Source organism: Chaetodon trifascialis, chromosome 2, assembly GCF_039877785.1.
Source record: "Chaetodon trifascialis isolate fChaTrf1 chromosome 2, fChaTrf1.hap1, whole genome shotgun sequence".
Classification (NCBI taxonomy): Eukaryota; Metazoa; Chordata; class Actinopteri; order Chaetodontiformes; family Chaetodontidae; genus Chaetodon; species Chaetodon trifascialis.
In genome coordinates, this window is record NC_092057.1 from 32,483,338 (window position 1) to 32,627,516 (window position 144,179).

The 144,179-nt window shown below is 42.2% G+C and overlaps 1 protein-coding gene across 1 annotated transcript; it reads right to left on the minus strand.

Moving 5' to 3' along the window:
* Nucleotides 1-22,059: 22,059 nt before the first annotated feature.
* On the minus strand, nucleotides 22,060-115,717 carry LOC139339223 (zinc finger protein Xfin-like). The gene is made up of 13 exons (XM_070974736.1): nucleotides 115,221-115,717; nucleotides 93,366-93,442; nucleotides 92,654-92,768; nucleotides 53,297-54,313; nucleotides 47,232-47,570; nucleotides 45,388-45,491; nucleotides 44,867-44,984; nucleotides 39,242-40,050; nucleotides 36,102-36,183; nucleotides 30,900-31,680; nucleotides 26,271-26,343; nucleotides 25,102-25,534; nucleotides 22,060-22,792 (listed from the first exon to the last, which is right to left on the minus strand). The coding sequence occupies exons 1-13, from the start codon at nucleotides 115,495-115,497 to the stop codon at nucleotides 22,080-22,082; spliced, it is 4,938 nt and encodes a 1,645-aa protein (XP_070830837.1). The 5' UTR covers nucleotides 115,498-115,717; the 3' UTR covers nucleotides 22,060-22,079.
* Between the last annotated feature and the right edge of the window lie 28,462 nt (nucleotides 115,718-144,179).

Below are 144,179 nucleotides of genomic sequence, written 5' to 3' on the forward strand. Positions count from 1 at the left end.
AGAGGTTGTACAGTCTACTAACAGGCAAGGGGGAAGCAGGATCAGGAAGCAGATCAATAGCGCAATCGTAAGGATAGTGTGGAGCTAGGGAAAGAGTGTGGTCTTTACTGGAGCCCGAAGCTAAATCATGATATTCAGGGGAAATGACAATTCAAGAGACTCTGCACTGGGAGTGGGTGGAAGACCACTAGGACGGTGCATGGTAGACTGCAGATAGTTAGTGTGACAGGGTGGAGACCATTAAATTATGCCCCCTGGACCAATTGATATGGGGAATGTGGAGTTTTAACCAGAGGTGACCTAAGAGAATGGGTGCAAGGAGGGCTGGCATTATTTGAAATAGAATAAATTAGTGATGATTAGCTATGATTAAAGAGAAAGGGATGGTGCTGTGAGTGATGCGGGATAATAAATGGCCATCTAAAAGGTTAACTGACAGAGGTGAGTCCAGGGGCTCGAGAGATACTAGACCTCTGCACCAGAATCAAGAAGTGCAGTGACAGAGATAACTGACCTTGACAGAGTGTGGCAGGAATTTGGGTTCTGGACTGTGATGGGGCTGCAGACTGTAACATGCCATGTTCAGGCAGTCTGTATATAGTTCCAGGTGGAAGACATTGATCGGTCTGCAGTTCACTTTATTTACAACTCTTCTTCCACACAAACGTATACTTCCTGTCTGCCCGTCCCCTTATATGTTCCCTATTCATATAGGTACACATCTGCTCTCGCTACATCTCCCCCTGTTAACTGTCAGACTCTCAAAACTACTACTTTTCCTTTCCTCTCTGTTTTTTTTACTCTGTTTACCTGTGAACATATATTCTGGTTAACATCTTATATAACAACACATAACCATTTTCTTTTTTTTAACTGACCCTTTGGCTAGTGTTTTCTCCCCAAGGGTCCCCAAGCTGTGCAGGGTTTATTCTGCCCTGTGAAACAAACCACAGCTTTCTCTATCTAGCCTACAAATCCATTTTGTATGGTGGTCTTATAATCTGGCTCGATCTAGTCTCTCTGGGAGTCTCTGGAATGACCCTGATGTGAGATCGGTTCCTCCTGAGACTTCCTGAGGGCAGATCTATGTTGTATGACCTGGGTGTCTGAGCTGGACCACTTACAGTCCTTGTTTTCTTTGTGCCTTTCACCCAGACCCTTTGTCCTGGTCTGAGCTCAGTTGTGTCATTTGTTGAACCAGTTGAACTGGGGGCCGATGTCTGTGATAACAGTCTCTGGGACCCCATGATGGGCAAAAATAGACTTCAACTTTCTTGTCACATGGGCTGTGGTGGTGGAGGTAAGGTTAGCCACTTCAGTGTAGCACAAATAACAATCAACAACCATGAGGTACATAGCATTGTCCCACTGGAAAAGATCCACTGCCACACGCTGCCATGGCCTTTTAGACAACGAGTAGTCAGTAGCGGCTCTGGTGCATTTTGAGCTTCATGTGCACAGGTGCACAGTTTTCCACTCTCTGTTTCATTTGTTTGGTCAGACCTGGCCACCACATGGACTGCTGCGGTCTGGCAACACACTTTGTTATGCCTTGGTGACCTTCATGTATTTTGTTGAGCATTTTTTCTCACATTGTGACAGGGATGACAAGACGTCTACAACCAGCAGGTCCTGGTGATACTGCCAGTACAGCTGCAGTTGTGGTGGAAGAGCTTTTGCCGCTCAGAGGCCAACCTGTTTGCACCATGTTTTTCAGTCTTTTGCAGTTGTCATCTGTGTCCTGTGCTGTCCTGATCTGCACCAGCCTCTGCTCTGATGCTGCCATCAGAAATTTTCTGCATTCTGCATCCCATCTGGCACACACCAGGGAGTGTGGTGGTCCTTTTCCACATCATCCACAGTTTTTCTGGTTGTCTTCCCTGTCTGGTAGTCTCTGTGAGACTTTTTCTTGAATTTCAGTAAGCCCACATTTGCCTCTCTTTGTTCTGTAGTTTTTGTTTCTCTCACTATAGGTTGCTGTTTTTTAATTTCTTCATATTGTCTTATTGTGGTAACTGCTTCTTCCAGTGTTAATCAGATCTCTGAGACCTCTCGCAAGACCTTCACAACCTCACTGTTGCAAAACATAGTGATGGCATGAATTACAGACAAATTTCTAAACTTCTGAATGTTCCAGTGAGCACTTCTGTGGCCATTATTGGAAAGAACATCATTTCACCATGACCAGGTGCTCCTGGCAAGATTTTTCACTGCATGAAAAACCTCATTTTCGACCCGTAAATCCTTGTGAAGTTCGTTGATTTTCAGCGATTTATGGCAAGTTTACGGGGAACTTCACCGGCTCCAAATATCGTTGGAAACGAACCATCTGTCGACGGGGGGCGTGGTTAATCGCACCTTCGAAAAGGTGCATATAGCTCTAATTAGCACATGAATGCTACCGACGTTGATCTACTCAGGCTGGCCTGCTGACTTCACAAACAACCATTGGATGATTCCACAGGCATTTTAAAAGGAAACCATCATGTGATTGGATAGCAACTCCAATCACATGAGTGAGTGATCATGTGATTGGATGACAACTCTGCTGCTATTGGTCATCTGCACACCACAAATAATTATTAATAATAATAATAGTAATAATAAATACATATTAAATTAAATACTATATAATAAATTCATATATTAAAAATAGCTATTATATTGTTATATTTATGTATATATAAATGATATATATATTTTATTTGATTGATGATTCATTGATTTATTTGGCGATCCACCTTCTACACTACCACACAGTAGAACACAAAGAACACAGTTGACAGAAATATTTTGAAAAAAAGTCTTTAATGAAATCGTGACACACACATTAACAAGGATCAACCAAGGAAATTCAGTGACTACTGGGGAAAAAAAGCAAGGAAATGTGCAGAGAGGTTCACTGATAAGAGTCTCTGGGCTGGTGCATGAAAAAGAGTCTAAGGCCTCTGGAAATGCTTCTTTGCTGCCTCTGGGTCATACTGAGTTGGCGCCTGTCGCTTTGAAGGGGACTCCATGCAAAGCCTCTTGCGGTGTGTCGCCACATACTTTGGGTCACTCTCCAGCCGATCTTGCAGTGTCTGGCAGAGTTTGGAGAGCTAGGACACTCCTTCTTGCTTCCAGCAGCTGTAAATACAGGTATTATTATAATATTAGTACTGCTAAGAAACAATAACACATAATAACATATGCGACCATGTTTGTCAAAAACAATGCAGCTAATAAATAAAATTCAGCCCATTTTTACATTGTTGTGAAAATAAAGCGCCATTCATGGGACTCTTACCCACTTCCTTCTCTGCTGTGAGCTGAAATCTTCACAGTTGCTGCCTGAACTGAAAGAGCTGCCAGGGCATACCTGAAGCTCCTCCACACCATCTCGTAATATGTCTTACAGGCCACTGGAAGAAAATATATATTGGTTTGAAATAATTAAGACAGGCTTCAGTAAAAACAACAACAAGAAACAACAGAAAGGGTTTAAAAGACTGCTGTCCACACCATCCATGTCTGGACTCCCAGTTAAAGTCGCCATCAAATATGATGTCACCGTTTCGTTGCGGGGCGAGTTTAGTCTGTAAACCACAAAAAGTACAGGTCATGCAACGTTTACGTTTACTTATATTCTGCAGAATATTTCCTGTGTATTTAATTAACTTACCCCAGCTCAGGTTCATATCGCCTGTCGTTTCCATCACTATTGTGCAGACGTCGCACCTTTTCCTTTAAAATACAAAATACATTGTAATGTTAAATGTAACGTGAACGATTACCAAACGTTCAGAACGTAGTGCAATAAGAATAATAAAGGTTTGGCGCCCTTCTGGCGCATTTGTTGTACTAAATGCTAACGTTACTTACGTAACTTACGCACCCGTCTCTTCGTCTCCACAGCTGCAGTTCGGTCGGGGCTGCTCCTCCAGAGCGAGCAGTCTGACGGTCATTCTCCTCGCCAACTGCGCGATCAGCTGCGTTAGCAGCCGAGACAATCCACTGAAGGCGCTCAGCAGTTTCGTCTCTAAATTGTTTGGACTTTCTGGATATGGTCGCTCCGCAGCCAGGCCGTCCACTCGTCGCAGAGGAGTGCCTTCGGAGCTGAACTGAAGACGACGTCTGGCCATTGTATGAACAGAGTTAAAGTTTAGCAGGACCTGAAACGTAAGAGGAGGAGGCGTCCAATCATATGCGAGGTGCAAACAGATCACAGATAAATTGAGCCAGGATAACCAACATATCCCGGCTTAATCCCTTATCCTAGTTTTGTGCAATGGGCCCCTGGAATCAGTATACTTGTTTCAAAGAACAAAATAAGTAATGCACTCAACTGCCATGGCCTCAATGCCCGCTCACCACGCAAGACTCCACTACTGAAGAAAAAAATTGTTGAAGCTTGTTTGACGTTTGCTGCACAACATTTGGACAAGCTGATGAAATAACTTACGGAGAACCTGACATGACACAGAGGGGTAGGGGAAAGTGAAAGTGAAAGGAAGGAGGTAGGAGGCTTCTTGACATCCAATCTTTATTGAGTCCATCCAGTCTTTGCTCGGCCAATCCATCAGACTTAATTAATTCCATCCAGTTTTTATTTAGCTCATCCAATCTTTATTTGCTCCATCCATCCATTCTTTGTTGAGTCCATCCAGTCTTTATTCAATCAATGCATTTAGTCTTTATTTAGTTCATCCATCCAGTCTTACTTCAGTCCATCCAGTCATTTTTCAGCCCATTCAATCTCTAGTCACTCCACTCACTCATTATTCAGTCCATCCATCCAGCCTTACTTTAGTCCATCAAATTTTCATTTTGTTTTTTGTTTCTGTCAAACCCATTCATTTGTTATTCAGTCAATACATCCAGTCTTTAATCGGTCATCCACCCAATCTTTATTCAGTCGATCCTATCTTTATTCAATCCATCCAATCTTTGTCAAGTCCATTCAGTCTTTGTTCAGCATACTCAGTCTTTTTTCAGCCCATCCAATCACTAGTCACTCCATCCAATCTTTATTCGGTCCATCCAGCCAATCTTTATTCAGTCCATCTAGTCGTTTTTAGCCGATCTATCTAATCTTTATGCAGTCCATGCAGTCTTTAGTCCAAGTCTATTCAAGACTTTTGTTTTGGCCAATGTGTTATCAATGGTTACACACTCAATGGGCTTGAAAATAAGTTGACCAATATTCAATTGCTTCTGCTTATCAAATTAGAACTTAGAGGGGTATGTTGTCAGAGAAATTATATTCAGCAACTCTCAGGGCTTTGTGTAGAACTGATAAAACTTAAGGGACAGCTGGTCCTGATTAGAATGGAGGAAAGTTTGATGCAGTGGAGCTGTTTAATATATTAAGTTTAAAAACAAAGTTAAGGAACAAGACCAGGCCCCAAACACACCCAATTACCACACCAATGTATTTAACGACTCCTGATTCATTAATTTCCCCTTCTGCTCATTTTCTGCATGGTCTCCAAATTACTCCTATTCCTATTCCTATTACTTGGCGGCTGCAAGCCTAACAGAATAATCTGGCCAGTATGGACCCAGCAGATCCAGTGCGCAAAGCAGTGACCATACAAGGCACTTTGCTGGGCCAGCATGAGAAACTGCTGCAGGCGTTGTGTGAATCCTCGCAGCATATGGCGGCGCAGGTTGCCGATCTGTCTCACCATATGTCTAACCTTTCCAGTTTCTTTTCTGGTCCGTCACAGCCCACTGTTAACCCCTCCGAACCTGCGCTCGCAGATTCCCTGGCCACGAACCCCGAACCGTTTGACGGCACTCGGGGTAAGTGTCGAGGGTTTTTGTTGCAGTGCAACATCGTTTTTCGTCAGCGTCCCCAAGCGTTTCCATCTGACCGCTCGCGAGTTCATTACGCTTTCGGGTTACTGCGAGGCAAGGCGTTGACGTGGACAGAGGCACTGAACTCGTCCGTGGACATTAGCTCGTTGACTTCTTCTGACTTCGAGAGGAGGCTGAGATTAGTCTTCGACCATCCAGACCACGCGGGTAATGCCTCCAGCCGTTTACTTTGGCTTACTCAGGGCTCTCAAGCCACCGCTGATTATGCTGTAGATTTCCTCACCATGCTGCTGACTCCGGGTGGAACGACACCGCTCTCCAGGGTGTGTTTTTTCATGAACTCTCCGAGTTTTTGCAGGAGGAACTCACCACTCGCCGGATTATTCCTCATTCCATGGTCGATGTCTGGTTGTTGGTCCGTAAGTACGAGTCTCTTTGTCTTCCCCTCCTTGTTAGGAAAAGTCATTTTTTGTCCTTCGTTTTTCCAGCCTTTGATTGTGCTGTTTTTCTTTTGTTTCAGTGTCTGCCTGCCGCTTCCACGCGTGCCTCGTGTCAAACCCGCTCCGTCGGTGCTCCTTCTGTTCATCCACTCCGTTTGAGTATGTCTTTTGTTTGCTTCGTCTTCCACTCCGTTTGAGTGCGCCTTTTGTTTGTTTGTTCCTCCGCTCGTTGAGCGCGTTTTTTGTTCTTCGTTTTGTTAATAAATTATTCTTGGTTTTACACAATCCCTGCCTCTGGTTTCTGCATCTCTGGGTCCTATTACTTGGCGGCTGCAAGCCTGACAATATCCCTCCGAAGGCTGACGGGGAACCAGCACATTTCCAGTCATTACTGGTGACTTTAATCGCAATACTTTGAACAAAACTCTGCCAACATTCCATAACTGTCCCACCAGAGGCAACACCACACTAGACCTCTGTATGATAATGCAAAGGATGCATGCAGTTCCACAGCTGCTGCATAGACCAGCAGGGGCCACAGGACTCGGGGCAGGATGGAATGTTGGTAGATCGAGGCTTTAAATCTACCAGGCAGACTGGACTTGTCAACCTTGGAGAGCCAAGCTCCAAGTTCTTTGTTGGACTTCTGGATAGTGGCAGAGTCTTTCAGGCTGGAGTCAAAGAGCTTCCCCATACTCTTGACAGGTTGCTCTATGATGGTTGGGACGACAGTTCCTGAGATGGAAAACTGGAACTTGTCAATCACTTTCCCCTTCTTCAGCACCATGGACCTTGACTTGGAGGGCTTAAAACTCATCCTAACATCCTTACATGTATATATATACACAGTCCTTAGCAAATTTATTAGACCACTTTTCATAAATAACGAGAAAACATAAATATTTTAGAAATCTTTCAAAAACTTGTTTGAAACTAAAAATGTTATTGTTATTTATTTGGCAAATAGCAAACTGAAACGACTAAATAGTCCTTTTTCACACATAATCTTGCTGGCATTGTTTTTATGTACTTTTTGACAGTCTCTTTTGTTATTGAGTTCCAAATAGTCTCTAGCTGTTCCCACAGACTTGCTTCAGATAAAAATATTGTGTGATCACAGCTGCACAGCTTTGAAGTATATATATGAACTCACGCCCAATCAGATTCAGTCCGGAAGGGTCTTATTCATGATACCGTCAATTATCACTTGCTCACGCCATTTCCACAAATGGAGCCCCATACCATAATGGAATCTCCACCGTGTTTCACTGTGGGTGCAATGCATCTGGCATCAAAACGTTCTCCAGCTTTTCTGTGGACGTAAACTCGACGATGCTGATCGAAGAGTTCAAACTTGGACTCGTCCGTCGAGTGTAGCGTCTTCCAGTCATCAACAGTCCAGTGTTTGTGCTTCCTGGCAAATCTCAGGTGTTTCTGGATATTTGCAGGCCTCAATAATGGCTTTTTAGCAGCTATTCTTCCCTTTAAGCCTTGTTCCGTCAGTCGTCTGCTTATGGTCATTCTGGAGACTTTCTCAGACTCTGATCTAGAAGCATTCATCTTTGCCTGAAGATCAGCAGTGGTCTTCCTTCTGTCTCTAGTACTTAAAATTTTGTCTGACATCTGCTTCATTTAACTTTCGTTTGCTGCCTCCTCCATGGTGCATTTTGTGAGTACCAGTCCGGGCAATTGACTCCAAAGCAGACTTTGCAACACTGTGAGAACACTTTATGTCTTTCCCTGTTTGTCTCAGAGACCATCCAGCATCATGAAGTGCTTTAATGCGGACTCTTTCATTTTCAGTAAGCTCTCAATGTTTTACCATTTTGAGCAGGAATGAGGAATTTCAAACTGAATTCACCTTTTTATACCCAAATTTGAGCCAGCTCACTGGGCTTCTCTGAGAAGTCAGAAATTAATCAAGCATAACATTCAACCATTAAAACAATTTTTTTCTGTTCAGGAATGCAAGTAAATAACTAGAATTTGACATATTAATCAAGAAATAAAAATGTGCTTTACTATTTTTTCAGTTTTTTTGTAAGTCAGTAAATTTGAAAATTCATACATCATACACATTCATACATATTGCTGTATTAACCATTACAGAAACATAAAAAATGATTTTGGTAATTACCAATGCTGTAAATTTAAGGCAGCTGTGGATTAAACCTTACTTAGGGTGGTGGTCTAATAAATTTGTTTATATATATATAGGATAAACTGCTAACTGCTAAACTGCATTTTGTTGTACTCTGACAATGACAGTAAAGTTAACATGCTTAACGTGGCCAAAACCAAGGAGATGGTTATTGATTTCAGAAGGAACAGGATGACCACACAACCACTGTGTATTCTGGGGGAGAAAAAAAAATAAAAAATCATTCCTGCCACGAGCCATTACACTTTACAATAGTAACTTAAACAGTTAGTCTCTACCAACCAACATTATTTGCACTACTGCAATACTGCACATACAGATTATCGTTTCCATTTATTTATCGTCTGCAACTTGCACATTTTTTTTCTGGTATGGTAGTTTATAGCGCTGGTTCACTCTCTCTCTCCTAGGAACTTTTATGTTATTATAATATTATATAATATGTATTATATATTATGATACATATTATATACCTATATTTTCATTTAAACTTAGTTATATTTTAAGAATTGCTGGTATTCCATGTTTATATGTTTTTCTCCCAAACTTCACAATCAACCCGGCCACATACATCCCAAACGGGCCTTCAGGTTTCACCATCATTTCTGCTGAATGTTATTCAGACCCAGAATTCAACCGAAACTAGCACTGTCCCGATTAATTGACCTAATCGATTATGTCAATTACGTAAATACGTAGATGCGTACAACATACATTGATTACGCAATTTACCCAAACACGCTTTACGTTCAAAAACCAAATGGCGGAGTCTCGACGTTCTAATGTCTCAAATGGAGAGGAAGGCAGAAGTGATACCATAAACAGCAAAAAACAAAAATGGTCAAAGAAGTCAAAAGTATGGAAGTATTTTAAAGAGAGGACAAATGACCTGGTCATCTGCAGCATTTGCAAAGCTGAAATGGCGTACCACAGCAGCAACACAGCTACGAATGAGCACCTGAAGCGGCGACATCCAGGTGTGCTGCTGGAGGACGACAGAAAGCAGAAGGGTGGAGAATCGTAAGTCCAACTAACTGACTAACTAACTAACTAACACGAATTTACGGTAACACAGTAGCATGAATGAGTTGGTTTTGCAACATTGATGGTAACGTGGTTAACATCATGTTACCAGGCCATTGCTTCAATTTGACCTATTAACAGTATTTCAGCTTTGTACATTATGTAGCAGAGCTGATGCGTTTCGCTCTAATCAAATTGTGTAGGTACTTTTAGTGGTTCTGCTGCTTTATGTATCCATAGATATAAACATGTGTTATCTATTTTTGTATGTACTCGGTTGCCGCTCCAGTGAGCGCTCTGTAGCAGCAGAGACCCCGGATCAACACAGTATGCCAGATCCTATGTAACTAGGGGTGAGGGTGATGTCCTGCCCCTGCTGCTTAAAAAAATCCAAGAGGAAACACTGGTCTGCTTAGTATAGTCCATGACTGTACTAATATATAAAATGTACCTTTTCAAAATCATTGTCCTAATATTTCAATGTGCACTCTGCTTTATCTGTCTATTTTTCAGATTAAGGCAAACTGATGTGGCACAGTTTTTCCCCTCCAAAAAAAAAAAAAAAAAAGATTTTGAAGAGGGATGCACACCAGAAAGAACATCTTTGGTCACACAAAGTATCCACAAAGTATCCAAAGACCACATAGACATTCCTGCACTTCAATGCCTAGCAAGCTGTCTCACTCACCTTCTCACACACGATGCTTGCCTAAAAGGGGGTCTGTTGCAAAAGAAATTTATGTTTGTAATTTGTATTCACTTGCATGTTAGTTAATGTCTTCCACAATCGTCTCTCATCTTGAGGTTCCTTTGGGGCTTCACTTGAACCCAAGGACATCATAAGAGACAGCCCCTCCCTGAGTCTCTACCTTGCTCAGTTTCCTCTCATCACTAAACCAGCAGCCAACTCCGATCAAAGGTCACACCCCATTCATCCAATACCCAGAGTTTACCATCCATTTGCTTATCCCCTCTTTCCTTCCCCTTTCATCCCTCGACCCTCATCCCTTCACTCCCCGACCCTAACCCCTTCATCCCTCAACCCTTCATCCGTTCACCCCTCGACCCTCATTCTTTCATCCCTCCTTTCATCCCCACATACTAGTTCATCATTCTTCATCATCCCTGCTCTCCTTCATCCCAAAACATATTAAACTAAATCTGTATCTTTGTGGTGTGGTCTTGTTAGTGAACCAAAAGGGAAGAAAATCAGTCATGGATGAGCAGTGTGTAGAACATTGGGCTGTGTTGGATAAGAGTGTAAATTATAATAATGTCCAAATTAGACTCCAGGCATCCACTGTGTGGTTTATTCATTATTTTCTTTAAGTGAAAAATAAACTTGATAGGAAAAATGTAATGACAGCTGGGTTTTAACTGGATATACTGTGCTTCCTGCAATTCACAGATTCAAGACCTTTTGCATGCAACAGAAGGAAGCAGCCCAATATGCCAAAATTAAAGGCATGAGCAGCAACAAGTGGCTTTCAGACTTCATGAGGGTCACTTCAGCTAGTTTATTTTTCTTTAAGATAAATTAGTTCAGGACTGGTTCAGGGTGTACCCCGCCTCTCGCCTGTTGACAGCTGGGATAGGCTCCAGCCCCCCCGCAACCCCAAAAAGGGATAGTCAGATATAGACAATGGATGGATAAATCAGTTCAGTAATTGTACCCTCAATTGTACCCCACACTTTTGTGCTACAATCTTAAGTTTATCTGTATCTCTCTAGAGCTCTCTAGAGCTCTCTAGAGCTGGAAGCTTATTGATCTACAAAACCACACTCGTGTGCCAGATAATGCTCAAGAAAAACACATATGCTGTGCTTTTTATGGATATATACAAGATGAGATGAGGTCCTTTAGTTTATCGCTGTGTCCAATACTGATATTCAATATTCAATATTCCTTTACTCATCCTGTGAGAGGAAATTCTAATTCACAGCAGCACCAATGCTGTGAATGCTGTGAATAAGTATATACAAAAGGGTGGGATAGAAAGAAAACGTCATCCTAAAAAAATTGTAAATACTATTTACAGATATGTACACATATCTTTAGTATTGCACAGATTATTGCACAAATTATTGCACAGATTATTGCACATATTATTGTACTGATTACTTTTGTTGTATAGTCTGACAGCTGCAGGAATGAATGACCTGCAATACCGCTCCTTCACACACTTTGGATGTAGCATTCTCTCACTGATGGAGCTCCTCAGTGCAGTGAGTGTGTGTTGGAGGGGATGGGAGTCACTGACTGTCATGGAGGACAGCTTGGCTGTCATCCTCCTCTCCCCCACCTCCTCCACCAGATCTAAAGGGCATCCCAGGACAGAGCTGGCCTTCCTAATGAGTTTGCCCAGCCTCTTCCTGTCAGCTGTTGTGCTGCTGCTCCCCCAGCAGACTACACCATAGAACAAGGCAGAGTCATAGAAGGTCTGCAGGAGTGCGCCATGCCCCCTGAAAGACCTCAGCCTCCTGAGCAGATAGAGTCTGCTCTGTCCTTTTTTATAAAGTGCAGTGGTGTTATGAGTCCAGTCTAGTTTGTTGTTCAGATGAACACCCAGGTACTTATAAGATGTCACCATCTCAATGTCCCTTCCCTGGATGTTCACTGGTGATGGGGGAGAGTACGGGCGCAGACGGAAGTCCACAACCAGCTCCTTGGTTTTTCCAGCATTAATCAGGAGATGTTTCTGCTGGCACCAGTCCACAAAGTCCTGGATGAGTCCTCTGTATGACTTGTCATCCCCATCTGTGAAGAGGCCAACAATGGCAGAGTCATCAGAGAACTTCTGCAGGTGGCAGGTGGGTGACAGGTGGGAAAAGTCAGCCCTATAGAGGGTGAAGAGGAACGGTGCCGTTCCCTGGGGGGCCCCTACACTGCAGAGGACAGTCCCTGACACACAGTCCCGTGTCCTCACATACTGTGGGCGGCTGGAGAGGTAACCCACTATCCAGCATGTGAGGTGTTGGTCCACCTCCGAAAGCTCCAGCTTATTTCTCAGGATGGCTGGCCTGATGGTGTTGAAAGCACTGCTGAGGTCCAGGAAAATGATCCGAACAGAGCTCCCAGGCAACTCCAGGTGAGACAGGGCTCGATGGAGGAGGAAGATGTGGGAAATGTCCACTCTGATGCCAGGCTGGTACGCAAACTGCAGCGGGTCCATGGACGAGCTCACCAGAGGGCGCAGGTGGGCAAGGACCAGCCGCTCCAGGGCCTTCATGAGGTGGGATGTTGGTGCCACTGACCTGTAGCAGCTAGGGTCCTTGGGATGTGGGGTCTTTGGCGAAGGTGCCACGCAGGACGTCTTCCAGAGGCGTGGCACCCTTCCCAGTTTCAGGCTCAGGTTGAAGAGATGTCCAATGATCCCACTCAGCTGATCAGAGCATGATCTGAGGAGCCTGGGACTGAGGCCATTCAGTCCTACAGCCTTCCCGGTCTTTAACCTCCTGAGCTGATTCCTCACCTGGAGAGGTGTGAGAGACAAATTGGAGCAGGGGGGCTGAGTGCCTTGTGAAGTGGATGGGGGGCTGGGAGGAACAGTGGGGGGTGGTGTTGGTGACGGTGAACTGAATACTGTGGGGAGGGGGGTCAGTGGGGTACTTGGGCAGACTGCTGGCAGATCAAAAGAGGGCTGCTGCAGTGCTGATACAGCTGGGGGAGGGGCAGATGCTTCCTCAAACCTGCAGAAGTAGGTGTTCAGCTCATCTGCCCACTTTGAATCCCCAGCTGCCTGAGAGTTTGACTCCCGGTGTTGTTCTCCTGCAGCTGTTCCTCCATTCTCCTCCTGTATCTGTCCTTCCCCTCCCTCATTTTCCTTCCTAGCTCCCTCTGAACAGTTTTCAGCTCCTCTTTGTTTCCTGACTTGAAGGCCCTCTTCTTCTCCTTTAAAAGAGCCTTAATGTCAGTATTAATCCAGGGATTGTTGTTTGAGTGACACTGTACAGCTCTGGTGGGTACAGTGTTCTCTACACAGAGGTTTATGTAGTCTGTGATGTCTGTCAAACTGTCGATGTCCTCTTCATGAGAGTCACTGAATATATCCCACACGGTTGTATTGAAGCAGTCCTTCAGAGCCTCTTCAGCCTCATCAGACCACCTCTTCACTGTGTGGGACACAGCTGGTTGCCTGTTAACGAGGGGCTTGTATATAGGCAGGAGATGAACCAGGTTGTGATCAGCTCTTCCCAGAGGAGGGAGGGGTGATGATTCGTATGCCGCCTCTGGGTTGGCATAGAATAAGTCCAGTGTTTTATTGTCTCTGGTGGCACTTGTGACATACTGGATGAAATTGGGCAGAGTGGAGGACAGAGAGGCATGATTAAAATCCCCAGAGATCAGTAAGAGGGCCTGTGGTTTCTGAGTCTGCAGCCTGCTGATCACGGAGTTGATGACGTCACAGGCTGCATCAGCGTTAGCAGAGGAAGGAATATACACAGCTACCACTATGTCGTGTAAGAACTCCCACAGCAGATAATATGGCCTCAAACTAACAGCCAACAGCTCAATATCCGGGCAGCAGTGCTGCTATTTGATAGTGGTGTGCCTGGAGTTACAGATCTATCGTTCACAAACACTGCCAGCCCTTCTCCTTTCCTCTTATCGCTCTTCTCTGTCCGGTCTACCCGTATGAGTGAGAATCCATCCAGCGCTACAGTCACGTCTGTGTGCCGCGTTCCCAGCCATGTCTCTGAGAACAGTAGCATACTGCAGCGGCGGTATTCCTGATAATGCCAGGTCAACGCAGCCAGCTCATCCATCTTAGTGGGGAGAGATCTTACGTTCCCCATGATGGTGGATGGGAGAGTCGGTCTGTAAGCTCTCCTCCTGTCGCAGCGTTTGATCCCAACACGGCACCCCCGCATCCTCCTCAACTCACGGGGGATATCAGGTCGCTCCTCTGGCTGCACAGCTGTGTTACGCAGGGCCAGCAGCTGATCCCTACTGTAACCAATGGGAGCCATTGTCTCTCACGGACCCACAGACATGGAGAAAGTTGCACGAGTTGTAAAAGTGATGAAAAAGTAGCACTAGAGTTACTGTGTTTGTTGTCTCTGATGCACCAGAGATTCACAAACAAGCAGAACTAAAATGGATAAAAAAGACACATAAGAAAACAGAGTTTAGACAGCTGCTGTAACAGGCTGCCGCTAGTACGTCGCCACGATGAAAAAAAAAAAAAGTAAGAAAGTAGAACTCAACTAACAAGGATGAGGATTGAAATCCTTTCATTATGTCTCATAAAATGTTTATTGGACACAAAATATACTTGATGTGTTTACAGTCAACGAGTGGTTCCCAAACTTGAGAAATGTGGTGTGGTAGGACACATAAAGAAAGCAAAAGATGAAATAGCACCTTGAAGATGTCAGTTCATCACTGTTGGATTAATTGTGACCACATAGTATAACTACTGTTAACAACGGCATAATAACTTTCATGCCTGTGGAATTATTAGTGCTGTTGTCTCTCAAATGTATGACCACATTTTCCATCAAACCTACTTTCTACTACTTTCTGGAATCTTTCGTTTTTGATTTGTGGGTGGCTGTGGCTCAGGAGGTAGAGCGGTCATCCACTGATCAGGAGGTCGATGGTTCAATCCCTGGCCTTGGCAGTCCACATGCTGAAGTGTCCTTGGGCAAGATACTGAACCCCACAACTGCCCTTGATGCTGTGCCATCGTGTTGTGCCATGTGTGAATCCATATATACGTCGCTTTGGACAAAAGCATCTGCCAAATGACTAATTGTAATTGTAATTTGGAAGGGCATGATTGAGTTATGCTGAATCTATGCAGAGAATTGTAACAGCTAAATTGATGCCATTTGTTCACAGTAACTGTACTGAAGTCTCAAATTATTAATTACAATAATGAAAATAGATCACAAATCAGAACACTATTTCAGTGGCATGTTAATGTGCTTTCTATTTAATCATTTGCAAAAACTTCCTGGACAGTCGTATCACCAGTGTTATTTAAACGTGCAGTTAGATTACATTTTATCAAAAAAATGTTGTTTGTTTCCAGCTGACAGGTTACACGAACAAGTTAGAGGAAGACCAGGCAACATTTTACCACATTAAAGTCAAGTATAAGTGATATTACTATCAACAATTTCCCAAAACATAACATAGTCTGCTGGAATTTTTAATGCACTTTCTCCGACATCGATCAGATCAACTTGCAGGCCCTTGAAAAAAAAAATAAAAGAAAGAAAATCACAGTGAGCAGTGTTGAATGGTATTGTAGTGCTGACTTTCAAATCAGTCTGCATTCAAGCTGCATTTCATGACAGCAGTGACTGCCTGGAACAACAGATTCAAAACTTTAAAACAGCATAACCCTCTTTGGCAAACAGTTAATAGTAATGTAAATTACACATGATTTGTAGCCAATAACCTAAAGCATGAAAGGGTCCTCTAAGTCAAAATTAATACTTGTACAGCATTCCATCAAACGCACAACACCTTGAAAGTACAAAAGACAAAATATGTAAATATGGTTTCACACTTTGAATTGTTGCTGTACCGCTATTTAAGGATGAAGAAATGGCTCTAAGAGGCGGCACGGTGGGGCAGCAGGTAGTGCACGTGCCGCACAGCAAGAAGGTCAGAGGTTCGATCCCCAGGTCGGGCAGGGCCTTTCTGTGCGAAGTTTGCATGTTCTTCCCGTGCTTGCATAGGTTCTCTCCGGGCACTTTGGCTTCCTCCCACAGACCAACAACATGCTCATTAGGTTAATTGGCGACTCTAAGATTGCCCTTAGGTGTGAGTGTGAGCATGAATGTTTGTATGTCTACACATGTTGCCCGTATAGAAAATGGATGGATGGATGGATGGATGGATGGATGGATGGATGGATGGATGGATGGATGGAAATGGCTCTGTGTGTGTGTGTGTGTGTGTGTGTGTGTGTGTGTGTGTGGGGGGGGGGGGGGGGGGGGGGGGTAAGATACCGCTTGCTGCAACAGTCAAATCAAATCAAATCAAATCAAACTTTATTTATATGGCACTTTTCATACTTAAAAGCAACACAAAGTGCCTCACAGAGGCTACAAACAACAAAGAAGAAAACCCAGCCCTCCCGCCCCATAAATACACACAGAGACATATAGAGACACACACTCACAGACACACACGCACGTACACACACCCGCGCACACACCCATACAGGCAAGGCAAGGAATAAGCCACCTTTGGGGGCCATCCACACTGAGAGGGCCCCTGGTCCATGACTAGGGAGCACCGCCCGAGACCACCCAGACCCAGGCAGACAGGAGGTGCAGAGGCTTCCAGCCATGCAGGCCAGAGCCATCCCCTCGGCAGTGCCCCCATCAGTAGACCAAAAGCAGCTCCCAGTGTGGGGGGCCCCCATGAGGAAACACTGGAGCTAAAAACCAAGGGACTAAGACATAAACATAAAATAGACTAAAATAAAATAAAATGAATAAATGAAATAGTCATAGTAATTAAACATGTCATTAAAACATGCAACTAGAATAAGATACAAATAAAGATTAAATATGATAAGAAGCCTGATTAAAGGAATAAGATAAATCAAACAAATCAATTGAAAGCCTGATTAATAGGTGGGTCTTGAGCCTCTTTTTAAAAACATCAACAGTCTCTGCGGCACTGAGGTTCTCTGGCAGGCTGTCCCACAATCAGGGGCCATGATAACTAAAAGCCGCCTCCCCGTGTGTTTTAGTTCTTACTTTTGGTATGGTTAAGAGGCCAGTGCCAGAGGACCTCAGGGTCCGCAAGGGTTGATAGGGTAAAAGTAGGTCAGATAAAAAAGAAGGCCTGAGACCGTTAAGACATTTAAAAACCAATAAAAGAACCTTAAAAATCTATCCTGAAAGGCACGGGGAGCCAATGCAATGATTTTAAAACTGGTGTAATGTGCTCCCGCCCTCCGGTCCTCGTCAGCACTCGTGTGGCTGAATTCTGTAATAATTGAAGATTGAAAATACTCTTTTTGGGAAGACCAGAGAGCAGGGCATTATAGTAATCTAAGCGAAAAGAGATAAAAGCATGCATCTGCACCTCTGTGCTTGCCTGAGAGAGAAATGGGCGGACTCTGGCTACATTCTTAAGAGGGTGAAAACCTATCTTTGTTATGTTTTTGATGTATGGAATAAAAGTAAGCTCAGAGTCAAAAATCACGCCCAGATTTTTTACAGAATGTGTTGGTTTAAGATCTTGTAGTTTTGGTAAAAGTTTCTCTCTCTGGCCTTCGGGACCAATAACTAAGACCTCTGTTTTGTTCTGGTTGAGCTGAAGGAAATTTTCTGCCATCCAAGACCTGATGTCTAAAATGCAGTTAAAAAGGGCATCAATTGGCCCTGTGTCATCAGGAGACACGGCAATGTACAGTTGCCTATCATCAGCATAACTATGGAAGCTGATGCTGTGCCTCCTGATGACGTCCGCGAGGAGTAGCATGTAAAAATTCAAAAGAGTTGGACCTAAAATTGACCCCTGGGGAACCCCACACTTGATCTCATGGGTTCCTGAGGAACATGCATCCCAACTTACAAAAAAGTGTCGGTGAGTGAGGTATGAGACAAACCAGTTAAAAGCAGTACCTGAGAAGCCGACCAGGTGCCTCAGTCTGTTTAGTAAAATATGATGGTCTACTGTATCGAAGGCGGCGGTTAGATCCAAGACTGTGAGCTTGTGTTGCACCTGATATCATTTAAAATCTTTAATAGGGCTGTCTCGGTACTGTGGTTCATCCTAAAACCAAACTGATACCCTTCTAAAATGTTCTTTTTGTTTAAAAAATCATGGTTTAAACCCAGTTTTTCTAAAATTTTACTTAAAAAAGGTAAGTTGGACACAGGTCGGTAATTATTAAGAATGTTGGGATCTAAATTGCTCTTCTTCGCCGTTTTAAAGGAGGCGGGGAAGACACCCATCTGAAGAGAGCAATTCACCATCTATAACAGCTGTTCCTCAAAGAATCCATAGAGTGTTTTAAAAAACAGTGTGGGAATTGGATCCTTAAGGCAGGTTTTAGGGTTTACCTGGGAGAAAACTCAACCAAGTGTCCTTGCATCAACCAGGGCAAAACTCTCCAGTGTTTCCTCAGGTAAAACCTGTGATCCAGACATGTTGGTAGTTAAAACCTGTTGAGATAAAAGACTGGATCTGATGTTAGCAATTTTGTGCCTTAAGTGGTCTGCAAAGTCTTCACACAGGGTATTTGTTATTGTCTTATGAGATCTGTTAAAATTACTATTTGTTGAAAGATCAATTGTGGAGAAGAGAAATTTGGGATTATTTTTGTGGTCAGAGATTAGTTCTTTGAAGTGAGAAATTCTTGCCTGTTTAATAGTGTTATTGTAAGTTTTGAGTTGCTGACTTAAAACTTCATAGTGGACTGTTAGTAGGGGTGGGCGATATGGCCTTAAAATAAAATCTCAGATTTTTTCACAAAAAACTCGATTTCCGATTTTTTCTGATTTTTTTCCTACTTTTTATAGAAGACAATAAGTACAAATGACAGAGATAATTCAAAACAAGTTTGCTTTTGCTTCTATTTTACCAAAAACTTAAGGTAACCCCTATTTCCCTCCGGAAATTAAAGTTGCTGTTCTTTTGTTATCAAAAAGGCTTGTTGGTTGCATTTCTCCCACTCTAGTCTAGCTAGTGTTGTTTTTGGCGACCTATTTTAATTTTAGTCTTAGTCTAGTCTTTGTGTCAAGCTGTCATTTTAATTTTTATTAGTTTTAGTCACGTTCATACTCTTTTTAGTCTAGTCGAGTTTCAGTCGACTAAAAGTCTGAGCATTTTAGTCTTATTTTGGTCAGAATTATCCATGACTATTTTCGTCTAGTTTTAGTCAACAAAAACTGATGACATTTTAGTCTAATTTTTGTCGACCAAAAGTGATGACATTTTAGTCTAGTTTTAGTCAATGAAAATTGTATTTCAGTTTCTTTCTAGTAATTTAGTCTTATTTAACCCAGTCAATATAGTATAAATACCTAGTAGTATAGATGACACCAAAATTTTCTTTTAGCCAAACCCATTTCACAATTCAAACAAAGTTGTCTTATTATTATATTATTGTTACCTTATAGACTCAAAAAAACATTCATTCCAGACGTGGAAGATGCTCTGATTTGAATTTACAACATATTTATTTTATTTCAGCTGCCTGATGTTAACGCTAACCGACCGCAGCTGCATCTTCTAAATAATGCCGCGAGTGGGAACTAATGCCATGACGTCGCCTGCGATTGCGCAGTGCAATCTGTGCAGTGCAATAACAATTCTGCTTATCGATTCCACCTGTCTTACACATGCGCGATAACTTGACGCATGCTGCATTGTTTTGGTTTAGAATGTAGCCAATATGATGTAGAGGCAGAAACGCTCCAAAGTATGGCTATATTTCACACGAAAAGATGACACCAAGGCCACTTGCAACACGTGCAAAGTTTCCATTTCTTCCAAGGGGGGAAATACCTCCAACATGCGAAAACATTTGTCCACACAGCAATGTCACGTGTTTGATACGCTACTTCAGCGACGCTTGTGAATCTAGCGGCAGAGTAAACACCAGGGTGTCATCTGTTACTAGTGCCGAAGGTAATGCTGAAGTCTTACAAGCCGTGTCTGTTAAGGTTACCGCCATTTCACTGTGTAAACTGCTTTCGCCATATGAATCATCTCCATGTCCTTCCATAAAATTTAGATGACCCTGACTGTCAGAGTCAGGCTGGCTCAGAGGCCAGCTCTCACACTGGCTCAGAGGCTGCAGTGGGTACCGGCAGGTCTCACGCACCTCTATCCACTCCTTTCACCGAGGCAGGGAAGAGTAAAATGATCGAGACGAGGATAAAGGAATGTCACAGAGCAGTCACTAGACATGTGGCGAAAGGTTTGCACCGTTTTACCACTGTAGATGCCCCTGAATTTCGGTAGGTTAATTTGTTGCATTTTATCTGGCATATCTGCTCAAATGAAAATCAGAATTTTGAGTTCTGTCAGCAGTGCATGTTGTTATTTTAACCAGTGTAGTTCTGCTTCATTCATTCCCTACTCTGAGAAGTAGCTCACTTACATTTTAGGTTTGTTCTGAGGTTAAGTCACACATCACTTGTGCATACTGTATATGTTATATTTTCTGTGCAGAGATGAAAATATAAAAGACAGTTAACGCAAACAAACCCATTTGTGCTGTTTTATTTCCTGATAAGAGATAAGAGAATCAATAAGGAATCGGATCGATAAGCAAAATCGATAACGAAATCGGAAAATAATAATAACAACGTGACTAAACAAGACGAAATCATCAGTTAGAAGATTTGGTCTCATCTCGTTTTAGTCAACGACATGAAGAGACATTTTAGCAGAGTTTCTATTTTTGTAAACCACATTTAGTCTCGTTTTTATTCGTCAACATATTATAGTTATCGTCACATAGTTATCGTCACATGACCAGCATTTACATTGCGTCTCATCTCGTTTTCATCACGTGATAAAGGTTCGTTGACGACGATATTTAGTCATAATTTTCGTTAACGAAAGCAACACTGTGCTGCTGCCTTCTGTTGCTATGGGCTTCACACAAACTTTGCAGCGTGCAGTCACCTGTTCCATGTCTGTTGCTGCAAACCCAAACCAGCTCCATACCACTGACGATACTATTCCTTTCTTGGGAACAAACTTCTCGCTCTTATTAGCAGTAGCCATGCTGCCGTGTGTGTGTGCATTTCTGCAAAAGAAACAAAAGGGGAGGGGGGAGGGAGCTCCTGGCTATGGAAACTCCTGGGGGACAAAAGGCGCATCAAGAGGAGAAAAAAACTCAAATTTTTATTTTTTAAATCGTCCACAGCAAAAAATTCAAATTAATCGAAAAAAATCAATATATCATCCAGGTCTAACTGTCAGTTTTGATTTTCTCCATTTCCTCTCAGCACTCCTTCAGTTTCTTTTCAGTTACTTCATTTCCTCATTTCTCCACAGAGGTATAGGTTTTTTCTTAATTGTTTTTGTTAAAAGAGGAGCCACTGAGTCCAGCGTTGACTTCAGATTGCTGTTAAAACTGTCAACGATAAAATCACAGGGTGCTGGTAAAATCTCTGCAGGAGTGCTCTGTAAAATCTGGATAAAATTTGCAGCCACTTAAGGAGTTAGGTAGCATTTCCTCACTGTTCTCACTGGAGCCTCCCGCTGATTAAAACTGTTGATGTTAAAAAACACACAGTTGTGGTCGGACACAGCTAGATCCACAACAGAGGACACACCCATGGACAGGCCATAAGTTATGACCACGTCCAGGGTGTGCCCCCTGCTGTGGGTTGGCTGCGTTACGTGCTGTTTAAAATCCAGACAGTTTAAGAGGTTTAAAAATTCTCTGGATACTTGGTCCGAGATGTTGTAGATGTCTAGATTAAAATCACCAGTTATTAAAATCCTGTTGTAGGTGGTGTGAATTCGCTGATAAAAGAGGATGAATACTGGGGTGATCTGTAGACTGTTATGCAAAGAATAGGAGGGCTGCTAAGAACAAAGGCATGGTGCTCAAATGATGTAAAACTGTTAAAAGGAACTGCATTTGCAGACATTGTAATTCTTGTGATAGATGCAGTTCCGCCTCCTTTTTTTGTCATCTACAGTCTACTCTGTGAGCTCAGCCTAGACCTAACCCTCCCCTGGCCTGTGGTGCACAGCCTGTGGCTGACTGCTGGTGTGTCCTCAGGTTGCAGATCCAAGCAAAACTCTTGCCACACTGGTCACAGCGGAACGGTTTCTCCCCAGTGTGAACTCTCTGGTGCTTCTTCAGGTTTCCGGCCTCTGAGAAGCACTTACCGCAGGTGTCGCAGCAGAAGGGTTTCTCCCCTGTGTGGACTCTCTCGTGAGCTTCCAGATTAGATAAACCAGAAAAAGCCTTGCCACAGGCTCGGCATACATAGCTCTTCCTGCGGCGCTCGCTGGGCACAATGCTGGCAGCCTGGCTTTTATTGTGGCGAGCCAGAAGGCAGGCTTGATGCTGTGCAGCAATAGCCAAATCAATGCTGGACAATGCTGCTGTAGTTCCCCTGACAGATAAAGCTGACTGTAGAGCTATTGTGGAGCTCATAGTCTTGCTGGTTGAGCTGATGCCAGAGATACTTGTTTTATCAGCACTGTCTGTGTTACTGACAGCAGCTGTTGTGGAGGACAGTTTGCTCTGTGCAGAGGGAATGCTGAGTTGTTGCTGAGAGATCCTGTTGCTGCTGCGATGCTGCTGCAGCAGCTGAGTCTGTGCACTTCTTATCATGGCTGTCGTTCTGCTCCATGGAGGCTGGGAAGATGGATCCAGCATCCTCAAAGGTATGGATACAGAATTACCTGCTGACAGGGCTGAGAGCAGAAAAAACAAGGTGTAAGCACAAATTCATGACACCATTCTTTCTGAATGACTGAGACATAACACTGGGCTTTTCTGTCCACATTCTACAACCCCAATTCCAAAAAAGTTTGGATGTTTTGTAAAATTTAAATTAAACGAAATGTGATAATTTGCTAATTCTTTTTGGCATATGCTCAATTGAAAACAGTACAAAGACAACATATTGAAAGATTTACCTCATTAACTTCATTGATTGTAGTAAATATATGATTATTCTGAATTTGATGGCAGCAACATGTTTCAAACAAGTTGGGACAAGAGCAACAAAAGACTGGGAAACATGTGGAATGCTCAAAAAACACCTGTTTGTAATATTCCACAGGTAAACAACAGCATAATTGGTGATGGGTGTCATTATTGGGTATGAAAGGTGCATCATTGAAAGGCTGTCAAGAATGGGGTGAGGTTCACCATTTTGTGAAACACACTAATGTATAAAGCAAGGGGTGGGAACCTCCAGTTTCCTTGCCAACTATTTGATCCAGCCCGGTAAGCGATTCATAAGCACAAAAAGCAATTAGTTTTTTCAGCAATGAAGAAAATAGACAATATAACAGAGGCAGTGTAATGCAGGCAAGTTCTGTAGTGAGCAAGCTAATAGCTAATAAGCTGAAACCTCATTAAGAAGGAGAATTTGTGAAGGAGTGCCTAACTGTTACAGTGGAGCTGCTAGCACCAGGCAAAGTAAAATTGTTCCAAAGTATCAGTTTGTCTGGAAAACTGAGTGTGAAAACCCCTTCAGGCATTTGGTGAGAGGCTTCAGGACATGAAAAGTTAATAACAGAAACTGAATATATTTGATACATCATTTAATATGGAACCAGCTAATCAGCCTGACAATCACAGCATGAAAACCATTGAGCTGCAAAGCAACAATCTTCTACTGGGCAGATATTTTCAAAACTGTCTCTTGCTAATACTTGGCTAGCAGCAAGTCAAATCCATCTTCGTCACTACCATTTTTCTGGAACGTTTAGTAAAGCATTATCTCCATAATCAGCTGCTCAAATCACACAAATCTCCAGCTGTTTATATGTTTCATGATTGATCATGGTGATCCCCTGGTAAACTATGAGCTCGAGGGCACTTCTGTGGGCATAGAAGTTTTGGCTGGCTGCAGAGGTCCATAAAAATAACATATGCTTTCTTCCTATTTACTTCTCACGCAGTTCACATGAAAACTATTCTCTCCACTCAACAAATCAGTGGTTTTGATGGTACTTTGAGCTATTAGTCTGCCTGAGACTGAGATTAGCTGTGCTGCTACTTTTGAGGCTGATTAGATATGGATTGAGCAAAAGGACACTTAAGTACTTACACACTACTGATGCCTTGCGTCAATAAACAAAATTAATAAAAATCCATAAAAAGACACAGAAATAAACACATGCAGATCTACACTTGATAAGACATGATGCAAAGTAGTCTGGCAAAAAGGTGATCCTGGCTCAACTTGTGTCGCAGCAGTCCATCATCTGTCAACACATTCAAATACATCCAAGAGCACATACCAGGTAGAATACCTGGTAATGTGTTCAATATGTTAAATCTACTGTTTACCATAAAAAAGTCAAGATGGAGGATTATTATGGCTGCCATAACTTCCCAGAGCTGTAAAATGCTGCCTCAAAGGAGTAAAAACTACTGTGCATCTTTGTGAGTAATAAGCCTTCAAACTGAACTTTTTGTTTTGTAATCTATCTTCTAACTGCTACCTGTTCCACCACACCTACATTTCTATTTTTTCTGGTCTGTGAAAACTTCAAAGTCCACTTTATACTCATATGTATGAGTAATGGAAAACATCTAAATTCTATACACACTGTGTTTCAAAAACACACATCACTAGTGACATTTTAATGCAGTATCTGTAGTTTGCCAACTGCAGATGCCACCAGAGTGGCCTCATTGAAAACCTTGGTCCTTACTGTTCGTGATACGGTGCCTGATCAGCATTTATTACATTCTAGAGAACATTTGGATCAAGAAGATCCATTTTGGAAAAACACCATTGGTGCACTCAGCCAAAACAGACAAACTGATGGATTTTCAAATCCAAGCATTCATCTAATCAAGTCATTAAAAAAGTCTCTGTTTCTATCCCTACCTTGACTATCCTGAATGTCATTATCTTTATTTATGTTTTTGTTGCAGCAGTTGTCAGTGCCTGACATGATCATTTCTACGAAACAACAAAAAACAGAAACATAAAAACAGTGACACAGGAGGTCTCTACAAAGGAAAACAGATAATCTCTTACCTTGTGACACTGATGGCTGGTTGTGAACTCTGGAGCGGTTGGATGCAGAGGAAAAACTCTGCCCTCCACTCATCCTCATTGCTGAGGAAACTGAGCCTTGTTGTGTCTGAAGAACATGTTGAGGTTGTGATTCAGTCTCTACAATAATAACTCCATCCTGGTCACACCCTGCTGAGTCATCAGTGGTGAAAGAACATGAAGGGCCACTGGAGGCTGATACAGAGTCATTATCAGGAGCCCAGCGGGTGAAGAATGTCTCCAGTTCAAACAGAGAGTATTCAGAGGTGAGAGGGTTGTTCTTACTGGATCTCTGCTGTCGTGCATTGGGGCTGGCTGGTGTGTTGGTGTCTGGTACCGTCAGCTGGACTGCCACTATACTGCTGGGGTCTTGTGATGTTACAGAGGTTGACTGGTGTGTTGACTGGTGTGCTGACTGGGGGGGGGGGGGGGGGGGGGGGGCATTGAGCAGACAAGAGATGTATTAAAATAACATTAATATTAACACCTATCTAGACTAACGACTCGCATGATAGCTGGGCAGAGCTATGAGCATGCAAGAGGATAAATGCCCAGGACTTCCCATCTGTCAGAACTGAAGAAGCCTTTTGGACGAGAAGTGAAACGTCTTTTAGATCCACAAGCAAGTCTTGTTGCCTTGGGAAGCACTTAGAAATCATCTACCAGTGCACACAAATATGTGCATGTGGAAATACCATGTAGCATTTATGTAGCTGCAAAAAATACACCCACTTGTAGATTTTACTAATGAACATGTATCTTGTTTGTTTATCTTGCGCAGTATCATGAGTTACATGCTCAAACTATTTTTGGATGGATGCAGTCACTTCATTGAGGATTGTTATCACCATGGAGTCCCCCTGCAACCACAACTAGTCATTTTTACTGATTAATCACACAAGAGTTAACATGTTAATTAGTAAGCTTCAGAAGTGTTGGAAGGTGTATATTTTCACTTCGGACAAAGTCAAGCTCGTTTCCTTATGGTTTAAGACTTTACGCTAAGATAAGCTAAACTAACATGTCTGTGAATATTCTCAGTCATCCAGGTGATGGTCATCCAAGGAGGGTTGAATCAAGGGTGACTGGAGTTGGTTGTAGAAACTTGAAAACATCTCCCCTCCCATCCAAGGGGTCTTTTCAGTTCTGACTGGTGGGAAGTCCCAGGTATTTAACCTCTGTGGTGTTGTATCAAGGTCATTGAGACCACTTGGGTGTGGCTGGCTGTGTGAATGACAGTTGTTAAGGTTGTCCCATAAAGCCAACTGCAAAAAGTTGTTAAATCTCCAGGAAAGGGATGGGATTTAACAGAAACAGAGACAGAACAGATTAGGTTGAAGGTATGGGCAGCCCTCTCCAATGCAAAGTCACGCCCTTTTATTCAGGAGAGGAAGACTAGGATGCCACTGAGCAAGGACCAAAACAACCATCCTACCGGTTGATGAAGGAAGGTTCACGGTGGTCCTACACACAGTGAACTACCATACCAGGGTCTCCACACTTCTCAGCGACACTAATAGATATGAAACTCCGAAACAAGATCCCACCAGTGGATACATGAAAAAAGCCAGGTCTTCAACAGCTACAGGAGAAAACAATCATGAACAATATCACTGTCTGTATCCTGGAGAAGCCATCCCATGCATGTACAGTTGTGTTCAAAATAATAGCGGTCCCACATCACTAGAAAGATAAATCACTGTTTTTGTTAGAATTTCAACTTCTACACTGAAAGTAAGTTTCTAGAAGGTTTAGTAAAGGTATAGAAAACCAACAGACCCAACAGGCATGACGTGCATGCTGCTGATTCTGTGAAACTGAATCATTAACTGAAAGGGGCATGTTCAAAAAAATAGCAGTACTGAGTTCACTTAGTGAGGTCATTGATTCTGTGAAAAAAATTGGTGTTTAACAGGTGGCTCTTATTTAAGGATCAAGGCAACTGACGCTGCATATGCTGGCTGTGCATTTGTCCTTGAAAAACAGAGTAAAATGGGTCGTTCAAGACACTGTTCAGAAGAAGAGCGTTCTTTGATTAAGAAATTAATAAAAGAGGGGAAAACCTATAAAGAAGTGCAGAAAATGATAGGCTGTTCAGCTAAAATGATATCAAACGCTTTAAAATGGCAACCAAAACCAGAAAGGCGAGGAAGAAAAAGAAAAACGACTATTCGAATGGATTGGAGAATAACCAAACTGGCAAAGGCTCAGCCAATGATCAGCTCCAGGAGGATCAAAGAAGATCTAAGGTTGCCTGTGAGTACTGTAACAATCAAACGACGTCTATGTGAAGCCAAGCTACCAGCAAGAAGCCCCCGCAAAGTCCCATTGTTAATAAAAAGACATGTGCTGAAGCGGTTACAATTTGCCAAAGAACACACTGACTGGCCTAAAAAAGAAATGGCGTAATATTTTGTGGACTGATGAGAGTAAGATTGTTCTTTTTGACTCTAAGGGCCACAGACAGTTTGTCAGATGTCCTGCAAACGCTGAATTCAAGCCACAGTACACAGTGAAGACAGTGAAGCATGGTGGTGCAAGCATCATGATATGGGGATGTTTTTCATACTGTGGTGTTGGTCCTATTTATCGCATACCAGGGATCATGGATCAGTTTGAGTACATCAGAATACTGGAAGAAGTCATGTTGCCGTATGCTGAAGAGGAAATGCCTTTGAAATGGGTGTTTCAACAAGACAATGACCCCAAACACACCAGCAAGCGAGCAAAATCATGGTTCCAGACAAACAGCATTCAAGTAATGGAGTGGCCAGCACAATCCCCGGACCTTAATCCCATAGAAAACTTGTGGGCTGACATAAAAAATGCTGTTCATGAGGCAAAACCAAGAAATGCAGAGGAATTGTGGAATGTAGTACAATTGTCCTGGGCTGCAATACCTGTTGACCGGTGCCAGAAGTTGGTCGACTCCATGCACCACAGATGTGAAGCATTTTTTTGAACATTATATTTCTTGACTTTCTGTAAAATATTATCAAATTCAATTACTTTTTCCAGTTTTCTTGCTTTGAAATAGAATGTGCAGGGTCCCCAATGCATTTGTGTTCATTAAAATACAATTTATTTGAAGAATTTTGACGTGTACTCACCTTTTTAAACACACTGCTATTATTTTGAATACAACTGTATATACTAGGGCAGTGTTTCTCAATTCCAGTCCTCGGGGGCCCCTGCCCTGCATGTTTTAGATGTTTCCTGCTCCAACACACCTAATTAAAATGAGTGGCTCATTATCGAGCCACAGCAGAGCTTGATGACGAGTTGAGAAACACTGTACTAGGGCATGGTCAGCAGCATTAACTCAGCATCAACTCAGTTGCTTACAACATTTCCAAACATATATCTACCACCATTGGTCAGAAACATGCCTCACCATATTCAAAAGTCCATGGATTTGAGAACAAGATTTGAGGACTGAAAGTGGACCCAGATAAAAACCATGGTAAGGAAAAGACTGCTTCAAGACAACAACAGAACCAACCTCAGCCCAGACCAGATTTGCCAAATGCTGCACCTCTGTCTGAACACCAACTACTTTCAGTACAATGGGATGTTTTAAAGACAAAAGCATGGCTGTCCCGTGGGATCACCAGTATCTCCCACTGTGGCCATTCTCTACATGAAAGAAGTAGAAGGCAGAGCTCTGAGCTTCTTCAGAAGAACAGCGCAGAGGCACAGGTTTAGATAGCAACATACTAAGACAGGAACTGTTCCACCCAAGACACTGCACAACCAAACCCAGGGAGGAGCAATGTACAGACTTGTATATCAGGGAAACTAAACAGAGGAAGGAGAAAGGAGTGGAGGAGGATTTGGGTAAAAGCCATTCCTCAGGTCTACAAACCACTTATCCCCCTCCTACAATATTGTCCTTTCATCCCTTCCAAGAGGATTTAACAACTTTTCACCATTGGCCTCATGTGACAACCTCTGCGACTGTTGTTCACACAGCCAGCCACACTCAAGTGATTTCAACGCCTATTAGAACGACCCCAGGGAGATGAGGAAGACCCTTGGATAAGATGCAAAGTGTTTTCACGTTTCTACAACCGAGTCCAGTTGCCGTTTTATTCAACCCTCCTTGGACAAGCGAAGCTAACCATCTCATCCCATAGGTATGAGATTTCAATCTACACATTTCACTCAGAAAGTACATATTTTTTAAAATGTTGAACTATTCCTTTAATGTGTTCTAATTCTTCTGACTGTGAGATTTAAGGGGTTAAGTGGTTAAGTAATAAAGTGGTTACTCCATTGATTGTTGTTTTTGTTTTTTGTTTTTTTGTTTTTTTTTTTGCAAAGACCAGATGGTGGCTTACATTACACCCCACAATACTGTCTGAAGGTTCACCCTGAGTGTGGCGGTACATAAATGTTCAATGTCCAAAGCAGAAAGGGGCCATTCTGTGAAATTTGTTGAAATCTAATTCTACTTGGAAGCATACAGACTTTCAAAGGAATCTGCACATATGATCATTATAAACTAGAGCAATGAACTGCAAAAGTTACAGATTTGACAATAATATTGTGTCACAATTTTGTTGTAATGTATGGTTTGAAATAAAAACACAAAATCACATGTTGAGTTTTTATACAGTGATTTTTAATGATTTACATTGCAAACTGTAAACATTGAGTTGGAGTTTACAAAATTGTGACACAATAGATAAGATAGCATTACATTTACAAGATATGTTTAAGCTACAATGGCTTTTACACAATTTACACTTTAAAAGAAGAGAATTATTCTTGTAGATAAAACAAAGACAAAATATGTGTTGGACTTCCTGTATTATTGAGAGCAAACTAAAAACATTTCCTCTGGAAGAACACTGATTAAAATGTACTAAAATGCACACATTATGACTGAACAACTCACCATTCTGCTCTGCACTGTCTGCAGTTTCTCCCTGTGGCTGTGATATTTTGTTTCTAGGCTTGTTTGTTCAGCATCTAAAGCTTCAAATAATTCAAATACAGCCCTGGCCCTGTAACCTTTGAATTACTGCCTGGGTCTTTTATTATAAGTATATTAGTAGATTTGTTATTGTCTTGTCATATACAAAATACCTGTACATCAGCAGTATCCTGTCATACTCACCAATCTGCTGCTCTGAGAAATATTGTTTTCTTCACATTTTATTTCCAATCACTTCCACTTTGATTACCATTTTTTAAATACACTGTTCAGTGAGTCATTCTACACAAGGTATATTCTAGGATGAGTTGTCTAAGTCTTGTCTATTATCTCTCTTGTTTTTATTTATATCACATTTATACTGTGTCTATATTATGGAGCCCAGCAGGAACGCATTTCACTGCCATTACCTTGATAATGTGTATGTGACAATAAAGCCTGAACTTGAAGCTACCAGAATTAATTCTTCAAATAAAAATTGTATTTCTGCAGGAAAGAGAGAGCACTTCCAGCAGAATGGTGAATATTGCATGACTGTACTGATGGATTTAATGGTGTGACAATTGTGTAGACATTGTGAGTCAATTGTGTGAGTCATTACAGTGTGTAATACCACTCCTAATTAGTAATGTTTAATAAGGACCAGCCTTTATTGTTTGCACTGGCTATTATTTGCCATTTTTATATTTCAAAATTTTGAGTCATTCTGAAAAATACAGAGATATTTGGTTTGATTGGCACTGTAGTCATCATCTCCAGTGGTGATTAGATAAGGCTGGTTATTTATGACTCTTTAGGGGTTTTTGAAATAATGACAGAGCATGTTAAGATCTTCATCTACAATTGTGGGTGGTGTCTCTTTTGGTGTTTTTTCAGGTTGCTGGGGTCAGAGAACCTCTCGGGGCAGAGCAAGCACTGGTACGGTCTCTCTCCTGTGTGGATGTTCTTGTGGATCTTCAGGTTCCAGAACTGGGAGAATTTTTTGCCACAAGTGCTACAGCCATATGGCCTCTCTCCTGTGTGAGTCCTGAGGTGGGATTCTAAATTTGCTAGGGAGCTGAACGCTTTACTGCAGAACCTACACAGGCAAACCCTCTTCCTGGGGATTTTCTGCTGCATATCAGCAGTGCTATAACTTCCCTGATTCTGACTTTGACTATGGTTCATTAACTGTTGAGAACCCTGTATTTGACCTAAAACCTGAATAGGACTGGACTCTTCTGACAGATTGATAACAAGAGGCTGCTGCTGAAAGGATTTGGAGGTGTGGAAGCCTCTAGAGCTTTCAACAGCCAATCCTCTTCCTGCTGAATTTTCAACATCCAATCCCCTTCCTGCTGAATTCTCAACAGCTAATCCTCTCACAGAGCCTCCAGGCTCAGCTCCAATGAGTGTGGTGGGCAGGTATGAGAGGGGGACACAGTGTGAGGATGGCCCTGGGAGGCTGTCATCATGACAATAACTACCTCCCTGCTTATTCCACAGCGAAGAATGGCCATAGCTGACCTCTGAGAAGCCACGCCCAGACTCCTGCAGGTCAGACAGCTGATTGGAGGAGATTTGTGTGGTTTCATCAAATGGCAGAACTGCTCTGTGGTCATCGGTGCTCGACTCCACCAACCCTGGGTACAAAAAGAGAGATACTGAGTGATTTTCTCTGTATCTGTTGGACAGGATTAAATGTAGCATTTTCAAGCTTTCCACAGGAACTTCTGGACTATTCTATTCAACAACAATTGAAGACAATGGCTGAGAGAGAGAGAGAGAGACAGCTATAAACTATATACCGGAAAAAATATGTGCAAGTGAATGGGTGGGTATCTTAAAGAAACTTACGATGCCACACTCTTGTTAAATTTTGCTGAGGAAACATTACGAACTGGCATGGGATGTGCACGGCCCATGACAGTGAGCGGGTGATTAAAAAGACGCAGGACACCATTGGTATGCATCTACCAAGTATCAGTGATATTAGTGACAGGAGGGGACTGTGCAGAGCCCAGAGAATACTTAAAAACAATATCCACTCCAGGCACAGTCTGTTCACTGTTCTGCTGTCTTGCTGGCAATACAGAAGTATCCCCTACTATACCAACAGACTACAGAGCAGCTTCTTCTTCCAGACGGTGAGACTCCTCAATTCATCCTCCACACTCCATCATAGTATTTCTTGTGGACATAACAGGACTACAGCTTGCCATTATGCAAGTCTGTGTTATTGAATGACAAACAAATGACTGGGGTGCAAACTGGTGATGGCCCAAACATAAAATACATGTACACTTGCAAATAATCCTATAAAAACAATAATATAAATATATATAGAGAGAGAGAAGTTAAAACAATAAGTAGAATAAATTTCAAAACAGATAAATAAGTAAAATCAATCATAACACTACACGCAAGCTACCTTTTCCTCCTGGAGTTGAGTAGGGAGATGGCAGAAGGAACAAAGGAATGTTTATATCTGTTTGTTTTGGCTAGTGGAAGTGTGAGCAGTGAACCAGATGGAAGAAACTGGAACCGATGATGTGAACAATCAGACAAGATAGATTCTGCTTTCTTATGCAGCTGTTTGTTGTACAGATCGTGCAGAGTTTCTTGAGCAATGCCAGTAATCTTACTACAGACTTTGACCACCTTATTAAGAACATTTTTCTGCTTTACCCTAAGTGATGAAAACCAACAAGTGAAAGAAAAGGTAATCACAGACTCAATAAAAGAGCGGTAAAACATCATCATCAGGGATGAATCAACCTGGAAGTTTCCTGAGACAAAATAGACGCTGCTGACTTTTCTTGTAGATCGTGTTAGTGTTACTCTCAATTGTCAGTTTATTGTTTGGTCCCTAAGTACTTGTAGGACTCTACAACTTCTACATCCTGTCCATCAATGACTGTGCTGTCGGGAGAGGGATGTGAGCGTCTAAAATCAATGCACATGTCCTTTGTCTTCGATACAATCAGAGATAAAAACGAATCCTGGCACCACTTTAAAAAATTATCAACCACAGGACCATGAGAGGTTGCAATACTGTTCAGCAGGCTCAAAATGACCGCATCATCCGCAAATTTCAGTATATGATGGTTTCCAAATGTACTACAGCAGTTGTTAGTGTACAGTATGTACAACAGAGGAGAGAGGACACAACCTTGAGGTGAGCCAGTAGATGTTACAGATAGATCGGAAAATTGTTCATTTACTCTCACTCTCTGTGTTCTGCATGTCAAGAAATCCAGAATCCAGCCGACAATACTACCATTCAGACTAAAATTGTCAATTAGTCTCTGGATTAGCAGATGAGGCTGTATTGTATTAAAGGCGGAGGAAAAGTCAACAAACAGCAATCTAGCATGATTGTTAGGGCTCTCCAGGTGCTTGTAAATATAATCTAGCAGAGTTAAGGTGGCATCCTGAACCCCCCTCCCGGTCCTATAGGCAAACTGCAGTGGATCAAGCAAGTGTTCAGTCAAAAGTTCAGCTTTAACCAATTTTTCAAATGATTTCATAACTAGGGAGGTCAGGGCTATGGGCCTGAAATCATTTAAGGATGTAGGATGTTTAATTTTGGCAGCAGGAACTATAGTGGCCTGTTTCCACAAAATAGGAACCTTCTGCTGAGAGAATGACAGATTAAAAATATAGTTAAAAATCGGTCCTAGTTGTTCAGCACAGATTGAGAGCATTCGACCACTAATTTTATCAGGGCCAGCCTTTGTTCTGGTTTTACAGTGTTTGAAGGTTTTAACAACCCTATGCACACCAAAAGGAAAAGCAGCCAGTTGATTGGGTTCCAAAATAGTGTTTTTGAATGTAGTTATTTCATTGCTAAAATCATCCACATCAAATCTTGATTAAAATTTGCTACTGTGCCAGAACCAGATCAGAGGTGAACCCATCTAAAGAGACCTTTTTCTTCACATTATCATTCAGCCCAACCATGGTCTTAATACTGTCCCACAAGTTGTTATTGCTCAGCTTGTCTTCAACGTTTTGTTTGTAACACAATTTAGCTCTCCTAATTTCCTGTTTAATTTCTTTTTGAACAGAAATAAGCTCAGAAAGGTTCCCCTGTTTAAAAGCCTGTTTCTTTTTATTTAACAACACTTTAAGATGTCTGCTCACCCATGGTTTGCTATTTGGGTAGGATTTAACAGTCTTTACAGGAATAACAGTGTCCTCGCAGTAGGTTATCCAGTAACTGACCACATCGGTGAGTTCGTTAATGTCACTGGAGGATTCAATGAACTCCTCCCAAGCTGTACTGTCCAGACAGCCCTGAAGAGTCATTTTGGCCTCTTCTGACCACACTTTGATGTTTTTGGTTGTTACTTTCCCTCTCTGAAGACATGTGATAAGATGGAATAAGGTGCACACAGTTGTGGTCGGCTGAACCCAGCGGAGGGAGTGGTATTGATTTATAGGCCTTTTTAATGGACCCATAACACTTGTCTAGGATCCCGTCTTTCCTGGTGGGACAAAGAACGTACTGATAAAAGTTTCTGAGAGTCTTATCCAATGAACAATGGTTAAAATCACCCAAAATAAAATTAGGAGCATCTGGGGAAATGGACTGTAGTTTTTGCACTGTTTGAAAAATGAGATCAGTGGCATTTGTCTCATTAGCCTTTGGATGTATGTAAGCAACAGTCACAAAAATCTGTGGAAATTCACGTGGGAGATAAACAGGGCGCATGGACAAAGAAAGCAGCTAAACATCCATTGTACATAGTCTTTCTCTCACAACCACAGTTTACACCAGCGCTCGTTTATATACAGGCAAACCCCTCCTCCGCATGACTTCCCTGTTATCACAGGCGCTCTGTCGGTGCGAAACAGGACCCCGAACCCGTCAATAGCCAAGCCACCGTCAGCGTCCTTCTCCCCGAACCAAGTCTCTGTAAAGGCCAGGATACAAGCTTCTTTGAACTCATGGTGGTGGCGAGCAAGAACTTGAAGTTCCTCTGTCTTATTGCGGAGGGACCGGGCGTTAGACAGGATAATTGAAGGCAGGGGGATGCGAGACAGATGTTGCCGTCTCATGCGCTCCCGCACCCCGCCTCTCATGCCGCGCTTCCTCGGTTTACACAGCGGAGCTCTGTAGTAGTCACCTTTCCCGTGGCTGATGACAATTTCCTCCAGGTCAGGGAAAACCAGGTCAGCCGGTGGACCGCTGTTCGCGTGGTTGTTGAAGTTGAGCAGGCAGTTTCTGGAGAATTGGGTTATCTTGTTAGGTGCAGGTGCCGTGAGCAGCGGGCGCCACGCAGACGCCAACACTGCTAGGAAATAAATCACGGCAAAATCCATTGTCACTGGACCAAAACACGTTTCACAAGCAGGCGTAGAGTTGAGATTGATACAAAACTAAACTAAACTGAACAAAACTAGCTAATTAACAAACTTAAGACTTACAAACTCCAACAAACTCAAACAAACAAAACAGACACGCTTCCCACTGCTGCTGGTCGCTGCATGCACAAGCGCCCCCAACCAGGAACTCTGTTCAAGTGACACTTAGAATTCTGTCTAAAAACAAATCTAAAATGTCAATAAAACGAATAATATTCCTGACATAAAAATACTGAGAGAAGTTTAGAAAGACTTAAGAATGCAGCCAATCAGTCAATAGTCAATCAGTCCTGTCTACTGCTAAAAGAGAAAGGGGGTGCAGGGGGGTATCTTAGGTAGTAACTAAGTTTACAAGAATTTGCCAATTTTTAAGATGTGTCATGAAACTAAACAGTTAGACTACATATGGACAGCTTTTCACTTTAGCTTGTTGTTAAACAAAACTGCTAACAAGCGCACTGTGCTTGTGTACAATGTATTGCACTTCATATCTGTATGATAAAATATTCTTACTGGCATTTTACTCACAATGGTTTTATTGCACTAATGAGCTGACCTGACCTGTTTTGAGGTTAAAAAAAAAAAATGTGAATTTGAAGGTGATAAGGTTGCACCTGTGAATGGCAGAGAACTCTGTGAATCAATACCTAAGTTCGATCACAGCTTCAAATTACAGATAGATGTGTCCACTCACCCTCCTGTATGCTGAGGCCTGTCTGGCTCTGCGTCTCCATCTCCTCCACCTTCACCAGTACCACATCTGGCTCCTCCTCCTTCTGCATATACGACAAAGACAGGGAATGTCAGATATTACAGCACCACAGACACACAGCACGGAAGCAATTTCATTACAAGAACATAATCAGGAGAGACATCATAAGATTTAATGACCAGAGTGGAGATTAATCCAAAGTAGAGGTGATATTAGCTTATAACAGACATACACATAGGACTGCACAGAGAGGTAATAATTCTCTTTATTACGAATTTTATTACACATTCCATTCATTGTTAATACAAAAGTACTGATTAGTACAGCTTTAATAACCAAATCAGATTTTTAAAATTGATAAGGATTCCTTAGTGTTTATGTAAAAAATAAAAATATTGATTGCTATACCATTATCAGCATTTTTTAACCTCTCAAATATCAGCATTGGCCTCAATAATTCAGTACTGCTCTAATCAATGCAGAGCTCCAAAAGCCACAAAGAGCTGCATGCACCAGAAATAACAGCAAACATTCTGTCATTCCAACCCTAGATACATTTATTTGAAACCCATTATGGCCCATATGATTAAAATTTTGGGGCACCTGTTCTAATGTTCCTTTGGAGAATTTAAGTCAAAGTTTAGTCTTCAGTTATTCATAGAGTACCATTTCTACTGGTTCAGAGGAACTGATTAAGAAATATTAAATTACTGATTCGAACCTTCCGTACACTGAGAGCACTTGTTTGTCATATTTGTCACTGTCATTCATCTTCTAGTGTTGTCTGTCAATAGGTTGCAAGTTTACTGTTGCATACTGGAGCAACGAGTGGAGAACAAAACGTGACCGGGAATGTTTAAACAAAGTGTCTTAAAGCTATAAATTAGGCCTGTTTTAAACACATTTTAGTTGATATTTTGGACATGATAAGGATTGTGTCTGACGGTGACAGTATGCCTTATATATACACAGTATGACTCAGTTTGGTTTATGGCCAAAAACAGGCCAGTGTGTACATTTCATTCTATAGAAAGACTCACATAAGAGATGGGGTGTCATGTTTGGATTAACACAATTATCACGTTCAAGGCTTCAGGATGTATTTTAGGATGTAGTAGATTAATTTCATGAAGTCCATTCTGCTATCCTGAATGTCAATCTTTCTTCATAACAGCAATGCAACTCTCTATTACATTCATCTGAGAGTCCAAGTCATGACAACTTTTTGAATAAGGGGATCATGAAATAAGACATTTCAGTGGTTTAAGCATATTTTATTCCATAAATTAAATGTTGCATACAAAATGTGAACAATTTCAACTGTAAAACACGACATGTGTTACATTTAGAATGGCAGTCCACTCTTTAACAATGCTCTTAAATGTTTACTATGAGTACATGGACACTTTTTTCATACCAAGTGACTAAATGCTGGCCAGTACTTACTATTTTGGACTTATTATTTATTCCAACCACAAAAATAACTGTGTATAACACACACAGTTTTTAGACTAAATCCTACTAACACCATTCTGCTTGCCCCAAATACTCGTGGATAAATCCACCACCGAAATTGGTCCTTACCAAGTTTATTGAAGTGACATTTGATAAAAACTACAGTGAGCAGCTGTTTTGGGACATGAGAGAGACTTCTTTTAAATGAAACTAAATATATATTTGTGAGGTATTTCTGAAGACCAAGGAGCTTGGAGCCAAAAGTCACAACAGGGAGTCTAAAAGTATCGAGTTTTGAGTATGCATGGCATTTCCCTTGAAGATGCTTTTGAGAAATGGGGATAGCAATGTCCTACGAATAGTGGCAGCAGAACCAGTTGTTCCACTATATGCTCCACCATGTTTAGACCAGTCAGTGCTCCCTCACCTATTACTGAGTGATGTATGTTGTATTTTAGTCTTTAAATTTGCAACTGTGCTGGCAATCTTTATGTGACAACAAATACTGTGCCAAAGCCTGTTTTCTGTTACGACTTGGTTGAGCATGCACTGCAGTACAGCAGCCTTACTTCCATGTAAACATTTTAATGTAACAGCAAGATAGGGGTGTCCTTGAAAGCTAAGTGGCTGAGAGACATACCATACAGAACACTGCAATTGTGGAATGGGCATTCCATAAACTGACTACACTGTTTGCACAACAAACAGTAATGACCTACAATATTGTACTGGTGAAATGTCAAATTCCACCATTACCATGAACACATAAACAGTAGTTCATGTGGACTCAATCCCTCATACACAATTTTTCTGCCCCAAATATGGGTTAATCCACCACTGAAAATAGTCCCCAGCACTATTTCTTCCTCTCTGAGTGACATGTTTTAGATAATTACTGAATCTTTTCTTTTTTTAATTAAACTATTTGTAAGGTGTTTTTAAAGAACAGTCAATGGGCATGGAGCTCAGAACCACAGACGGGGTAGGGAGGTCAGAGAGTGTTGAGAGATTTACTAACACACTGTTGATTTGAAGCCTGCACATGATATTTGTTGAAATGGGGCTAACACAGAGATTACTGAACAAATCACATTTTGCAACCTCCTACATAGTATAATGCCCAGGACAAGGCAGAGTGCCCAGAAGAAAAGCTCCTTTTAGCTCACCTGACAGAAGTCTAACTTGTTTTCACAATGCAAAGCTGCAGTTGTGTGCAGTATCATTCTCGCTGGGTCAACCCAAGCATATACATAGGAAACAGACATACAAAACAACACATTTCAGGTCTATACACTAAATGTGTCCCCACTTTTCAATCTGAAACCTTCACTTGACCAGAACACTGTGTAAACACATTTTAATAAGACTTAGAAATTCATCATGAGCATCCAAAAGCTGCTTCACCTCAGCATTTTGGTTGAGAGACTAGAGGCAGAAATACTGTAATTTTAATTCATGTTATTCCTATTTGAAAATGACACGTTTAAAACATTTTTATGTGGTAACTTCTTTGTGAAACATAAAGAAATCTGTTACAAAGTTCTTCAGAAGGTCCTGTGCACAAGTTACTTTCATTCTGTGGAGCAAGGAGTTGTTTCTACGGCCAACATTGGGTCTTTACAGGATTATTACACTCTACAATAGACATCAGGTAGGAAGACAGTTCAGGTCTCTTCCCAGGTCTCAACTTCAGTATAAATTTCAGGGTGGCTCTTTTGTTGGTGTGTTTTCAGGTTTCTAATCCAGGCAAATCCCCTGCCGCACATCCCACAGCTGTATGGTTTCTCTCCAGTGTGAACTCTCTGGTGTTTTCTCAGGTTCCCAGCCTCAGAGAACATCTTCCCACAGGTGGAGCAGCTAAAAGGCTTCTCCCCTGTGTGGACACGCTGGTGGATCTCTACCTTCTTGGGCCGGTTAAAAGCTTTGCCACAGTAACTGCAAACAAACAACCTTTCCTTGGTGCCAGATCGATGGTGCACTTTGCTGCTGTCACTGAAGGGTTGGGAGAGGGAAAAACCGGGGCCGGAACGAGTCCAGCCGTTAATACTGGAAGAGGCTGATGGGAAATCAGCCGCTGCCATCAAGTACGAACAAGATGGCCTTCCTTCCACTTCAACTTCAGATCGCTCATCAAAAAACTCCTCAACCAATGAATTAGCGCTTTTATCATTGTGACGCAACACATGAAACTGTGAGTCATTACTGCCATCTTCGATATACAGGTGTGGATTTATTGTTTCCTGCAGTGAGTCTCTGCCCTCCTCAGAGGGACTGAGATCACACTTAAGGAGAGGAGAGGAGCCACTGACCTCCGCTCCTCTGCTACTGCTGCTGCTGCTGCTACTGCCACCAGTGCGCCTTGTCCTGCTGCTCTGGATCTGGGATGGGGTCTGCGACTGGCAGGAAGTGGTCTGGGTGTCCTGCTGTTCAATGCTGGGTCTCTGTCCTGCTCCACAAGGGACACTCTCCACCACTCCTTTACAGAGGCAATGTGGGGCAAAGAATGAAGAAAAAAATGAATCATTATTATTTCAGTCTCACAGACTAAATTTCTTACAAACTAAATATTTATGTCTCATATGAAACTAAGTCTGCAACTAACAAGAATTTGCTAGCAATTAATCTGGCAAATTTATTGATTGATTGATTAATTAATCTGGTGATTCTCAACTGGTGGGTCACGACCCACTTTTGGGTTGTGGACCCGTCACGGGCCTTTGCCTGGCAAAAAAAAAAATCTGAAAAAAATCCAGTGCTTTTAATTGAAGGGGATTCTTAATGCAGCGGAGTGCCTTCTTTTTCACCCATTTGGGTCACTGCTTGTCATTAAGGGGTGATGGTGGTTCCTGAAGCCAGACCAATTGAGAACCTTTGAATTAATCAATATCAATACATCATTAGCAATATTAAATACATCATGATTTTTACATTTTAAAACACTACATCAACAGTGTGCCCTGTTGATCTCACTTTCCTTTACCAAAAAAAAAAAATGTAAAAAAAAATTCTGAGAAGATGGGGACAGCTGCTATGTCTCAAGCTCCTCAGCTGTAAGTTGGTGCTTTTTTATTTTGTTATTTATTTTTGTCCTTTAAACAACATGCAAACCCTTTTATACAATATGATCAAGAACAACTTTTGGATATCAGATCACTTTCTCACCATGATCATCAAACATTATGGAATATCCATTGCTTGGATTACCTGACACTGCACCTGCAAAACGGGGGCTACAAAGGAAATAAAAGTCACAGAATGGGGTCCTGGACAGGCTGTGGAACCGTGCAAACAGGCCTCCTCTACCGAGTTTTTTTTTTTTTTTTTTTTTAGAAAAATGTTCAGTCACTAGGTAATAAGATGAATGAAATTGGGAACAGGGTGGCTTTAACTGAATTTATACAGTTTTCACAGAGACTTGGTTCAACCCTTTGATCCCAGACTCCCAGCCCAGCCATTGCTCCAAAGGGGCACTCCATTCATTCTGCTGGAACAGATGGGGAAAGAACAGCAGGGGAAGTTCTAAGTGCTTCCAAAGGCAACTGGACTGGTTCTAGAAGATGTTTCGCCTCTCATCCAAAAGGCTTCTTCAGTTCTAACTGACTGGTTAGGAGTCTCGGGTATTTATCCTCTTGTAGGATCATACCTCCACCCAGCATCATGCGAGTCCTTAGAGTCACATGAGTCATAGTGTGGCTAGCACAATATGGTCATGTGAGTCCTGATTTGAACGGCTGGTGTGCTGCCATGCGCTTGTGAAGTGGTTGCTTTGACAACCGCTTCACAAGAGCACCTCAGGTCAAGACTCAGCAGTCCAACTACATCTCAGGAACAAGGGACATTCCTTTGAGGACAATAATGTACATATTTTGGCCAGGGAACACTGATGGCTTGAAAGAGGTGTGCAGGAGGCCATCCATGTCAAACTGGAAAGACCATCACTGAACAGAGGAGGTGGGCTAAGACACCACTTATCAGCCACCTGCAATGTAGCCGTGAGATTTCTCCCCAGGCAGCACAACAACCTTTCACACCAGGACTCATATGATGGAAGGGGGCCATGTCATCTTTCAGGCCTTTCCTGGCTAGCCATGAAGTGGAGTACTTGTACCCCTGCTTGAAGAAAGTATCTTCTAAAAACTGGCAATAGGTTACTAAAACTGGCTGCCTAATAATTATGCGCACCATAATACCAGGTGTTGATCACTTTGGGCCACACCCTCCCTCATTACACAAATACACATCACCAGATAATGCTTAAATCCAATTAGCATTCAAGTTTATAAGAAAATGATGATAAGGATATAAGATAAGATACTTACTTGCCTAATTGTGCACACAGTGTATTGTATACCCTCACACAGGAGCAATCTTGGTGTATTTAGGAGCGAGAGATAGTCAAGAAAAACTGTGTGGGCATTAAGCCTCATTTGATACCAATTAAAAAACCAGAGTAGCATGTTGGATGTGCGTAACTGTTCATGTGGTTTTTGTGTGATCTCACATAACCAGACCTAACGTTATCTTCACATTTCATACTGCAACACAAGTTCAGCTGGCTTCATTGTTACAGGGAAACCCCCTTTACTGTGTGCCATGTTGGTATGTGTGTCTGTTGTATGTAAATGCATTTAATAGACATGCACCATGATATACAGACTGTTGAATTTATATAATATTGTTTGAGTTTTTCTGCCAAATAAACAATGTCTAATACTGCTTGCCTAATTCTGTAAATGAATCACATTACATTTACTAATTAACCTAAATTATGAGGCAGGTGATTCCTTCCAAAACACATGTAGAATTTTCATTCCTACTTGGGGCCAAAAACACATCCATTTTTTAAGAATTTATTTGTAATCTTAATATGTTGCTTTACATTGCAAATAGAGCGGGGCATGGCCTCTATTATTTTAATACCATGATATAATATGGTCACCATAAAGAATAAAAAGATTACCATGATATAAATGTCAGGTCATATTGCCCACCCTACTTCACTTGACTGACATCCGGCAATTGATCTGTCAACATCTCACTGCTCCAGTCCGTAGTTCCCACAAAGACCACCATTGTCCCTTTCCCCAAAAAGACTAAAACCCTGCTTAAATGACTACCACCAAGCAGCACCTACCATCACAAAGCATTTTGAGTGGTTAGTCTCATCTTCATCCCCCTCTCTCCCTGAATTACTGGACCCACTACAAAACTTCCATCCACAAAGGACCTCTACAGTCAGTGGTGTAGGGAGATGGTCAAAAGGATAATTAGAGACCCCAGTAATAACAGCCATAAACTGTTATGCCTGCTCCTCTGGCAGAGAATACTGCAGCATCTGGTCCCACACCACAAGGCTCAGGGACAGTTTCATCCCGCAGGCCACAAAAATGTTGAACTTTTGAGCTTGCTACTATGTCACGTTACTCACACAATATGACACATGGTTGTCACTTTACAGGTTATGCTACTGCCATATTTATGCTATAGTTAAGGGTACTGTATTGGCTCAACTGCTTACTTACTGTTTACAACATGTCTATATTATAGTTTCTACATTTTACTAGTACTTGTCTGGCTACCACTGTTGCATCTGACAGTATTATATTTTATATTTTACTCAAATACTTAAGCTGATGCTTTATTTTATGTCTGAGATGTCTAATATCAGACTTCTTATTTGACTTGTATGATTTTTCTCCATACATATTTCTAAATTTCTACGCGTTGCCTTGCATGTTTGCGTTTGGGGCATGCACATGTGCAGTTGGAGGAATCGCCGATCGATTACTTTCCCCTGCGACTTGACTGTGACCTCAGTGATGTCATTTCAGCACTTTTCGAGTCGTACCCGTAAACTTGAATTCATATTCACAGCGAAGACTTCGTAGTCGCAGAAAAATGAGTTGTATTCACAAGACTTTGCATTCACAGCTTTTAGACTCATACTCGTATAAAAACAATCGTAACCTGAACCCAATTTCACAGACTCACGTATGTGACAGCAGAATTTGTGTAAAACAACTTTTATGACACACAAATTGTTAACTTTACAAATACGAAACTTTAATTATGGACACATCTTTTTGACAGCTATCTTACATCATAATGTAGAGGCTTCAGTGTTGATTGGCTGTCACTGACTCACTTGTGCCATGTAGCCAGTCAGTGAGGGCTGTGGGCAGGACATTGTTACACAGCCAAGAGTGGTGACTTCAGGCAGAGAGACGGCTGCATCAGAGCCAAAGGAGTGCGTTTTAGAATATGTTAATTCATTTTATCGGTGGAAAAAACGACCAACGCCGATTATCAAAAGTATGCCGACTATCGGCCGATATTATCGGCCAGGCCGATAATTGGTCAATCTCTAATGAGTACAGTCTCTAACGCAGTCTACAGCCGTCTAGACCAACATGAGATAACCTGATAATATCACCATGACATCATCACAGTGAGTTTCTCACACTTAATAAAACTCCTTCAAGAAGAAGACATTATTTAACTGTTCACAGACTGTCCACAGTCTGAGTAGTACATGTAACAGTGAAGTGCTCCTTGAGCACTGAAAAAGGAAACATTGTCATTGAAAAATTTGTATTGGAAAACATTGTATTAGCACTGAAACGGGTATTGGCGCTGTAGTGTATATAAATAAAACACAGACAAACACGGCCTACTCCGAAGCCGCAGACATGACCACACAACTAATAACTAGCATTAGTTTCACTGTGCCTTTGTTTTTCCACATGGCAGAGTTCTGGCAGAGGTCTGCTGGAACAAGCGCTAACTTTAGCTAATGTCAGCTATCACTGCAAAGCTAAGCAAAGTGAGCTGCCTCATGGATTTTGATGCAGGTAGGAAGAATCACCTAAAAGGATAAAGACCTGTAGAAATAATTTCTCGTTTCTTAATACCAAATAAAAACAATGTCGGACTCCCACAGCTACAGCTTCATGAGTTCACCTGGAAGTCCAAAACCACAAATAAGTCTGATTCTGTCTGCCACTATTTTTCACATAGAACCTCTCAATAAAACTAAACAATTTAAAGTCACTGTTCTAGTCCCACACTAGTTCACCTGGTTGGTGACGATGTCACTCATTGCCACATAGATTTTGATCGTTTCAATAGATCATTGCATTAACAAGGAGCCTAATAAATGCGTGGCTCACCTGCTGTTGTGAAAGCGTAATCTCAGGTGAACGAATCCAAAGCGTAACTTGTCTTTGTTGAGCGACTTCATAAATGAATAGATGAAGAAATTCAAAAGAGCAGACACAACCACAATTACTCACCATCATCTCCTATAAGCGACACATTTTCCTCTGTTTCTTCAACTTGTGACATGTTTGCTTCCACCTTCTCCTCCTTCACCAGCACTGCGTCTGGCTCCACCAGTTCCACATCTGGAGACTGCACAAAAAGGAAGGTTTGTCACTCGGTCAGCAAAGACCAGTTTCATATTCATGCAGCTACATGTACTCAGCTGCCCAGTATCCTCTGCTGTTTACAGACAAGTTTTTTTTTTGTTTTTTTTTCTTAAGTTTATTTAAAGAGGACAGCGTACATCAATCATACATTACTGTAAATGTGCCAGTGTTAGCCAAAGGCTAGTTTCCAACTGTAGTCCTCCGGCATGGTGTTTAGAGCCATTGAGGCATATAAGTTCAGGGTTAGGTTTCCATGTGGCGTCCCTCAGCAGCCCACTTGTTCTGTCTGGGATGTTCTCCCAGAGCTCTGACTTTCAACATCCATTTGATTCTACTCAAAGCATCATGTCTCCATTCCCTCACAGTCACCCTTTTGGTGTGCTTACCTGACTCTGGATGGTGTCACAGTGGATCAGCTTGTTAGTTGTGTCCCCTGCAGCATCTCTGCCAGACCACAGAGCCACATCTATCTGTTGCTCAAACGCACCATCTACACAAAAAAAAAGAAAAATGTTTATTTAGAATCACTGATTGTGTATATTTCAGTGACCAGTACTGACAGTGTCAGTACAGGGAAAGCAGATATGGAAAGACACAAAACAGAATGTGTCTTGCCCACCATCAAACAATTGTGTTCAAATAAATCCAAGCATGCAGTATTGTTGCTAAGGAATATTAATCAGTATTTTACAATCAATCAAATCACTTCTTTCTACCAAGGCACCATTGACAGTAACAGTGAGGTATGGGAGCTACACTGCCTCCACCCACAAGATTCTGCAGCACAGTCAATGCAGTTGGAAAGATCACTGGTGCCTCACTCCCTTCCGCAGTGGATATCTACAACACCTGCCTTACCTGCAAAGCAATCAGCATTTTGGGTGACTCAACCCATTCCTCACACAACCTCTTCAACCTCCTACCATCTGGGAGAAAATACTGGAGGTTCTGTGCGAGCTCAACCAGAATGAATAACAGCTTCATCCACCAGGCTGTCAGGATGCTGAACTCTCTCCCACCTTTCCCCTCTGTATCCAACAAGACTGGACTGAATTCCCTCCACTGCCCACCAACTCTCCTTATTACACACACACACACACACCCATATCCAGCACCAACCACTTTATATAATGAGACTGTAAAATACAATCTGCTGCTATCTGTTCTCGCACTATGGACTCACTGTATTTGCACTATATTATACCACTGTTGGATAAAACCGTCTTACTATTGCCCCCAGCTCCACCACTTCCTGCTCTTTTGAGCTGCGGAGTTGGTCCTATTGATTATTATCATTATTATTTTATGTTATTGTTATTATCAATATGTACATATCATGATCACTGTAGTGAAAAATCATTGAAGTGTGAATGGAGAAACCAGCATTTTCAATAGCTCAGTACTTTGGACTTATCCTGACCTACTCTATATGGAAAGTGTCCTGAGGCAACTTCTGTTATGATAAGGAACATATAAATAAAATTGACTATTAAAACCCAACCTGATACTGAATTCACTGTTATGGTGGCACTGTAGCTACATAATTTCAAACCTAGTATAGCATTTCTGTATTGTATTGTCATTTATCAGCTGACATAATACTGATTTATCAGCAATAGGATAATATATTTGGACTTGTCCAGCTCTGGTACACATACATTTTGTGAGGCAGCTTGAACTTAAAAATTTTGAATTTATGTGGTCTTATACAAATTCATAAAATCCTATATAACTAAGCTAAGTGCTTCCAAAGCCGTTATAGATGTAAGGGTAGTATCACGTAATACATGATGAAAACATTCTGGACAAAGATCAATGTCGATCCTGATGTAGTGACAAACCACTGGAGCTGAGCGTGCTTTTATGAGGGTGGGGCACTGAACAGATAGCTACTATACAATTACAACGTATTATTTATTATCAAGCATTTAATAAAGTGTAAATTCAAACTTTTTTGCTGCATTTTAATCCCGTGTAACAGCTGGTTTAACTGATTAGAAGCAACAAGCGTCTTCCACCAAAACACATTGGGTATATAGATAGCTGTCAATATGAATTTATTTTACATCGTGAAGGAAGGTTGTTAGTTTCTATCTCCCATATGAACACTGAGTTTTGCCTCTCTAAAACGTAGTGTGTCGGCTCAGCAATTATGTGCTTGTTTGTTTGTTTGTTTGACATGGTTTAAGACTTAACTAAGTGATCCACTCTATTATTACTGTCATCTTACCGGTGGAAGGCGAGGACTCTCGGAGCCTGTCTGTGGTGTTTATCTGTACCCTCGGTCGGCTGTTGCTCATAGCGCTCTCTCGGAGCCTCCTTTCGGCGTTTCCCCTGGCCATCTTCAGCTCCAGCAGATGCAGCTTCCTCTTCAGGGCTTTGTTCTCTCTCTGGCACTGAGACATCTGTAAACTTACCACCGCATAGTCGTCGTCCACCAGCTTGCAGATCTCCGCCACAGCTGCATTAGCAAGGACCTCCATGATGGAGGCCAGCTGGGTCTGGAAGGCCAGACGGCTGGACATCGTTCCTACAGTCGGTGATTTGCTGGCTGCTGCGTCGCCTTGAAAATATCGTTAAACTCCTCCTGCGGGATTTAGTCAAGTCATTACAACAATAGTGGAAACTCTAAGCGTTTGTGTTTAGCAATTAAAAGATGGCTATGCTAACGTGGCTTCTCCTCCACCCACAAGACGCGACCGCGAACAGATGGCGTCATTTCCGGTTATAGAAGCATCACCCGAAGTACAAACGTGACAGTGTTTCTTCATATGAATTTAATTATGGGTCAATAACATTCCGCTCCATAGGTGCTGATACTTTTTGGTGCTTCACAAGGTATGCCTAAGATGGAATTTCTAATAGTCTTTACATGTTAAATTGTACAGTTCAATGTGCCTTTAATATATGAATGAGGAGGGACGACTCTTCAGGACCAGTAGTCGTTAGGGTTGCTCTCAGAAACCCACTGTACTACTTGCTCAGCAGCTAAGAGCAGGCAGACACAATTAAAAGACTACCTGCTGAACATAGTGGGGCACTGAGCTAGACATTTATCTCAGGAGTTGGTCGAGACAAAACCACAGACAAAAGAATGCTCAGGACTTACATTCATCAGGTAGACACAACTCCAAATAAATGATCATGTTTCTCTGTGTCTGCTGGATGTGTAAATAAGCTACTGTTTGTTAATTATGTTAATTGTTATACAAGTTAAGTATAATAACTTAATAAGGTGATAATATGCCAGTGATGAGTAAACAGCTTTTTATCTGTTCCCAAACAGCCAAGAAACAAACATTGCATATTGAGGTTTTACTGTTTGGACTTACTTCTTTGGATTTGAACTTTTGTTATAGCTTTTGTTGTTGTTGTTGTTGTTGTTGTTGTTGTTGTTGTTGTTAATACATTTTTTGAATTGCACCTGCTCTGACTTCTGAACCTGCATTTGGTCTCAACACCTTGCTTCCTTTTTCTTCCCCAAAAAGGACATTCATGGACATAGCGAGCTTCCCCGGCGTTGCTGGTGTAATTTATGGGGAAATAATGCTTATTGTAGGGTTATGTCAATTACTACAGTTACGTGTATAAGCTGGCTAACAATCATGGAAAATGATGAAAGCTGAGCCATTGTTCCTCCATTAACACAACCATCAAATAAATCACCTACTAAAATTAATGGTAACAAATGTCAGCGAATACAGAGGATATTGTAGCAGAACTGACCTGTAACTGACCTGCTTTCCCCCTTTTTACATTCTTTCAGGAGAAATGGAGTTGTAACACATCCCAACTTTCAAGAGTTATTGACTATTTGGACTATTCACAGGGAGGTGTGATTCCGGAGAGAGACAGGATGTCTGGCTTAGAAAAACCTCTTCCACATTCTTTAAGGGGAACAAGAGTCACAGACACTCCTACTTCAAAGGTTACCTTTCACCTGGAATATTTCTCATGGAGATGCTAATTCTTTCTTGATAGCCCCATGAGAAATAGGGACAGTAAAACCATCTGAATGAAAAGTGCCAGGTCCCAGAGGAACCTACAAAATCAGATAATGCTGATGGGTTGTAAATTAGACATTCCTGAAGCAAACTGTTTTGTATGTCTGTGTGCCTTCTTTCCCATCACACCAGGATAACGAAATCTATGTGTTTGATTTAACCCGGGACCCAGTTCATGTTTGTCTGTTTTTTAATTCTCCTAAAACGGAATGGAATGGAACCATACTGCCATCTAGAGGTTTGTAGCAGTTAGGTTGAATATGCTTGACGTGAGACAGTTATTAGTAGTGATAATCCATCCATCCATCCATTGTCTATACCCAACTATCCCGGGGGGGCTGGAACCTATCCCAGCTGTTATTGGGATGAGCATTAGGAAATGTTATGATGTTTATTGTTGAATGTTGTCATTTGTTCATAAAAATTGTGTTGTGAATGATGTTGAAATGCCATTGAAAATTGATCATTTAAAATATATCTGATTGATCATAGTGAGAAGCAGATGAGCCCCTCATACAAATCATTAATTAATTCTCGCTCTATAAGGTGAAATTACATCGCTCTCCTGCAAACCATCTCACATGTGCGATAGCCTATTGGTCAATAGACACGCCCTGCAGCAAATATACCGTCTGCAGCATGCAGTGGACAGACATTCTTATTCTAGTCTACTCTTGTACTCAGTTTCCTTTGAGTTCTTCTAGTCTTCTCTTAGTTTCTTTCATCTTCTTCTTCATTTCTTCGTCTCGTTTCATTCATCTCAGTCTTTTGTTGCGGTTCATAGCCACCCTGAGTAGATTGATTTCACCACTCAGAAAATGTACTTTTCTAGTTTTTTTTCTCTTCATGAAACTTAAATTTTTGTTCGCCACATTAAGCAGCATGATTTTTTATTTTTATTTTTTTTTTGTTAAAATTCTAGTCACACAATAATAATTTGGAGACATTTTCAACCGGCCGTTGAAGAGGCTCTCAATTTTATTATTAACCTAAAGTTTTGCCATACAGTCGGCAACGATCAATACCGAAGACCTGCAGTCAGCTCTGACCCGCTGGTTTTGGTTAAATAACCATCAGAAGCCATTCCTCATCTGTCACCGACACTGGAGGCTTTTCAGCTCCTGAAACATCCCTGTCCAACATCGGCTCTCAACCGTGGTTTGCTTGGGTCGTCCATTGGACTGCAGCACAGATTGGAGCTGCAAACGACAGCCTGGAGCCCCTTCGTGTCAGTTCAGAGCAGACATCCACAGGAGCGTCGCTGACAAAGTAGGCATGCTTAAGCAGGTTTGAATAAGAGTTGGTCCGTGAGGTTATTATACTGTCAGTTTTTTTAAATTCTCTCAACCATTCATTCAAGAAATTAACTTCACATTCGCGTCCCCTTTTCTCCCTTAAAACTACTTCTCACTATTGCCAAACTTATTCTGCCATTGTTTTGCCATTAGTTTCTCCATGCAGTTGTTTGTGTTACGTCATATCACCCATACCCTCTGACATAATATTCATTATTCATTATTCATTATTGTGTTTAATCAATAAGTTTTTTCATTCAAGTTTTGAGCTGGTTTGACTGATCTAGTGTGGGTTCATTCGTTATCATTACATCAGCATTACAAGAAATAATAAAGAAAATCCTTCTGCGCTGAGGAAGGTTGGTGCCCCTGCATTTTATTAACGAATGCAACATTAAATTAGAGGTTTAATAAACTGATTGCCCTACAATATCAAAATTTGACAAAAAGGTACTTAACAATTTTCTTGGACTTAGTCATTACCACACAGGAAGGCAGACGATTTGACGAATACTGGCTGAAAAGCTGGTGATTATAGACCATGGAGGCAGGTGAATCTTGATTGCTTGATTGAGCACAGCTGTGTTCAGGAGACATGGCTGGGCCCAACCTGTCTACCACACCCTGCAGTGACAAATACAGACCATTAATATGCTGATAAATTTCTTGATAAATCGATTTGTTGTTTAGTCTATAAAATGTCTGAAAATGCTGAAAAATGTCGACCAGTGTTTCCCAAAGCCCAAGATGATGGTCTTAAACTCTTGTTTGTCAACAAACCAAAGATATTCAATTTACTATCACAGAGGAGTAAATAAAGCAGAAAATATCCACATTTAAGACAATGAAATCAATTTTTTTTTAATCTTTTAAATTAATTGTTTAAAGGTTGCAGCTCTAGTTGAGTTCAATTTTGCAACTCACTGAAATATGTTTTGAGGGAATATGGTTGGTGGAGTGTGAAGTTACTTAGTAGTCGTAGACACCTGACTATATCAGAATATGAACAGAGGCCAGGAGCAAAAAGAGGTAAAGAGAAAAAGAGAAACAATGCCTTACAAGAACAACAAGATTGTCATATTTATTTTCAAACTAAAAATGAAATATTTCCTGCTTTAAGAATGACAGTGACTTACACTGAAGTTGTCCATCATTTTTAGCATCTTTATTTTTCGGTTCGCGACAATTTGCAAAAAAAAAAAAGAAAAAAGTGACCCAACTTAACACGTCACATAACTTTTTCACCATTTTTTTTTGGAAACTGTTCTGGGTTTCAAAACAAGTGCTGCTTGCCATTTATATATCGTACAAGTGAAAACATTTCTCTTGACAATTGAGCATAACTGTTTTCCTTCCCGCAAATGATGCCCACAACACAGCCAAGTTCATGGCAAACGGTTTACATATTTAATGATACCCATACATTTTTAAATACTGGAATATGTCATGAAAGAATACTAAAAGGCAAAATATTTGTTTCATCAGTGTAACCTATAGCTGGTGCCAATTACATCCAAACACCTACACATACAAACAAGACTCGAGATATATATGATTTACTTTACATCTTTTTACATTCCTTTGTTCTTTGATATTTAATTGAGAACAAAGAATGCTTGACATTAAAAAGACTGTTACATCTCAAGTTTCAACCTGTGAAAAGTTGAGAATGGGCGATTAAAACATTGTAGTCCTACATCAATTGGGCTTTGTACCTAAAAAATCAAATATTCTGATTTCCCTTCCCAATTCTGGAAACTAACCTATCTTTTGGACAACAGCACATTACATTTTCCTCTCTATTCTTGAGAAATGACAAGTAAATAAATTTACTGGTAATCTTGGACAAACATAATCATGAACAAAATCATACATAAGAAGTTGCAGGCCTGCACAACGAGATTTACTCAACTGGCAACATTTACCATTCAACACAGCCTAGACTATATTTGATAAATAAATCATGGAAAACTAAATGTGTATCAGTACTGTCTCATTTTGGACTTTTGCTCATTGCTTTAAGAATTAGCTATGGGAGCATTTAAAGTGCTTTAAAGGAAGAGTCTGAAATTTTGCAGAATATGCTTACTTACTGCGTTACCGACAGTCAGAAAAGAAGATGTACAATAAATAATTTCTGAGTGTCCAGTACAGAGGTAGGTCCAGGACATGGTTAGTCGCACCAAACACAAAAATACCTCAATCGGGACTCTGACATACTTCCATATCAACACTTTACAGTGTGAGAAATTAAATCTTTTAGTGCCAGCAGTCCTAAAACAAACAACAAATGCTGGAAGTGTCCAGAAATGTGAATCTGGCTAGAAATCACAGTAGAATAAGGCAAGAATAGTTTTTCATTCATAGCAGGTGCTTAGCATCTGATGAATTTTAAAATGAAATTTTATCATAACTCAGCTTATTACTTATACACCATACTTGGCAAGTGTTACAAATATGGTTCGATTCATCCCGTTTCACCAGGTGGTTAGTGGGCAGTTGATTTACACTGTGATGATGGCTATGTTCAATCATCAGCCAAAATGATATAAATAGTGGGAGGCTGGATAAACTGCGACCCTCTCCCTCCTGGACCAGCCCATATGGGTTTCTTATGCAAACCACATAGTCTGTCACAAACAAGATCATTTAATGACAAATGGACAGATTAAGTGTTATTGACACTGTCTGAGGCACTCTTTAATGATCCACCCTGTGATCCTCTCAGTTTGAAACAGGGAGTAAGAAAAGGTTGAGACAGTGGGAAAAAAAATATTAAAACAGAATATGCATATGACTGCTGTCATCTAAGACAAATATAAACTCTACGTGCTATGATATCACAGGATACAGCATTGCTTCTCATTTTATCGTGCTGAGACAAGATGCTAGAATTTCCATACAAAGGGATTCCAATCATTTGCCCTTCAGAGTCCGGACTGTATGAGACTCACTTCCAGATTCTATCCACTTCCTCCAGCAGTCAGTCTACAGACCACACTGGGACTGTTGCCGGTGTCTGCGAACGCTACACATTTGGCTGAAGGACTGTCCACAGCGTGAACAGCTGTAGGGCTTCTCCTGTGTGTGGACTGTGCGGTGCCTTTTCAGGTGGCTGGACGAGATGAAACTCTTCCCACACAGTGTACATCGATAACGCCTCTCCCCAGTATGGATGAGGAGGTGGACCCGTAGGTTGTTGGGCTGGGCAAAGCCCTTTCCACAGTGGGGACAGGTGAAGGGTCTCTCCCCTGTGTGCACTCGTTGGTGCAGCTCCAGGGCAGCTGCACTTGGAAAGACACGCCCACACACAGCACACACCACGGGCTCTTTAGCTGCAGCACTGCTGCTCCTGTAAGATCGCCTCTGGCTTGTGGTGGTGACAGAAGGAGCTGTAGGGGGAGGGGGTGGAGGAGGTGGTGCAGCTACAACAGCAGCAGCAGCAGCAGCGGCAGCAGCAATGTCAAAGGAGGCAGCAAAAGCAGCCATTTCATGAGAGCCACTTGTGAAGAGCATGGTTGGAGGGCCATCTAGACTGTCTCCTCCTCCCTGTGAGGGGAAGGAGGCAGATGGGTGACCAGCTTCTGTGTTTCCCAAACCCAGCTGAGCTACTGCATATGCTGCACCAAGATGGCTGACCCTCTCCTGCATCCAGGCAAGGTCCAGGCCCAGGCTGCTGAGGCGGTCAGGGCTGGGCTCATCTGAGGCTACAGGGGCTGACAGCTGGACAGGATGAAGTTCATTTTGTGAAGTATCATCTGTGTGGATCTCTGGCTTAAGAGCACCATCTGTTTGGCTCCCTCCAAGGTCTCTGTGAGTGGTTTCAGGGGCCGGGACCCCCCCACAGTTGACAGTCTGAAGCTTAATGGCTTTGCGTTTTGCTCGAGGCTTGCAGGTCAGGTCCATTGTGGTGTCAGTGGGGGAGGATGAGAGCTGGGTGGTGGAGGAGGTAACACTGGTGACACTGGTGTCAAGAACATCATTACAGCGGGTTTCTTCACTAGGATCCAGGGCTGAAAAAGGACAGACAGGTATAGGGTAACAGGATGAGTAGAGTTAAAGAAGAAAAGGGAAATTTCGAAGAGAATCAAATATTGCTTTGTTGTTCTCAAATCAGTTGGATTTTAAAAAGCCAGACTGAGAGGACTATTAAGAATTGACAGGAAAATGTGAATGTAGGGAAATCAAAACTAAAGCTAAGCTAAAACTTTGTAAATCCTACGCAAACCTTGTCCTAAAAATAATCAGCCATGGGCTCCTCTAAGCAGCTGCCTTGCACTCCTTGAAAATTAAAATATTTGATGCCCACAAAGCATGAGAAGGCTATAAGAAGGCAGCAGAGCATTTTAGGTAGCTGGTTCCTCAGTTCATAATCAAGAAAAGGCACTTAATAAGAACAGTGGATGTGAAGCTGAGGTCTGCAAGACAGTGCAAGAATCTTATAGAAATAAAACTTTTTACAGGAAGAATGGATGTGTGCGTGTGTCTGTTCTGTGCCTACAGAATACAGACAAAGATTTTTTTTTGTCATGAGGATTTAAAAGTGGAGCACAGTGGCACAGTGGAGCAGCAGGTAGTGCGCATGCCTCACAGCAAGAAGGTCGCCAGTTCGATCCCCAGGTCAGACGGGGCCTTTCTGTGTGAAGTTTTCTTCCTGTGCATGTGTGGGTTCTCTCCGGGCACTCCGGCTTCCTCCCACAGACCAAAAACTTGCTCATTACTGTAGGTTAATTGGTGACTCTAAAATTGCCCTTAGGTATGAGTGTGAGCGTGAATGGTTGTTTGCAATTGACTGGCAACTGGTTCAGGGTGTAACCCGCCTTTCGCCCAATGACAGCTAGGATAGGCTCCAGCCTCACACCCCGCCCCCGACACACCCACAGTTTACCATGAATGGTCAATGCAAAGTACCTCATGAATGTCTTTGCATATAAATACGCCTGCTGATCAATGGCATTTTACGTTCGATCATGGCAGAGAAAAGAAAAAGAAATTTTACGGAGACTGAAATCGAGGTGCTTGTGGGTGACGTGGAGGTAGTGGTGGCAGAAATTAAAAAGAAGTGGTCGGATGTGAAGGTGGAGGCCAAGAAGAAAAGGGCACACCCGAGCCCACACCGCTGGACACCAAGATAGCCTCAATCCTGGGTACGGCCAGCGTGTATGGTATAGTTTCAGAGAAGGAAGGAGACACTGATTTGGCAGAGACCACAGAGGAGACCGGTAAAGTACAGTTTTATCTGTTTATTAAAGTAAATATTTTAACAGACTTGTGAAAAGGTAGTTGACTTCTTTGTGTCCCCAGTCACTGTGTAGTTGGAAGCGGTGGGTGACGAGGAGGTTCCAGGCACGGCATGTCCTAGCACCATGGCTGAAGGCCTGGCTGTCCCCAGCACCAGTGTGTCCCGACCGCATGGCGCACCTAGAAGTGGCCGGGTCCTGACAGACGCTGTCCTTCAAACACAAAGGGACACCATCAGTGCCATTAATGAAGTCCGTGACGAACTCCAGCAAATACGCACAGTGATGGGCAACATGTGTGAGGTCATGTCTGACATTGCCAGCTCCATTAAAGATGTTGTTAAAAAATGAAACATACTTATTTAAAACGCTGCATGACACCTTCACGGAGCCTTGCTCCCTGCTGAAATTCCTCATGTCAGGGAGGTGGTTGTGGATTGGGGTCCTCTTGGTGTGGGGGAGGGAGACAATGCGGGAGGGGAACAGCATTCCCCAGTGCCACATTGTGCAAAACTCCACAAGTCATTATTGTTTTACACACCTCTGTGGGGTGATAAAGCAGTCTGTTCCCCGAGGCATCCAAACACCTCCACCGACCTTTGAGGAGGCCGATGGACGACGACGGAGCGCGCACGAGAGTGTGCCACATTGAAACGCACCTCCTCTGCACTCTGCGGGTTGGTGAAGGGGGTGAGGAGCCAGCGTTTTAGGGGGTAGCCACTGTCACCTGCAAGGTATAACAGAAAAATAATTATAAATCAGGCTTTAATGAGTAGAATCTATACAATGGTGTTTATGTACTTACCCAGGAGCCAGCCATCACGTGCAGCGCCTGCCTGCAGTCTGCTCCCTACACTACTGTGCGTCGGGATGAATGAGTCATGTGTTGACCCAGGCCACCGTGCCACTACATTCGTCAAGATCATGTCTGAGGTACAAATAATTTGTACATTGAGTGAATGCACATTTTTTTGGTTCACATAAGCAAATTCATTTTCACTCAGAGCCCTTATAGCAATGTGAGTGCAGTCAATTGCGCCGATTACATTTGGGAAACCGGACATTGCTGCAAATTGCCTTTTTTTCGGCATGGTCGCTCAGTGGTAACACTGTTGCCTCACAGCTAGAAGGTCCCCGGTTCGAATCTCGCTATGGGCGCTGGGCATGTCCTTCACCATGCCTTTGGTGCCTGCTGCTTGAGAAAAAATAAGGGGCCTCTCTGTGTGGAGTTTGCATGTTCTAAATACCCCCACGAAAAACATGCAAGAAGATCACCACCTGACCAATGGTGACGAAAAGGAACTGGTCCCCGGGCGCTGGTCGACTGGCAGCCCACCGCTCCTGGTCTGCCGTGGAGGAAGGACTGACCAAGGATGGGTCAAATAGCGGGATGGAATTTCACATATGCATGGCGTGTACAGTTTCCTCCTCAACTGCATGTTGTGTGTAAAAAATGTGACGAATAAAGGAAATTCTTCTTCTTCTTCTTCTTCTTCTTCTTCTTAATGTTGGCCTGTTCACCCACAGTGTAAGGAAACTTGATGTATCGACTGGTCATTTTTATAATGCCATCCGAAACGGCTGGCATTATGGCGCTGAGGGATGGCTGCGATATCCCAGACCTAAGGACATAATTTAACTGAATTATATCATACCCAAAAGGGGCTTTAGACAGACAATGTAACATTATATAATATTAATCATATCAAACACTTACCTGTTGGCTAATTTGGAATTTCCCCTCGAGGGACGAATAAAGGACTATTGAAGCACCTGGACATGCATTGGGATGGTGCGGTTCCGGCGGGTGGGTCTATTTAACACTGGGCCCAGTTCAGCACACAGATCCAAGAGCACCGCTCTAGGGAATCTAAATCGGCTTATTAGCCAGTCATCATCATGGGCCAGAAAATCTCTGTGGTCCCTAAAACTTCTCTCCATCCTGATCCCACCATTTGCGTGATCTTCCAGCAGTGCCAGCACATCCATTGTGCAGCATTATGCACGAGTATCACCGCACTACTTATATGCTTACTCAGCAAATTGAATGATTGTTACATTGCTAAAGATATAAATAGTATATTCCAACAATATTATGAAAAGTTATCCACATCTTCCATATCTCCTAACACTTCACAAGAAGATATAGAACAGTTTCTCCTTAATATAGACATACTCAAGCTTCAACCTCAGGAGGCAGCTGGATCGGAATCACCCATAAACGAGGCTGAAATAAGGAAGCCAATTTCATGGGAAGTCACCAGGTTATGACAGGCTCCCAGTGGAATATTATAAAGCCTTTGCAGATATCGTGATGCCAATATTACAGAGGGTTTAGCAGGAGATATTTGATAATGGTCGTGTAACTTTTAATGAAGCTGTAATCTCACTAATTCCCAAAACAGGTAAAGACGCAGCAGACCCCTCCAATTTCTGACCTGTAAGTAATAATTAATCTTGAATGTAAGATTCTTACAAAAAGTTTGGCGATGCGTTTACAATTGGTTTTACCGAGTATCATAGACCCCAATCAGGTTGGTTTCATGAAAAATTTAACTTCTACTGATTATGTTAGACTCCTGCTACACTTAATGTGGCTGAGTCAATCCCAAAAATCACTTTATGAATTTTATCTCAATTAGTTTTTATTTGTGGTTATTTTAATTTTCCTGTGGAAACTGCCTTCTTTTGGCCCTTTATGGCTCCTGTACCTCCTGGGTTTCCGTAGCTACTCCTCTCTTCTTCTCACAGTGCTGTTCTGCATTGCTGAGGGTAAGTTGTGTGTGAAAACATTCCAATATTATTTTGTTGTTTGTAATATAAAATTAGCTTTATAAACCGTAACCTCTGGTGTGTGGTGTTAACTGTTGTAAATATGATGTTATCTAGTCGTTTTGTATTATTTTATTATTATTATTGTTTTGAGCAGTTTTCTTAAGAGTTTGGACAGTGTTTTTATGTAACTTTTTGGCGCGATTTGCTATTCAGCGTCCCGCCAGAATCGTTGTCTTCATGTAGAGCAGGAGATGTTCCACCTTATTTATTGTTAAAAATTTATTGCTTAGGAGCTGAGGTGCAGACACTGGACCGAAGGGCAACCTATATATGTTGTGTCTTCTACAGGTACGTTTTTGTTTGATTTATGTTGTATTTTCTGTTGCTTCTGTTTAGTTCCCCCTCCATGTGTGCCTTTTTTTTGTCCACTAGGTGTCACTGCTTGTTTCATGAATGTACTGTTTTTAGTGTTTCCTGGTGATTTGTTAAGATAATTCATGTTAAACTTTATATGTTCCAGCAGTCTTTGATGTGACTTAAATGTGATTTTATTTCATTCATAAATAAATAAATGAATTAATAAATGAATTAATAGACAAATTAACCCAAACAGTGCTGTTCTGCATTGCTGAGGGAGCTGAGGTGCAACCTGACTGAAGGGCAACCTATATATGTTGTGAAAATAAATGCTGGAAACCAGTCCCTGAGTTGATCTCTATATGTGCCCAAACCACATCTGTTACACTAGTCAAAGGCTAGTCTGCCTTTTTCTGCATACAGTTACCTCAATACTTGTTTGAATTCACTTACCAAGGCGAACAATACATTTAAAGGCATGTTCCTATGAGATGATGGGAGTTGCCTTCCATATTTAAATGAGTGGTAAACAGGACTTTCAAGGGTTACAGACTGACAGTACATTGTTACAGTATGTAGATGATTTGTTGCTATGCAGGGATAAGTAACAATTTTGTCCTACAAAATGGACCAGCTCTTGGCACACCTAATTATGCAAAGTCATTTTTGTTATATGTGGCAGAAAGGCAGGTCAATGCGGTTTTGATGCAAAACACACCCACAGGGAAACAGCCCATTGCATACTACGGTACAAAGCTTGATCCAGTGGAACAAGGCCTGCCATCTTGTTATCAAGGACTGGCAGCACCAGCTGTTACATATCAAAAAGCCAGCACAATTACCATGGGACTCCGGAAATTTTATACACATCTCACCAATTGCATATAATGTTGTACTACAGTTAATCCAGCCGCTAAAATGGTTCTGCCATGTGATGGAGAGCCTCATGATTGTACAGGTGCACAGCACAGTTAACACTGTTTGTTTGTCATGTTTCAGAGATGTAACTAGCACCCACACTGGTTATGGCATAGCCAGGTTAAATGATGATGGCGAAACCTTCTCGCAGGTGCAGCTGAAGGTACTTGATCAACCCTGTCCATTACAGTTGGTGGAGATTAAAGCATTGACAGCAATAGCAGCCTGTAAGATGGCTGCAGGCAAACATCTTAATGTGTACACGGATTCAGCTCATGCTTATGGTGTCATTTTTTTTAAGGGGTAGCTGTAGCTCAGGTGGTAGAGTGGTCGTCTGCCAATCAGGCAGGTCAATGGTTCAATTCCTGGCCTCGGCAATCCACATGCCAGCAAGATCCACATACATACTATATTGCCACTAACCCATCTACATAATTAAAATTAGGTGTTGCCATCACTTCCATGGCCACAATCAAGCATCAAGGCATGCAGACTGTTTCTACAAACATTTGTGAAAGAATGGGTCGCTCTCAGGAGCTCAGTGAAATCCAGTGTGGTACTGTGATAGGATGCCACCTGTGCAAAGAGTCAAGTCATGAAATTTCCTTACTCCTAAATATTCCACAGTGAATTGTCAGTGGTATTGTGACAAAGTGGAAGCAATTGGGAAAAACAGCAACTCAGCCACGAAGTGGTAGGCCACGTAAAATGACGGAGCAGGATCAACGGATGCTCAGGCGCATAGTGAGCTGCGGAAAAGGGAAGCCAGGCAGTTGTTTGGAGCACCCGGCCACTTATTTACAACAACAATTATTGATAGACCTGGGCTTTCAGGGACCTCTGTTGGTCCTTGGACCTCACTTTGAGAACCACTAATCTATTTTTTCAGGGTTCATCTCAAATGTCCCAGAAATTGTGCATTTATGTGTGCAAAAACCAAATTTTTGCGGCGTGCACGGGTGGGGTGGGGGCCCCAGGGATTTTTTGCTTGGAGCCCCAAGAGACCCTAGCAAAGCCACTAATAGTGAAGTTGCCAACTTTCTGCAGAGTCAATCGCTACAGACCTCCAAACTTCATGTGGCCTTCAGATTAGCTCAAGAACAGTGCGTAGAGAGCTTCATGGAATGGGTTTCCATGGCCAAGCAGCTGCATCCAAGCCATATATCACCAGGTGCAATGCAAAGCATCGGATGCAGTGGTGTAAAGCACGCTGCCACTGGACTCTAGAGCAGTGGAGACGCGTTCTCTGGAGTAACGAATTGCGCTTCACCATCTAGTGATCTGATGGATGAGCCTGGGTTTGGTGGTTGCCAGGAGAACGGTAAGGGAGAATGAGTATATGTACATATTATACATTTTGGTGTATTGTAAACATATAAAATCATGTAAATTACTTCATTGGAGATTAGCCTGAATTTCTAAAATAGCCCATTTTTTCCAAAATGGTGGCTATGGGGCAAAGTGAGCCGAAGGCTATGGGGTAACACTGCATGAAAAACCACATTAAAGACTAGTAAACCCCCACGACGTTCTTTGATTATCCGCAATTAACAGCCAGTTTACGGGGAATTTCGCCCACTCGGAATATCGTTGGGAGCAGACCATCTGTCGGTGGGGGGCGTGGTTATTCGCACCTTATAACTCTTATTAGCACATGAATACTACTGAGTGATCATGCGATTGGATGGCAACTCTGCTGTTATTGGTCATCTGTGCACCACAAATAAATACACAGGCACACACACACACACACACACACACACACACACACACACACACATATATATTTATTAGGGCCACGGGGCAGTCACACTGAACACTGGTCACTGCAGCCACCCTGAGCCCTATTGTTAAAACTGCGTGTTTTTTCTTCTTATGATCAGGGCCACGGGGGAATCGCCCTGAGCACTGGTCACTGCAGCTGTGAATAGGACTTATTAGTGATACAGTGCTTTTGCCCTGAACCACTATTGTTCATCTGCGTGTTTCTTCTTCTTCTTCTTATTATTATTATTCATCTTCCGTACTTTTTTCGGTTCGCTACTAGTCTAAAACGATAACGAGCACCCAGGCGAATTATATATCAAAACGTGCGGCTCGATCGGAGGCGAAAAAAGCGACAAAATCTCCCCCTGAAGAACCACTATTGTTCTTCTGTGTGTTTCTTCTTCTTCTTCTTCTTCTTATTATTATTATTATTATTATTCATCTTCCATACTTTTTTTGGTTCGCTACTAGTCTAAAACGATAGCGAACACCCAGGCGAATTATATATCAAAACGTGCGGCTTGATCGGAGGCGAAAAAAGCGACAAAATCTCCCCCTTTTGCAAAGGGCTACTGCTCCGGCATAGGTTGACCTAGAGACGCCCTAACCCTAACAAGTCTCGTCTATAGGTGTATTAAGTCTCGTTTTGATAGGTCTTATAGTTTTTGAGCAGTCGGCGTTCAATGACCGTGAGCGTTTTGGGAGAAATTCTGAGTTTATAATGGGTGTGTATTGCACGGAATGTTCGCGCTAGAGTGGAGGGGATTAACTGCCAGAGTGGAGAGAAGCTCTGAAAATTGCCTGAAACTTTCGTCTTTCTGTGCTCATCCAAAACACAAATTTCACTCTATGCCTGTGAAATTTTCCGGGTTTGTAGTGCCGCTTGCGCTGATTCTCACAATGTGCCTTGCTAAACGATAGGACTTACGGTTTTTGAGTTCTCAGCCTCTGAGCGAGGAGAGTGCCTCTGACCTCGCATATAAGGTCCAATACAAATCAAAAACGGGAGAGACAGAAGCCAGCCATTTTTTAACTCAATCTAAAATTGGCATTTTTGAGCCTTTTGTACAGCAAAGCCTTGTGGCTCTCATGGTGAAGAAATTTCGGCAATAGGAGTTTCGGTCTTCGCGTGAGAACCATTTGTTCAGAGGGTGCGCAGAGGCCAAATTCAGACGTTTCTCAGAGCCAAAGTGGCTCGTCACCATGGTGACCGGTGGCCTGATCTGAAGTTGCCGTGGCAACCTCTGAGCCTGAGCGCCTCTCCCACACACACACATATGTGGCTTCAGCTGCAGCTGTGCAGGTGATTCAAATGAGCAGCTGGTGAGTTGTAAGAAGTGGTGTTGGCCTGTTAGCATTAGCCACAATGCTAACATGCTAATGCTAACATGAGGTCCTATGAACTTGTTGGTGCATGGAGGTTTGACTATTGATGTCAGGTTGTTGTGCTAACATGCTAATGTTAGCATGCTAATGCTAACATGCTAACATACGTTAAAATGATTGTTTGCATTCTAAGGGTGTTTGAGACCTTTTCAATGTGTTTTTTGACATGCTAATTTTAGCTTCGTATTCTGTTTTTAGTATGGGACACTGTCAGCCACACGGCCCGGCGTTTGCCACACGGCCGGCATTTGCGCACTGTATCACTCTCCAAATTTCCCGCCGAGGGGAATTTGTCTAGTTATTATTATTATTATTAGGGCCACAGTGCAATCTATTTCATAGCTGCAGTGTCCAGTGCTCGGCGCGAAGCTATGATATAGCTGAAGTGAACAGAGCTCGTTATCCTTATTTTTTCTTTTTAGGGCCACAGGGCAATCGCACTGAATACTGGTCACTGCAGCTATGAAATATTATGGCATTTCTGACAAACTGCGATAAATTTCCCATAAAGAATGAATGGGAGGAGGTCAAAAAATGAACAAATCATTGGAGTTTTTCTACTGCCTACTGCTCTGGCATACTTTCACCTAGAGACTCCATTTAAACTTTGAACTGTATACACAAGTCTTGTGTATTGGTGTGTTATTCCACATTTTGATAGGTCATATAGTTTTTGATCAATCACTATTCAATGACCATGATCATTTTGGGAGAAATTTTGAGATTATAATGGGTGTGTATTGCATGGAAACTGCAGCCACAATTTACACTCTACACGCATGATTTTTTTCCACATTTGTAGACAAATTTGTTCTGTCTCTCACAATGTGCTCAAAAAAGACTGACAGAATTTGAATTAGCAGCCTCTAAGTGAAGCCACATCTGTCTCTGTTCCTCATTGACTCTAATACAAAGATTTTCTGAGAGAAGCAGAACGGGCCCCTGTTTTAAACTTGCAAGTGTCTGCAAAATATTTTCTGTAGAAACACCGAAATCACACCAATTGTTCAGGAATTCCTGACAGCGATGACGGTCTATGTTTTTTTCTGATAGGAGCTACCGTTTTGTCAGCATAAGCCCAAATGTCAGACCAGTGCAGAGGCAGAAAATCTTCTCCACGTTTCTGTCTGCCCCTGTCTGTATCCCTGGGGGGCCCCGATAGTCAATGGCAACCACCTCAAGTTGCCGTGGCAACCTCTGAGCCTCAGTACGTCTCTGACCACTCCTCTCCCACACACACAAACACACATCCATCCATCGCCTATACCCGACTATCCCTTTCCAGGGTTGCGGGGGGGCTGGAGCCTATCCCAGCTGTCAACGGGCGAGAGGCGGGGTCGCCAGTCGATTGCAGGGCAACATACAAGATAGACAACCATTCACACTCACACCTAAGGGCAATTTTAGAGTCACCAATTAACCTAATGAGCATGTTTTGGTCCGTGGGAGGAAGCTGGAGTACCTGGAGAGAACCCACACATGCACAGGAAGAACAAGCAAATTTCACACAGAAAGGCCCCGCCCGACACAAACACACATATGTAGCTTCATGTGATTACAGATACACACAAAAACACACATAACCAGGGTTAAAATCCTCAAATTTGTACCAGTAGGGGTTTTTCCTATCCTCTGTAGCCCTTCAATGAAATTAAAATGGTAGTAATGTAATTGTGTGCCTGTTAGCATTAACCGCAATGGCTAATGCTAACAAGGTCCTATGAACTTGTTGGTGCATAAAAGTTTGACTTTTGATATCAGGTTGTTGTGCTAATATGCTTATGATTAGCATGCTAATGCTAACATGCTAACCTACGGTGAAATGATTCTTAAATGCATTCTAATGATGTTTGAGATCTTTTTAATGTGTTATTTGACATGCTAATGTTAACTTAGCATTAGCTGCTGTTAGCATTGTGGATAATGCTAACATGAGGTCCTATGAACTTGTTGGTGCATACAGGTTTGACTTTTGATATCAGGTTGTTGTGCTAATATGCTAATGATTAGCATGCTAATGCTAACATGCTAACCTATGTAAAATGATTCCTAAATGCATTTTAATGGTGCTTGAGATCTTATTAATGTGTTATCTGACATGCTAATGTTAGCTTAGCATTAATTGTTTAAAAATCTCTGAAGAATCTCATCATAATGTACACACTCTGGCAGTAGCCCCCGAGGCCCTTTCAAAATCTCCCCAGGGGAAACTGTCTAGTTTATAAATTTTTTTTTATTTTCTTATTTTATTCATAGTTATTTTATTTTAATGATTCATTTATTTGTGCCCTGCGATTAACTGGCGACTGTACCCTGCCTCTCGCCCGTTGACGGCTGATTTCCTTTTTGATAAAGCTTATAGTTAGGGTTGGCTCAGGCTTGTCCTGGACCAGCCCCTAGTTATGCTGCTATAGGATTAGACTGTCGGGGGACCTCCAAAGATACACCGAGCTCCTCTGTCCTTCTGTCCCTCTCCATCTGCACGCTTTCATGTCCTACCACGGTGTGTTTCTAACTTAGCTCCTTCCCCGGAGTCTCTGTGCTTGGTCGTCTTGCAGGTTCCACAGTGGCTGAATCTGGATTGTGGATTGCAGCTGCGTCTCCTGCCTTGGCCCTGCCTAACATCCACTGCAACTGCTACTGCTATTATTACATCCACTGTCACTGTTACTGTGATTGCATGTCTGTCTGTCTGTCTCTCTCTCTCTCTCTCTCTCTCTCTCTGACTGCATTTCTGTCTGTCTGTCTGTCTGTCTGTCTGTCTGTCTGTCTGTCTGTCTCACTCTCCCTCTCTTGCTCTCCCTCTCTCACCCAACCGGTCGAGGCAGATGGCTGCCCACCCAGAGTCTGGTTCTGCCTGAGGTTACCGCCTGTTAAAAGGAAGTTTTTCCTCGCCACTGTCGCCAAGTGCTTGCTCATGGGGGAATTGTTGGTTTTTTGTAGATAAAAGAGCTTGGTCTGTACCAGCTCTATATGGAAAGTGTCCTGAGACAAATTCTGTTGTGATTTGGCGCTATACAAATAAAATTGAATTGAAAATTGAATTGGATAGGCTCCAGCATCCCCCATAACCCCGAAAGGGATATGCGGTATAGAAAATGGATGGATGGATTCATTTACTTGACGATCCACCTCCTGAAAACTGCACTACCACACAGTAGAACACAAAGAACATAGTTGACAGAAACATCAAGAAGGAACCAGTGACTACTGGGGACTGGGCCACACAGCTGGTCGCTGGTGCCTGGAAAAAGAAAGGAAATCTGCAGAGGGGTTCCCTGGTAGAATCTCTGGGTTGGGCCATGCCGCTGGTCCATGGTGCATGAAAAAAAGAGTCTGTCTAAGGCTCCTGGAAATGTTTCTTTGGTGTCTCTGGAGTTGGCACCTGTCGCTTTGAAGGGGACTCAATGCGCAGCCTCTTGCGGTGTGTCACCACATACTTTTGGATGCTCTCCAGCTGCCCTTGAAGTGTCTGGAAGAGTTGGGAGAGCGTCTGACTGCGTAAAGATGGAGGCTTTACTATTCACCCAGCTTCCCCTTCCACGGTGTCATCCTCCTCTGCGGACATCATGTCAGCAGTGACCCCCTGCCAAAAATCAATTTCCTGCTGGGTGGCTAGGACACTCCTTCTTGCTTCCAGCAGCTGTAAATACAGGTATTAATATAATATTAGTACTGGTAAGAAACAATAACACATAACATATGTGACCATGTTTGTCAAAAACAATGCAGCTAATAATAAATAAAATTCAGCCCATTTTTACATTGTTGTAAAAATAAAGCGGCATTCATTTAACTTTTACCCACTTCCTTCTCTGTCTGCTGCGAGCTGAAATCTTCAGAGCTGCTGTCTGAACTGAAAGAGCTGGCTGGCCATACCTGAAGCTCCTCCCCACTGTCTCATAATATGTCTTACAGCCCGCTGGAAGAAAACATATATTCGTTTGAAATAATTAAGACAGGCTTCAGGAAAGGAAAAACACAACAACAACAACAACAAGAAACAATAGAAAGGGGTTAAATAAAAACAATAAACTTACATGAAAGGACTCCTGTGTCCACACCATCCATGTCTGGACTCCCAGTTAAAGTGGCCATCAAATGTGACATCATCACTTTGTTGTGGGATGAGTTCAGTCTGTAAAACACACAAAGTACAAACAGGTCATGCAACGTTCACATTTACTTACATTCTGCAGCATATATCCTGTGTATTTTTGTGTATTAACTTACCTCTGCTCAGGTTCATATCGCCTGTCGTTTCTGTCACTGTTGTGCAGACGCCGCACCTTTTCCTTTAAAATACAAAAATACATTGTAATGTTAAATGTAATGTGAACGGTTGCCAAACGTACGGAACGTAGTGCAATAAGAATAATAAAGGTTTGGCAGCCTAAAAACTGCACAATGTTGTATTAAATGCTAACGTTATTTACTGCAACTCCAGAGCAAGCAGTCGGGCTTTTATCTCAGCCATTTCTCCTTTTAAGTCGGCCACCAATTGCACGATCAGCTGCGTTACCTGCTGAGACAATCCACTGAAGGCGCTCAGCAGTCTCTTCTCTAAGTCATTGTTTGGACTTTCTGGATATGGTCACTCCGCAGCCAGGCTGTCCACTCGTCGCAGAGGAGTGCCTTCTTGGGTGAACTGAAGACGACGTCCGGCCATTGTATGAACAGAGTTAAAGCTTAGCAAGAAAGAATCCCCAGCTGAAGATGAAACTGTTTGTAAACCCCGCTGAACTTATATGCTCCTGTCTTGAAATTCCAAGAGCGCGACCTCGCATGTGACGCCTCCTCTGACGCAATGACGTTTGCGAGGTAAACATTTAGTTTAGTCGAGGAAACATTTGGATGCTGCCACAACAGTCAAATTTCTGCTCAGCTACATCCAAAATGGATATCCCTAAACCAAAGAGAAAACAACCTTGGCACGTCTATGAACATTGTGAGCTATAGACACGAGGCTCAGTTTAAATGTTAGCTACATTAGAATTTGATGTATTTTTTAGTATTATTTATCCGCCTTAATGTTGTGTCAACCTGGATCTTCTAATATCGGAAATACACAATTTCATGCATCATTAATGTAACATGTTATAATCTAATATGAACTGGTATGTCTTTGTATTTTCCCAGACAGAACCGTAGATGACGAGGGGCCCGTTTCACAAAGGAGGTTCAACTCCGAGTCTAATTCTGAACCTCGAGTTGATCTAGCCTGAGATAGGAAACTCAGAGTTTCCGGTTTCAGAACAGGTGATTTGGGTTAGTTCAATCAACTCAGAGTAAGTCAACTCAGAGTTAAGCGCGTGCACCACGACTATAAAAAGCCAACATCAATGGAGCCCCAATTCGATGAGTCACCATGGCAACGGGAAGGAGGAGGGCTGCGTTGTTACCGCTCTAGAGCTAGAAATCTTAATGTGCTCATACGGCGAGTTTGAACATGTTTTTAGAAAAAAGTGCAACACCGCTGCAGCCGCAAAAGAGAGGGAGACGGCGTTGGAAAACATTGCTGCTCAGGTCAATGTGTAAGTTTAAATGCAGTCCTTTGCAATTGCAATAATATTACAGGGGAAAACTGCTTGAATGGTAGCTCATTAATTTATTTCATGCAGGTGCAATCCCGCGGGGGAGAAGCACACTTGGCAGCAGCTTAAGATGAAATATAAAAACATTGTTCAAACAGGTAAGACCCCGGCATAATTTAATAGGGGTACCTCATTTTGATCATGTTTCACATTGTAAAGTAAATATTACGTGGCTGTTGTTTTATCCCCAACATAATGCTGTTTTCACACACATAAATGTCTTCTCATCTACATCATATTTTGTTAAATAATTAAGCCTATTTAAACTAACACAGACTTCTGCTCAGCCAACAGAAAGAAGGCAGATGCCCGCAAAACGGGTGGTGGCCCAGCACTGCCACCTCTAATGGAGGCAGAGGAGCTGGCCCTAAACCAGAATTTAGGAAGGCCAGTGGCTGAGGGAATTCCTGGAGGGAGCTCATCTTCAGAGCTCACCCCCCAAGACACGAGTGCCTTTATAAAATGTAATATGCCTAAAACTATATATCTCTTTTAAGCGTATTCATAAAAATATTTATTTCCCTTTCATGTCTTTTTTTTTGTTTGTTTGTTTTGTTTTGTTTTTTGTCCCAACAGATTCTGATGGTGCTATCTGCCTGGTGGAGCCCTCTCATGCCAAAACAGACCTTGTGACTGTAAGTAGGCAATACTCCAAAGATTTTGCCAATGGTAGTTTAAGTATACTGAAACATATCACTCATCTAGGATGAAGAGCATGAAGAAACTCTGTCTGCTGCCTTTACAGAGGGGGATCCAGAAAGGCCTATAGAGGTAACATCTTGATATGTTACTGATAGTTCTCTTCCCATTTACATTTCTCAACATTCTGGTGGAATATAGAGTGTGACATTTAGCCTACACTGAAGAATTAACACATTCTTATCCTTTTTAACAGGGCATGGCTGGGCAACAGCAGGAGAGCCCCTAAACTTCCACTGCACAGATTGACACAGTAAGATGGATGTTCAGTAAACATCAGAGGTTCATTCTGTGGAATTCATGTGCAACTGTATAATTTAATGTCCTCCATATGTATTCCCAGTTACCAGTAAAAGAGATTTATAAAATTCACCTGCTGAAAAAATCCAAAAAACCAACAAAGAAATGCAATACTTGGACCGCCAGATTAGGAAGGCAGATTTAGAAATTGAAACTGGAGCACAAATTAGAGGTGGGTGCATGGTCACAGGTGAATTATGTTAATTATTTTAACTATTGGAACATTAACTAATCTAGCTCTTTTATTTGTAGGAAATAAAGATGACCAAATGGAGTGTGTATTGTGTCTTTATTTGACTGCTGTGGTGGTGGTGATGATGGTGACTCAATCTCTGAAGTGACTATGGCATATGGTGTCTCTGACTGCTCTGCCGTCCTGCATAGCTGGCAGGTGAATGGGGTCATCATCAGGGTCTTCAATTTGTAGGGCAGGGTGTCGCTCTCCTCTAATAGTGGCAATATTATGAAGAACAACATATGCCACAATGATATCACAGGCCCTCTCAGGGGTCACCCTGAGGTGACGTAGGCACTGGAAACGGGCTTTCAGCAGGCCTATGGTCATCTCCACCCGGGCTCTTGTCCTGCAGTGAGCCCGGTTGAAGTTCTGTTGGGGGCCTGGTTCAGGGTCAGGGTAAGGAGTCAGCAGCCTGGGTTGGCATGGGTAACCTCTGTCACCCAGCAGAAGCCCATCAAACTCTCCTGTAATGTGTAGGGGACACATCAGAGTATATTAAAGGAGGGAGACAGGTGAATTATATTGTGCAAATCTTTAGGCTGCTTACCACATTGCAGTCTGTTGCTCAGGTTAGACTCGTGATAAATCCTTGAGTCATGAACAGACCCAGGCCACTTGGCCTCCACATTGGAAATTAAGTATGCAGCATCACATACGATCTTGACAGTGCAGAGAATGACAGATTATGAATATTATTATGAATTATGATGCAGTCTATAACATTTTGAAACAGTAGTCAATCTACATGTACCTTATGCTGTGAATGGACTTCCTATTCACATAATCTGCTTCATTATGCGAGGGAGCCGTGATGGGGATGTGTGTGCCATCTATGCAGCCAATCACACTGGGGAATCCTAAAAGAAATTAAAATTACTACTCCCATTCTGAGGTGGGCTGCACGGTGGCGCAGCAGGTAGTGCGCGTGCCTCACAGCAAGAAGGTCGCAGGTTCGATTCACGGGTCGGGCCTTTCTGTGTGAAGTTTGCATGTTCTTCCCGTGCATGCGTGGGTTCTCCGGCTTCCTCCCACTGACCAAAAACATGCTCATTAGGTTGATTGGTGACTCTAAATTGCCCCTAGGTGTGAGCGTGAGTGTGAATAGTGTGTGTATGTGCCCTGCGATCGGCTGGCGACCGGTCCAGGGTGTACCCCGCCTCTCGCCCGTTGACAGCCGAGATAGGCTCCGGCCCCCCGTGACCCCGAAAGGGATAAGCGGCATAGAAAATGGATGGATGGATAGATTCTGAGGTTGCAGCAGAATGTCATTAATGGAATATAATTTAAAATTCATTTGGATCTCTACATCATTCACCTGCAATCCTGTGGAACTCCTCCTTGATGACTCTGACAGGTTTATGTCCAGGGAAAACCACGAAGATGGGTAATAGCCGTTTCAGGGCAAGGCAAACTTTTCTGACCGCCCTGCATACAGTTGCCTTGTTTAAGTGCTCTGCATCTCCGATGTTATACAAAAAACTCCCATTTGCAAAGAAATGCAGCGCAACACACAATATCTGCTGGGACGTGAGAGCATGACTACGGCTGGTAATGTTGCAAATGTAAGGACGGATTAGGTTGTGTATGTAGATGATGGACTGTGACGTGAAACGGTACCGTTCAAAAAGATATTTGTCTGGAAATGCCAGAACATATATGTGCGGTCTGATAACCATCTCCCGACGAATATTTAATTCCCTGCGCAGGAATGCTGTACCTTCATCCATGGGATCGTTGTCAAAAGGACATGCCATGTTAGTGGAAAAAAAGTGGACTTCTAATATAGGCCACTGACTGATTTTTTTTATAAAACAGACAGCAGAACTATGTTATACCAAAACTCGCCTGCTGACTGAATGAATGAGGAAATCAAAAAACGTGTGTGGCTGACAGAGGGCGGAGACAGAGAGAAACTCGAGGTTCATTGAGAAAAACCTGGTCCCAACCAGGTTAGGTTCATAGAGTCTGTTACCATGGTAACTGACAGAGAGCTTAAGTTACCTCTCTCTGTGAAACAGGCTAGAGTTACCCCTCTTTCTCTGGTTTGAGTTACCTTCCTCTGTGAAACAGAAAACTCAGAGTTTCCATCATTTCAGGCTTAACAAACTCACTAAACCTGCTTTGTGAAACAGGCCCCAGATCACTCACTTTGTAAGATTTCAGTGCGACTGAAGAGCTACATTCACGGACTGAAAACTCAGATAACGGTAATTTCATGTCAAAATACATTAATATGTGTAAACCAGCAAAGTGTTGTTGGCTTTTTCATTGTCAAGTCTACTTATATGTTTTGTTAAACATGTTTGACTTGAATCAAACAGAAAAAAAAAAAAAAAAACATACTACCATAGGGTTATCTTTAACTCTCTTCTCTGTAGAGTTTTATTGTATATTATTCTCCTTTTAAAATGTAACTATATTGATATTTATTGATATTGATATTGATATTTATTTTAAAATAATGTGTTTTTGTTTTATACTGACACAGGGTTGACACTAGTCTAAAGACTGCACAGCATGATTGAAATTACATTTTTTACTAAGCTATCCCTTTAAGCTTTCCTTCATGTAAGTCAGTTTTTTTTTTTTAGTTTCTATAAAAGAAATTTAAAAATAAAAAACAATTTGTTCAAGTGATAATTTTTGTTGTGTAGAAAGAAAAACTTGCTGTGATTTTGCTAGGTATTTTTGATTTTCTATTTTTGTACCTGCATATTTTATAAAACATGTAAACTTCTTTAAACTGTTTGACATCATCGAAAATTAAAAAAAGAAAAGTTACTTTCATGTGTTCCCTTTTCATTCCTACTTAAAGAATCAGCAGTGGAATTTTGCAAGCTAATCACACTACCATTTTTCATCTGGTGTTATGGCAAAATGTGAAAAATTGTGGCATTGTCCAAGAACTGTAGATGCTTTAATTTTCACAATTTGATTTAGGGGATTTATGTGGAAAAAGACAGGCTTTTGAGAGTCAGGTCACTTATCCTGTATGTAACCTATAAAATTATTTAAACACACTTTTAAATCCTCATGAAAAAAAAAAAAAAAAAAAAAAAAAAATCACACACACACAATCCCAGTTTGCATTTGTATAGCTTGCAGCATTTACATTTGCATTTTAACACCTCACAGTCACAGGGGCTGAGAGGGAACTTCCACAACAATATACAGTGATGATGATTGATGGAAATAGTACTTTTCATGCAGTGTAAATTGCGCCAATGGTTCAACTTACCCCACCATAAGGCACTGAAATTCAGTTAAGTCTCATGTATAAAATGGTATTTCAGTTGAGTATACTCAACTGTTTTGTTGTGTTTGTCATATGTCAACCATTGTAGAAAAGGTATCATGCCAAGAACCTACAAGAGGAAAATAAGCTGGGGCTCAACACCCCTCGAAGAGATGGAGAGAGCAGCCAATGATGTCAAGGGTGGAAAGTCGATCAGAGCAGTTGTAAAAGAGAGAAATATTGACAGGTCAACATTGAGGAGGTACATGAAAAAGAGGGAGGCAAAGGAAGTAAAAACTATAGGGTACAGTGGAACAGCAGAAGCAAAGAGAGTCTTCTCAGAGGAGGTGGGGAAGGAGCTAGTAGACCATATCAAGAAGCTCGCGGAGCAGTTCCATGGCCTTTCTCCAAAGAAATGCTGTGAACTAGCATTGGAATTGGCAGAAAGAAACAATATTCCTACCCACAGCAACTGGAGAGAGAAAGATTTAGCCGGTAGCATGTGCAAGAAATAACATGACTCAGTAGTTTGGCATAGACTCATTTATTTTGTGTAGTTCAATACAGAATCATCACTTTTTTTAGGTAAAGAGTTTTATGGCACGCCACCAGCACGCAGCACCATCTTTCGGAAGGGCTACAGGGTTCAATAAAACTACAGTTGGGGAGTTCTTTGACAATCTGGCTAACGTGATGGACAGGTAACAGAATTCATATATTTACAAACACTAATAACTATTTATGACAACATACAACAGTTAAGTAAATAAACAACAAACTGACACGTTTACTTACCAGCAATAATTACCATGGTTTATTAAGGAATGTGTACTTGCTAATATTTTTTTGCATTACTTAAGGTTTAACTATTCTGATTATCACCATTGCTCTTTTCTTTGTTTTACAGGCATAAATTCCCTCCAAACATGATTTATAATGTTGACGAAACAGGTGTAACAACAGTGCAGTCACCAATGCAGGTAGTGGTAGAAAAAGGAATGAAGCAGGCGCTATCACATCTGCTGAAAAAGGTGAACTTGTGACTGTGGTCTGTGGTCAATGCGACTGGTATTGCAGTCCCTCCCATGTTCATCTTCCCAAGGGTTAGATACAAAGACCACTTCATTACAGGAGCACCTCTGGAATCAATTGGTACCTCCACCAGATCAGGTTGGATCAATGAAGACACCTTCGTTGTGTTCCTTGAACATCTGGTTCAGCAGACCAAGTGCTCCCCTGACCCGCCACTGCTGCTAATCTTGGATAACCATGAAGCCCACATTTCACTGAAGACTTTGGAAATAGCAAAAACAAATGGTATTGTTATGCTCACAATTCCACCTCACATATCCCATCGCCTGCAGCCTCTGGATAAGAGTGTGTATGGTCCATTTAAGACCTATTGGATGAGATCCAACCCAGGCAAAACAGCCAGCATATACCAAATCCCTGGCTGTGTGAATGATGCTTTCATGTCAGCAATGACACCATGGAATATCTCCTATGGATTCAGATCCACTGGGATTTTCCCTTACAACAGAGATGTCTTCTCCGATGCAGAGTTTGAGCCATCCATGGTGTCAGACAGGCCCAACCTGGAACAGCAGTGGTTCTAACCTCCCTTTCTGCTGAGATATCTTCACCAGGCCTTGCATATGCATGTGCTTTGCCAAGTGACACAGATTCACACTCCAACCATGCTGGATCTTATGTGTCTCCTACTGAGATTCTACCCTTACCCAAAAGTAAGCAGCCCAGGAAACCAACAGACCAAAAGCGTGTGAAGACAAGAATCCTGACTGATACACCTGAAAAGCAGGCAATTGAACGTGCCCATAAAGAAAGACACCCCTTTATTTGTCACACCACATTACATGCACACACACGGCATGCTTAGTTCCTCCGTGGCAGACCAGGAGCGGTGGGCTGCCAGCCGATCAGCGCCCGGGGACCCAGTTCTTTTTTCGTCACCATTGGTCAGGTCGTGATCTTCATGCATGTTTTTAGGAGGAGGTTTCATTTTTATGGAGGATCCCCCAGGTGAACATGGGGAGAACATGCAAAGAACCATCGAAGAGCAAGGAAAGCTGAAGAGAAAACAAACCCAGATGAAAATCACAGTAGAAAGCAGCACTGAGGAGAGTGATGTTGCCATCCCATTTGATGACACTTCTGGTAGCTGGTGACTTTGCCATTGTAAAATTTGCAAAGAAGTGAGTGCCAGATTTCTCAGAAGAATCTGGGGGATCACTGGCAGTAAGAAACCCACCTTTGCATTCAAGGAAAGGATGAGGCATCTTTCCCATGGAGAAATGTGCTGAAGAAGCTATCTCAATCTTAAAAGGCTGGAGGAACTGCAAGGAAGGAGCAACAGTTCATATTCCCCTGCAACCTTGACAGTTGGAATATTGAATAGTTGTTTTGATTGAATGGTTATGTGACGGCAGTTCAAGGAAGGCAGGACCCAAATGCGGAGTGGCAAAGATTTGACAGTTTATTAAGCAAAAGTCACAACAAAAAACTCTCAGCGGCTGAAAAACGATGCTCGACTGAGGAAGGCGGTCTCTGCTGGAGAGAAACTCGACAGCTGGATCACAAAACTCCGTCATGGGAAAAAAAGGCTCTCAGGCAGGCAAAGGCAGGAACGAAGCTAAAGGAAAAAACTCAACTGCTGAAACAAAAAACTCTGTTAGGGAAAAGGCACTCAGGCAAGCAAAAATAAACACGTACTGGAGGAATAACTCGACAGCACTAATAGAAACAAAGAATCACCGTAGGGAAAAAAGGCACTCAGGCAATAACACAAACACTTGAGAGAAACAATACTCGGCTTGACTCAATGTCAGGAGATACGTGGCAGGGACCAGAGACCATCAACCCTTCGACACACACTCGGGGAAGAACCACAATCTTATGCCGCCTGAGAGTGAGAGGAGCGTGCTTAAGAGAGGGAGCTCTGATCAGTGAGAATTAATCTCAGGTGCGTCTGGCCGCTGCTTTAGTCTAGTGAAATCAGCCCCGCCCCTGCCACGCACCAGGGTTTGGTGGAGGGGGGATTATGGTGTGGGGTTATTTTCAGGAGCTAGAAGTGCTGGGCGGTATGACCAAAAATGTATATCATGGTATTTTTCAAAATTATAATGGTTTCATGGTATTTGACAGTATTTTTTTTTCTGGAAGACAGTAGAGAATAACATTTTTTATCTCCGCCTAAAAAAACTCCCCAAACCATTATTTAGAGTGAAAACCACCTTTAAATCATGGGATAGCAGCCAAATTACTCTAGAACTATTAAAGTAATATCTGACGAGTAACTGCAAAAGTGCGCTTAAAAAAAATGAACCTGAGCAGTTTTACAGATGTCTTAACACAGGTATGTCCAGATGCTCATTTGGGTGCATCGGGGCAGAGTACCGAAGAAACTCCTGAGTTCAAAACACTTCAGTGTTTCCTCTACATTCATTTAGGAGTAGTGGGCTGCCATTCCTAAATCCTAGCTGCTGCACCTTCAAATTTCAAATACAAATACACAAATACACAACCGCCACATGTCTCCACCTTCACAGCAGAGTCCGACGCTAATTACTCACGAGAGCGCGGCCTTGAAAGTGACATCACTTCAAGCACCCAGGTACCAGTCAGAGAGTCAGAGGAGTGTCATCTTGGAAAATAGGGCAGCGACTTACCGGAGAAAAGGTAGACTTATTAGCTTAAGATAACTCATAATAGATTTTACCAGTTAAATAGACATTCGCAAAATATTGATGGCCAGCTAACGTTACGTAACATATCGGTAACTTAAGTTAATTGGGCCTGGTGCCAAGTCAGTACTGGCTAATGTGAGTAAACTAATTGATAGCATTAAGCTAATCTACACGCCATGATGTAACTGCTGACTACATTATCAGATGAGCTTGTTTAAATATTTCTCTAAGAAGAGAAAGACAGCTGTTAGAACCACTCTTTGAAGTGAATGATTAGAGCTGCTTTAAAAAGCAATTTTCAACTGGCCATTCAATAAATATGTTGTAAAGTAAAATCTACAGTCAAGTGTCATTTGTTTATGCCGCCATGGCTCCCTGGAGAGCCTGCCCCTGCTGCTGAAAAAAATCTTAGAGGAAACACTGCACTTTTTCAGCCTTTTTTCTGCTTGCTATTGTTCTTATCTCTCTTAAAAGGACGAAATGCAAATAAAACAGTAAAATAACACCTCAGGCTGGTCACCAGTGTCCCCTGGGACCGCTCAGCCCATTGTGTAAATGTGAAATGAGAAATGTAAATGAGATGGAGGGGTGACATTAACAGCACAATTACATCGGTCAATAGCACAGCAACCCATTGGTCAATTTTGATGATCAACACCTCTATCAACCAGTTATAGTCAAGAGATTCGAGGGGCAGCACCCAAATTCACCATAGTAACACCAATGATGATCCAGAAGGATGTAACCCCAGAGATAGTATATCTCCTTCTCCCTCCACTCAAAAAACCCCCTCCCCTTCATGTAAAACAACCAGGAGGAGACATTAGCAGTGTTTTGTTTTTTTTTTTTTTTGAGCTGGAATATTACGTTTGACCACAAAACAGCAAAGGTAAAACAAATTTTATGATTTACGGACATTTTTTTCTTTTTTTTCTGCAACTCTTTGGCTGCTAGCTTGCCAAGTTGTCGACATACGCTATTTTCGTCTTACTGTTACATGCGCATATAATTTATTGCAGTTTGAATTATGTGTTACTTGGGTGGCAATGCTTGGTAGAATTTTTTTAGCTCTAGAGTTTCTTCCCGTCATACTAATATGCTCCAAGTTAGGACTGGTGCTTCCTAGTGTGAGCACTGACCATCTGAACTGCGCGCATGTCATGCATATGTCATGCATGTCATACAGGGGGTGCTCGTATTGAACAGGTATAAGAATAATTGGTATAAGTCAGGGATTGCGGCTTGGCTTAAGTATTTTCTGCTCTGGATTTCATAGCTGGGATCCAATGTCTTAGTCTTGGTCACCGTTTGCTTTTTCTGTCGTAGGGAGTCCCTCTAGCATTCCTATCATAACAAATATATATACCGGTATTCAGTGTGAACCAGTATACCGCCCAGCACTAGGAGCTAGGCGTGGTCCCTTAGTTTCAGTAAAAGGAACTCTGAATGCTTCAGGTACCAAGAGATTTTGGACAATTTCATGCTGTCAACTTTGTGGGAACAAGGATGGCCCCTTTCTGTTCCAACATGACTGTTCACCAGTGTACAAAGCAAGGTCCATAAAAACATGGATGAGAGAGTTTGGTGTTCATGACTGGCCTGACTTGACTGGCCTGCACACAGAGTCCAGACCTCAACCCAATAGAACACCTTTGGGATGAATTAGAGTGGAGACTGAGAGCCAGGCCTTGTCCTACATCAGTGCGTGACCTCACAAATGCGCTTCTGGAAGAATGGTCAAAAATTTCCATAAACACACTCCTAAACCTTGTAGAAAGCCTTCCCAGAAGAGTTGAAGCTATTATAGCTGCAAAGGGTGGACTGACGTATTAAATCCTATAGATTAAGAATGGCATGTCACTGTTAATATACAAGTCAAGGCAGGTGAGCCAATACATTTGGCAATATAGTGTAACCTTGGGCAAGATTCTGAACCCCAAAACTGTCCCTGATGCTGCACCATCGGTGTGTGAATTCATATGTACATCCTTTTGGATAAAAGCGTTTGCAAAATGACTAATTGTAATTGTATAAGAAAATGATGAGTGGATCATCATTTGTGGATCAAGGGGAGAGGCATGGTGGTCACCACATCTGACAGCAATGGTAGACAAAATGCTTCCTTAATGTGAGGTATGCACAGAATACAATTATCGGACAACATTTTCGGCACCCCTTGCGGCAATCCCTGTACTGGATGAACAGCTCAGACAAAAAATGCTTGATTTTGTGAAAATCAGTCCCCAAATCATGAAGGGCAAACGGTACATATTAGTTGTTATAGACAGACTTAGAAGATGGATTGATGGCAAGTGTGAAAAACGATGTGTATGTGGTGGCAGAGTTCCTCAGCAGAGAGGTGATACCCACATTTGGGATCCCTGATAAGATCAGCTCAGAAAATGGGGTCCACTTTGTAAACAAAACAATGGAAATCCTAGCCAAATGTCTGAAAATAAAATGTTAACCCTAACCCACTGGTGATATCTGAGGAGAGGTCCCCAACTCTATCCGTCATTGCACCTCTGCATGCACAGTTGCTGGACCAGATGAGCTGTGCCCCCCATGACTCCACAGTGATTAAAGATGTCAAGACCACTGCATACGACAACTTAAATTCGCGGTATGCCTAAGTGTCTGTCTTGCTGTGCATGCATATATTAGACTTTAGACTGCTTCTTTATTGATCCAAATCTGGGAAATTGTTTTGTTGAAGTAGCAATGAACAAAAAACATACAGACGACCATAGAGTATATACACAAATTTAAAAGTAAACAAAAAGTGAGGAAATATATATACAGAAAAAGCAGCAGTGAATACAAGATAAAACTAAATGTAAATATGCTGTAAATATAAATAAATGTTGTGCAATATTGCAATAGTGCAGATAAAATGTAACGTATTGGGGTTGTGAGGTTTTATTATTATTGTTATCATTATTATGTATTTTTTTTTATTATTGTAAAGTGTGATGGCTCGTGCTGTCTGTCGACGAGGTGGTGAAGATGATGTTCAGGGTTATCCATAATGGATAACAGTCTGTCCAGTGTCCTCCTCTCCACCACCTCCTCGACAGTGTCTAGTTTGCAGCCAATAACAGAGCCGGCCTTCTTGATCAGTTTGTGGAGTCTGTTGGTCTCGCCGGCTCCGATGCTGCTCCCCCAGCACACTGCAGTAAAGCAGAGTGCACTGGCAACAACAGACTGGTAAAAGATCTCCAACATCTAACTGCACCCGTTGAATGATCTGAGCCTCCTCAGGAAATAGAGTCTGCTCATCCCCTTCTTGTAAACGTTGACGTAAGTTTTCCAGTTCAGTCTGTTGTCAAGGTGCACTCCGAGACATTTGTAATCCTCAACCACTGTAACATTCTCCCCCAGAATACACAGTGGTTGTGTGGTCGTCCTGTTCCTTCTAAAATCAATAACCATCTCCTTGGTCTTGGCCATGTTAAGCAGCAGGTGATTTCTACCAGACCATTCCACAAAATCGTCTACCACTCCACCACCACCACTCTATATTCCTTCTCTTGTCCATCCTTTATACACCCCACCACCACTGAATCGTCTGAAAACTTCTGTAGGTGGCACGATGAAGAGTTGTACTGAAAGTCTGAGGTGTACAAGGTGAAGAGAAAAGGACACAGAACAGTCCCATGTGGTGCTCCTGTACTGCTTTCCACAGTCTCAAACAGTATGTTGCCCAGTCAGACAAATTGCGGTCAGTCTGTCAGGTAGTCAGTAATCCAGGAAATTGGGTCGACTCCCATCATTGACAGCTTCTCACCCAGGAGCAGAGGCTGGATGGTATTAAATGCACTAGAGAAATCAAAGAACGTGATCCTCACAGTACTGCCGCTACAATCCAGGTGGGTGTGAGCATGCTGTAGCAAGTGTATGACGGCATCATCCACACCCAGGTGGGGTTGGTAAGTGAACTGTAGAGGGTCCAGTGATGATTGCACCCGCGGTCGGAGGTGCGCCAGGACCAGCCTCTCCAGCACCTTCATCATGAGCGATGTAAGGGCAACGGGTCTGTAGTCGTTGGGGCCAGATGGAGATTTATTTTTTGGTACAGGAACCACGTAGAACGTCTTCCACAGCACAGGGACTCTCTGCAGGCTCAGGCTCAGGTTGAAGAGGTGTCCCAGGATCATGGACAGCTAGCTGGCACAAGTCCTCAGGATTCTGGAACTAATTCCGTTAGGGCCAGCAGCTTTGCCCAAGTGCATCTTCTCCAGTTGTCTTCTTACCTGGCTTGCAGTCAGCAGGCAGAGGGGGGTTAAGGATAGTGGGGAGGTGTGAAGGGACTTGGGCATGTAGGGCCATGCCTGGCTGTGACCTAAATCTGTTGAAAAAGCAGTTTAGCTCATTGGCCTTCTCGAGGCTGCCAGCTACTGCTCTGTCTTTTGCCTTGAGCCCCATGATCTCCTTCATTCCTGTCCACATCCTTCACATCCTTCCATGTCCATCCTTCACTCTGTTCTACTGGAGTTTGGCCTCCAGCTTCCTCCTGTAGGTATCTCTGCTCTGCCTCAGCTTCTCCCTCAGCTTGTGTTGAACACTCCTCAGTTCTTTTATGTCCCCTGACCTGAAAGCCTGTTTCTTCTTGTTCAGGAGACTTTTCAGTTCACTGGTGATTCAGGGCTTCTTGTTGGGGAAGCAGCATACAGTCCGGGTTGGCAGCCTACATGCCAAAAGACACTGTATCACACAAAACTCCGGCTACCAAGGCACAGGAAGAAGTGAAAAGATACAGGGAAGTAACACATTTTCCACTTTCTGAAAATCCATGGAACTGGTGGAAGGTGCATGCTGTGGAGTATCCCCTTTTGGCTGGCCAAGCAAAGCGGTATCTCTGTGTACCCGGGACCAGTGTCCCATCCGAAAGAGTGTTCTCAACCACTGGTGATATTGTTACAGTAAAAAGGAGCTGCCTCACTCTGCAACATGTAGATCAGCTCCTTTTCTTGCAGAAAAATTTTACAGTCTACAAGAAGTGAGAAAACACACACGTAGGAGCTTAAGTTTAATAGACAGTTTGAGTTTAAAGCCCTGAGGTTTACAAGACTTTTTCATTAACATGTTCCAAAACCCGATTCATTACACTATTGTCACTTCATCATTTTCAGATTTTTCTGAGTGATGTTTCCTTCTTTTGATTTTTGTCAATGCAGTGACAGTCAGAAATTAGACACAAGGGAGAGTTCAGAGTCCAGGATGAAAATGCCTCAAAAGCAAATTAGACTTTCACTTAACTTTTTGTTAGACAGGGGCTTTTTCAGTATCTTATTGTATACTTGAAGTGCACTGTTCACAGGAATGTCGTATATGTTCCAAAAACCTGACTTATTGCACTACAGGACACTTCAGTGCCTTTTTACTTTCTGGTTGTTTACTCTTATTTATTAATTATTTATTCATTTATGTGGTTGTTTTTCTCTTTTGGTTGTTTCTCTTCTGATACAATTCTTAGGTTTGTTTTGCAAGCACTGTAACATATTGCACAAAAGCTTTGTGAGACAGTCACAGGCAACAAAGTGAATGTCCTCAGTTTACAATGCGTTTTTAGCCACCTTATCTGCAGTGCCTGCCTTGTGATTTGATTTGATTTTTATTACATTTTTGTTTTGATCAGGTCAGGTCAGAGTTAGTTCCTACTATTTACAGCATTAGTTCTCTGAGAATCTCTTCTATATTCAAGTAAAATTGGCATTGTGACTGAAATATTTTTAACCGAATTGGAAATCGAATCAAATCGAATCGAATCGGGCCCTTGTGAATCAATTTGAATTGATTTGGGAAATCTGAATCGATGCCCAGCTCTAATCTCTAAAGCTGATAAGTGAAAAGAATTCCCATTTTCTGTTTTTATTTGAGACCTGGCTAAACAGCAGCTACACTGAAAAAAGCTTGTCATCTAAATTATAATTTAATCAATCAGTCAAACAAGACAAGAAATGAGGAAGGATTGCAGCCGTTTCTTAACACAATTTGTGTGTAATGATATTGACCAGGGTGATTTTTACATCATTTAAATATCTGGCTCTTGAGCTCAAAGGAGAATTATCGGTACTCATCATTACACTGTGTCATTTATTACTGTTTATGCAGGAATTCTCAGAGCTTACTATCACTAGTTATAGTAAATGGCAGGCAACCAGCTGTGTCCCGCAGAGTGAAGAGGTGGTCTGAGGAGGCTGAAGAGGCTCTGAAGGACTGCTTCGATACAACCATGTGGGATATATTCAGTGACTCTCATGAGGAGGACATCGACAGTTTGACAGACAGCATTACGGACTACATAAAATTCTGTGTGGAGAACACTGTACCCACCAGGACTGTACAGTGTCACTCTAACAACAAACCCTGGATTAATCCTGACATTGAGGCTCTTTTAAAGGAAAGAAGAGGGCCTTCAAGCCAGGAAACAAAGGGGAGCTGAAAACTGTTCAGAGGGCGCTCAGAAGGAAAATCAGGGAGGGGAAGGACAGATACAGGAGGAGAATGGAAGAACAGCTGCAGGAGAACAACACCAGGGGAGTCTGGAGAGGCCTGAAAACCATTTCAGGCCACCAGAAGCCAAACTCTCAGACAGCTGGGGATTCAAAGTGGGCAGAGCTGAACACCTACTTCTGCGGGTTTGAGGAAGCATCTGCCCCTCCCCCAGCTGTATCAGCACTGTAGCAGCCCTCCTTCAATCTGCCAGCACTCTGCCCAAGTAACCCCCCCCCAGTATTCAGTATTCAGCACTGAATTCATATTCAGCACACTGTTCCTCCCAGCCCCCCATCCACTTCACAAGACACTCAGCCCCCCTGCTTGTCTCTCACACCTCTCCAGGTGAGAAATCAGGAGGGGAAGGTTGCAGGACCGGATGGCCTCAGTCCCAGGCTCCTCAGATCCTGCTCTGATCAGCTGAGCGGGATCATTGGACATCTATTCAACCTGAGTCTGAGGCTGGGAAGGGTGCCATGCCTTTGGAAGACGTCCTGCGTGGTACCTGTGCCAAAGACCCCACTTCCTAAGCTGCTAGCTGCTACAGGTCGGTGGCACTAACATCACACCTCATGAAGGCCCTGGAGTGGCTGGTCCTCACCCACCTGCGCCCCCTGGTGAGCTCGTCCATGGACCCACTGCAGTTCGCGTACCAGCCTGGCATCGGAGTGGACGATGCCCTCATCTTCCTCCTCCATTGAGCCCTGTCTCACCTGGAGGTGCCTGGGAGCTCTGTTCTGGTCCTTTTCCTGGACCTCAGCAGTGCTTTCAACACCATTAGGCCAGCCATCCTGAGAAACAAGCTGGAGCTTTCAGGAGTGGACCAACACCTCACATGCTGGATAGTGGACTACCTTTCCAACTGCCCACAGTATGTGAGGACATGGGACTGTTTGTCAGGGACTGTCCTCTGCAGTGTGGGGCCCCCCCAGGGACAGGTGCTAGCACTGTTCCTCTTCACCCTCTATAGGGCTGACTTTTCCCATCTGTCACCCACCTGCCACCTGCAGAAGTTCTCTGATGACTCTGCCATTGTCGGCCTCTTCACAGATGGGGACGATAGGTCATACAGAGGACTCATTCAGGATTTTGTGGACTGGTGTCAGCAGAACCACCTGCTGATTAATGCGGATAAAACCAAGAAGCTGGTTGTGGACTTCCGTCGGTGCCCGCACTCTCCCCCATCACCAGTGAACATCCAGGGAAGGGACATTGAGATGGTGATATCTTATAAGTACCTGGGTGTGAACAACAAACTGGAATGGACTCATAACACCACTGCGCTTTATAAAAAAGGACAGAGTAGACTATCTGCTCAGGAGGCTGAGGTCTTTTGGGGTGCGTGGAGTACTCCTAAAGACCTTCTATGACTATGTTGTGGCCTCTGCCTTGTTCTATGGTGTAGTCTGCTGGGGGAGCAGTATCACAACAGCTGACAGAAAGAGGCTGGACAAACTCATCAGGAAGGCCAGCTCTGTCCTGGGATGCTCTTTGGAACAGGTGGAGGAGGTGGGGGAAGAGGAGGATAACAGCCAGTGTTGGGAAAGTTCACTTTCTACATAAACTAGTTCAAAGTTCAAATTTTAAAATGAACTAGTTCAGTTCATAGTTCATAATTCTAAATTTTGAACTAAGTTCACCGTTCTAAAAATGAAGTAGTTCATTGTTTGTTTTTTTTTTTTTTTCCATATGTTGCTGCGAGCTACTATTTTTCATAATTATTGCCACAGCCCATATAGAACCACGGACAGCAATTGTTTTATCAGTTTTAACACTGTAACTATGTGTCAAATTTCATCTTCATATCCAATTTTGAATCCTTATCCAACCAGGGTTTACATTAGCATTGAGGGGACAGCATTTCCCAATTGTTGCTTTAACGCTTTGTTACTGTCCATTCAGTCCACACTAGTAGCAGCTGCAGCTTTCACCCTATGTGACTGAAGTGTGGATTTTCTTTTTGAAAGCCGGCAGACAAAGTTTGCACAGAAATGTAAGATGTTTCCCATCCTCACCGATCTTGTCATAAAAATCATTTAAAGGATCATACGACATCTCCTTGCCGCTTTGTCACCTACATGCTGCTTTTTGTTTTGATGACGCATGCGGCGGTGCAGCACCAGTGGCTGGTGCTGCCAGACTGGGTATTTTTTCCGCTACATATTAAGTCCTGTTTACGGTGTGTTTTAGCCAGGTTTTCACCTGGAAGGCTCTTTAGAAACCTGGTACCCTATTGAACAAAGTTAAACTGAGAGAGCATGCCGTTCACAGACACCAGAATGAATGAGTTCACAGTAATGTTCATCAGGCAGTAATACAGTATGTTCAGTTCAAGTTTGCTCAAAATATGAACACGTTCATGAACTATCATTCAATGAACTCGTTCAGGCACAACAATGATGACAGCCAAGCTCTCCTCCATGACAGACAATGACTCCCACCCCCTCCAACACACACTCACTGCACTGAGGAGCTCCATCAGTGATAGGATGCTACATCCAAAGTGTGTGAAGGAGCGGTATCGAAGGTCATTCCTTCCTGCAGCCGTCAGATGGGACAATAGAAACTGCTCCAAGTAATCAATCAATCAATCGAACTTTATTTGTATAGCACCTTTCATACATAAAAATGCAAAACAAGGTGCTTGACAAAAGATAAAAACATAAAATAGCAATATCATAGCAAATACCACCCCACCCCACCCCAATCATGCCCGCAGACCTACATCATGCAAACACACACACACACACACACACACACACACACACACACACACACACACACACACAGTCTGTGAGATAGGAGTAAAACCAATTAAAAACAGTCCCAGAGAGGCCCACCAGGTTTCTGAGTCTGTTTAATAAAATGTGGTGATCTACTGTATCAAAAGCAGCACTTAGATCCAGTAGCACCAGGACTGTGAGTTTTTGTGAGTCCGTATTACACCTGATATTATTTAAAATCTTTAAGAGTGCTGTCTCGGTACTGAGGTTCACTCACCAGACTGATATTTCTCCAAAATGTTGTTAATATTTAAAAAAAAAATTTAATAATTAATAATAATTAATTGTGACAGTTAAACAGTCAGTCTCGTGGAGCATACTGGACGGTGTGGTGAATATTAGCTGTTAGCGTTCGGCTGCCGAGCCTGTTGGGGTGAACTCCGTCGGCCCATTAGAAGGAGGGACGGTTCCAAAACAGGTTAAAGTTGTCAATAAAACCAACGTTAAAAGCTCTGCAGGCGGACTGTAGCCAAGTGTTTAGGTAGAGTAGCTTGCTGAAACACCATGCTTCGTGATGGGACGGTGTGGGAAGAGGACCGCTGAAAAAAATGGACTTCCCACAGCTGTTTAAGAAGTTAAAAAGGTTGTTAAAATCCTTTTTGATCAGCTCAGACGGCTTCTGAGTGGTGTCAACGCAGCCCATGTGATCAGAAGTTTCTCCAGGATAACTGGGACTGTGGCTCCTGGAAAGCAGTGAGTGGCTGCATTGAAGAAGCGAATTCCCCGGATTATTGAATCGCCCACTACTAAAGTGGTTGGAGGAAAGAGGGGACGAAGTGGTGGAGGTTGTGAGGTCCCATTGCTGGATGATCCGTGGCCAGCGCTGTGCGTCTGGACAGATGGATGCGGTGTGGGGGATGTTTCATCGAACCTGAGAGAGGGATTCCCCATTGGCTCCGGATGAGAAAGACCACTGAAGCACCGGAGCACAGCCTCCTTCAGGATCTGACATCGGGCAGAAGAGGTCGTGGACCAGGATGAAGACCGTTGAGAAGAGCCCCGTGGAGCCGGGGTAAAATTCTGCTGTGCTCGGCGGGGTGTGGGGCGAGTTGTTCGCCTAGGTGCGTTCACCGGGACAGGCGAGAGCGGTGGAGATCCGCTGAAATCATTTAAAATCCTGGGAGGTGAGGAAGAAGGCCCCAGGTTCCCAGCCAGTGGTGGAAATTCATGTGAGTCCAGGATGTTAAAACGTTTTTTAAGCTGGATGTCACAGGTTGTGGGAGCATGAAGAGACAGCCTCTCCCTCCTTTTGCGATCGCCAACAACCACCCAGGTGTCTGGGTGTAAAGGAGTGGAGCTGACTGGGACCTTGGGTTTAGCCCCGAGCTGGAACCGGGGGTCCTCAGGAAAGGCGGATGGAGCGGAACCAGCGGCCTGTGTAGAGCCAAGTATCGAGGCAGCGGTAGTAGCGGCCAGAGCAGAAGCAGCAGCGGGTGGAGTGGACCCGCAGCCAGGGCCGTAGTAGCACGCTGCGCGGAGTCAGTAACCAAAGGAGTATAAACAGCAGCCGAGTAGGGACCCGTGGCCTCAAGCTCTTTACTGGAGGCAAAGACTTGTGCAGGGCCGAAGAGGATAGTGTTCAGGTGTCTCTCAGCTTCCTGGATTTTGTAGAGAGTGGAAATCCTCTGCTTCAGCTCAGCAAATTTCTTGCCGAGGGTGAAACAGCTTTGACAGCCAGATGGCAAGGTAAGTGGAACCATGGCTAGCTGAGCTGTGCTCAACTAGTTTAGTTTGATTAAGATCGAGGCGTCTGATTACTAAAATTGTTTCTCTGGGTAGCAGGAGTAGTTAAAAAGAAACAAAATCTAAAAGGTATGCCATAAAAAAGTTGCTTAAAATGTCATAAAAAGTCAGTTTTGACAGAGGTGTTTGGCAGAGAGACACAATGCCGACGCAACGCCAACGCATGTGCAACAGTAGGTAATGCTGATCCTGTTCACATGAATGGACCACTGAGGATTAGTACAATAATATGTGTAATAATCTGTGCAATAACTGCTTGTGCAATGATCTGTACAACACTACTGTGGCTGTCCCAATTCAGGGGCTGCATCCTTCGGAAGATGCATTTGAAGGCTGATTACGTCATAGCGCTGCGTGAAGGATGTCCCAATTCATCCAAATTCGAAGGGTCCTCCAAATGCAACCAACAAATGCGTCCTCCTTTTCCCTGTTTTCGGAGGATGCATTGCTACTATCCTTCACGGCCTGCCATATCCCAAGATGCATTGCGCACAGATTGTTTTTTTTAACAATAGCGACCAACAGCACCAGCAGCACCATTATTATTGTTATTGTTGTTATTATATTGAACAATAATTTTGTCTGTTGACATAACAGAAAATATGCTTTTGTCATTTTGTGAGCAAGGAGCAGACGGAGGAATTTATTAAATTTTGTGGGCAAAACAATCACCTGTTTACAGGTGCAAAAAACACGGCCACACTCGGATGGAGGTTACTGTTGAGGCAGAAATGAATAGCCCATTTGTTCTCTATACATACTGTATTTGTATGTGAAACTTACATAAAGGAACCCAAATCCTGTACAAAGACCAAAGTACAAATATAATCTTTGGATCACATCAAATGAATGTTGTTTTTGGGTGGGGGTGGGAATTTTATGTTTGTCCTGATGTCACTTTTTGTGAATCTGTACATATCTGTGATAATGTGATCTTGTGTGTTTACCTTTTGTCATGCTTCACTCATGTTTAGAACAATCCTGCAAAAAATGGGATTGACAAAAAATGATTGACAGGTGCTGAGTTTTTTTATTGTTTTTTTTTTTATTGTTTGATTATGTTCTGTGTTGTTAGATTTAAATTGTTAATTAAAAATATGTGACCAAGGTCTCTATTGTGGCACCTAGGGCTGGGCCGATAGAACGATAGCGATATGTCTCGCGATAGATACATCATCAATATCAATATAAAATGCGTTCCATAAAGCATTCGATAATTTTTTTTTTCTTCGTCGGAAAAAACCTGAAGTTGCTAAGCGAGGTTGGTTGCATGAACAAAGGCACTCGCTCTCTGGTAACTGAGCAACGTAGGGCGTAATCGCTAATCAGTGAGAGAGACACGCTAACACGCCAATCATGTAACATTATCAAGTTCGGTTGCGCCGTGTCGTTGTCACGTGTTTGATGCTCCGCGAGGAGTGAGATGAGAAATAGAAAGTGAGTTCTGCAGCGAGCGAAGAAATCGTTGATAGAACAGGGAAAGGCAACACGCCGGTATGGAGTTTTTTTGGATTTTATAAGTCGGACCATAGTCAGATCAATGCGGTCTGTAACTTATGCAAGACTTTCGTCCCCACTAAGACCGGTAATACCACAAACTTATTTAACCACCTTAGCCGCGCTCACTCTTTGGAGCGCAGCCGTATTCGCCAACGTCCAACAACATCTGCAACCGCAGCACCACGGCACAAGCAGCTGACCACCATGCAGAGGTATCTGCTTCAGTGCATCATCTAAAAGGCACGAAGACATAATGGAAGCAGCGGCATATCATATAGCTAAAGACATGCTTCCACTGAGCACTGTGGAGAAGCCAGGTTATAAACATCTCATACACGTACTTTTTTTTTTCTTAAACACACTTGCAATAAAAATATAATTTAATAGTTCATGTATGTTTAGAGTAAGAAGAGTGACTAAAGTTGTTCTTATGTCTAGGCTGGGTTTATAGTTCAGTCAGTGTTACTGTACTGTCTATCATGTTTGTTTGTTTGTTTGTTTGTTTGTATGTTACAGATGTCAAGTTTCTGCTATGTTTCCAAAACACTGCAAATATTTGAAAACATTTTATTCAGTAGAAGGTGAATCAGCTTCTGAACTTTCTGCACTAAACCTGCAGAAAAAAAAGTTCTCAGGTTTCTCTCTGTTTACATTTTTACACTTTTTTTTACATTTATTATTTGATAATATTATTTTTATTATTTTTCCATGGTTGTGTTGACATTTCCTTTCCTTTCTGCTTTGATAGCTGAGGGGATTATAATCAGAGGAAGGTTAAATTTAAAATAAAAATATTTAAATTGAATGTATTTTTCTCCTGATCCTTATTTTAAATAGGTCATAAAAAATATCAATAATTATCGATATCGACCAATATAAAACACTTATATCGCAATAGATTTTTCAGCCCTATCGCCCAGCCCTAGTGGCACCCCATCTGTGTTGCCTTTCCTGGTGGAGAAGCTCCAGCAGCACCGCCAGGGACTCTCTGCTCAGCCTAAAATCTTGTCTGGTGCCATGATCGTTGAAAAATAATAGCAGAACAGGAACACTGATGTTTATGCAGCAGTACATCGCCCTTGCCTGGATGGAGAAAGGAGGGTAAGAACAGGAGGATTAAACAAGAGCAACTGAATTTTTGTTGATGCGACAACTCTCGTGAATGTTAAAGCTTAGACCAATAATGCTTCATTTCTCCATCCATTACACTCTGGCTTCTCAATATGGTTCTGATATTTAATAACACAACATTTTAATAGGCTATTGAATTAAGTCAGGGTTATTTACATGGTTCGTACACATTTAACTATTCAATTCAAGCACTTTTCAGATCTTGAAAACATAGCATTAAAATTACAGCATACAGTACCCTGTATCAAGACTCATGGTTAAATGACATATATGTCAGACCATAGTTTATATGGCAAGCGTTTGTCACTAAACGGTATTGTTTATTAGCGGGTATATTAATTACCACGAACTATGGTAGCTATGTATGAACATTAATATGGGTTAAAATAGCTGGTTAATGTTACCTACCCACAGCGCTCTCCCAGCCAGAGATAAACGAGCCGCCAGTGTTGCAAAACCTCTGGCTCCATTGTCATCTGTCGTCTGTCTGTTATGTTTCCGTCGTCTGTCGGTTATGTTTCTGTTGTGTCATCTGTCGTCTGTTAAATTTTTGTCTCCATACGTGTGTTTTTCCTGGGTTAGGAGGGAAGAAGTTATGACGTCGTGACGCAATCAGGAAATGCTCCGAAGGCTAGACCGTCCCATTTACCAATAGTTGATGCGGCCGAAGGAGGAGCCTCTGAGGCCGTGGCCTCCGTGGGCCGCGTAGGCTGGGTCCTCCGAAGGATGCAGCCCCTGAATTGGGACACAGCCTGTAAATACTATTTACAATTTACAGTTTTTTTAGGATGATGTTTTCTTTCTATCCCACCCTTTTGTACATACCTGTTGTGTTTAACCTTCATGCACTTGTTGTCTTTTACTATTCTATCCACTTTATTGGTGCTGCTGTGAATTGGAATTTCCCCTTGTGGGACAAATAAAGGAAAATTGAATTGAACTGAATTGAATTGAATGCTGAATAGAGACCTCAATATGTATATCGACAAAAAGTGACTCCAAAGCCATAGAACTTGTGAATTTACTGGACAGCTTTGAAGTCACCCAACATATAAATTAAGCCACTCACCAGCATGGTAACAGGACTTGGTAATAACAACAGTAATCTTAATAAAGGCTAAAAGGGAATTTTTGGTTCAAAAGAGATTCTTTGATTGTAAGGCTGAAGCAAAGTTGTGCAATACTAAGAGATCATTTGAGTCCTAAAGGTATGACTGCTCTTTAAAAAAAATAAAAAATTCAAAAAGTTAAAAAATTTCAAAAAATTTTAAAACAGATGACAAGCTATTGTTGAAATTTTCAACAATACCTTGTCATCTGTTTTAAATACTGTTGCTGCAAATGGTTAAACAGTAGCTGTGTTAATGAGTTTAGCTGAATCTGTTGAGCAGCTGAAAGAAAATGGAGGAAAACTGGGCTCACAGTTCACTGTAATATATAAAGACGTCATGACAGTCTATAATAAAGCAAAACATCTGGCAATAAAGGATTACTTTTCAAATATTCTTATGGAGGATGCTGGGAATTCTGGAATATTGTTCTCCGCTACTGACCAGCTACTAAACACTAGCCCCACTGGTCTGTAGTGCTCTGCATGAAATTGCAAAGAACTTGCATCATTCTTCAATAACAAAATAATATCACCACAGATGACCTCAAAAAACCTTGTAAAAATTATGTGATCAAAGGAAAATTCACCTGTATTACATTAACTGTGTTCTGCAAGACTGTCACAGAGTCTAAATGTTCCACCTCATGTGTTGACCCTGTCCCCACAGCATTTTTAAAACAGCTGTTCCTCCACAATGTTTCAAGTCATGTTCTGAAGACTGTAAACGCATCTCTGCAAACAGGCACCTTCCCAGATGCCTTCAAATCAGCTGCTAAAGAAACCCAAGCTAGATAGTAATGAACTAACAAACCATAGGGCGATGTCCAACTTCCCATCCATCGGTAAAATATGGGAAAAGATGGTTGATTTTCAACCCGGTTTTAGAACATACCAGAGCACTGAAACTGCTCTTACTAAAATAATCAGCGACTAGTGACTAAATTCTGATCAAAATAAGCTCTCAATTCTTGTCCTTCTAAGGAGCACCATATGATACAACTGACTATGATATCCTAATTAATCATCTTTAACAGTTGGTTATATTACATTTTTGACATTGCAAAGACATATCTGTGACAAAATATCTTAAACTCAAAGTTAACCTGATCGAGGGCATGGCTTCCAAAAAGCTACTAGGTGAACCTTGAGTTTAGAATATTTTATCACAATAATGTTGCACTGACTATGGTGACTATCGATGGAGAACAACTGACAAGTCAACTGAAATCCAAATATGGTGTAAGCATTTAATCAGCTATCCTTCAAGTTTATCTTCATATTCTGATTTGTTTGTATTAAAGCCAGAGTAAACATTGAAAGCATATGAAGAATCAGTTAACCACTAATAATAACCATGTACAGAGCCACACTCACCAGTAGACAGGCCACACTCTGCCCTGATGTTAACCTCCACTTTGAGGTCCAGGTTGCAGTCATCTCGCTCCTCTTTCTCCTGTTTCACGACTGGCAACACCTTGATTTCCTCCTGCTGTGACACAATGAAAGCACGGAACATGACAATACATATCATACATACATACATTTATCAGGTTCATTTATCATTCATCACACAGTTCATGATGAACAGTGAACTCGGACCTGTGATCATTTTCATACATCTGGGTTACCTGAAATGAAGATGTCATAGCAGGCATGAGTGTCAATTCAGAAATCTTCTACTACACATTGTTTTGCAACATTATGTGGCAAAACAAGAACCTTTCAAACTCCAAGTTAGAAAAAATCCATCTGGCAACACCATCTGAGGCTGCATTCAAGTCAGGATTCCATTCAATGTGTGACATCTCTCACTTGTTGCTCCCTGTCATAAAGATTTCACATTTATAAACTTGGTGTGTTCTTTGTGTTGATATGGATTTAGTGGTTTGGTTTACTTGAGTGAACATTACAACAGAGAGGTTAAAGTTTCCAGGTCACCTGCGAGTATGTATGTCTTCCTTACTGCCTTCATTTATATGTGCCCAGAAGGAAGAAAGGATGCCTTATAAACAGCAGTATAACCCTGAAATAGCGGTGAAGTGCTGTCAAGATTTCATTTGAAAATATTCTGCTGATAAAGCTTTACCTTTGAAATGCAATGGAAGGGTTTGTCTTCAGAGGAGGTTGGAAGAGGCGGCACCAGAGGCTGATGGTCCTCACATCCTGAAAAAAATTGCACAGAACACTGAGCAAATTCTGTCCACAGGTTACGCTACCTGTTAAAGATGTGTTAAAAAAAAACACAACATACCACAAGGTACAAGGTTAATTTATTCATCATTCTACAACACAGGGTTGTACAATGAAATGCAAGTTGTGGTCCCTTTATGCTACTCCAAAAAAATAAATAAATAAAATAGATAGATAGATAGATAGATAGATAGATAGATAGATAGATAGATAGATAGATAGATAGATAGATAGATAGTCAGGAAAATAAACTATCTCTGGTAGAAGGCAAAGGCTGAATTGAAGAGCCAGAGGAAAGAAGCTGTTCTGTAGTCTGTAGTCTAACAGATACTTTTGAATCGAACCAGGGGCTTAAAAAAGTGCCTAAAAACTGCTCATGGGTACAAAGTAAAGCAATTCCCTAACTCCTGTATTTGTTGTATGATTTGTACTGTATGTGTTTGCACAAATAAGGAAAGTGGATCACCTGCAGAAAACCCATCCAGACTTCACACCACACAAAACTTTAAACCAGCACCTTATTGTTGTGAATAACACTCAACCATCAGCTTCCCCCCAAAATCAAATTTTAAGCACTTACGATAGATTTTTAGTTTAAAGCTGACAAATTGTCCTAGAGTTTTTGATGTTGAAGAATTAATGCAACTTGACTATCAGAGTGCAGGAAACTGCCACACACCTGTCACTGGTGCAATAGTGGGAGGTCTCCATTGCACTTTTTTTTTTTTAACTATATTTTTGGGCATTCTTGCTTTAATTTGACAGAGGAGGCAATGTAAAACAAAATTACCCAGATGGCAAAGCACCTGCTGCAGCAGCGCAGGAATAGTTTTCTGTCTTCTAATATTCAGTGAAGCTTTACCATTTAATGCAGTGTAAAGACAACAAAGACAAAATGTATCTTTACAACATGGTAAGAAATACACTGGCTTGTTGATTGGCTGAGAAATCAGATATGAAAATGGTTGCATTTAAATGTCTGATATTCACAAACTAACTTATTTTACTGTAATTTCAGCTAATTATCACAGGGGAAAGTCTTGCAGTGAATGCTTACTCACATTATACTTGGGAGTAAAACTTACATATGTACCCTGGAGAGATAGATGCATTTACACATTTTGAGCATCTGGATAGAATGTATCTATCAGATTTCATTCCATATTGAGTGTTTCTTAGATGCATAAATATTTAGCCTTTTTAATACCTCTGAGCTATCCCGTCCACTCAAAATGCATGACGTGGTCAGAGCAGCGGGACAGCTGTGGAAATGTGCACTTCTTCCTGGACTTAGTTACTCGGAATTCTCTGCCTTGTCTGGATTCACCAGTTGCACATTCCATGAATATCCATTAAACTGTTAACTTTTCATCAGTCTCCTGTCTTCTCTGTCTGAGCGTGGCACTTTTATGCCCTAAAACGAAACAGCAGTTCCACACTCAGATCAGAAAAGGTTAGCTTAAGTTATTGTGTAACTTTTACAAAAAGAAAGAACACAGTCTTTGTCTTACTTTAATTCATAAACAACAAAATGGACCCTTTCTCAAAGGTTTTTCTGATACAATGTTTCATCATACCTCTGAAATGATGTGTACCTTATGGTGTTTAATGTTGTAATGTAATACTGCTAAGGAACTGACATTGGTGAATCACTGACTTTATGTCTCTATTTGTGCTAGTGTTATGCAACATTTACCATTTCCATATTATCACAGCATTATCTTATTGGGTCTTGTATCCACAGTGGCTGCTGTACAGCACAGCTGTCAGCTGTGAAGTGCACTCCTCCTTCAGCGGACTGGCCACTGTCAGTATCTGCAGTAGATGTGAGAGGAACCCTGCAACATTCCAGTCAGCGTGGCCCCTCAAAAGTTTACATTCAGAGTTGAGTTGGGCGGTTTATCCAAATTTTGATACCGTCAAACCTTCCCCACATTTTCCTAGGGTATACCTAGACTAATTAAGAATCACTTTGCAGGGCAGTGTAGCAGAACTGACCTGTAATTGACCCTCTTTCCCTCTCTTTGGAGAAATGGAGTTGTAAAACATCCCAACTTTCAAGAGCTATTGACCAACTGAACTGTTGCAGGAGGTGTTAATTTGGGGAGAGACAAAATGTCTGGCTTAGAGACATCTCCTCCACACTCTTCCAGTGAAGCGGGAATACCAACACCTTCACATCAAAGGCTATCTCTTGCTCAGGATGTTCTCATGGCAATGCTAATTCTTTCCTGATAGCCCCATGAGAGATCAGGACAATAAAACTGTCTGAATGAAAGGTGCCAGGTCCCAGAGGAACCTACTGTAGTGTGTACTACCTTAATTTGATGTTGCATTCGTTGATAAAATGTCGGGGCACCACCTTCCTCAGCTAAGAAGGACTGCAGAGATTAACTGCTATAACGCTGATAAATACGAACGAATGAACTAACAGTAAACCAGTCTGATAACCTGAAGTGTAAATTCTGGATACAGGGATCGTAAATATTCAGTTCAAAAGGACACCGTCTAACCAGGACTTAAATCAAAATATCATTTATTAAGCAGAATTGTGGATAATGGGTAACGTACCATGAACAATAAGACAGAAGATGGGAGGTGATATGACAGAACACACAAGAAACTTATGGCAACACAAGGGTAAATAAATTGGCGATAGTGAGAGGCAGTCTAAAAGGAATAATGGGGACGCGAACGCAGAGTTAAGGGAAAGAACGATTAATGGAGAGAATTTGGACGAATTGACCTAATCTTAACCTCACGGACCAACTCTTATTCAAACCCACTTAGCGTGCCTACTTGGTTGCTGGCGTCCCGTTGTGCTCTGCTCCGAACTGGCTCGAAGACGTTCCAGATGTTCGTCCACGGCTCGATCTGCTTGGTGGTCTAGTGGAAGGCCCAGACCTCCAAGATGACAAACTGGTGCGGAACGGGGCGTCTCTGGAACTGGTTCGGCGGTCGGTTACAGATGATGGACTGCTCCGGATGGTTGTGAACCGGACCAAGGATCAACAGCTGGCCGCAGGGTTTGGTTCGGTTGAGTCCGTGACGGATTATTTTAGACTGATAGTACAAATTAAGAGTCTCTTCGATGGCCGGTCGAAGAAGGCTACAAAATTAGTATTACTTGCCTAAATTCACTAATGAAAACAAAACAAAACGTTGGGCTAAAGAGGAAGTTAACTTTGAAGTTTACGGCAAATTATAAGAATACGTCTTCTGAAGATTATTTACGCTACCCGGAATGGCTTGGAGTAGCTCGAAGACGAAACTTAAGGAGCAAAACGACTGTGCAAAACTTAAGACAAAAGCAAAGAAAGGAACTCAGCTGAGAGTAACTAGACGTGAAAAGAAAACAAAGGAACAGGACTAAAACCAACTAACAAAAACAAAAATCTACTGAAAATCTACTTAGACGGAACAAAAGAAACAAAAACTAAACCAAAAATCTACTAAGAAAACTAAAAATCTACTAAAAGGCTACTGCTGAAACGCGCACTACACGCAGTTTTTAAAGGTCGCTCCGGGGCGTGTCGAAAGGCAGGCCATCGAATCACGGGAGACTCTTTGTGACGCGCGGTGTAATCTCGCCTCATGGAGCTGAACTAATCAAAGAATCATACGAGGGGCTCATCTGCTTCTCACTATGGTCAATCACATATAATTTCAATGACCAATTTTCAATGGCATTTCAACATTGCTCACAGCATGCATTAGACACTTTCTATGGTTGGGTGAAAACATTAAATGATAATCATGGTACAGTTTTATCCCAACAGGTATAATAACTCCATGAATAACTAATACAAAAATAAAGGTAGGAATAAAGAGAGGCAGATTATATTTGTCAAAAATTGATTATCACGATTACGGTTACTTATCGATAAATGTACCAAGTCAAGCATATTCAGTCTGACGGTTAGGAAACTCTGGATGGCAGTATAGTTTGTGGTGACAATTCATACAACTTTTATAAAACCGTTAAAATCACAACTTGGTCATACTTCGGGTCAGAGATACGGGAAAAACATCAATATTATGTGTACCCCGAGTCCTGTAAGTTGAAAACATGAAAAGTTAAGTTTGACATAAAATCTGGTTATCTTGGAGTGTTGAGGAAAACACACAAACGTGAGTCACTAGTTGCTTCAAGGGATGTCCGGTTTACGACCATCAGCATTTGCTGATGTTCGCGGATTCCTCAGAGGCCTGCCATTTGTCTCTTCAGGCAGCCTTGTTGCATGGAGTCCTCGGGCTATTGGGGAAGTAATTAGCATAGAGTAGGACATCCTGATTTAGAGATAGGCGTTGACCTTTTGGCTTTATTTCTTCAGTGTGTGAGTAAAGTAGTTTACTGAACCAGACTTCCTGTCTCTCTTCGAAATCAGATTGCATTATAGGTAAAACAGACGGTCTATAATTCAATCGGTTGGCGGGTTTACACCTCCATTTCCCTTGAGTATCACCAGAAAAGGAGGGAAAGAAGGGGTCAGTTAAAGGCCGGTTCTGCTACACTACAAAATCAGATAATGCTGATGGGTTGTAAATTAGACATTCCTGACGCAAGCTGTTTGTATGTCTGTGTGCCTTCTTTCTAATACACCAGCATAACTGAATCTCTATGTTTGATTTAACTTTGGATTTTCTTACAGTGCCAAGCCTATAATCTGGATGATATCAATGCTTTTGTGGTGGTTCTAGCTTGTAAAATGACAAAGCTGTGATTTTAACTTTCCTACAAAGTTTGTCTAAGTTTCTACCATGGAACCATGCTGCCATCTAGAGGTTTGTAGTTATGCTGTTGTTGTTACATTAGGTACTTGATATAAGACAATTATGATAAGTAGTAATAATCATTTCGGGCAAATATAGTCTGCCTTTCTTTTTTTCTTTGCTATGTTGTGTTAGTTATAACTTGGGTCATCACATATATTAGAATGAGTATTAGAAATTGTTATCATGATTATTGTTGAATGTCGTCATTTGTTCATAAGAATTGTCTAATGCATGTTGTGAACAGTGTCGAAATGCCATTGAAAATACATTATTTGAAATATATCTGATTGACCATAGTGAGAAGCAGATGAACCCCCTTTTACGAATCATTAATTAATCCTCCTCTATGAGGTGAAATCACATCGCTCGCCTGAAAGCCGTCCCACATGCGCAACAGCCTATTGGTGATTAGACACGCCTTGGAGGATTATACCGTCTGCAGCACGCAGCGCAAACCCAGTTCTCTATTCTGTTCTCGTTTCTGTCAAGTTCTTAATTTTTCTTTCTAAAGCCTAGTTTGCCTAAGTTTCAACAAGCCTTCTTTGTCTTAGTCTTGTCCAGTCGTTTAGTCGTTTTGCTCTTAAAGTTTCTCCACCTTCTGCGCTGCCCAAAGCAATGCTGAGTAGCATGAGTTATTCTTCAGAAGACGTGTTTCTTTAGTTTTGCCATGAAACTTTCATTTTACTCGCCACATTAAGCCATATGATTTTTTATTATTATTATTAGTGAATTTTAGTCAAGTAATGATAATTTTGTAGACACTTTTCGACTGGCCATCGAAGAGACCATTGGTTTGGGTTAACAACCATCCAGAGCCGTTCCTCACCTGCCACCGATACCGTCGAGTCCAGATCCTGAAACATCACTGTCCAACCTCAGCTCTCAACCTTGCTCTGCCTGGGTCTTTCACCGGACTGCCGAGCAGGCCTCAATAGGAACGCCGCCAGCCAAGTAAGCATGCTAAGCGGGTTGGATAAGAGTTGGTCTGTGAGGTTATGATACTGTTAATTTGCCCAAATTCTCTCAACTATTCGTTCAGTCACTTAACTTTGGCCTGGATGGCTCTGCACCTTGGTGTGGGGCCTCCTGTCTGCCTGGGTCATGTGGTGCAGGGTGGCACTCCCTAGTCATGGGCTGGGGGCCCTCTCAGTGTGGATGGCCCCCTAAGGTGGCTTATTCCTTGCCTTGTCCATATGGGTGCCGGGTCTATGTGTGCGTACGTGCGTGTCTGTGAGTCTCTATATGTCTCTATGTATTTATGGGGGCGGGAGGGCTGGGTTCTCTTTTTTGCTGTTTTTAGCCTCTGTGAGGCACTTTGTGTTGCTTTTAAGTATGAAAAGTGCAACATCAATAAAGATTGATTTGATCTGGTCTACTGTTGATTCATTCGTTTGTTTTTCATCAGCATTATAGCAGTTAATCCCTGCAGTCCTTCTTAGCTGAGAAAGGTGGTGCCCCTGTATTTTATCAACGAATGCAACATCAAATTAAGTTAATTCCCCTGCAGCAGTGTGACATGCGCGCAGTTCAGATGGTCAATGCTCACGCTAGGAAGCATCAATCCTAACTTGTAGCATACAAGAATGACGGGGAGAAACTCAGCTAAAAGTCTCTACTAAGCATTGCCAGCCAAACAAAACATAATTCAAACTCCATGAAATTATATGGGCATGTAACGAAAACATGAAAGTAGCGCACGTCAACAGTACTGCATCTGCTGATTTCACCATTTCACGCAAACCACACAAGCCTGGTATCATATGAAAGCAGAGAGTCTGACGATCACGAAGATGTCTGCCTCTTCACTGTTCAATCACTTGGCGAGCTAGCAGCCAAAGAGTAGCAGAAAAAAAAAAAAAATCATAAAGTAATCAGAAATCAGAAATACTTTATTGTTCCCCGAGGGGAAATTATTTTAGTTACAGGTGCTCCTTACAAGCATAGAAGAAATAAAAGAGATGAAGAAGAGACAGGATATAGAAGAGATAGAATGGATAATAGAAGAGACTAAAAGAATTAAAGAGAAAATATGTATTTTATATATACACACACACACACACACACACACACAATATATATATATACTGATAACTAAACAAAATATATATATTGAGACAAAATATACATACTTAGACAAGGGCCATTCAGAGGGAGGAGTTGTACAGTTTGATGGCCACAGGCAGGCATTTTGGTGGGGTGAGTTTCTCACTGAAAGTACTCTTGTAACCAGCACACCATGAAGTGTGACGTTGTCCAAAATAGTCTGTAGCTTAGTCAGCATCCTCCTCTTTGACACCACTGTCAGAGAGTCACACTCCATTCCCACAACATCACTGGCCATGTGGATCAGTTTCTTGAGTCTGTTGGCGTCTGGCATCCTCAGCCTGCTGCCCCAGTATGCAACAGCATAGAGAATAGCACTGGCCACCACAGACTCATAGAAAATCCTGAGCATAGTCCGGAAGATGTTGAAGGACCTCAGTCGCCTCAGAAAATAGAGACAACTCTGGCCCTTCCCGTAGAGAGCATCAGTGTTCTTTGCCCAGTCCAGTTTATTGTCAATATTTACCCCCAGGTACTTGTAATCCTCCACAATGTCTATACTGACCCCCTGGATGCAAACAGGGGTCACTGGTGCCTTGGTTCTCCTCAGGTCCACTACCAGTTCCTTAGTCTTTGCCACGTTTAATTGCAGATGGTTCTGCTCACACCATGTGACAAAGGTATCTACAACAACCCTGTACTCATCCTCATCACCCTTAATGATATATCCAACTATCACAGAGTCATCAGGAAACTCCTGAAGGTGGCAGGTCTCTGTGCAATAGTTGAAGTCTGTGGTGTAGAGGGTGAAGAGGAAGGGAGAGAGAACAGTCCCCTGTGGGCCCCAGTGTTGCTGACCACTCTGACACACAGTGTTGCAGGCACACATACTGTGGTCTGCCAGTCAGGTAGTCCACAATCCAGAACACTAGTAGGGCATCCACCTGCATCGCTGTCAGCTTGTCACTCAGTAGCGCTGGACAAATGGTACAGAACCCTCACAGTGCTCGCCAGTTTGTCCAGGTGGGCACAGACACAGTTGAGCAGGTAGATGATGGCATCCTCAACTCCAAGTCAGGGCTGATAGGCGAACTGGAGGGGGTCCAAGAGTGGCTTGACCATGGGCCGGAGATGCCTGCCAGTCCGTCACCTCAAAACAGCCCAGCAATGTCTCATATGTCTCCTCTGACCATCTCCTTACTGTCCTTGTAGTCACAGGCTGACTCTTCACCAGAGGCACATAACAGGGATTGAGTTGCACAAGATTGTGGTCTGACCTGTCCAGAGGGGGGAGGGGGGAGTAGCTGTATGTATCCTTAATGTTAGCGTACAGCAAGTCCAGGGTTCTCACCTCTCTTGTAGGAAAGCTTGAGGAAAGCTCACTTGCTGAGTGAAGGTGGGCAGTGTTGTTGTCATGGTGACGTGGTTGAAGTCACTCGAGATAGTGATGAATGCACTTGGGTGTTGAGTTTGCAGACGGACTACAGTGGAGTGAATGATGTCACATACCGACATCGGGTTGGCAGAGGGGGGATGTAAGCAGCTACAATAACAGCATGTGAAAACTCCATTGGCAAATAATATGGCCTGAGCCCAACAGCCAACAGTTCGATGTCCAGGCAACAGATACATTCCTTGATGGTGATATGACCAGGATTACACTATCAGTTGTTGACTAGAACGACGAGCCCCCCTCCTTTACGTTGACCACTTTCAGTGCAATCCTGGTCGGCCTGAACAGTCTGAAAGCCACTGCTGGAGACGTTGTCATCGGGTATGTCCTGATGCAACCATGTCTCCGAAAAACAAATCAGACTGCACTCCCGGAACTTCCTCTGACTTCTGCCAAGTGCTGTTAGCTCATCCGCGTATTTGCCAGCGACCTCACGTTGCCCATGATGAGAGAGGGGAGACACAGCTTATATCTCCTCTTCTCCATAAACCTCTGTTGTCTCAACCCAGCTCTTTTCCTTCACTATTTCTATCCTCCCCTGCATCCTCTGTGTGTTTTCCTCCAGATTTCAGTGGAGATCTCTGATGTTCTGGCTGACAAGCCGGCCAGCCTCAGGGCGATCAGCTGATCTCTGGAGTAAACAATGCGGCCGTGAAGTAGCTGCACATCGGTGCTGTGTCCCAGTGAGAGTAGCAATTCCAAGGCGAAGAAACAGACCAGAACTCTCTCGGCCAAGATGTTTGGAGAGGTCACAGCTTCAAGATGAAAGTCGTAAAATAACAAGTATTAATGATAAAGAATAGAGCAAAAAAAAAGCGGAAAACTAAGAAAACAAACAGGAGCGACTGCAACAGGCTGCACGCACACTCTCGAAGTGTTACCTTTGCTGTTTTGTGGTGAAAAGTTATATTCCAGCTTGAAAAAAAAAACGCTGCTAATGTCTCCTCCTATGACTCTGTGTTACTTGGAGAGCAATCACTTTAGACTTTAGATATTTTTATTGATCCCAATCTGGGAAATTGTTTTGTTGCAGCAGCAATGAACAAAAAACATACAGATGACCAAAGAACATATACAAGAATTAAAAAAAGAAAATGCACAAAAAGTGACAATATATATATATATATATATATATATATATATATATATATATACACAGAAAGCAGCACTGAATACAAGATAAAACTAAATGTAAATGTAAATATACTGTAAATATTAATAAATGTTGTGCAATATTGCAATTATGCAGATAAAAATGTTAGAAGAAGAAGGAGCTCTGCTGTCTGTCCACAAGGTGGGAAAGAGGATGTTCAGGGTTATCCATAATGGATAACAGTCTGTCCAGTGTCCTCCTCTCCACCACCTCCTCAAAAGTGTCCAGTTTGCAGCCAATAATGGAGCCGGTCTTCCTGATCAGTTTGTTGAGTCTGTTGGTCTTGCTGGCTCTGATGCTGCTCCCCCAGCACACTGCAGCAAAGAAGAGTGCACTGGCAACAACAGACTGGTAAAAGATCTCCAACATCTTGCTGCACACGTTGAATGATCTGAGCCTCCTCAGGAAATAGAGTCTGCTCATCCCCTTCTTGTAAACAGCGTTGATGTTAAGTTTTCCAGTTCAGTCTGTTGTCAAGGTGCACTCCGAGGCATTTGTAATCCTCCACTACTGTGACATTCTCCCCCACAATGCATGGTCCTTGATCTTGGCCATGTTAAGCAGCAGGTGATTTCTACCAGACCATTCCACAAAATCGTCCACTACTCCATATACTACTCTATATTCCTTCTCTTGTCCAGGGTGAAGAGAAAAGGACACAGAACAGTCCCCAGTGGTGCTCCTATACTACTTTCCACAGTCTCAGAGAGAATGTTGCCCAGTCAGACAAACTGTGGTCTGTCTGTCAGGTAGTCAGTAATCCAGGAGATGGTGGAAAGGGGTGGGGGGCTGTAGGGCCACTCCTGGCTGTGTGGAAAATTTTGGACATTCTGGTCAGAGGTGCACTCAACTTTGCTCATGCAGTGAAACGCCGTAGGAGAGGAAAACGGGCCGGTGCGCTGGTGCGCCTTCACCAGCATGGACAACGCACAGTGTTACCGGGAATATTCCTCTCTAACATGCATTCACTGCCCAACAAACTGGAGGAACTGCAATTACTGTTGGGTAGAAACAGGGACTTTTCTTAATCTTTTCTTAATCTGCGGTTTTGTGCTTCATCGAGACATGGCTCTGTGGATTAATACCGGACTCTGCGCTGCAGCTGGCTGGCTTCCAACTCCTCCGCTTGGACAGAGACATGGAACTCTCTGGCAAAACTAAAGATGGAGGAATCTGTTTCTACATCAACAGTGGCTGGTGCAAGGACGTGACAGTGATCCAGCAGCTCTGTTCTCCTGACCTGGAATCTTTTATCAGTATGCCTTTTTATTCACCTCATGAGTTCGCTTCATTCATTCTGGTCGGTGTTTACATCCCGCCGCAGGCCAACATGCAGGGCACACAGTGTATGCTCGCAGACCAGATACTGTGTGTGGAGCGGACCAACCTGGACTCTTTAGTTTTTGTCCTTGGCGCCTTTACCAATGGTAACCTCACCCATGAACTCCCTAAATAGAGACCGATTATTAAATGTCCGACTGACGATTCTGGATCACTGTTACACCACAGTCAGGGATGCTCATCACACCATCCCCTGTGCTGCACTGGGCCACTCTGACCATGTCATGGTCCGCCTGATTCCTGCATACAGGCAGAAACTAAAGCTCTGCAAACCTGTAGTGAGGACATCAAGGAAGTGGACCAGTGAGGCTGTGGAGGATCTCTAGGCATGTTTGGACTCCACTGACTGGGATGTGTTCAGGACTGCTATCAACATTCTGGATGAGTACACAGAGGCTGTGATGTCCTACATCAGATTCTGTGAGAACTGCTGTGTTCCATCACGCACCAGGGTGAGTTACAACAATGACAAACCTTGGTTCAAAGCCAAACTCAGACAGCTAGGGTTGGCAAAGGAAGAAGCCTTCAGGAGTGCGGACAAGGACTGATTCAAAGAGTCGAGAACGAGTTTGTTTGATTGTACTCTGAGAAGCTCAAACACCAGTTCTAAGCTAACGACACTGCGTCTGTCTGGAAAGGGCTCAGGCAGATCAACAACTACAAGCCTGAAGCCCCCCATCAATGATCGACGCCTAGCCAATGACCTGAATGAGTTCTACTGCCGCTTTGAAAGGCAAAGGGACAGTCCAACAACCATCCCCCATGACACCTCCCAACAGCTCCAGCTCCAGTCACCTCCAACAATGCCCACCTTAACACCTCACTGGAGACATGTCATGTGCCAGCCTGCTTCAAGTCTTCAACCATCATCCCAGTTCCCAAGAAGCCAAGGACCACAGGACTTAATGACTTCAGACCCTGACCTCACCCTGACCTCTGTGATAATGAAGTCCTTTGAGCGCCTTGTGCTCTCATACCTCAAAGACATCACCGACCCTCTCCTGGACCCCTTGCATTTTGCCTACAGAGCCAACAGGTCTTCAGACGATGCAGTCAACTTGGCCCTTCACTTCACCCTCCAGCACCTGGACTCCACAGGAACCTACAGCAGGATCCTGTTTCTGGATTTCAGCTCTGTCTTCAACACCATCATCCCAACTCTGCTTCAGGAGAAGCTCTCCCAGCTGAGCGTGCCTGACTCCACCTGCAGGTGGATTACAGACTTCCTGTCTGACAGGAAACAGTGTGTGAAGCTGGGGAAACACATCTCCGACGCAAAGACCATCAGCACCAGGGCTGTATTCTTTCTCCTCTGCTCTTCTCCCAGCTGCACCTCCAGTCACCAGTCCGTCAAGCTCCTGAAGTTTGCGGACGACACCGCCCTCATCGGACTCATCTCTGATGGCAACGAGTCCGCCTACAGGTGGGAAGTTGACCATCTGGTGACTTGGTGTAACCAGAACAACCTAGAGCTCAACGCTCTAAAGGCAGTGGAGATGGTTGTGGACTACAGGAAGAACTCAGCCTCACCTGCCCCCATCACCCTCTGTGACTCCACTATTGACACTGTGGAGTCTTTCCGCTTCCTGGGAAATGTCATCTCCCAGGACCTCAAATGGGAGCCGAACATCAGCTCCCTCATCAAGAAAGCACAACAGAGGATGTACTTCAAAGACAATGATGGTGCACTTCTACACAGCCATCATTGAGTTCATCCTCGCCTCCTCCATAACCATCTGGTATGCTGCTACCAAGGACAAAGGCATACTGCAGGGTGTAATTCAGTCTGCAGAGAAGGTGATCGACTGCCATCTCCCGTCTCTTCAGGACTTGTACGCTTCCAGGACCCTGAGGCATGCAGGAAATATTGTGGCTGATCCCTCCCACCCCGGACACAAACTCTTTGAGACACTCCCCTATGGCAGGAGGCTGCGGTCCATCAGGACCAAAACCTCACACCACAAGAACAGTTTTTTCCCATCTGCTGTCAACCTTATCAACAAGGTCCGGAACCCCCCTGACACTCTTCACATTTCACCTCTGCCTCCTCTTGTCAAATTGACATTGCCATAACTCTATGCGTTACATTAATGCTCTGTTTGGACTTCCTTCTGAAAAGACAGACTCTGTTTCCAAAAAAAAAAAAAAAAAAGACTTATGTATATATATTTATATTTGTAAGCGGCCAGCAGGGGGGTTCTTATCTGATTTGATTTAATGCTGTTTTCCTGGTGCTCCGGAAATGGTAAAGGGGTTATGAGTGTCTTCACACACTTCTTCCTTTGTCACACGTGTGCAAAGTTTTACCAGAGTAGCTGCCGGGGTTGGGGAGATCAAAGGAATAAAGGACATGTGTAAATGCAACTGTGACTGTGGTGTTTGTTTAGCCACTACCAGAAGAAGATACGGTTGGGATTAAAGAGTTTATGCCCTTGGTAGGTGAAGTGAGGTAATGTTTGTTTATTTATTTGTAAGGGTTGATGGCTATGATGAATTGGTTTTATGAATGAAATGTTGTTAAACTGTACGAATATGGACGAGGGGCGGGAGTAAGTCCATCCATTCTCTTCCGCTTATCCGGGGCCGGGTTGCGGGGGGAGCAGTCTGAGCAGGGTTGCCCAGGACGCCCAGACTTCCCTCTCCCTGGACACTTCCTCCAGCTCTTCCAGGGCGACCCCGAAGCGTTCCCAGGCCAGCCAAGTGATATAGTCACCCCAGCGTGTCCTGGGTCTTCCCCGGGGCCTCCTCCCGGTGGGACATGCCTGGAACACCTCCCTAGGGAGGCGTCCAGGGGGCATCCGATAGAGATGCCCGAGCCACCTCAGCTGACTCCTCTCGATGCGGAGGAGCAGCGACTCTACACTGAGCTCCTCCCGGGTGACAGAGCTCCTCACCCTATCTCTAAGGGAGCGCCCCGCCACCCTGCGGAGGAAACTCATTTCAGCCGCTTGTATCCGGGACCTCATTCTTTCGGTCATGACCCAAAGTTCATGACCATAGGTGAGGGTAGGAACGTAGATTGACCGGTAAATCGAGAGCTTTGCCTTTCGGCTGAGCTCCTTCTTCACCACGACAGACCAGTACAGCGACCGCATTACTGTAGCCGCTGCACTGAACCGCCTGTCAATCTCACGTTCCATCCTTCCCTCACTCGTGAACAGGATCCCAAGATACTTAAACTCCTCCACTTGAGGCAGGAACTCTCCCCCAACCTGAAGGGAGCAAGCCACCTTTTTCCGGTCGAGAACCATGGCCTCGGACTTGGAGGTGCTGACTCTCATCCCAGCTGCTTCACACTCGGCTGCGAACCGCCCCAGCGCATGCTGAAGGTCCTGGCTCGAGGTAGCCAACAAGACAACATCATCTGCAAAAAGCAGAGACAAAATCTGCCGGCCCCTGAACCGAACCCCCTCTGGCCCCTGGCTGCGCCTAGAAATTCTGTCCATAAAAATGATGAACAGAACCGGTGACAAAGGGCAGCCCTGCCGGAGTCCAACATGCACCGGGAACAGGTCCGACTTACTGCCGGCAATGCGGACCAAGCTCCTGCTCTGGTTGTACAGGGACTGTACAGCCCTCAACAGAGGGCCTCCAACCCCATACTCCCGGAGCACCTCCCACAGAATGACGCGAGGGACACGGTCGAATGCCTTCTCCAAGTCCACAAAATACATGTGGACTGGTTGGGCAAACTCCCATGAACCCTCAAGCACCCTGTGGAGGGTATAGAGCTGGTCCAGTGTTCCACGGCCAGGACGAAAACCGCATTGTTCCTCCTGAATCCGAGGTTCGACTATCGGCCGGATTCTCCTCTCCAGTACCCTGGAATAGACTTTCCCAGGGAGGCTGAGGAGTGTGATCCCCCGATAGTTGGAACACACCCTCCAGTCCCCCTTTTTAAAAAGAGGGACCACCACCCCAGTCTGCCAGTCCAGAGGCACTGTCCCCGTCTGCCACGCGATGCTGCAGAGGCGTGTCAACCAAGACAGTCCTACAACATCCAGAGACTTGAGGTACTCAGGGCAGATCTCATCCACCCCCGGTGCTTTGCCACCGAGGAGCTTGCGAACTGCCTCAGTGACTTCAGCCCCGGTGATGAATGAATCGACCTCCAAGTCCCCAGTCTCTGCTTCCTCTACGGAAGACATGACAGAGGGATTGAGGAGATCCTCAAAGTATTCCTTCCACCGCCCGACAATATCCCCAGTCGAGGTCAACAGCTCCCCACCTCCACTGTAAACAGTGTTGACAGAAAGCTGCTTCCCCCTCCTGAGGCGCCGAACGGTTTGCCAGAAATTCCTCGAGGCCAACCAGTAGTCCTCCTCCATGGCCTCCCCGAACTCCTCCCAGACCCGAGTTTTTGCTTCTACAACCGCCTGAGCTGCCACACGCTTGGCCTGCCGGTACCCATCAGTTGCCTCAGGAGTCCTATGAGCCAACCAGGCCCGATAGGACTCCTTCTTCAGTTTGACGGCATCCCTTACTTCCGATGTCCACCACCGGGTTCGGGGGTTGCCGCCACGACTTTACGGCCACAGCTACGAACGGCTGCATCAACAATGGAAGTGGAGAACATGGTCCATTCGGACTCAATGTCTCCAACCTCAAGGATCTGGTTGAAGCTCTCCCGGAGGTGGGAGTTGAAAACTTCCCTGACAGCGGGTTCCGCCAGACGTTCCCAACAGACCCTCACGGTACGTTTGGGTCTGCCAAGTCTGTCCCGCTTCTTTCCCTGCCAGCAAATCCAACTCACCACCAGGTGGTGATCAGTTGACAGCTCAGCCCCTCTCTTTACCCGAGTGTCCAGGACATACCGCCGAAGGTCAGATGATACGACTACAAAGTCGATCATTGACCTCTGGCCTAGGGTGTCCTGGTGCCACGTGCACTGATGGACATCCTTATGCTTGAACATGGTGTTCATTATGGACAAACTGTGACTAGCACAGAAATCCAATAACAGAACACAACTCGGGTTCAGATCGGGGAGGCCGTTCCTCCCAATCACACCCCTCCAGGTGTCATTGTTGCTGCCCACGTGAGCATTGAAGTCCCCCAGCAGAACAATGGAGTCCCCGGTTGGAGCACTTTCCAGTACCCCTCCCAGGGACTCCAAGAAGGCCAGGTACTCTACGCTACTGTTCGGCCCGTAGGCCGAAACAACAGTGAGAGACCTATCCCCAACCCGAAGGAAGCGGCCCTCTCGCTCAGCGGGGAGAACTCCAACACATGGCGGCTGAGCTGGGGGGCTATAAGCAAGCCCACACCAGCTCGCTGCCTCTCACCGCGGGCAACTCCAGAGTAGAAAAGAGCAGGCAGGAGTAAGTATTGAATTTATTGTGTAGTATGGTTTAATATTTGCAATCATGTAATTTAATTTTTTCGTGTGTTTTAGTTTCACAGTGCTAAAGATAAAATAAAAGGTTATGCACCAGTCGAGCTCCAGCCTACGCGTTGTGAATGCAGAGGGACCGTAACAATATTGTTATATTTTTTACTACTTTGATAGCTTATTTTTTACTAAATGTGTCATGCACCAACTTCACCAAAGCAAATTCCTTGTATATGTATATTCCTTGTAAGTCGTACTTCGCAATAAAGGCTTTTCTGATTCTGATTCATTCCTGTCTCTTTTTTGTCCCCTGACCTGAAAGCTTGTTTCTTCTTGTTCAGGAGACTTTCAGTTCACTGGTCCTAGTTCACAAAGGTCCTGGTTGTTGACATAAAGAGGAGGGGGTTTCTAGAGTGGAGGGAGCACTCTTCACGCTGTTCTATATCTGGTGTAGTTTCCTTCTGGATCATCATTGGTGTTTCTATGGTGAATTTGGGTTTGCTGCCCCTCGATTCTCTTGACGCTGAGCTATTGAGCTATTGACTATTAGCTATTGTAACTACGCAGTTAGTCACAGAGGACTCAGCTGAGCAGCCCGAGGCCTTATTTTACTGTTTTATTTGTATTTCGTCCTTTTATGAGAGCTAAGAACAGCAAGCAAGCAGAAAAAAGGCTGAAAAAATGTTTTCAACAGAGGAGTTTCTCCGTACACTTAGACGAGATAACGGTACTCTGCCCAGATGCGTCCAAATGAGCGCCTGGACATAACTGTGTTAAAACATCTGTAAAACTGCTCAGGTTAATTTTTTTAGCGTGTACTTTTGTACAGTCACCTTTTTCTCAAGTAAAAATTCAACCAGATGCATTGAACGGAGAAGACTTCATTTTTGTTATGACGATGCTACAATTATGTTAGACCCCTATAGACCTATATGCAACAACAATGAGAATTCATATTGGGAGGAAATCAACAGTCTCGTAGGGTGGCACACGCTGAACAAGTACTGCTCAACAACAGCAAGACCAATAACTTGATCACTGATATTGGGGAAAAAATGAGACAAAGATGGTGGTGAAGCAGATCAACAGTTTTTGTTTGTCAGGAATCATCATCACAGAGAACCTGTAGTGGTTGTGAAACATCTCCACCATGGTGAAGAAAGCTCAAAAACAACTGGACTTCTTCTTAAGGAAACTTAGGAAAGCAAATTCCTGAGTCAAGTTCTTATAAACTTTTACAAGAAAGCATCCCGATTGGAAAAAATGACAAACTGGCATGGGATGTGCATGGCCCAGGATGGGAAGGCTCTACAGAGGGTGATTAAAACCACCAAGAACATGATTGATGCCATCTTCTCAGCATTAGTGATACTGGTGGGGTGAGGTGTCTGCACAGAGCCAAGAGGATACTAAAACACAATACCTGCCCAAGCCACAGCCTGTCCACCCTGCTGCCACCTGACAAGTGACATAGAAGTACCTGCTGCTGTGCAACCAGACTACAGAGCAGCTTCTTTCCTCAGGCTATGAGAGTTATCCTCTACATCCCACCATAAATAACATGGAAATTTACAATTGCACATACTGCACGCACTTTCAGGATGTTCATATGTAAAGGTATATATACATACAAAACTATATGTATATAAACAACTATATATATTGTTTTATTTTCTTTTTAGTTTATTCTATTCCAATTTAAATAATTGTACATACTGTATGTTCTATATGTGTGTAGTACGAAGGGGCAACAATTTAGATTTCATTAAGTAACCATGTGTTGTACATTAATAATTAAATTAATTCACATTTTTAGCATATGGTCTGTGCATGCTCAGTTGTCATCAAGTTGTGTTCTTCTGTAAGGTAAAAAGAACAAGGTAGAAATTATTGTTATTCTGTCCAATATTCAGTATACTGGGGAACAAAATTGTATCTCTTCAGTTTACACAATAAGAATGAATAGAATAAAAAAGACAAAACAAGCTCAGAGACAATGAAGTAAAAGTAGTATTGAGTAAGGTGCAATGAATGAACATCGCTATCAGACATGTAAAGAGGTGTCATGTTTAAGTACAAAAAGTGAAAAGTTCTAATTAATAAAAATGTACATAAATCAAATACCAATAATACCTGCTATAACAGAATAGGTAGAAGACATAAAAATGGAAACTGCCATTAGCATCACAGTAGGTTCTGTTGAAGTATATGTACATCTAAATGTGAGTGTGTGTGAGGGGTAAGCATAGTTCACTGGTCAGAATCTTGGCAGGAAATCCTTTGACTCTGGCTTGGCTCTTGCATGGTTAGAATTGGACCTATATGAAGGAACACAGTGTTTTTCCTATAATATTACATAATAATATATATTACAAATGAAAGAATTCATCAAGATGCCTTTTTTAACCTATGCAAGTTAAAATTAGGTCTTTCTGTGCTTGGATAATTTCTACAAACAGATATCTGCAAGGGACAAGAGTTTGGTCTCGGAAGCAGTTTTCTGTTTGTAGTTCGTTTTTAATCCAAGGAGTACTGAACAATCACATCTGAGCAGGTTTTGGCTGCATGCATTTTAACAGTTTGTGTGGAGAACAAAAGAGGTAGAATTGGCGACAATGCAATCTCAGAACCCAACAGCAATTATTTAGCTTTTTTTGAAAGTCAAGTTATTAATTGGACTTTAAACAATGGAAGAGGAAATCTTGACCCAGATGTTAGCTTTCCTAGCCGATGGGTTCCAAGACTTGTCCTTGGCCAAAGCAGAGATCCTATTTTAGACCTTCTCTTCCAGACTTAGTGTAATGTTTTGTTGTCAGGTTTGCAAAATGCTAGTACCAATAGTCTTCAAATAGTTCAGAATGCTGTAGCTAAAATTTTAACTAATACGAGAAAATTAACATTACATCAATTTAGCTTCTCTTAATTGGCTCCCTATCCATGTCAGATCAGACTTTAAGCTGCCTCTGGTGACTTATGAAATTGTAAATGGTCTTGCCCCTTCATACCTGTAGAACCTTTTCCTATTATGCCTCCTTCCTTTGGAATACCTTTCCTGCCTCTGTTGAGGCCTTTAAATCCAAACTTGAAACTCATCTTTTCACCTTAACTTCAGTTAACTGCCTCTTACCTTGTACCTTTTACAATTATCTATCATCATCACTATCATTATCTATTAAGCCCAGTACTGTAGTAATACAACAATACTATAAATTCTCTGAAAACCACTGTATCTCTCTGACTCTCTGATTGTGACCAATGTCAGTACCATGCTTATGTAATGAAAGCCTTCACGTGACACTGAAGTAGCTGTCTATACCGGTTCCATCTTGTCCGCAAATTTGAAAGTGTCGAGTAGCAAAAACAAAAACAAAACAAAACAAAAAAAACCTGTGCAGTGTGTAACTTTCCATTGATGTGTGAGTAGTCCTGATCTATTTTTCCATCATGTACTGACACACATGATTGTGTTGTGGCTCCTTTAAAGGAATTCACCTTCACCCAGCCTGCCCACTTTTAATGCTTCATCTCTTCCACCTTTTGTCATCCGGTTGCAACTAAACTGACAGATAATGTCTGGTAGCTACTTCACTCTGACAGCTGACAGAGCAGCTATGAAGAATTATAAAAGCATCAAAGCCGATAAATATTTATATATTCAAATCCATATTGGAATTGTAAAAAAAAAAAATCATATATATGATTGTGAAAATTATTATGTGATTATAGAAAAAGACCTTAAAGCACTGCATGACAGACGGGAGTCACATTGCCAGTGTCTGTTGTCTAATGACTACATTTTTTTGTTTTCTTTTTCTTGCTGGGAAAATCTGTTGATATCCGACATGTTTAAGTCTCTCTGGTCATGTCATAAAAGTAATTTCTTCATTTTTGCTCTATATTTCTTTCATTGCTTCATTACATCATTACTTAAAGGAACAATGTGCAATTTGAATTCTTAAAAAAATGTATACTCAACATTTCCCTGGAAATGATCATTTGGAATTCTTGTCCTTTTAGACCTAAGTGTAGCATTTGATACAATTGACCATGACATTTTAGTCAATCATCTTGAACAGTTGGTAGGTCTTTCTGTCTCTGTGTTATATTGATTCAAAACATACATCAAAGGGAGAAAGTTTTTCATCAGTCCTGGAGATCAAGTGTCCGAGAACATGACATCTGTTTTGGATTTGCACAAAGGAGCTGCCTCGGTCCATTACTGTTCTCACTACGCATGCTGCCACTTGGTGATGCCTCTGGCAATAAATTAATGGATGAGCAAAAATTTCTTGAAGTTAAATGATGACAAAAATGAAATCCTACTAGTCAGCCCTAAAACAAAAAGAGAAATGCTATTTAATAAATTAACTCCCTGGATTAAATCTGAGGTTACAAGTTTTTGTGTCATCCCAGATTCAGATCTAAGATTTATATCCCACATCAACAAGGTGACCAAAACTCAGAAACATAGCTTAAGTACAACAATTTATAAATCAAAAACATGCTGAAAATCAGATTGATGCCTTTATTTCAAGAATTATTATCACTGTAACGCACTATTTACAGGCCTCAAAAAAAAACAAAAAAACAGACTTCAACTTCAAAATTGTGCAGCTGCTCTAAACTGGCTTCCTGTAACACTTAAAGTTGCTTTTAAGGTCCTCCTCCTTGTGCACAAAGCCTTTTCCACTATTTGCCTACACACATTACCTCTAGATATCAGGGAAGCCAGTTCACTGAAGCTAAAGACTTGTCTTTTCACTTTAGCCTTTAACTAGCTATGACTTTCCTAATACAGGCCTGAAACTTTTGCAGTTTGTCTTGCACTTATGCACTGCTGCATTTTTTAAAAATGTGTTTTGCTTGGTTATCTGCAATCTACTTTTTACCTTTATTATTATTATTCGGTGGTTTTATTTTCCATCTTATGTACTGTCTTTGGTTTTATGTGAAGCACCTGATGCTTGTGATTTTGACTTTGAGCTGCATTTCCTCTATGAAAGGTGCTATAAAAATAAAATTAAATATAAAAATATAGTTGTTGTTGTTGTTGTTGTTATATTTCTAAATGGATGTGTGTAAGCCACAAGGCAAACTGAGGACGAGAAAACTGTACATACCTAGCAAAGAGCGGAAGGAACAGGGGCTAATAAGCAGCAGAGGGCTGTTTGGGTATCTCTAAACATGGACAAATAAGATCAAAACTATCTGCAAGGCAAACTTGTTTTTGACCTGAATTGACACAAACCCAGTCTATGCCACGTTGCTAGTCTAACAAAACTCGGAATCAAACTTTTCCTTCAATGTAACCGTTAGGTAAGGCCAGCCTGCCATATAACGCACTAACATACATACATATGACAATGTGTGCCTGTATGATGCTGAGGTCCACAGCAGTGCAGGAACCACTGGCGCGCAGTAGTGTGTGTGTTCAGTCATCATAGCAGCGCTGGAGAAGTTAGAGCAGTCTGGAAACAGAATGACAGCCACTTCAAGCTAGTCAATTTGATATTGATCAAATCATCATCAAATCAAATCAAATCAATTCAAATCAAGATGTATGTATGAGGATATATCAGTGTCATGACTTAATGTTTCCTGCCTCGCAGCAGGTGAGCTGCAGCCTTGCCTTCTGCCATCTCCATCTGGTTACCTTCGGGTAGCCTAAAATGAACGGCGTGCATATCCTCCCGCTGACTCCGTCTCCTCATTCTACTCTCGTAGCTCCACATTTTCACGTCCATTTCCCGCAATTTCTGCCGCAGGGCATCGTTTTCCTTGTTGCTCCGCTCCCGCTCCTGGTCCATCTGGGAGCGCAGCGCAGCGTACCTATCGTCCACCAGTTTGCAGATCTCTGTCACCGCCGAATTGGCCAATATCTCTATAATAGAGGCGATTTGCGCTTGAAAGCCAACACTGTCCGCCATCATCGCCAGGTCTGTCTGTCTGTTCCTGCACAGACAGATGCGCGCGGCCAGCGGCTGCTGCTGCTGCGGTGCACGTGCGTGAACAGATCCACAGATCAACACACAGATATGTAACTGCTGTCATGCAAAATGCTTAATGCCTAACTGACACTGTCTCTCTTCTTGAATGTGTTGAAGACGGTTGTGAATCTTTGAGGTTCGAAAGTCGCCTCTTGATGACGTCAGTTTGTTGTTCAGCATCACTTCACAGGCAGCGGATCACACGTCCTTGTATGAAATGCTTTGTACTGATGGCTTCATGTTTTAAACTTTTACGATGAAGTGTGTCCAAAACTATTTTATGATCCATGTCTTTATTTTTTACAAATTCTAAACCAATGTAACTTTATTTTAGACCAAATTTGAACGTGCAATTATTATCTGCAATCCATCAGCCAAATGACTTGCATAGAGCTGGGCGATATGGCTGAAAACTCTATTGCGATACAAGTGTTTTATATTGGTCGATATCGATGATTATTGATATTTTTTTATGACTTATTTAAAATAAGGACCAGGAGAAAAATACATTCAATTTAAACATTTTTATTTTAAATTTAACCTTCCTCTGATTATAATCCCCTCAGCTATCAAGGCAGAAAGGAAATGTCAACACAACCATGGAAAACACTCAAATAATAAATGTAAAAAAAAGTGTAAAAATGTAAACAGAGAGAAACCTGAGAACTTTTTTTCTGCAGGTTTGCAGAAAGTTCACAAGCTGATTCACCCTCTGGTGAATAAAATGTTTTTAAATATGTGCAGTGTTTTGGAAATATAGCAGAAACTGAGGTGGACTTGACATCTGTAACATACAAACAAACAAATATGATAGACAGTACAGTAACACTGACTGAGCTATAAAATCAGCCTAGCCATATGAACAACTTTAGTCACTCTTCTTACTCTAAACATACATGAACTATTCAATTATATTTTTATTACAAGTGTGACTCTTGGCCTTAAGTCATAAAATATCAGTTGCCTGGGGACAACCAGTCCTGATAACAATGGCTCCTCTCTTTTGTATTTATGATGTCTGTCACATCAATTCCACGCCTGAAAACAGCACACACACTCACATACAGATTGTTTATCACATGTTCAGAACAAGATATGTTTTGCCCAGGACTAAGGAACTGGCCAATTATATTCTGTAGTTATGATTATTGTACAGGGTTGGTCAAACCCAACACCATACATGTGAAGTTTTGTCTGACGACTGTGTTCATTCTGGCTGAGATCCTGCGGGAAATCTGACACTTGGAGACCAGCGCTGCATTGCTTTATATGTGACCTCAAATAAATACTTTGACTGTGAACTGAAGACTTCTCCGGACCGTTCTTGGGCTTTCAACAAAAGAACCGAGCAACAAAGCAAACACTCGTCTCGCTCATATATTGTGATTTTCATGGTAAAATCAAATAAATGTCACTATTTAAAATCCAGCTGTTCAGCTGTGTCAAAATGTCTTAGAATGGTAAATTGCCTAAAGAAACATTCAATTGGGAATGTTTTTGAAGGACAGCATAACTTAATCTGACTTCCTTTGCAGTTGCTGTGACAAAAACAAAAAGTGTTCATTTTGTGGTCGTCTCGCTCATAGAGTGTGATTTTTTGATAGTAAAATCATATAAAAGTCACTATTTAAAGTTTAGCAGGACCCGAAACATAACTTTTCTGATCCAAACTCCATTCACGTTCACAGACGTGCCAAGGTCGTTTTCTGCCTATGTCATTGCGTCAGAGGATCATATGCGAGGTCGCGTTCTCGGAATTTCTCATGGGACAATTTTTGTTGCTTAGAAAGAAAAACATGCTGTGATTTTGCTAGGTATTTTGATTTTCTAGTTTTGTACCTGCATATTTTCATTGAAAATTGACACTTATCCTGTATGTAACCTATAAAATTATTTAACACACTTTTAAATCCTCATGAAAAAAAAAAAATCTTTGTATTCTGTAGGCACGCATGCACGCACGCGCACACACACACACACACACACACACACACACACACACACACACACACACACAATTCTAATTTGCATTTGTATAGCTTGCAGCATTTAATTCAATTCAATTCAATTTTATTTGTATAGTGCCAAATCACAACAAAAGTTGTCTCAACAAAAGTTGTCTCAGGACACTTTCCATACAGAGCTGGTACAGACCGAGTTCTTTTATCTACAGAGACCCAACAATTCCCTCATGAGCAAGCACTTGGCGACAGTGGTGAGGAAAATCTTCCTTTTAACAGGCAGAAACCTCAGGCAGAAGAGGAGCTTGATAGCTAAATGCTCTGACTCCTGTTCTGCTTTTTGAGACTTTAGGAACCATAAGTAGGCCTGCATTCTAGGAACGCAGTGTTCGAGTGGGGTAATAAGGTACTATGAGCTCTTTAAGATAAGAAGGTGCCTGGCCATTTATGGCTTTGTAAGTAAGGAGGAGAATTTTAAATTCTATTCTAAACTTTACAGGGAGCCAGTGCAGAGTGGCGAGTATTAGAGAAATATGATCTCTCTTCCTGGTTTTGTCAGAACACGTGCTGCAGCGTTCTGGAGCAACTCGAGAATATTCAGCAACGAATTTGGGCAGCCTGATAGTAAGGAATTGCAATAATCCAGCCTGGAAGTTACGAATGCATGGACGAGTTTTTCTGCATCATTTTGAGACAAAATATGCCTGATTTTTGCAATATTACGTAGGTAAAAAAGGCAGTCCTTGAAATTTGTTTTACATGGGAGTGAAAGGACATGTCCTGGTCAAAGATAACTCCCAGATTCTTTACAGTGGTGCTGGAGGCAAGCGCAATGCCATCCATAACTGCTATGTCTAAGATGTTTAGGGCCTACTACTATCACTTCAGTTTTGTCTGAGTTTAGCATCAGAAATTTGCAGGTCATCCAGGTCTTTATGTCCTGAAGACATGCTTGTAGTCTAGTTAACTGACTGGTTTCTTCTGGCTTCATTGATAAATATAGCTGGGTATCATCTGCATAGCAATGAAAATTTATTGAGTGCTTCCTGATAATCTTACCTAAAGGAAGCATATATGAGGTGAATAGAATTGGTCCAAGCACAGAACCCTGCGGAACTCCAACGCTGACTTTAGCGAGCACAGAGGAGTCGTCATTAACATGTTCAAACTGAGAGCGATCTGACAAGTAGGATTTAAACCAGCTTAGCGCATTTCCGCAGAGTGTTCCAGTCTCTGCAATAGGATACCATGGTCAATGGTGTCAAATGCAGCACTAAGATCCAATAAGACTAGTACAGAGACAAATCCTTTATCAGATGCAATTAGAAGGTAATTTGTGACTTTAACCAGTGCTGTCTCTGTGCTATGATGCACTCTAAATCCTGACTGGAAATCCTCAAATAAACTATTATTGTTTAGAAAGTCGCACAGCTGATTGGCAACTGCTTTCTCAAGAGTTTTTGAGAGAGAGGGAAGGTTGGATATCAGTCTATCGATGATTTTGATGATGAAATTATTGAAATAAGTTGTCGAAGGTCAACAGGAGTAAAGCAGTCTAAAACTGTGACAGGCTGAGTAACAGTTTCTACGGTTTCTGTGTTTGAAGACAAAACAGTACCTGTTGATGGCAGGAGCCGATGAATTCTGTCTCTAATAGTTAGGATTTTATCATTTATCATGTATACTATAACAAATAAAACTGGCTGCACTGTTTTCCATTTTTCATGAGAAAGAATGAGAACAAGGTTTTCAAATGAGTTATAGCTGAGTTTAGGTTTAGGGTTGATTAAAGGGCTTCAAAATAGCTGCAACTCCACCCCCAGATAGCAAAGTTCTTCTGGCCCATATCTGGCCCACACCTGACATGTTCATCCGGCCCATATGCCACATGGAATGATGGCATTTGGGTGGTCCGCCCCTGTTTGCTAAAAGTGGGCCACAGCCTAGCCATCACAATGCCAGATGTCAACCAAAACCAGACCAAATAAATCAGCGCTCAACCAAATGTGGGCCACTGTACTTTTTTATTCTGGCCCACACAACACATGGAATGATGGCACTTGAGTGGTCCACGGTTGTTTGCCAGGAGTGGGCCAAAACAAAACCAACACAGTCATTTATTTAACCAGCACTGTTACTCTGAAGCTGTTTTATTAAGTAAAAGTAGGTAAAAATCTTGAACATTTCTTCTTCCAAATCCACAGCTGGAGTTGAAGATGGTGGCAAATAATTCTGCACATGAAGCAGGCTTTCTCTTACTTTCCATGGGGACCCCCAGGCTAGCTGTCACTCTGATGGAGAGCATAATATCCACACATCTGGAAATTTACTGGACCAGGGGCGTGTGCTATGGCACGGTAGTGCCACAATAGTGTCTAAATTATTATTATTTTTCTTCTGTCGTTGCAAAAATGTAAACACCTGTGAGAAACAGATTTTTTGCCCTACAGGGGGAGATAGTGTTATTTTTTTTACATATTATGCCAAGGTAAGGTTTGTACTCTATAGCAACATGGCTGAGGCTCTCAGCTGGAAGTAAGTCCATCCCTCATACAGTATTAAACTTGCTACATATCAAATTGGAGATGACAATTAATTAGCTAGCCACTAGTAACCAGTCGACCACATGGTGGAGCTGAAGACCATGAATGCAACAGAAAAGCAACAAGTATGAGGTTAGATAGATGACAGCTTAACTTTAGATATATTTGTGTTCGACAGGGGGATCTTTCATTCCAGCTCACTTTACCTTTTATCAATGGAGAGAAAAGCATTACTAGTTTCAAACTAAGCTGAACATAAAAATGGAGAGCATGTATTGCATTATTAAAATTTATTTCCCTACTTTTCAGACCCTTGCACTGGCTTTTAAGAAAGTGACAATTTCAGTTACAGTTTACATTACTGCCCCATCAATGCCAGCTAAGTTTGTATGAAAAATCTTCTGTATCTCTGTCCTGCAACAAAGAGAGAGGAGCCGTCCACCACCGCTGCTTCTCTGATCCATCAAGGTGTTATGAAGTGGATGATCCATGTTGTTCAGGATGGACTCCACCATCCTGATTGTTTATCTCTCCACCACCTCCCCCAGAGAGTCCATCTTTACTCCAATGACAGAGCTTAACAAGCTTATCCAGCCTCTTTGCATGTTTTAGTCCTAAACTTCCTTCCCAGCAGACTGCAGCAGAAAATAAAACACTTGCCACCACAGAATGATAGAAAATCTGCATCATCTTATTACAGAAGTTTAAAGATCTGAGCTTTCTTAGGAAAAAGAGGCGGCTCTGCCCCTTTTTGTATGGATCAAAGAAGCAGCGGTGGTGGACAGAGAGATACAGAAGATCTTTCATACTCACAGCCATCAGACTCAAATGGTAGATGAGCTATTAGACTACATGAATTTCCCTTCGGGGATAAATGAAGTTCTTATTATTCTCATTATTCTTATTCTTATTCTTATTCTTATTCTTATTATAAAAACTTGAATTATGTGTGGTGGTTGCAGGATTATTCTTACATGCTTCTGCACTGGCACACCTGTTAAAGCATGAGGACCAGAGATGAGAGCTGTTCAACAGTTTATTGTCTTCATTACCACAGGCAGTTAACTGAACGATGATTGAATGACTAGAAACAAATAAAACAAACAGTATAAAGTTTCTGAATAGATCCAATCAAACATAACTGAGCAAATCAATAAAGTAACAGTAAAGCAACAATAACTATGACAAATCATAACTTACTCAAATAATGCATCGACTATTCAGTCAGCTGAAGAGGAGATGAGAGGCAGCACCATGTGTTGGCCCTGCTGCAGCAAATAAAGGAAGGGGCTGAGCAGGCCTGACTCAGGCCTTTTAACCGTTCAGTTGTGGCCTGATAGGTGGAGGCCAGGGCCCACCCCCTCAGAAACCCAGGCAGGTAGGGGGATTTGCAACAGCTGTCCCTCAAATGTGGCCACACATTTGACAAGTCAAACTTTACCCTTCTGAGGGGGTTCAGGGTCTTCTATTGGAGGGAGGGGTATTAAGCGTGCCACAGGTCTGGTGTAGAGCTTCCCTTTGATGTTAACCTCTACTGTCCGAATACGTCCATCCCCACTATGAATGAGCCGGGTTACCTTTCCGACTGGCCAGAGTCCTCTGGGAAGCTGTGGATCCATCACCATGACGACATCTGACACTGATCTTCCGGTTCCGGCGCCGTACGAGCGGCAGCCTTTTACAGTAGCTCGCTTAACTCTTGGGAGTTTTTTCTTATATTTTTCTGTTTTTCTGTGCGTCTTGCTTATTCTTTTAGTTTTACGTGTTTGTAAATATCTGGCGCATCAGAGATGCTAAACAGTAACTCTGGCGCTACTTCGTTGCCACTTCTACAACTTTCTCTGCGTCTGTGGGTCCGTGAGAGACAATGGCTCCCATTGTTTACAGTAGGGATCAGCTGCTGGGCCTGCGTAACACAGCTGTACGGCCGGAGGAGCGACCTGATGTCCCCCGTGAGCTAAGGAGGAGGACGCGAGGGTGCCGCGCAGGGATCAAACGTCGCGACAGGAGGAGAGCTTACAGACCGACTCCCCCGTCCGTCATCATGGGGAACGTAAGATCTCTTTCCAACAAGATGGATGAGCTGGCAGCGCTGACGCGACATGAGCAGGATTACTGGCGGTGCAGTTTGCTACTGTTCATGGAGACTTGGCTGGGAATGCAGCACACGGACGCGACTGTGGCGCTGGATGGATTTTCACTCGTTCGGGCGGACCGGACAGAGAAGAGCGGTAAGAGGAAAGGAGGAGGGCTGGCAGTGGTTGTGAACGATAGATGGTGTAACTCCAGGCACATCACTATCAAAGAGCAGTACTGCTGCCCGGACATTGAACTGGTGGCTGTTAGTCTGAGGCCATATTATCTGCCGCGGGAGTTCTCACACGCCATAGTGGTGGCTGTGTATATTCCCCCCTCTGCTAACGCAGATGCAGCCTGTGACGTCATCAACTCTGTGATCAGCAGGCTGCAGACTCAGAAACCACAGGCCCTCTTACTGATCTCTGGGGATTTTAATCATGCCTCTCTGTCCTCCACTCTGCCCAATTTCATCCAGTATGTCACATGTGCCACCAGAGACAATAAAACACTGGACTTATTCTATGCCAACACCAAGGAGGCATATGAATCATCACCCCTCCCTCCTCTCGAAAGAGCTGATCACAACCTGGTTCATCTCCTGCCTATATACAAGCCCCTTGTTAACAGGCAACCAGCTGTGTCCCGCACAGTGAAGAGGTGGTCTGACGAGGCTGAAGAGGCTCTGAAGGACTGCTTCGCAACAACCGTGTGGGATATATTCTGTGACTCTCATGAGGAGGACATTGACAGTTTGACAGACAACATTACGGACTACATAAACTTTTGTGTGGAGAACACTGTACCCACCAGGACTGTACGGTGTCACTCCAACAACAAACCCTGGATTAATCCTGACATTAAGGCTCTTTTAAAGGAGAAGAAGAGGGCCTTCAAGTCAGGAAACAAAAAGGAGCTGAAAACTGTTCAGAGGGAGCTCAGAAGGAAACTCGGGGAGGGGAAGGACAGATACAGGAGGAGAATGGAGGAACAGCTGCAGGAGAACAACACCAGGGGAGTCTGGAGAGGCCTGAAAACCATTTCAGGCCACCAGAAGCCAAACTCTCAGGCAGCTGGGGATTCAAAGTGGGCAGAAGAGCTGAACAGCTACTTCTGCAGGTTTGAGGAAACATCTGCCCCTCCCCCAGCTGTACCAGCACTGCAGCAGCCTTCCTTTGATCTGCCAGCACTCTGCCCAAGTACCCCCCCCCCCCCCCCCCCCCCAGAATTCAGCTCACCACCTCCAACGCCACCCCCCACTTCACAAGACACTCAGCCCCCCTGCTCCAACTTGTCTCTCACACCTCTCCAGGTCAGAAATCAGCTGAGGAGGTTAAAGACCAGGAAGGCTGCAGGACCGGACGGCCTCAGTCCCAGGCTCCTCAGATCCTGCTCTGATCAGCTGAGCGGGATCATTGGACATCTGTTCAACCTGAGTCTGAGGCTGGGAAAGGTGCCGCGACTCTGGAAGACACCCTGTGTGGTACCTGTGCCAAAGACCCCACATCCCAAGGACCCTAGCTGCTACAGGCCGGTGGCACTAACATCACACCTCATGAAGGCCCTGGAGCGGCTGGTCCTTGCCCACCTGCGTCCCCTGGTGAGCTCGTCCATGAACCCGCTGCAGTTCGCGTACCAGCCTGGCATTGGAGTGGACGATGCTCTCAACTTCCTCCTCCATCGAGCCCTGTCTCACCTGGAGTTGCCGGGGAGCTCTGTTTGGGTCCTTTTCTTGGATCTCAGCAGTGCTTTCAACACCATCAGGCCAGCCATCCTGAGAAACAAGCTGGAGCTTTCAGGAGTGGACCAACACCTCACATGCTGGATAGTGGACTACCTTTCCAACTGCCCACAGTTTGTGAGGACACGGGATTGTGTGTCAGGGACTGTCCTCTGCAGTGTGGGGCCCCCCCAGGGAACGGTGCTGGCACCGTTCCTCTTCACCCTCTACACAGCTGACTTTTCCCACCTGTCACCCACCTGCCACCTGCAGAAGTTCTCTGATGACTCTGCCATTGTCGGCCTCATCACAGATGGGGACAATAGGTCATACAGAGGACTCATTCAGGATTTTATGGACTGGTGTCAGCAGAACCACCTGCTGATTAATGCGGATAAAACCAAGGAACTAGTTTTGGACTTCCGCCGCCGCCGCCTCCTGCACTCTCCCCCATCACCAGTGAACATCCAGGGAAGGGACATTGAGATGGTGACATCTTATAAGTACCTGGGTGTTCATCTGAAAAACAAACTGGAATAACACCACTGCACTTTATAAAAAAGGACAGAGCAGACTCTATCTGCTCAGGAGGCTGAGGTCTTTTGGAATATTGAATTGAATGACATTTCCACTTCAGAAACATTCAATTATGCATGTTTTTGAAGGGCAATATAGTTTGATTTCACTCGGTATGAAGTTATTATGGGCTGCACGGTGGCGCAGCAGGTAGTGCGCGTGCCTCACAGCAAGAAGGTTGCCGGTTCGATCCCCGGGTCAGGCGGGGCCCTTCTGTGTGAAGTTTGCATGTTCTTCCCGTGCATGCGTGGGTTCTCTCCGGGTACTCCGGCTTCCTCCCACAGACCAAAAACATGCTCATTAGGTTAATTGATGACTCTAAATTGTCCGTAGGTGTGAGTGTGAGTGTGAATGTTTGTTTGTCATTACATGTGGCCCTGCAATCAGCTGGCGACCGGTTCAGGGTGTACCCCGCCTCTCGCCCATTGTAACTGGGATAGGCTCCAGCCCCCCGCAACCCCGAAAGGGATAGGCGGTATAGATAATGGATGGGATGGATGGAAGTTATTATGAAAAAAGCAACAAGTGTTCACATTGTCTCATTATGGGCTTTTCTCGCTCAGAAAGTGTCATTTTGACAGTCAAATGCAGCGAATGTCACTATTTAAGACTCAGCTGTATCAAAATAGCTTAGAATGACAATTCCACCTTAGAAACATTCAATTGTGCATGTTTTTGAAGGACAACATAGTTTATTTTTAGTTCACAGTTAGTAACTGAAAAAATCAACAAGTGTTCATATTGTCTCATTATGTGCTTTTCTTGCTCAGAAAGTGTCATTTTTACAGTAAAAGCAGCGAATGCCACTCTTTAAGATTCAGCTGTATTGATGTATCAAACTATGCTAGAATGACAATTCCACTTTAGAAACATTCGATTGTGCATAGTTTAGAAGGACAACATAGTTTATTTGGATTCCATATGCATTTACTGTGAATACAGCAACGAGTGTTCATATTGTCTCATGTGTTTTTCTCCCTCTGAAAGCGTCAATTTTGACGGTCTAATGCAGCGAATGTCACTATTTAAGATTCAGCTGTAGTGATGTGTCAAACTATGTTAGAATGACAATTCCACTTTATAAACATCAATTGTGCATAGTTTTGAAGGACAACATAGTTTATTTTGATTCCGTATGCATTTACTGTGAAAAAAGCAACAAGTGTTCATATTGTCTCATTATGTGTTTTTCTCGCTCTGAAAGTGTCAATTTTGACAGCGAATGTCATTATTTAAGATTCAGCTGTAGTGATGTTTCAAACTATGTTAGAATGACAATTCCACTTTAGAAACATTCAATTGTGCATAGTTTTGAAGGACAACATAGTTTATTTGGATTCCGTATGCATTTACTGTGAATACAGCAACGAGTGGTCATATTGTCTCATTATGTGTTTCTCTCGCTCTGAAAGCATCAATTTTGACGGTCTAATGCAGCGAATGTCACTATTTAAGATTCAGCTGTAGTGATGTATCAAACTATGTTAGAATGACAATTCCACTTTAGAAACATTCAATTGTGCATCATTTTTAAGGACAACATAGTTTATTTTTATTCCGTATGCATTTACTGTGAAAAAAGCAACAAGTGTTCATATTGTCTCATTAGGTGTTTTTCTCGCTCTGAAAGCGTCAATTTTGACAGCGAATGTCATTATTTAAGATTCAACTGTAGTGATGTTTCAAACTATGTTAGAATGACAATTCCACTTTAGAAACATTCAATTGTGCATCATTTTGAAGGACAACATAGTTTATTTTGATTCCGTATGCATTTACTGTGAAAAAAGCAACAAGTGTTCATATTGTCTCATTATGTGTTTTTCTCGCTCTGAAAGCGTCAATTTTGACAGCGGATGTCACTATTTAAGATTCAGCTGTAGTGATGTTTCAAACTATGTTAGAATGACAATTCCACTTTAGAAACATTCATTTGTGCATATTATTGAAGGACAACATAGTTTATTTTGATTCCGTATGCATTTACTGTGAAAACAGCAACAAGTGTTCATATTGCTCTTTATGAGCTTTTCTCGCTCTGAAAGCGTCAATTTTGACGGTCTAATGCAGCGAATGTCACTATTTAAGATTCAGCTGTGGTGACGTATCCAACTATGTTAGAATGACAATTCCACTTTAGAAACATTCATTTGTGCATATTATTGAAGGACAACATAGTTCATTTTGATTCTGTATGCATTTACTGTGAAAAAAGCAACAAGTGTTCATATTGTCTCATGTGTTTTTCTCGCTCTGAAAGCGTCAATTTTGACAGCGAACGTCATTATTTAAGATTCAGCTGTAGTGACGTATCAAGCTATGTTAGAATGACAATTCCACTTTAGAAACAATTTTTCATATTGCTCTTTATGAGCTTTTCTCGCTCTGAAAGCGTCAATTTTGACGGTCTAATGCAGCGAATGTCACTATTTAAGATTCAGCTGTGGTGATGTATCAAATTATGTTAGAATGACAATTCCACTTTAGAAACATTCAATTGTGCATATTTTTGAAGGACAGTATAGTTTATTTTGATTCCGTATGCATTTACTGTGAAAACAGCAACAAGTGTTCATATTGCTCTTTATGTACTTCTCTCGCTCTGAAAGCGTCAATTTTGACGGTCTAATGCAGCAAATGTCACTATTTAAGATTCAGCTGTAGTGATGTATCAAACTATGTAGAATGACAATTCCACTTTAGAAACATTCAATTTCGCACAGTTTTGAAGGACAACATAGTTTTTTTGGATTCCGTATGCATTTACTGTGAAAAAAGCAACAAATGTTCATATGGTCTCATTATGTGTTTTTCTTGCTCTGAAAGCGTCAATTTTGATAATGCAGCTAATGTCACTATTTAAGATTCAGCTGTGGTTCAATTCAATTCAATTCAATTCAATTCAATTCAATTCAATTCAATTCAATTCAATTCAATTCAATTTTATTTGTATTGCGCCAAATCACAACAGAAGTTGTCTCAGGACACTTTCCATATAGAGCTGGTACAGACCAAGCTCTTTTATCTACAAAGAAACCAACAATTCCCCCATGAGCAAGCACTTGGCGACAGTGGCGAGGAAAAACTTCCTTTTAACAGGCAGAAACCTCAAGCAGAACCAGACTCTGGGTGGGTGGCCATCTGCCTCGACCGGTTGGGTGAGAGAGGAAGAGCAAGAGAGGGAGAGTGAGACAGACAGACAGACAGACAGACAGACAGACAGACAGACAGACAGACAGACAGACAGACAGACAGACAGACAGAGAGAGAGAGAGAGACAGAGAGACAGACATGCAATCACAGTAACAGTGACAGTGGATGTAATAATAGCAGTAGCAGTTGCAGTGGATGTCAGGCAGGGCCAAGGCAGGAGACGCAGCTGCAATCCACAATCCAGATTCAGCCACTGTCCATGGGAACCTGCAAGACGACAAAGCACAGAGACTCCGGGGAAGGAGCTAAGTTAGTAACACGCCGTGGTAGGACATGAGAGCGTGCGGATGGAGAGGGACAGAAGGACAGAGGAGCTCGGTGTATCTTTGGATGTCCCCCGGCAGTCTAGTCCTATAGCAGCATAACTAGGGGCTGGTCCAGGACAAGCCTGAGCCAGCCCTAACTATAAGCTTTATCAAAAAGGAAAGTTTTAAGCCTACTCTTAAATGTAGAGACGGTGTCTGCCTCCCGGACAAAGACTGGAAGATGGTTCCACAGGAGAGGAGCTTGATAGCTAAATGCTCTGACTCCTGTTCTGCTTTTTGAGACTTTAGGAACCATAAGTAGACCTGCATTCTGGGAGTATTGGAGAAATATGATCTTGCTTCCTGGTTTTTGTCAGAACACGTGCTGCAGCGTTCTGGAGCAACTGGAGAATATTCAGCAACGAATTTGGGCAGCCTGATAGTAAGGAATTGCAATAATCCAGCCTGGAAGTTACGAATGCATGGACGAGTTTTTCTGCATCATTTTGAGACAAAATATGCCTGATTTTTGCGATATTACGTAGGTGAAAAAAGGCAGTCCTTGAAATTTGTTTTACATGGGAGTGAAAGGACATGTCTTGGTCAAAGATGACTCCCAGATTCTTTACAGTGGTGCTGGAGGCCAGTGCAATGCCATCCATAGCTGCTATGTCATCAGAAAGTGACTTTCTAAGATGTTTAGGGCCTACTACTATAACTTCAGTTTTGTCCAAGTTTAGCATCAGAAAATTGCAGGTCATCCAGGTCTTTATGTCATGAAGACATGCTTGTAGTCTAGTTAACTGACTGGTTTCTTCCGGCTTCATTAATAAATATAGCTGGGTATCATCTGCATAGCAATGAAAATTTATTGAGTGCTTCCTGATAATCTTACCTAAAGGAAGCATATATAAGGTGAATAGAATTGGTCCAAGCACAGAACCCTGCGGAACTCCATAGCTGACTTTAGTGAGCACAGAGGAGTCATCATTAACGCGTACAAACTGAGAGCTATCTGACAAGTAGGATTTAAACCAGCTTAGCGCAGTTCCCTTAATGCCAATGAAATGTTCCAGTGTCTGCAATAGGATGCCATGGTCAATGGTGTCAAATGCAGCACTAAGATCCAATAAGACTAGTACAGAGACAAATCCTTTATCAGATGCAATTAGAAGGTCATTTGTAACTTTAGCCAGTGCTGTCTCTGTGCTATGATGCACTCTAAATCCTGACTGGAAATCCTCGAATAAACTATTATTGTTTAGAAAGTCGCACAGCTGATTGGCAACTGCGTTCTCAAGAGTTTTTGAGAGAAAGGGAAGGTTGGATATCAGTCTATAGTTGGCTAAAACCCCTGGATCAAGAGTAGGCTTTTTCAGTAGCGGTTTTATCACAGCTACTTTAAAGGACTGTGGTACGTAGCCTGTTGATAAAGAGAGATTGATCATGTCTAATACTGAAGAGTCAATTAGAGGTAATACTTCTTTAAACAGCTTAGTCGGGATAGGATCTAAAATACAGGTAGATGATTTTGATGATCAAATTATTGAAATTAGTTGGTGAAGGTCAACAGGAGTAAAACAGTCTAAAACTGCGACAGACTGAGTAACAGTTTCTACGGTTTCTGTGTTTGAAGACAAAACAGTACCTGTTAACGGCAGGAGTCGATGAATTCTGTCTCTAATAGTTAGGATTTTATCATTAAAGAAGCTCATGAAGTCATTACTGTTCAGAGCTAAGGGAATACATGGTTCAATAGAATTATGGCTCTCTGTCAGCCTGGCTACAGTGCTGAAGAGAAACCTGGGATTGTTCTTATTTTCCTCTATGAGTGCAGAGTAATAGGCTGCCCTGGCACTGCGGAGGGCTTTCCTTTATATTTTAAGACTGTCTTGCCAGGCGGACCGAAATTCTCCCAAATTGGTAGAACGCCATTTCCTTTCTATTTTCCGTGAAGTTTGCTTTAATTTGCGGGTTTGAGGAGTATACCATGGAGCTAACCTCCTCTGTTTAATTTTCTTCTTTTTTAGGGGAGCAACAGAGTCAAGTGTCATACGCAATCCTGTAGCACTATCGACCAGGTAGTCAATCTGGGAGGGACTAAGGTCAGCATAAGACTCCTCTGTTGTATTGAGACATGGCATTGAATTAAATGCTGATTGGATCATATCCTTAAATTTAGCTACAGCACTATCAGACTGGAGTCTGGTATAAGAATTTTTGCCTACTGGCTGGTAGTCTGGTAATATGAATTCGAAAGTTATTAAATGATGGTCTGATAAAAGAGGATTCTGTGAGGAGACTATTAAGTCTTCGATTTCAATGCCATATGTCAGAACAAGGTCGAGGGTGTGGTTAAAACAGTGAGTCGGTTCATGTACATTCTGGCGGAAGCCAACTGAGTCTAATACTGAGATAAACGCAGTGCTAAGGCTGTCATTATCAACGTCGACATGTATATTAAAGTCACCTACAATAATTACTTTATCTGCTTCAAGGACTAAACTTGATAGAAACTCTGAGAACTCAGCTACAAATTCGGAGTAAGGACCAGGAGAGCAGTATACTACAACAAATAAAAGTGGCTGCACTGTTTTCCATTTCTCATGAGAAAGAGTGAGAACAAGGCTTTCAAATGAGTTATAGTCGAGTTTAGGTTTAGGGTTGATCAAAAGGCTTGAGTCAAAAATGGCTACAACTCCACCTCCTCTGCCGCTGCCTCGAGGAATGTGAGTATTAATATGGCTCGGAGGAGTAGCTTCATTTAGGCTCACATACTCTTCAGGGCACAGCCAGGTTTCAGTCAGACAAAATAAATCGATATTTTGGTCTGATTTTAACTCATTTACTAGAACAGCTTTAGAGGACAGAGATCTGATGTTAAGGAGTCCACATTTAATTCTCCTATCTTGTTGTAATATTGCAGAGGTTGTTTTAATTTTAATTAGATTCTTATGTTTAACTCCTCTTCTCTGTACTTTTGGTTTACTTAGTTGACGTGGTCGGGGGGCAGACACAGTCTCTATGGAGTGTTGGGTGGGTAACTGCTCTAATGGAGGCGCAGAGAAGTGTGTAGGACTGCAGCTCTGCCTCCTGGTCTCAACTCTGAGTTGTCAGGGGTTAGGTTCATAAATAAAATCGGTCAGATTTCTAGAGATGAGAGCTGCTCCCTCCAAAGTGGGATGGATGCCGTCTCTCCTAATCAGACCAGGTCTTCCCCAGAAAGTCTGCCAATTATCAATGAAGCCCACACCGTTTGCTGGACACCACCTCGACAGCCAACGATTGAACGATGACATGCGGCTAAACATGTCATCACTGGTCAGATTTGGCAGGGGTCCAGAGAAAACTACGGAGTCCGACATCATTTTAGCATATGTACACACCGATTCCACATTAATTTTAGTGACCTCCGATTGGCGTAACCGGGTGTCATTACCGCCGACATGAATAACAATGTTACGGTATTTACGCTTATCCTTAGCCAGCAGTTTCAAATTTGATTCGACGTCGCCCGCTCTGGCCCCCGGCAGGCATTTGACTATGGTCGCTGGTGTCGCAAACTTCACATTTCTCAAAATGGAGCTGCCAATAATCAGAGTTGGTTTCTCAGCGGGTGTGTCGCCGAGTGGGGAGAACCTGTTAGAAACATGAAGCGGTTGGTGGTGACCTGTGGGCTTCAGCTTGGGACTATGCTTCCTTCGAACAGTCACCCAGCCTCCCTGGTTTCCCGGCTGCTCGGGAGCTGTCGAGGGACGGCTAGCCGGAGCTGCACTTGGTCGGTCCGCACCGGCTACGGGGGCCTGGCTAACTATAGCTAATGGTTTTGTTTCCATGGTGCGGAGCCGAGCTTCCAATTCACTAAGCCTCGCCTCCAACTCACCAAATAAACTACATTTATTACACGTACCAGTATCACTAAAGGAGGCAGAGGAGTAGCTAAACATGTGACACACCAAGCAGGAGAGAGCTGGAGAGGGACAGAGAGAAGCCATCGCTAGCTGCTAGGCTAAGCTGGTATAGCTAGCAGAGCAGACAAGCGCGTAGACAAATAAAATTGACGGTCGCTAAATAAACAGACTTATGGGTGCTTGAGCAGAACTAATGTTACTCTAGAGCGCGGATAAAAGGCCGCTGTAACAAAACACAGAGCAAATTACACTCAGAGGAACAAGAGCGACAAACGCAGACTACTCGTAAGGCAGCAACCAGAAACAGGAAGTGAGACGATACGCTTACCTCAGCACGTCAGCACGTCACGTTAGCCTACACCGACATGCTCTGTGTGTGTGGTGATGTATCAAATTATGTTAGAATGACAATTCCACTTTAGAAACATTCAATTGTGCATATTATTGGAGGACAACATAGTTCATTTTGATTCCGTATGCATTTACTGTGAAAAAAGCAACAAGTGTTCATGTTGTCTCAGTATGTGTTTTTCTCGCTCTGAAAGCGTCAATTTTGACAGCGAACGTCATTATTTAAGATTCAGCTGTAGTGACGTATCAAGCTATGTTAGAATGACAATTCCACTTTAGAAACAATCATTTGTGCATATTTTTGAAGGACAGTATAGTTTTTTTGATTCCGTATGCATTTACTGTGAAAACAGCAACAAGTGTTCATATTGCCCTTTATGTACTTCTCTCACTCTGAAAGCGTCAATTTTGACGGTCTAATGCAGCGAATGTCACTATTTAAGATTCAGCTGTGGTGATGTATCAAATTATGTTAGAATGACAATTCCACTTTAGAAACATTCAATTGTGCATATTATTGAAGGACAACATAGTTCATTTTGATTCCGTATGCATTTACTGTGAAAAAAGCAACAAGTGTTCATATTGTCTCATTATGTGTTTTTCACGCTCTGAAAGCATCAATTTTGACAACGAATGTCATTATTTAAGATTCAGCTGTAGTGACGTATCATACTATGTTAGAATGACAATTCCACTTTAGAAACATTCAATTGTGCATAGTGTTGAAGGACAACATAATTTATTTTGATTCCGTATGCATTTACTGTGAAAAAAGGAACGTGTTCATATTGTCTCATTATGTCCTTTTCTCACTCTGAAAACATCAATTTTGACGGTCTAATGCAGCGAATGTCATTATTTAAGATTCAGCTGTATTGTTGCATCAAACTATGTTAGAATGACAATTTCTCATTAGATACATTCAATTGTGCATAGTTTTGAAGGACAACATAGTTTATTTTGATTCCGTATGCATTTACTGTGAAAAATCCAACTAGTCTTCATATTGCTCTTTATGTGCTTTTCTCGCTCTGAAAGCACCAATTTTGACGGTCTAATGCAGCGAATGTCACTATTTAAGATTCAGCTGTATAGATGCATCAAACTATGTTAGAATGACAATTTCATGTTAGAAACATTCAATTGTGCATATTATTGAAGGACAACATAGTTCATTTTGATTCCGTATGCATTTACTGTGAAAACAGCAACACATGTTCATATTGTCTCATTATGTGCTTTTCTCGCTCTGAAAGCATCAATTTTGACGGTTTAATGCAGCGAATGTAACTATTTAAGATTCAGCTGTATTTATGTATCAAAACGTCATTGAATGTCAGTTCCACTTTAGAAACATTCAATTGTGCTTGTTTGTAAAAGACAACATGATTTATTTTGATTCTGTATGCAGTTCCTGTGAAAAAAGCAACAAAGCGAGACAATGACAATAACAACACTTGTATTTTTCTCAGCAACTTTGAAGGATGGCAAATTAAAACATGTTGTCCCTCATAAATATGCATAGATGAATATTTCTAAAGTGGAACTGTTATTCTTAGAAAGTTTGACACAATAAAACAAATTAATCTTAAATGGTGAGACTCATTTGGTTTCATTGTCAAAGTCACAGTTCATGCATAAGAAAAGCAAATCATCAAACTTGTATTTCTCTTTAATCTTAAATGGTGAATTTTAAATGAATCTTAAATGGTGACATTCATTTTAGTTTTTTGCTGTAAAAATCACGGTGTATGAGCAAGACAAGCACAGCATCAACACTTGTAACAGTAACTGTGAATTAGGTCAAATTAAAATATGCTATCCTTCATAAATATGCATAGATGAATGTTTCTAAAGTGGAATTGTCATTCTAAGACAGTTTGACAAATAATAAAACATGAATCTTGAATGATGACGCTCATTTGATTTTACTGTCAAAATCACTATATGTGAGTGTCAGGAGCACGAAATGAACACTTACACACACTATTTTTCATAGTAACTGTGAATTACCTGAAATTAAATTCATAAACATGCACAGATGAATGTTTCTAAAGTGGAATTGTCAATTTTGACACATTAAAATATTTTATTCTTAAACGATGACGCTCATTTGATTTTACTGTCAACATCACTACATATGAGTGACAGGAGCACAAAATGAGCACTTGTATATTTCACAGTCACTGTGAGGGAAGTAGAATCAAAGCATGTTGTCTTTCAAAAACATTCACACGTGCGTATGTCTAAAGAGGAATTGTCATTCTTAGACAGTTCGGCTCATCATAACAAATGAATCTTAAATGGGGACGCTCTTTTGGTTTCACTGTCAAAATCACACTACATGAGTGAGACAAGCACAACATCAACACTTGTATTTCTCACAATAATTGAAAAAGAAATCAAATTAAAACATGTTGTCCTTCATAAACATGCACAGATGAATGTTTCTAAAGTGGAATTTTCATTCTTAGACAGCTTGACACAACAAACGAATCCTAAATGGGGATGCTCTTTTGGTTTCACTGTCAAAATCACATTCCATGAAGAAGACAAGCACAACATCAACACTTGTATTTCTCACAATCATTGAAAAGAAATCAAACTAAGGCATGTTGTCCTTTAAAAACATTGACAGTTGATTGTTTCTAAAGTTGAACTGTCATTTCAGGACGGTTTGAAACATAAAAACAAATTAATCTTAAATGGTGACGCTCATGTTGTCCTTTAAAAACATTCACAGTTGATTGTTTCTAAAGTAGAATTGTCATTCTAAGACTGTTCGACACAGACAAACACATGAATCTTAAATTGTGACATCCATTGGCTTACACTGTCAAAATCACAGTGTGTGAACAAGACAAGCACAGCATTAGCAAATTTAAACATGTTGTTCTTTAAAAGCATTGACATTTGAGTGTTTCTCGAATGGAACTGTCATTCTTAGACAGTTTGACACATCAAAACAAATCAGTCATAAATGGTGATGCTCATTTGGATTCCCTGTTCAAATCACACTGTATAAGCGAGACAAACACAACATCAGCACTTGTATTTTTCACAGTAACTGTGAAGGATGTCAAATTAAAACATGTTGTCCTTCATAAACATGCACAGATGATTGTTTCTAAAGTTGAACTGTCATTTCAAGACGGTTTGAAACATAAAAACAAATGAATCTTAAATGGTGACGCTCATCTGATTTTACTGTCAACATCACTACATATGAGTGACAGGAGCACAAAATGAGCACTTGAATATTTCACAATCACTGTGAGGGAAGTAGAATCAAAGCATGTTGTCTTTCTAAACGATTCACACTTGCGTGTGTCTCAAGTGGAATTGTCATTCTGAGACACTTCGGCATATAAAACAAATGAATGTTAAATGGTAACGCTCATTTGGTTTCACTGTCAAAATCACACTACATGAGTGAGACAAGCACAACATCAACACTTGTATTTCTCACAATAATTGAAAAAGAAATCAAATTAAAACATGTTGTCCTTCATAAACATGCACAGATGAATGTTTCTAAAGTGGAATTTTCATTCTTAGACAGCTTGACACAATAAAACAAATGAATCTTAAGTGGGGACATACTTTTGGTTTCACTGTCAAAATCACACTACATGAGCGAGACACGCACAAGATGAACACTTGTATTTTTCACAATTATTTAAAAAGAAGTCAAATTAAAACATGTCCTTCATAAACATGCACAGATGAATGTTTCTAAAGTGGAATTGTCATTCTAACATATCTTGATACATAAATACAGCTGAATCTTAAATAGTGACATTCACTGCTTCTGATTGTCAAAATGACACTTTCTGAACGAGAAAAGTACATCATGAGACAATATGAACACTTATTGCTGTTGCCACAGTAACTACATGCGGAATCAAAATAAACTATGTTGTCCTTCAAAAACATGCACAATTGAATGTTTCAAAAGTGGAAGTGTCATTCTAACATATTTTGATACATAAGTACAGCTGAATCTTAAATAGTGACATTCGCTGCATTCCACTGTCAATATGACACTATCTGAGCATGAAAAGCACATCATGAGACAATATGAACACTTATTGCTTTTTTCGCAGTAACTGCATACGGAATCAAAATAAACCATGTTGTCCTTCAAAAACATGCACAATTGAATGTTTCTAAAGTGGAATTGACATTCAATGACGTTTTGATACATAAATATAGATGAATCTTAAATAGTGACATTCGCTGCTTTTGACTGTCAAAATATTTTTCACAGTAACTATGAAGGATTTCAAATTAAAACATGTTGTCCTTTATAAACATTTACATTTAAATGTTTCTAACAAGAGCCCATGATGAACACATATGTTTCACAGTAACTGAAAAAGAAGTCAAATGAAACTATGTTGTCCTTCAAAAGCATTAACATTTGAGTGTTTCTGAAGTGGAATTGTCATTCTAAGACAGTTTGACACATAAAAACAAATGAATCTCTAATGGTGATGCTCATTTGGTTTCACTGTTGAAATCACTGTATAAGCGAGACAAACACAACATCAACACCAGTATTTTTCACAGTAACTGTGAAGGATGTCAAATTAAAATATGTTGTACTTCAAAAGCATTCACATTTGGTGGTAGCAAGTGGTAACACTGTCACCTCACAGCTAGAAGGTCCCTGGTTCGAATCCCGCTGTGGGCGCTGGTGGTGTGTCCTCCACCATGTCTTCAGTGCCTGCTGCTGGGCCTTTCTGTGTGGAGTTTGCATGTTCTCCCCGTGTTCACCTGGGGTTTCCTCCTTAAATAACCCCCACTTCAAAACATGCATGGTGACGAAAAACGATGGGTCCCCGGGCGCCGGTGTCCGTTGGCAGCTGGCAGCCCACCGCTCCTGGTCCACCGTGGAGGAATGATGGACCAAGATGGGTCAAACGCGGAGAAAATAATTTCATGAAGCATGGTGTGTGTGCAGTCTCCTCCCTGATGCATATGTGTGCAGTGATCAATCAAGTTAATCTTAATCTTAATTTGAGTGTTTCTAAAGTGGAATTGTCATTCTAAGACAGTTTGACACTTAAAAACAAATGAATCTCTAATGGTAACGATCATGTGATTTTACACTCAAAACCGCATTGTGTGAGCAACACAACCACAAAATCAACACACAAATCAAGGCAAAGTCAAATTAAACTATGCTGTCCTTCAACAACCATTAACATTTCAAAGTTTCTAAAGTGGAATTGTCAACTGCAAAGGAAGTCAGATTAACCATGCTGTGCTTCAAAAACATTCACACTTGAATGTTTCTCAAGTGGATTTTTCATTCTAAGACAGTCTGGAATATATATATATATATATATATATATATATATATATATATATATATATATATATATATATATATATATATATATATATATATATATATATATATATAACAGCTGAATCATGGCCATGCTGGCCTTCAAAAACATTCCCATTTGAGTGTTGTTCAGCTGCAGATTTATTTCTGAAACAGTTTGGCACATAAAAACAGCCAAACCTTAAATAGTGACTAGCGATATTAATGCTTCTTCTCTTAAGTTTATATTACCTTCTCGCAATTTGCTGTGTATGTGCAGCAACTGCTATGTAAGTCAAATGAAGCCACATTTTACTTCATGAACATCCACATTTGAGTGTGTCTGAGATGGACATTTCATTTGAAAAAAAGGTTTGTTTTGTTTTGTTTATGTGTTCTTGTGTGCTTGTGTGTGTGTGTGTGCTACCACTGTAGAATGTGTACAGTCTGGAGATCTCATGAAGCTCTTCTGTTCCATCCGATGCAGCCACAGGTATGAGCAAGTAAGCTGAGCAGTGTAGAGCACATCCTCCTCAGATGAAAGGGATCCTGGATCGCTGTGTTTCGCTCCATGTCGTTCCACAATATGAGGACACTAATGAAAAACAGCAATACAGAAATAAATAATTTCCTTATTATCAAAAATAATAATCACAATAATATTTTATAGCTCCAACTTATACAGCGCTTTCCAGGGTACAACAGTGCAAGTAATGAAACACATGGCAGTTGACATGCTCACAATCTTTGGCTCCTTTCTTCTCTGAAATGGTAAAACCTTAAACAACATACTCTACTACGAGACCTCTCCAGATCGCAGTCTCTCTGGATTTCCTCAGCCAAGGTCTAAGGTAATGTGCTCTTCTCAAAGGTACTTAGTGTTTTCAATAACAGGCAAAGATGGTGTTAATGCTCTCTCTGGTGAGCTCATGTTATAACTACACTTATTAAAATTTACTGGCTGGTCATTGTATGTCGGTCACACTGATAGCCTTCAAAAATATACACAGTTGAATGTCTCTGAGCTGGAAGTTTGATACTCAGACCTAATGGCACTTCAGAAGAGCTTCACCCAAAATAGTCATGCTCATTTGATTTCGGTGTCAACATCACATGGCCTCAGTGTCAGAGGCACCAAATACACATTTGTTTTATGCAGTGAACATTTCCAATTTAAGCAAAACAAAACTAAGCCATACTTCATTGATACTCACATTTGAGTGTGTCTGAGATGGAAAGAAAAAATGAGAATTTAAAATGAGAATAAGGGAGCAGTACTGGGACAGTACTGGGATGTTCCTCAGTAAATTAACAAATCACCTCATGGATGTGCCATATCATATCATATATTCACAACAGTGCTAGTACAATTTCTGTGATTACAAAATTCATATTGTCTCGTCTCTCATCTCATTGTCCTCTACTTATCGGGGTCTGGGTTGCGGGGTAGCAGCCTCAGCAACAACGCCCAGACAGCCCTCTCCGCAGCCACTTCCACCAGCTCCTGCTGAGGGATCCCAAGGCGTTCCCAGGCCAGCTGAGAGACATAATCCCTCCAGCTTGTCCTGGGTCCTCCCTGACGGTCCGATCCCTAGACACAGAAGCTGTCTGAAATTCATATTGTGATAATAGCAACATTTTGACAAGCTGAAAAGAATCTGTTTGTGTGGAACTACAGTTTATCTTTGTGGATTGTTTTGATGCCAAATTGACAAGAAGACTGCCGACATATAATGCCTTTTATCTTGTATTTCTGGAGTAATGTGTTTGTGCGGACACATACACACAATACAATACATCAAATTTCTTGAAGGGAGATATAATGGTATAATATTTTCCCCAGAGGCCACAGGGAATTCAAATGCTATATATATATGTGTGTGTGTGTGTGTGTGTGTGTGTGTGTGTATTTTTTATATATATATATATATTTTTTTTAAGGTTTTGTCACAACCACAGAAACACTAGGTAACTGCTTAAGTATGGCAGAGTTGTCTGACAGCTTAGTTATTGATTTGATGAATGGTTTACAGTCTAATAATTTGTATTGAATACTGACGGTGGCTGAAAAGGCTAATTACCAGCTACAAAAGCTAGCATTTCTCTCTATTTATCTCCTCTTTTTGCGCTGCCGAATGCTGCCTAAATGCTGCATCTCCCGTGCCGTTAACATTATCAGGGACTCTTCACATCCCCACCATGGTCTGTTCTCCCTGCTGGCCTCTGGAAAGAGGTTCTGCAGCATTCGCTGCAGGACCACCAGGTTCTGCAACAGATTTTTCCCTCAGGCCATCAGACTGAGCATGAGCAATGAGCATCTTTGCACCACGGATGTCACCTCAGGTCATTCTTCTCTTATACACTTTAAAATTACTTAATTGTATATTTGTGCTGCTTGTTTTTCACTTACCGCATATCCCTGCTGCTATTCCTTAACTTAACCTACATTCTACTGTTTATTGTACACACTGTTGATTTGACATACTGTTTATATATACACTGTATATGCAAAATTATACCGCCATTTATTTTAACATTCTTTACGATAATTGTAAATATTTTCACCACCTACTGTTCATTTATACATATACTGTATAGGTATATAATATAATAAAGTTTGTCTATGTCTCTTTTTGACAAAGCTTTTTGTCACAGCTGCTGTGTGTCTGCAGTGTATCTATTGCCATGAAAAGAAAAACAAGTTTCCCATCAATGTGTTTTATGTTTAGCATGTCAAAAGTGATTTCATTCATTTTTGTGACTGCTCTTATGAGCTCAGACTCAACTGCTAATAGTTACATGGGTGCTGAAACTCTACTGCCCTGTTGCACTGACCTCCACCATCATGAAGTGCTTTGAAAGGCTCGCCATGCAAAAAATTCCAGCCTCCCACTTCTCCTGGACCCCATTTCAGTTTGCATTCCAGGCCAACCGGTCCACTGATGATGCAGTCTCCTCTGCTCTCCACTCAGCTCTCGCCCACCTGGACACAAGAGAATCTTACATGAGAATGTTATTCACAGACGTCAGTTTACCATCCAACACTGTCATCCCTCAGCAGTTACCAGCTTGGCCTGTGCAACCTCCTCTGGAATTGGTGGCAGGACTTTGTTACAGAGAGATCACATGCAGCACTGCTCGGCATCAGCAACAGTGATGAGACCAACTACAGGGACGAGGTGAACCCACTGGCCATGTGGTGTGGAAATACCAATCTCTCCCTAAATGTGGAGACAACAAAGGAGATTGTAATTGACTTCTGGAGAACCCACCCCCAACACCCCCCACTTACCACAAATCATTCTACTGTGAGAGGGTGAGCAGCACCAAATTACTGAGGACCTCTCTTGAACAAGAAACACTGCATCAGTGGCAAAGAAAGCCCAGCATTGCCTCTACTTCCTGCACAAATTAAGGAGAGTGAGAGCCCCAGCACCCATCATATGCTCTTTCTACTTAGGTGCCATGCAAGCTCCACCAGACTAAACTATTTATCCTCACACTTTTAACAATTACAATTAATTTGTCATTTGGCAGACGCTTTTATTCCAAAGCGCCGTACATATGAGATTTTCATAACTCACAGTTTTTTGTGATCACTTTTTATGTCTTGGTACTCTTCAGTAGTTTTGTGTACCCCTGTATTTATTTTAAACACTTGTCCTGTTTTTGTCTTTATTCTTGTATTGTTACTTTTTTTACCTTTATATACAGCATTTTTTTTTTTGTTTCGCACACAGGGGACTTACTTGGACCCCTCTTTATGTCCTGTACATATGGTGTTTTCAACACAAAGTTGATTTTTGACTTTGACCTGTAGCCCATCTATAGACTTAATTTTATTGTTGAAATTTAACAATAACAATTAATATAATGAATTGCATTTTTAAAAATCAGCCAAGACAGAATTCTGTGGAAAGGTTGAACATTCAGGTTGCAGTTTGAAGGTCAAGTGAATTTTATCTAATTTTATTTTCTATATAGCGCCAGCTCACAACATAAGCCATTTGAGAATATCTCTCCTATAGAACAGGGCTCATATTCACAAAGCTGTTTAGAGTCCTCTAACAGAGCTCCTAAATTAGCCTTCAAATTCAGAGCAAGGAATCTTAGCTTAAGAGTGATTCAGGAATTGTCTGAGAGCAACTTTTATATTAGTGAGGAGGTGTGGTTGATCCCGTTGCTAGGTATAACGTATTCGTCTAGAAACTGTGATAAACAAACACACACACACACACACACACACACACACACACACACACACACACACACACACACACACACACACACACACACACACAACAAAAACGCTCCGCGCTCCTAGTAATGAATGGACAGTAAAATCAACCGATCACATAACTTGGACTGTATTAAGAAATGTGTAATCATGACATTAATTTTATGTCATGATAATGAACGTCGGCAAAATGAAATTAATTGCGACACAGCTTCAAAATGTTTGAACGTACCTCATTCACATGCGATTATATTGATTTGCTTATTGTAACATTTATTGTCCATGCTGTTCATTTTACTACTTAATGTATTTGATATGAATGGTGCACGCGGACTCAGCTGTCAGCAATTCCTGTGTTTGCTGGCGTCCTTGTAAAAGACGGTTAGATTTGGCAGAATGACCAAAACAGCGAACGAAAAGAGAACAAGAAAGCCAAACTGCACAGCTCGTGGATGAAAATAAAACAGTATTAAGAGGGAAACTGGATTACAGCCAAAGGGAAGAGGCAGACTTGGGAGCGCATTGCCCATCAGATCAATGCTTCGTTCCCTCTCCTTTTATGCACGTGCGACGAGTGTGAGAAGCGCTGGTACGTGCTGCAATCCCTGTCTGTTTAAGGCACTCTTAGGCTTCGTAAACGTCCTCCTCCCTCCTCCTAACAGTTTTTCACCTTAGGAGCTCTCTTAAGGCCTAAGACGCTTTGTGAATAACTTTTATCTTACCAAGGGAAAATTCTAAGAAAAATCTTAGAATTCGAAGAATTCAGAGATTTTCGAGGAATGACGTCACTAAGAGCTACTTTTAGCCTTAGGATGCTTTGTGAATAGGGGCCCAGATCTATATTTTGTCCTTTTATTAAACAAACTAAATATCTTTATATTATTTATCTCATTTACAGGTTGGCATGTCATGTCTGTCTCTACATGGTTGCACGTTTACAATTCTCCTTTGCTCTCTGGATAGGTGCGCGCGTGTGTGTGTTCTCCTCTGCTCTCTGTATCGCGCAGTTCCGCCCGATGTCCGTCTGCGGCCCACTTTTGGACCGTTACCCGCCAGTTGAGAATCACTGATTTAGAGTACAGTTGAGAAAAAAAAAATCACCACATAGAAATGGCCTTGCAGATACAGAGAGCATTAAGCGTGCATGATAAATTTACCTGGTGTGGGATCAATAGTCTTGTCAATGATAACGAGTTCATTAAATTCATCATACCTAGTGACAACAAATCAGCCCTTCTTGTGTGTTGTCCTTCCTCTGTTATGAAATATTGCACAGTTCCACAAAAAATTTTATTATGTATCTCAGTAAAGCCAAACTGTAAGACTGCACCTTCAACATACGTTGTGAGGCAGGAGGACCAAGCAAATAGGCCTCAAAATGTCTTTCTGAAAGAGTGAAACATACATTTTTACAATTGTGCAAATGGCGTACTGATAACTCTTTCAGAAGCAAATTTAATCTATTCAAGGTACATGTCTGTCCTCACTCATGTGCATTCTGAATCATCAGTATTCTGAATAGCAGATGCTGGAATAAAATACCATTCCTCTAAATTTATGTAAAACATACACACATTTTAGATACACAATTCACTGAAATAAGACATGTCCCCAACAATGTCCTCAGTATCTAACACACTGACAGTTTCCTATATGGCAGCTGCCTAGAGTAACTACTCTATGCTGTAAAAATGTGAAAGAACATTTAGAGTTGGTATCGTTGAAAGAGCCACAACTCACATGTCTGTGTTTACTGGACATTTGGCAAGTAAGGTTAAATGAAGATTTTAAAATGAACAGTTTTGCATGGTCTCACTGGACAGTTAAAAGTGCTAATTTAATCTACCACACAGGTGTTCACTTGCATTTTCATGTTGCTATTGCCATATCCTGTGCGACTCACAATGTTCCATTTCAGTCATGCCTGGAAATGGAGAGCACATTTTTTCAAAAGCACTTTTGCCAGACTCGCGAAAAACAGACTCACAATGTCCCATTATGGTGAGAATGCAGCACATCCAAAAAAACAAAAACAAAAAAAAAACAACCCACCAGCTTTCAACACACATGAATATTTAAGCGAACACATTCTCCGCAAGTGAAGGAGAATGTGTTCACTTGCATCTTAACATTATTAAGATGTAATAATGTTACATCTTAAAAATCAAACCGCCATATATCCACCATACTATATGGCACATTAGCCTGTGATAAGTCCTAGCATGAAACTAACAGCATAATATTAGCTAACTCTCAGCATGGCATATTAGCCTGTAATATCATGCAGGGAAACGGGGTCCACATTTTACCAAAGCACTTTTGCGACAATCAGTAGTCACAGACAATTTTGTCGGAGACAAACAGAAAATAAATGCTTTCAGTGTTAACATTGGCTTAACATGCATTAACATTATGTGGCTAGACACGGTCTAAACTCTGGCGATGTTAGTCGCC

Bases quoted from the DNA above. Each gene is read 5' to 3' on its own strand.
- LOC139339223 (XM_070974736.1), bottom strand. From the start codon at position 115,497: ATGATGGCGGACAGTGTTGGCTTTCAAGCGCAAATCGCCTCTATTATA. The intron at 92,769-93,365 runs GTAAAGCTTTAT...ATTGTGTCACAG, and splicing joins CCTTCCATTGCATTTCAAAG to CAGGAGGAAATCAAGGTGTT. The intron at 44,985-45,387 runs GTAAGCACACCA...CTTTTTGTGCAG, and splicing joins GTGACACCATCCAGAGTCAG to TCTCCAGATGTGGAACTGGT.